A 144,179-nucleotide genomic window follows, 5' to 3' on the forward strand; every position below is an offset into this window, starting at 1 on the left:
TGATTTTTAAAAAACTATTTAAATCTGGCGATTCAATAAATTACTTGGGAGACTATCTAGGAAGAGTTCTGAACTTGATGATTTGATGGAACAATATGTTGCAAATGCAGTTGAAATAAATACTTTCCCTAAATTATCCCTAATTCCAGATGTACTTCCTTAGGACATAGACATAGTCCATTTTTGTCCATCAAATCCATGCCGGTTCACAGAGAAAACCCACCCCAATCTGGCTAATTTTTCATCTATTCTCCTCACATTCCCATCAACTCCCCCAGATTATACAACTCATGGCACACTAGTGACAATTCACAGGAGCCAATTAAGCTCCCAAATCCCAAGTCTTTGTGATCGGGTGGAAACCAGAACACCCATAGAAAATCCATACAGTAAGAGGGAGAAAGCGCAAACTCCATTCTATGAGCTACAGCACTCTGTTAATTCATTCTCACCTTAGTGTCAAGAGATCCATGGAATGTGTAAACTGGATCCAGATTGGAATAAAATGATTTGGTGTGAACGGAGTAGCCCACAACAAATGTTGCTAATTTTTTGCATTTTTGTGTGAGGATTTTCTACTTTGGCACTGGCTGGCTCCACATTTTCAAACCAATAATTTGAAGGGGTGCATGGTGAAAGCAGCTAAATTGGATAAATTGAATTCTCCTTGCTAAACACCAGTAGGGGCATTTGGGCAAAATGGCTTTTTCCCTTGCTTAATTTCGTTCAGTTTACTTTACTTTACTTTATTTTGGTTGAGTTTAGCTTACCGTAGTTTAACTTGGCTTGTTTTAGTTTAGTTTAATTTAGTTTAGATATACAGCACGGAATCAAGCCCTTCAGCCCACGGAGTATGCGTTGACCAGCGATCCTTGTGCACTAGCACTATCTTATATACACTAAGGATAATTTACCAAAGCCAACTAACCTACAAACTTGTACATCTTTGAATACCACAACCGAGTTGAATTATTGGCTTGGAGCTGTTGTGAGCAAATCATTTCCCTATCACATTATCACCGTAAAGATCAGAATTTAAGAGGAACTTAACATAAGAAAAATATGAATTAATAATTATTCTGCATCTTGCTGGGTGATGGGTGGGTGGAGATCTGAATGAATCACTGGGATAATTCTTGTAAACCTCCAGTGAACCCTCTCCGATGCCAGTACATATCTGAGGAACGACGTGCTGGCTCTGGAGAAGGTCCAGAGGAGGTTTACATGAATGATCCTGGGAATGAGTTGGTTAACATATGATGAGCACTGGGCCTGTACTGGCTGGACTTTAGAAGATTGATGGGGACCTCATTGAAACTTACGGAATAGTGAAAGGCTTGGATTGAGTTGATGTGGAGAGGATGTTTCCACTAGAGGGAGAATCTAGGACTAGAGGTCATAGCCTCAGAATTAAATGACATTCCTTTAGGAAGGACATGAGGAGGAATTTCTTTAGTCAGAGGGCGGTGAATCTGTGGAATTCTTTGCCACATATGGCTGTGGAGGCCAAGTCAATTGATATTTTTAAGGCAGAGATAGATAAATTCTTGAGTAGTATGGGTGTCAGGGGTTATGGGGAATAGGCAGTAGAATGGGGTGAGCAGGGAAAGATAGATCAGCCATGATTGAATGGCGGAGTAGACTTGATGGTCCAAATGACCTACTGCTGCTTCTATCACGTGATCTTATGACCTAAAACTGCTCACAATACTCCAAATACAGTCTGACCACTTCCTTATGAAGCCTCAGCATTATATCCCTGCTTTTATATTCCTGTCCTCTCTAAATGAATGCTAACATTGCATTTGCCTAACACTAACATTTACATTGATTTAATATTTCTGTGCGATATCTCGGATTGCTTCCCCTTTAAAGGCACCGCATACAAGAGCATGAGTACCCGTCCTTAGCTATATTTAAAAAAAACGCAAGAAGTATTTTCCAGAGGTATCCTGGTTGCAGCAGATTAAATGGCTATTCAAGGTAGTGCCATGCGATGGCGCTGCAGAACGGGGTTTCTCCACCACGACACATCGCCTCCTTTCACTGATGCACTTTCCCTCAATCCACAAGACTTCATGGTTCGCCCGCTGTGACCAACCAAAATTGTAAAGAGGGAGACAAATGTGCGTTGTTTCAAGTTATTATTGTCCGGGAGATTTCTGTACATGTTTAAACATTTTGTCTCTCAGATGTAAATCATTTTAGAATTTTAATATCCATATATACAGATTATAGTTCTGCTCACAAGATAAACAATCGTACGGATAATAATGTAGATATAGTCAAATGTGATGTCAGCAACGTAGAACAAATGATGAATAATCCGTTTATAATTTTAACAAACTATTTACATCAGTAAAACTTTTTACACTGTTTAAAATAATCAATACTTAAAATACCGACAGCGCTGATGTGGAATATCTATTCGGCGCTGCAGGAAAATGGGGGTGAATACTCAACAAAAGTTAAAGAAATGATGACAGTTCACATCGAAGCAGAACTGATTACAACAGTCTTAAGTTTAATACAACTACATCCACATTCTTTGGAAAATATACTTTATAAATGACACAATTGTTTAAAATAAAGCACAAACTACAGCTACAGGGAGGTTCTGTAATGTACTAATCATTCGCTACAAGTCTGTGATAACGTCCGTGTGACCATAGACCTCCGCGTTATTTCAGCGTTTATGGAATAATGCATATTCATATTAGAATAATTTGGATGTGATTGACAATAGTGCTTCGCCTATATTTCGCACATACAGAATTAGCAGAAACAGTCTGGGTCGGACCTTAATTTGCTTGTTCATCTTCTTGTGTTTGAAATTGGTGTTTTAAATTTTACAATTATACCCCATTTAAAAATACTCGGAAATTTTCACTTGCAAAACGTTGCTTTTGATTTCGCTGTTTATGTACATGACAATTATAGAGTTAAATAACACTGATAATCGGAGAGGAACAGGCTTTCAAATAAATTACACCCGGTGTCTGAAATGTCAAGTTTGAAGCTCCGCAGTTTCAGATCCCGAGCGGGCTGTGGTGGGTCTCTACACACCCTTCACGCTGTTAACTACAATATTCATTTCAGGCTACGGAAACTGCGTGCCAGCTTTACTTTTATTTTACAGAATTATACAATATGGTGTAGACCAGACGCAGAATAAAAGCGCACGTCCTTTTCACCATCTACTAAAGCATACAAACCACCTCCTCTAAAAATCCGCGTGAATTACATTGCATACAGTGCGCAAGATTAGGTTAAAAAACGTGTCACAATACTGCTTTCAAATCTTTCCAAATAACAACAAAAAAACACAAAATATGTATTTTCCTCAATACACATTCAAATCAAAAAGGAAAGGGTGCTCTTTTTTTTAATTAGAATGATTTATATTAAAAGACACGTTTATACAAGGCAAATATTGCCAGCAGAGTTCAGGGTTTTGGAGTCTATGCAGTGTCCTGTATGAAGGTTAGCTAAAATTTAGAATAAATAGTAACTATTTAGATTGAGCTTCGCTGAGCTGAAAGTGCCTTCACAGATCGTATCTTTCTCTAGCAATAATCCTGGACCCACTTATTTCTTTAAATAAGGATCAACATAAAGTTTCTACAGACCGGAGCGCACTGCAGATGCAGGTGAAAACCATTACAGTGCAAGGCAAGGGAGAACATATTCCACTCGGTTCTCTATATGGTATCACATTACACATGGTTTGATATCTTGGTAAGTCACTTGCTGATGATAGTAAGATCCATTCGTTGATGGATGCATTGAAGGAGATGTCATGGCGTTGAAAGAGAAGACAAATTCTTTCCTGTCGCACATGCTGGGAGACTGCGAATGATATCGCGGGATTCCTGCTGAAAGCAAACGAGGAAAAACACACTTATTAGGAAATATTACTACAATGCATCTGTTAATATAATGAGTTTTTTTTTTTTACATTGACAACGAAGTGATACAGTTAATTAAAACCTCCAAAGAAAATAAATATGTGAAGTATTGAATTAGAAATGAACCATCTTGGTCAACCAAGTTGACCAAAAAGGTAGCAAAGTATGAAAGACCCGTAACGTTTTTATAGGTGTCCCTTTAGTGTCGGTAAATAGCTGGTTACTGTGCGCAGTAATGGTTGACAAATTCACCACTCGATTTTCATCGTTAATTATTTCATAAATGCTTGTCCACAATGCATGTTCATTATGTACGTATCATGTGTAGGAATGAACTACAGATGCTGGTTTAAACCGAAGATAGACACAAAAAGCTGGAGTAACTCGGCCAGCCAGGCGGCATCTCGAGTGAAAAGCAATAGGTGACGTTTCGGGTCGACACCATTCTTCAGAAGAAGGGTCTCGGCTCGAAACGTCACCTATTCTTTAGATGCTGCCTGACCCGCTGAGTTACTGCAGCATTTTGTGTCTATGCATGTACCATTATACTGACTATTCAGTAGTACTTATCACGCTGTACATTAGTCAGCATTGGAAAGACACACTTGAAGTCCTTGTTTTATATTAATGCTAATTTTGCAACAGAACCCAACCTCTCTCAAGTATTTAAGAAAACCTGTTACTATCACAGTTACCGAGACTGTGAACTGACTATGGATTGTTACACTGTTTTGGCGAACCTCGAAATCATGTTAAATTTCATAGAATATTCCGAATATATTGCCAATAATTCTGTGGCCCCCTAACTTGCTTCATGGCGAGTTGGCGTGTGTGCAAGATTTTTAGTCTAGTTTTGAGCAAAGAGCCATTTAAATTAAAATTAATCACTGACAAAACATTTAGAAATGCATCCCGCTTTTGAAAGCTTAACGGGCGCATACGCTAATAATCCCTATTCTATTTAGAAATTACATCAGCGTTGCATTCCGCATACTCTCTCATTTTAAGGTAACTGTGTCATTTGAATTTAAGTTGACCATTTGGCTGTAATGTGACATTGTATACCATGACCCCGATCATCACTGCTACACACGCAAGCTACTTTACAACATAAATTTTACAAAGGATTCCTAGATTTATTTTCTCCTCTGTATCTATATCCTCTATATCAATCTGCTACATTGATTCACTGAACAGGCCCAGTTGGTAAATTTATCTACAACTGAAAATCAGAAACTGACCAGGGATTACCGGGAAACGCTGTCTCTGTAGTACATGGTGGCCATCACGGACAAGGGAACCGATTTAGCTAAATAGCTTTCGGTTAGATTTTCAAGTTGCAACTAACTAGCTTTTTCGGAGAGCGAGAGCGAGGGAGGAGCTGAGATGTGTTTATTTGCTCTCATTTCATATTGCATATTTCAAATCCACCGCAGAAATAATATTTGTTTGAAAATAAAATCTGTTCTGGGGTTGATTGGGAATGGGATGTTGTGCAACTGCAAAAGTGGCTTTCCCCCCGCACCCGCACCCGCACCACCCCCATCTCCGCAGATTCACACAGTTCATCGCGCTTTAGGCAGGCGGGCTACCAATCCCCAGAAGACGGTTTCTGCGGCAGGGAGTCCGCTTTCCACATTATGATGTTGTTATTGCCGTCGAGTTGGCACCGCAGTAAACACTGTCTCCACGGGGATGGCATCGAGATGTTTTCTTTGACCAAGTTTTGGAATTTGTTGTAAAAACAAAGGGCGGTTTATTCTTTCGGTTTGTTATTTATTCCAACCAATAACCAATTATGTGCGGGGAGAGGAAGCAAAAACAACTCACTTCCTTAACTTAATGACACTTTTGAAACTCTTCTGCAAGAAAACAGCTCCATCCCAGCCTCTATCATTTCCCTAATTAATCTTACTGGAGAACAGCCAAATAACAATGCATCGGAGTGAGTTTGAGTTCGAAAACATTTTATTTTTGTGCTTTACAGATGTTGACGTTCAAGCTTATCAGTGTGACCAAATCAAATCAAATTTCAATCAGCATCATCTTATTTCAAGACAGTTGGGAAAATCTTCTGAATTTTGGAACTACCATCCGCAGAAGCAAATGTAAATCTTTCAGTAACTATCGCACTTTAAAAGAAGCAGAGATGCGCTAACAGTTATTCTCATCTTGATCTAACCGTCTCCTCTTACACCAACAATATATATGTTTGTTATTCCTTCATATTTCTGCCTAAAACCTTCCCTCATTTGTACTTTGGCCTCAAATTACAGCTTGTGGGGAATTTTTTAATGAATAATCAGGAAACGATGCCTTCTGATAAATATCATGTATTTAGGTTAACCCGTCCCATCCAATATGTTCTCTTTCACAATGGTGATTGGATTAAACATATATATGGGCTTTCTTAAATGTGTAATTCAAATTAGAGACAAATCATCATATTTTCAACACATTATCTTTACAGTTCGTAATATAGTTACATTGCTAGTGTTTTAATCTATAGTAACCCCTGAACCATAAAATCGTTCACACATTAGCCATTGTGGGGTAAAGTAATACCAGGGATATGTACCTTGTATATCTGCAGCGTTGTGGCTATTCTGATGTAAATAGGACTGGTCTAGAGAATGCGCTTGCAGGTTTGAAGTTAGATTCGCCGACGGGTTGCAAGGTGAGAGGGGCTGCTGTTTGATATAAGAAGGTCCGTTGTTGAGCGCGGATGCTGAAGGAGCCCAGGCTGACGCCGCGGTAGTGTACATGGAGTGGGTGTCCATCACTCCGCCGCCGGGCAGCAAAGGAGACGCGGACACTGAGCTGTCGGCGTGGGTGGGGTAGTCTCCCACGGAAGATCCCGTACAACTTCCCATATAATGACCATTGTTGGAGGAGAGGTGGGAGACAGAATGTCCCGATAAACTCATCCCGTCCACGTTGCTTGGCAAATGTCCATTCATCATGCTAATACTACCATCTAGGGAGAGTCCGTTTGGAGCACACGAGATGGGTCCTCTAGACCCCTGGAAGTTGTACGTCTCTGGGATGTGGTTGAACCCCAATCCGTTCACCATGCTGTACATGGGTTTCAGAGCTTGGCACTTCCTGCGAAAGCCCCTCGGTCTCCGCCTGAAAGAGCCCTCCTCAAACATGAACTCGCTGGCAGGGTCAATGGTCCAGTAATGCCCTTTGCCCGGTCTGCCTAGACCCTTGGGCAGTTTGATGAAGCACTCATTCAAGGAGAGGTTGTGACGCACCGAGTTCTTCCAGCCTTGGTAGGAGCCTCGAAAAAAAGGGAATCTGCTTTGCAGGAACTGATAGATTTCGCTCAACGTCAACCGCTTGGTCGGTGCGCTCTGAATGGCCATAACAATCAGGGCAATGTACGAGTACGGAGGCTTCTCCGGGCGCCGTATGCCTGCGTTTGTTTTCTTAGTTTTGGTGGTGGAGGTGGCTGATTCCATCACAGAGCTCTGATTGTTGGGCTTCTCGATCCCCGTAGACATGGAACTACTCTGGGCCGCGCTGTGAGCCGGCGGCTGCTGAACCTCGGCCGTCATTTAAGAACAATTCTCAGCAAGGAAGTCACTTGAAACTGAAATTCGCCAAAAAGTCTCGTCTCCGCCAAGATATTTCCAAACCTTCAAGCTTTTCTTTCTCTCCCCTCAAATAAAACTTTCCTTTGCTCGGAAAATAATCCGGATTCCCCCACACCCAAAAAAAAAAGAAAAGTAATATCGAGGCAGTTGTTAACAGCGCGAAGGAGGGAGCCCTTCTCCGGGTAGAGTTATTTCTTTGGTTCTGAAGTCCTTTGCAAAGGTCGCCGAGATGTGGAGTAGCTTTTCATCGCAGTTGTTCTGGGATCTGCCACGCCAAAGGGATCGCGTTCACTTATCTCTTGTCATCAGCGTTTCGAACCTCTCGGCTGTCAAGACGTAAGGAACCAGAAACTCCCCGCCCCGACCCCCCTCCCACCTCGGTCAGGACTGGTGGGCTGTTAAAGTGAATGAACAACCCGCCTTCATTAACTATTTGATGTGGTATCTGAACTTTTCTACGTAGCCCGAACCAGCTTTTTATTGGGGGTGGGTGGGGTGAGGGAACAAATCAATCTGTAAGGCTGACCGTCCCCCTCTCTTTTCCAAGGGAGGGAGGGAGGGAGGGAGGGAGGGAGGTAGAGAGAGAGAGAGAAAGAGAGAGATGGATAGACAAATATAAATGAAATGCAGCTAATTCATCAAGAAAATAGCATAAAATCCATTTGCACCTCGTGATCAAGATCTCAAATTAAAATTACTATAATCATTATAAAAATATTTTTAAAACCACTTTTTTAAAATTACCTCATTAAAAAATCTCGGGATAAAAGTGGACGTTGGAGAATGTAGCAAAGTAAGGATGCAGAAAAAAACGATGACAAAAATGTACATGTATGTATAATTATTTGTGTTTACTTGCAAAGTTATGTTTGTCCTTTTGGAATACGAGAAATCGTTCATGACATATTGGTGTTGGAATTCCTAATACTGAAAATGGGAATTAGAAAAGCTCTCTCCTTATGAAAGCTGGAGTTTAATAGACAGGAACATGTACAGGATGTTTATACAAAAACAATGTAAACATCTGCAATCTGCTCCTTTAAAGAAAATTGAGTGAAATCCCATCTAATACTGTTTCCTTTCTGTGACTTATAAAATGTTCTTTGTAGCTTCACGCCTGACTGTTTAGATATTCTCTTTATGTATGTATTTATATATAAATAAGTCAGTACATGCTGGGTTGTGCCCAGTGCTGGCCTTGCAGTGTGCCACACACACACACACACACACACGTACTGTCATTGCAAAAGACAGGGGGGAAAAACACAGCGACACAGCCTCGGCGCCTGGCATCGTTTGCAATAATGTGTCGCATCCCCTCTAACATTATCCAAGGTAAGGGACATCACAAATTTTTTTTTTGCAAGCCTTTCAAGTGAAAATGAAAGCGTTTACACGATTAGAATGCAAGTGTGAGACACCCGTGCTTTGATTTGATTTAGAAAGTGCCATTCTTATCGTTAGTTGCCATGTTTTATAAAGATGAACTACAAAAGCATTCGGTAAACGCAGACGGCGCCTGGTTTTCTGAAAAATACTTCCTTCGGTAAGATCGTGGGATTTTTGCTCAATTTATATGTATGTCAAATGTATTTATACCAAAGATGATTTTCCTTGGAGAAGTTGGATTCTGCAATCGGTTTAGTTTGTTTTGTTTCCAGTGAGGATAGGTTTTGTCGAGGTGTCAGAGACTTGATATTTACACAATCGAAACATGTTTGCAAACAGCTAGACCGTTAAGGGTCGGCTGCGAGGACATGGAACGTAGCAAATGTGAGAACGTTTATATTCCTAACGTTTGAATCAGAGTTATGGGGCAGTTTGGAGATTGCACATTAAAAGTAATACTAATGGATTTTAAAACATGGCAATGCAGGCCAGTTGTCGAGTCCCGGTGAAGCAAAACGAGAGCAACCAATAACATCGGTGTAAGTATCAACTTGTAGAATGTATCAACATACGCCAGTAAACTTTAGTCAAAAATAAGTTTGATAAAAATTAAACAGAACGTGGCGAACAGTTTTCGTGCCTATTTCAAAGCCGACCACGAACACTTAAAACAATAACAGCAACAAACCCATTGTTTTTCACCCAATGGTGGTCAGAATATGAGGCTAGGAATCTTGTGGGACTCTTCAATAATCTAAAAGTGGATCAAGCTCATAAACTCAGAGCTGTGCTTCAAGTGAATAAGACAAATTGAAACGTTATAAATATAGGTGCATTCGAGTGACATATTTGCCTAAACAATTTACAAATGTTTTTGTTAATACTTAAGGCAGATTATTGAATGAGGTATTGTCAGGGAGTCTTGCGGTGTATTCTAGTTTTAAATTTAATTTCATTGTTATGATAGAGTGTATGCCAGCACATTCTTCTACCCACGTCCTTAAATGCTTTTTTTCCTGGGTAATATTCGCAAGCTTGATCCACCTGCCCGCAGCCAAGGACGACGTTAGCAACATTGCAGATACAAGTAAACTGGTAAGGTTTTATTGCCCGTACTGATGGCAAAGTGCACTTCCAGTCCATAGATATTATTAAATTAAAATATAAACGCAAATTACAATAATGTAATAATATGCTTCATTAAATCAAATGCTGAAGACAGAGATAGCATCAGTGAATGGTTGAACAAAAGAACGACGCATTGGTGTAGGGATAAACTGCAGATGCTGGTTTAAAGCGAAGATAGACACAAAAAGACACAAAGTACTGGAGTAACTCAGCGGGCCAAGCAGCGTCTCTGGAAAAAAGGAATAGGCGACGTTTCAGGTCGAGACCCTTTAGCGTATTGGTATGACTGTCACTTTTTCTCATATTTATATTGAATAAGGTTTTGTCCTATCGCTATGCTTCGCAAGAATCTTTTTTTTAACGTGTTCACGGTATAATACATCCGATTAGTTATTGCGCACAACCTTTCTGAGATCGATTACAATAAACAGATTGGATATATAACAAAACAATGTATTTTTACTCTGCTGGGGAATAAAGCGGAAACTAACTGGAACCGTAATATTTTGTGAACACGGTGACGGGGATTAGATCAATCTTCACAACACAGTTCTAAGTAAATTTAAGTGAAAAGATTCAGTGACATTGGTTGGTACCAACCACACAAATGAAAAAAAAACTAAGATTAAAAAGGACTATTGATCATAAATCAAATAAATGTAACAAGAAAAAATCAATTTTATGTGTAAAATCTCAGTGGCTGTGTTAATTATCGTGGCAATGTAATCCTTCAAATAATCCTTCAATGATATCCTTCAAATAATTTCTTATGCTAAACGCGTTTATATAGAGATATATATATAATTTAGTTTAGTTTAGTCTATTGCCATGTGTATGTGTGTGTACCTATATGTGCATTACATGATATACATATATATCTAACGCATATATATACACGCGTACACGCACACACACACATGCACAAATACGCACACTCATATATATATATATATATATATATATATATATATATATATATATAATATATGTATATATATATATAGACACACGCGTGTGTGTGTGTGTCTGCATGCAAACACACAGTATGTATTCCGCGTAACCTCCCTACTAATAAGCAGCTTTAAAATAACAGATCAAAATCAGATTCGACAGAGTGGTGTTGATTGTATGCGAGGTACAAATATGATTAATAAAAGGGGAATGATGCCGCACGTAGCCCAGGTTTGGGGTTAAGTTATTGTAAACAGGCTGTGCAATCAGTGACCCTGTTCGCCGGCGTTCGGCATTTATCAGCGCTCTGGGCTGAGGTGGGACGCAAGCCGAGACCACCCACGCCTGGAGTTAAGGCAAGCGTGTGCCCCGTCCACTCCCTTCATTTAATTAACACCAGCCGCCCCCAAGCACCCCCTCAACCGCCCACGCCACCACCACCCCAACGCCCAATCGCTTTTAACTTTTGGAAGCGTTCTTGAGCCTCTTTATAAAAGACGTTCAATTATTTCAACAACATTTCTGGATAACCACTGCAATTAGTCACAGTCTGAGGGGGTAGTGCTAGGAGTAAATTAATCGGCTGTTAATAAAATACACCCTCCCTCCCTCCCTCCCTTACCCTAAGGTGGTGACAGAGTAATATAGTGTCTACTTAAATGGCCACACAATGACAGCTCAACCTGAGAAAAATTGCCATCAAATGCTGGAATGTAGAGTTGGTTCAGTTTTCCCACGAATCCCCGCTTTATACACCTGAATAAACTAAGCGAAATAATATCTATATATGTATATAAAGCGGGGATTCGTGGGCGCGGGAAAAAAACGGAATAGATATATAGATATATAAATTATTTAGTTTATTCCCATGTATGTATACAGACTCACACACACACACACACACACACACACACACATATATATATAAATAGATATTATTTAGTTCAGTTTATTCCCGTGTATGTGTGTGCGTGTGTATATATGTATACACACACACATACACACACACACACGCACACACACATATATATATATAGCGTGTGTGTGTGTGTGTGTGTGTGTACACATCCATATACGCACACTCACACAAATATATATGGTTTGTTTTATCCATCTCTAAATCCCACTGATGTATGAGCAATATAGTAAGGAAAGAGATGCATAAAGCAGAAGACACAACTTGCTCCGGGCCTTACTATGAATACCAACGCATAACGACTCGCTTTATTGTTGTGCAAATGTTACGAACAATTCAGCATTGAATAACTATTGGAAGAGCATAGTAAACTTACAATTTAGCAAGTGTAGAATATAGTTATACAATAACACCAGAGGATTGTCGAAATGAATTCGGATACTGGATGGAAATCCTGATGCCATTTGATATTCCCTTAACTGGAATTTATGACACGAGAGAGTCAAGGTTTACGTTGGCGTGGTGCAAAGCAACTGCATATTTGTTTACGAAAAGTAATATCAAGGATGTGTTGAGGGGGGTAACGCTAACATAATTTAAAATTATGCTACAATATTTGTTAGAAGGGATATTATTATTATACTTAGTGCAGCGGTTTGAAAAGGCTCATACTTGAAGAACGCTACCAATACTGCCTTTTTAAATTATAGTCTAATCTGGGCCAGAGGGCCTAAAAACTCCACATCAAACTTTAAAAAGCGGATGCATCCGGTTATTTAAACTGTAGGGATTAAAAAACAAAATGCTTCGAAATGAACTAGATGGCAATAAAATGAGTGGATTTTGCCAAGGAATGTTTACTTTGGTTTATAACAAACTCGAGTGTCATCGGGTACCCTTTCATTGCAGAAGAACACTGAATTGTAATACATATGCTACATTGTCTTCGGTTTTGTGGCTTGAATGAGAATTCAGTAACATGGAGCCTTAACTTCATAAGAGAAGCCAACTTTTTTTTTACACAAGCTCCAATTAGAAAACCAGGGGTGTAATTTTCAATGTAAATACTTTAACAGAGCCCAATGTTTATTAAAGTGATAAATCTTTTTTGATCCAAAAGATATCAATTATTTTCGTGGCGTCCCCCATTTCGGCTGGCTCTTAACTAAAGGCACAGATTTTCCATGACGTTATTCCTGTGAAATATGTGACAACGATATAGTAGAGGAAATTTATAGCCTTCTCCACAGTATTTTTAATACTTGTATCGTTAGTTTTTAAACAGAAGGTCCAATTTGAGTCTGATTTAAAGCAAACCAGGGCACGTTACTCAACATATAACCGTGTCTAGTTTTTTGTATCAGAAATGCAAATGGCATCGAACGGTAGTTGCGACAATATCATTGCTTAAAGGTTCCAGCCATCCTTTGTTAGAAGACGGGCTCTTTGTTTGGTATTAGTTGACACATTTTCAGTAACAAATAAACACGGAAAATGCGCAAATTACTGTTACAGCATTTGAAAAATCTCAACCGTGGAGGCTTGCTGTGTGCAGTGTGTGAGAATTATACATTGCCCTCGTTTATACTCTATTGGGCCCATGTTCCATCTTCTATATTTATTTAATATTTTCTTCTATGTTTACATATATTTAATATTTGATATATTTTATGGTCGATATTTGCTTGGTCGATACAGCCTAATGATTGGAAATTGCAATTCTGCGATTAAATTAGCTTGCGTGTACATACCGACCCCAGGATACTTGCGCCTGTCACGGCGGTAACACAAGCAACCAGTTTCAAATAACATTTCTGATCTAATTCGATTAAATCGGATCTATAGAAGATGAAAATATGTTCTAATTTTCTCTTAATCAAAAGGTTATTACGGGTGAACATGATCCACCAGGTCACTTTCTGTCAAATATTTTGTTACATGCAAGTAAATATAAGTCAATAATATTTTAATATTATTAATCATTATTAATTATATTTTTGATGGGAGCATTATGTTACAAGCCAGCTATTTGGAAATATTATTAGAACTCAAATCTGTGTTATCCTTAACCATGCCGAGGTGGTTTTGTTAACATAAGATAGGAATATCTCTTTCCAGTGTTCTGACCGTTTAGCCGAATGCATATCTAATATTATGAAATACTACATCGTATACTGCAGCACAATAGATTATTTTTTGTCACATATTAAGTGAAGTATGATAGTCTTGGGTGATCTCTGTGCAGTTTATCTATACCACTGGCCGTTTTTCAAGTCTAAAATTCAAGACAATTGTTTTTTTTCAAATCAATATGTCTAAACGAAGAGATTTAGTAAATTGAAGTCCGGTGATCAACATAATGCGCATTGTTCTTAAAATTAAGATTAAGATTAAGATAATTGCCTGTAATTTAATGGTTAAAGGTTAGAGGTGCTGTACTGTAGGGATCAGGACTACAGGCTGCTCTAATTCTCACAGTATAAGAATTAACCGACGAACATTCTTAAGGCAACTGTTGTAGTTTAACAAATTAGGCGTTTGGCAGAAACTAAATCCGGCAAAAATAATTCAGATGCGCACATGTAATTATAAATACAGTTAAAACCACATGTAGATGTGATGTAAACAATTTTCGGTTATAAGATTCTTGATATTAAGTGGTAATTTAATTTTGAATTGCAAAACTGGCAAAGTTGCCACTTGCCTTATAAACAAGCTCGACCAGTATCAATATATTCCAGTGGTTCACATTAAATAAACGAAGTAGCAATGTGCCTTTCTACATTCTTATGAATTATTGGCCACTCATGTTTGACGTTTCCCCCAAACCAGTTTAATCATATATCAAAATGCAGCCTCCCTGTTCATATTTCGCAGGGTAACGATATAGGGGTCGGTGATTTGGAGAAGGGGTCTGGAGCTGTTGGGGAGATTTCAGGGGATGTGCCGAATAAAAATCGCCGTGGCTCATTTGAAGCTGCATTTAACTAGCAAAACAGTTTCTCTATGGCTCTATACCATGTCGCTGTGTGTTTTGTGTACATTGTGTGCAGGTAATGTGGGGGATGGGATTGCGTTAAATCCGCGTACTCCTGTCAAACAGCACTAGAGGGCTCACTACCAGGTCCTTCATTGGTTGAAAAGTACACTGACATAACCGAACTTGGCTTCAAGTAAACACATCTGATAAGGTACTATCACTGCTAAGTGAATATAATTACAAACAAATGTATATCTGAACCTACTTCGACGATGGTGGTTTGCCCAGGTCAAAAACCAGTTTCCGTCCTGCCTCACAACGATGGGTACAATCGGGTGAAAATTAAGAGAACCACGCTTTATCATTAAATGAAACCACTGCAAAAATAGAAAAATGAAGCTAAAGAATGTTAATCACTTCAATATATCGTTAACATTTGCTTAGCTACCAAGAACAAACGATATTTATAAAGAATACATTTTCATCTCTTCAAACCTTTCCATGTGGCCTATCTCACTGATTTTCTGCGGTATCTGTCATTAGGTTCTGATCTCCTGCCCATCCCTGATTGTACTGGCTCCACCGTTGACCACCGTATCTTCAGCTGCTGAGGGCCTTTAAGATGACATTCTGTCGTAAGCCCCTTTCTCTCCCCCATCCCGCCTTTTCCCCATTTAAATCATTTTGAAAACTTACCTTTTCTTTTACCAACGCTTTCAACATTTGTGGCATTTTTTCTACGGCAGAGCTTTTACCAAATGCTTTTGGTGCGTTACTGACATATATAATTTAAATGTTAGAAATTTGAAACAGAGGCCACACATGTTCAGCGAATTGATCAGCACTCAGCATAGAATGATAGATTACTTTGGATTTCCCCATCATCAGAATGGATTAGCTTCTGCATGTGTCTTTATCCAGAAAATATATCATACCATGTAGTAGAGCAGATAAAAATGTGTAGGAAGGAATTGCAGATGCTGATTTATAACGAAGATAGACACAAAAATGCTGGAGTAGCTCAGCGGACCAGGCAGCATTTTTAGGGAGAAAATGAATAGGTGACGTTTCAGACTGATGAAGGGTTCCGACCCGAAATGTCACCTATTCCTCTTCTCCAGAGATGTTGCCTCAACCGCGCAGTTACTTCTGCAGTTTTGTGTCTATCTCCATACCATTGTGAATGCGCTAAAAAAAATGACGACACAAGAAACTGCAGGTTGGAATTTTGAGCAAAACACAAAGTTCTGGAGAACTTCAGCGGGCCAGTCTACTAGATAAAACATGATAAGAACATGAAAATTAATTGAAACTAACAAAAAATACACCCAATAATAGGATCAAAGAGACAAAATGTCAAGTTCAATATTAGCATTTAACGCAAACCCAATGGTGAACATACAGTAAACCGAACTCATTGCGATATGTGGAAATTAAATTGGACAAGCTCGAATTGGGATAATTTCGAAATTATCCGAATTGCAATATTGAATTGGCGTTTAGGAATCCGTATAAAGGAGCACGTTCTTTGCAACGTCAACATTGTGTACTTTAACAATGGATCTTTTTATCGAAAGAAAAGAAAACCCTCCCGGGAACCAGTAAGAAAGTGTTTGTCAAATATAGTATTCCCAACCCCATTTACGTGAACCTAATGTAAGCGGACTCCTGACAACGTTTTAATACATACATAATGTCCCAAAGTAGCAATTGTATTTCCAGCATAGTCAGTGATTAGAGATGTCAATGTTGGTATTTGTAAATGATGTGCAATCCTATACGTCTCCTTCACTTGACACACGAATCAGGTTTGCAAAGCCTGAGATCGGATTTTTCAGGTGTGATCGTGGACAAGCACTTTTATGCATTGGTGTGGGCATCTGACAAACACCAATCTAATGTTAGTGATTAGATACACTGGAATAAATGCTACCGGAGGCCAAAGATTAAAATATATAGGAATTTGATGATGTAGGATGTACTGGACAGTTTATTATCCTATAATCGTATGCAGCGCCGTGTGTGTGGCATGGATGATATTTCTGGATAGTTAATTCTTCGATTCTGCAAAACGATTGGGTAAAGTTATTAAGATTTGGGCAATCACAACGGAACAAAATGATTATTGATCCCATCCATCATTCGAGTTTCAAATTAGTTTTCAGACCTCTTCCTTTAGTTATATTGGAGGAAAGTTTAGGATTTTTTAAATTACAAAACATTTCCGGCAGTTTCTATTTCATATATTTTAAAGGTTTTAATTTGTTAACAGCGATTTGCTTTTGTGAAAATAATTAGCTTTGGATTAAGATTTAAGTTTTCTACTGATTCATCATAACCCCCCCCCCCCCCCATTCCCCCGAGAAAATGCCCCTCCTGTCATTTTTCGGGTATAATTTAGTGATATGCCTATGCCTCCATCCACCAATAACGCGCATTTCTACCTTTTTGCGCTAGTTTTAACTAGATTGGCAGAAAGCGCTGGAGTAACTCAGCGGGCCAGGCTGCTTGGTAGTGGTGTGGGCGAGGGCGGAGGGATATGACGGTGTCTGAGCATATACACGTCTCTCAAACACAGTTCAACAGCAGCCTAATATCACTGGCTGAAATTGGAGGAATTGCTCAATGGTTCCAAATTATAACAGAAAAAATAATCGAAATAAGCTAAGAACTCAACTATTGATTTGACTGATCTTACATATTGTTTTCTGAGCGATTATAATTAAGGCGTGTAGAGCGCAGTTCTTATAGTTTCAGACCTTAGGGGAAAACTATTTAACTTCTGTACATTTCGCACGAATTGGCAGCACAGTTCATGAAAGCGACGCTCATTGCGTGTTGCCTGGTAGTCAAATAGTGAACAATTAAAGGGTGGTATTTTCAACTGGTTATGTTTTCCCATTTGAACGGTTCACATTTTACATACAAGGGGTTTCATCTTTTGACTTGTATATTTATATTTATATATTTATTAACCCGAGAATGTTTCTGCAACCAATAAAAATAAATTGGTAATAATTGGTTATTCTTAATATTCCAATTGAACACGCACACAATAATATACAATTTGGACTTATTTTGTATGGCTAAGACTTGAAATGTAATTATTCGTTCTGATTGTCACGCGTTATTTGTCTGTAATACATGTGGATATATTACTCCGTTATTACAATATTCGCATTTGTATCTTCGTTTTAAAGCAGTCTTTCCAGATATTCCAATCATTTATATAAATCAGGCCATCTCCGCTTGTTTGTATGTTCGTTGTAGGCTGGTACAATCCCCGTGCAAACGCGGCGGATTGAGTATAAATAGGAAAAGTGATTGTAAACTGCTTTTGCTATATTGCAATCTCTCGGTTCCCTAGTCTTGCCTAGCTAGGTTGAGTTCTAGGCTCATGTTATATGTTATGGGGGTAAGGAAACAGACCCATCTATGACCCAACCCGGGCTAACCACGCAGCACGAAAGGACTTCCATCCTCCGGAAAATGTTTCTGAATAAACGTGCCTTAAAATTTCCTTAATACAACGCAGAGAGGAAATCCTTCCGGAGGTCGAACATTTTCCATCGGGTTCTTGAGTGCGCGGTATTTATACTTATTCATGACTGTCATCATGATAAAATATTGCAATTCGCTATTCATCAGACAAAAGATCCAAACTATTCTCAGCAGTTCGAGGTGCAGTCTTCAAAATCTAATCACGCAATTGATTAAAGTAATAAGCTGAGGGAGCATCAGTTCCTTCAAGCAAAGCAAAAACAACACTGAATTAATCATTTGTTCATGAAATTTTATTGTATTAGAGTACGAAGACTAAAAGTCAACAAGATGAATAATTCTTTAGACTTTAGACTTTAGAGATACAGCGCAGAAGCAGGCCCTTAGGCCCGCCGAATTCGCGCCGATACACCAGCGCTCTCCTACACACTGGGAACAATGTACAATTGTATCGAAGGCCATTAACCTACAAATCTCCACATATTTGGAATGTGGGAGGAAACCGGAACACCCGGGGAAAACCCACGCGGTCTCAAGGAGAACGTACAGACAACACCGGTAATCAGGATCGAACTCCAAAGTTGTAAGACAGCAACTCTATCGCTACACCATTGGGATGTCTTAAAATAGCAAACCTATAGAAACATTGTATTTTCATTTTGGCGGTGCTGACAAATGAAGGCTAGAAAGCGTCTCAAAGAGTGGGCTCTAAAGGTTTGGCTGACTCCAGTATAATTTCTTAAGGGAAATTAATATATTCTGGACGTTCACAAAAAGCAATCTTCAAACAGCTTAGATGCACCAGGTTAGGTAATATTAATTCAGAAGATTGTCATAGCATGGTAGACACTGCGATGTGATATGTGTGGGAAGGAATTGCAGATGCTGGTTTAAACCGAAGATAGACACATAATGCTGGAGTATCTCCGCGGGACAGGCAGCATCTCTGGAGAGATGGAATGGGTGACGTTTCGGGTCGAGACCCTTCTTCAGACTAGGCAGGGGAGAGGTAAACGAGCATTTGGGGATATGGTACGTTCAGCTACTCGCAATGATAATGTAGACACAAAATGCTGGAGTAACTCAGCGGGTCAGGCAGCAACCCTGGAGAGAAGGTACACAAAAATGCTGGAGAAACTCAGCGGGTGCAGCATCATCTATGGAGCGAAGGAGAAGCCTATCTCCTTCGCACCATAGATGCTGCTGCACCCGCTGAGTTTCTCCAGCATTTTTGTGTACCTTCGATTTTCCAGCATCTGCAGTTCCTACTTAAATACCCAGAGAGAAGGAATGGGCGCCCTTTCGGGTCGATTCCCCTCTTCAGGCCTGGCAGCATCCCTGGGGAGAAGGAATGGGCGACCTTTCGGGTCGAGACCCCTCTTCAGGTCGTCGCCCATTCCTTCTCTCCAGAGATGCTGCCTGATCCGCTGAGTTACTCCAGCATTTTGTGTCTACCTTCGATTTAAACCGGCATCTGCAGTTCTTTCTTACTCAATGATAATGACTTACATTGGTTTGTTTTTCTACAGCTTAATCGATAAAATATTCATGTCCTCATTGCCCTGGAAAAATATGACAAATTTTCCGACGACTTTGATGAAAGACAAATGGAAGAGATTCATCTGCGTCCTACAAACTGAAGGTCATCAGACCCTAGACTTTAACCTATTCATAGAATTCGGGCACATCACTGGACTTCAAATTGCTTTCATGCAATACAATTTTTTTGCTTCTCTGTAATGTTTGGCGGCATGAGGTTATTTTTCTCCGTGATTTTTTTAAAGGGTAAATAACAAACGGCGGCTGTGAGTTGTTCAGCAAATGAAGGCTCATAAAGTTTAACATCGTTCATGATTTCCAAACTCATGCTGCTGAAAGTTAAATAAGCCAATCACTTTCTCGATGGGTGGTATCTTTGCGATTCAACATAACTATTCTAAATTCCCGCTTTGATAAATCGCCGCTGTGGTCAAAAAGGGCATCAATCATAAAATATACATTCCATTAATCATGATCAATCTTGTCAGCAGACACGGCTAGTAATTTGGCTTAGGTTCAACTTCTGCATTTGTTGAACTAAATTAATCTCAAAAAAGTAGTATGAGGGTGGGGGGGCGGTGGAGGTTTATAGGGGAGCGAGTCACTTTTCCGAGCCAACTTTTCTTCGCATACTTTTTTTCAGTCACTTGGGTGTTTTCTCCGGTAGAACACATTTCACATATCATGTATTGTCAATCGAAACCCGCATTGTGTGTTTGTAACACACATGTGGTAATCTATTAAAATGAACGCAATCACGGGTTCTGAAATGATCCATATCAATCGATATAGGTGCAGTTTTCTTTGGGGCCACAGAGTCAACACGAAAGGATGGAGTTGTTCTGTGGAACAACTGGGATTTTTGGGGCGAGTTTCTTTCCTATTAGTTGACCGAACACAATAGTTACCAATGCCGGATTGCTGAACCTTAACTCCGTCAATCCGCTCTTGGTGCAGACATCGAAACAATTGATTTGCACTTTGTATCAAGCCAATACAGACTGGCGTGCACTCGTCCATTAAGTACGAAAAATAACTTTTATTTGCTGAATCTTTACGAACTAGAAACCGGTTATGTTTTGAAGACACATAAAAATTGGCGTCCAACGCCGCAGGGCGCATGGTGATGCGGTTGGATTGAAAGTATAATAATACATTGCCGCCTCGCTTATGTCCCGGCCCCAATAGCATCTGTAAAGCCATTCCCAGAGTAATCGTAAGAGCACTTGATGGTGATTGTGTTTGTGGTTTAATACCAAACACGATCGATAGTTTAAAACCAGGAAGAGTGGACGAACATAAGGGCAGGGTTAGAATTATTGTTGAAGTCTCTCTGACGGCGAATACATAGTATTCATAGCAACGAACGGTCATTGCAAGAGTACGAACATGTTGCAAACGTGTCTTGCATGCGATGACATACAAAAACCTAGAAATCCCGTTTGAATTGTATTATTTTAAAACACGACTCGTTCTGGAAGATGCATTTTATTCCTCTGGTATCTTACACATTAAATAAAAGAAGTTACGTTTTGTTTTTATTTTTAACGTTTAGGTTATAACCCCCTGCAAAGCCACAACAACAAAACAATTGTTCCTGTTCATATCCGGATCATATGACAAAACAAAATCAGAAACACACGTAAACTTTATTAATATCAATACGTACGTAATTTGCCTTCGTTTTAAATATTTGGTTCAATAGTTTTAGAGCAAGGTTTTAAATGAAGACAATAGCATTAAAAAACATAGTTGGTGGATGTCTTAAGAGCGCCCACGAATATGCAGCGCCGTGTCCATTTAGTTTCTTTTGCGCAAGATTCACGTTACATCAGATAGTATTCAGACGTTAATGTAGGCTGTCGTTTTCGTTTCATCAGGAACAACGTCGTTACTAATATGATTAAATAATAAATTTCGAATAAATGTCCAACCTGACATCTCGTGTAAGTGATATGACACAGCGTGGAAAGAGCCGCATATACTGTATTTTGGGTAGATTTCAGCCACTGGATGTAACCTAACACCTGACCAAAATCTAAAACATTCTGTTTGATCCAACAATCATGGAGGTGTAGTTAAGGTGAATATTAACATTTTTGCATTAATGGGGCACATCTACATTTTATTGGCCACTTTTCAAAAGATATTCAATATTTCTCTGCAAGGATGCATGCTCACGGTAATGGATCCAGTATCTGATTAAATTGGGAGATTTCCTATCCCCTAGACTTCCAACATATTTATTTTACAGTCGTTATATAAACTGAAACAAGTGTTTACATTTCAGTAAGCTTGACATTCCTTGACATGTGCACGGATTATTGCTCGAAACAGGTCAATATAATTGGAGATACATTGATATATTTGAAATCTTGATACACAATCTCTCAAACGTTTTCCAAGTTATACTGTTTATATGCAGCTTGGTATGACTTAACATCATGATAACTATGGGATTAAAATGTATATCTTGGGGTTAGTATATTTGCGTGATTCATTGTGGCATTCATCCTTAACAGGTATGTACTATCATCTGCTGAGTTTGGTTCAATTTTACATTGCACAAACTGCAATACTATGCACATTTTAAATGATTATAGAAAGACATCTAACAGATATTGTGTTCCCTCACAGTCTTTTCACTTCATGTAATCCAAAAATTAAGTTCACATGTATATCTTTTGTAACTGCTAATGCATAGAAATAGGATAAAAGAGCACCTAAGATTACAAAAGTTAGATTAGCTTTTTTGCTCAACGTATGCAATAATTTCTGAGATTTTACAAAACTGTAAACTTAGAAAATGTGTTGATATGAAGAACTGGAGGTTTTGTGATCTGGTAAAAGTTACATGCAAGACAATAATTCAGTGTTGGGCTATATTTCAATGGAACTTCAGTCTGTTTCTTAACCAGTCACGTTGACAACAAATGACCAAGTTCTTCCTAAAATCATGGAATGATTCGAATATTAGCAGATTATAAATATTATAATTAAAATCCCTAAACAAGTTATATATAGTCAGTAGAAATGCATAAACTAAAATATACTGTTTCTTTTGAAATTCTCCTTGCTCTGGATTGAATCTCGACGCCATGAATACAGGATTTAGATGTTTACAGGTGGTGCAGCATCTTACAACTAGGCCATCGAGAAGATCATTATGTCAAAAAACATGCAATATTTTCCCCAGAGATTTCTAACTCAACATACAGTTATTAGGTACATAAAGTACAGGACAATCTGGTCTGCATCTGATTTGAATGTGACGCATGAAACATTGCTAATACTATTTGAGATAAACCATGGATAGTAAAAAGTAATATAAATATATATATCCATATATTTTTGTTTAGCCAGTTTTAGCAATAAATGATTATGTACCTTCTGAATGGTATAATGAAGTTTCTATTCACCACATACCTACAGAATGACAATTTCACCATGTCGATCGGTAAAATCTTTGTCAATGCCAACCATATTTGTTTGGGTTCTTAAACACTGCAGTATAACATTGATGTTTATTCCTCAACAATGATTGACATCGTGGTTCAGCACGCAAAAATTCAAAAGACATCAAAAGTAACAATGCTCCACCATAACTTTTAATCAAAAATAATTTTAAATTAAAAAATATTCTCTTTAATTTTAGTCAAAATTTGTTTTTTGTTTGCATTGTTTGTGCCATCAGCCTATTATAAGTTCAGTTATAATGCCTAATGTTCATCTCCCTCCATTCTCCAAAACGATGACTGGTACATGCAAGGTCATACTCTTGTATAGCCCCAGCTGTTTCTGCTTACATTTATAAACAGCTCCAAAATGCAATAGACTGTCTAAGTTAATTTTAAGCTTATTGGACTTGCACTTGCACAGGTCTAAGTGATGTGCAATACCACCCTGCCACCTCGGTCTCCCCCAACCAGCCGGTTAGACTCTTGTAGATTAGCTTTCATGTGCTCTGGAGAGATAATGAACAGAGTGAAGAGTTGTTTTGCCACTTTTACTTTGGCTTAAATGAGGAATTGAGTAGCAGTTGCAAAAGAAGTGACAAGTTAGCTGCACCACTTTTTCAATAATTCTTCATTATTATTATTATTATTATTGAATCTGGACAAGAATGCGATGTAAAGCATTATTTTTAATCTACTTGGAGTATATGTTGTTATATGAATAAGGGTAAAAAATGCCATTCAAGCTTCAGCTCTAGCTGTAATCTCTACTTGGGATGCAATGATACCCTTGGTTTAAGTAGCCAGTGTGGAAAGCAATATTCTGGATACTTGCACTGGGAACACAAACAATTAACATCATAGGCATCAGTATGCAGTATAAGAAGTAATATGACTTATTTAATGGAAACCAGATATTTTTAAAAATATGGAGGGCATTAGCTTCGGCACTTAGTGTTGTGATATTTTAAATGACATTTAAAATATTCCAGTGGAGTGGAAATAACGTATTGTTGTTCCCATTCTCAGGATATTACAGAATGATCCTGCTTTCCTTTCTCAGTATAAAATGATAGGTGATGGGTGCACAGCCTATATAACATTGAGTCATAATGGGCACTGTTGTCGGACGAAGTATAGTTATGAGCTCTCTCCCATTTAAATACTGCCAATGGAACTTTTATATATTTAACCAAGCCCTTTTGCTTTAAGTTCAGTTAGCAGATACAAAGTATTTAGGTGCTTGCAATCCTAAAAGCATCCGATAAATTCTAAATTTATAAACTACGTGGGTCAAAGATACCTTTCTTTTGGCAGGGGGGAGAGAATCATGGGAGAGTTGCTTCTCATGGACCAATGTAGAGAATAGAATGCAAGGTCAGATGCTAGTTTGCTAGTATGTCTGATTGTCACCTGCACTTCGCTTGGGAGAGAGGCATGGATGTGCTGAGCAGAAGAACTGAATGCACTTTGTATCTGGCCCCTCATATGGAATATCAAATACAGGCCCATTCATTTGAATGGAGTTGTTAATCTGGTTGAAAAAGGAAAAGAAGATATCAGTGATATTTATTATTAATGTTTAAAATTAACTGAGATAAGTTAAAGATTTTAGAATAAATTTATGTAGTTAAGGTTTTTAATCTGCTTTACTTTTGAGAGCACAAGAAAAAAGGAGCAGATTGAGGACATCAGACCCTGCAAGCCCTCCGTGCCATTCAAAATGATCATGACTCCTCTTCCATGCCATTTCTCCCTTTTCCTCTGTGTCTTTATCAAACAAACATTTATCCACTCTATTTGACATACGTCCGCCGATCCTGTTCCATCACCTACCAGAGTAGCAAATTCCAGAGATTAACTACCCTCTGTCATAGAATGATTGGGCCATATAGTGTGGAAACAGGCCCTTCGGCCCAACCTGCCCACACCGACTAACAAGCCCCATCCCCACTAATCCCTCGTGCTTGCATTTGACCCATATCCTTGTAAACCTGTCCTATACATGTACCTGTCTAAATGTTTCTTAAATGCGGTGATAGTCCCTTCCTCAACAATCCCCTCTTGCAGCTCATTCCATACACCCCCACCCTCTTTGTGTAAAAAAGTTATCCATCAGCTTCCTACTAGATTTTTCCCTCCCTCACCTTCCCACTCTGTAAGAAGAAATTTCAATGTACCTCATTTTTAAATTACCAGCCCATTATCATCGCAGTTATGCCTGTCTCAGTGGGTCAGGCAGCATCTCTGGAGAACATGAATAGGTGACGTTTTGGGTTAGGACCATCCTTCAGACTCCTTTGACTTCAAACACTATTGAGTGCCTCAGTTTCTCCTTCTGAGTGTGTAGCTGCATATGGACTGCACTACTTGGCCAGGCAGCCAAAGCAGTGCGGCCACCAACTTGATTAATCCCAGAGATCAAAAGGCAAGAGTTTACAAAGAGCATGAGTGCAAAACAGAGACTGGGTCACTCTCCAATGCTTTTTTCATCGTCTATATCTCTAGTTTCCCTTATCCTTAACCAGTCTGAAAAACCACAGCACCACATTTTACACAAGAGTGTGAACTTAACATCTTGTAAACACAATTTGAATACCATATAATTTTCCCGTGACAAAGATTTAGATCATGATTGTAATACCTCAATAGAAACTACAGCAGACAAATCTTTCTTGTCCAAAGTTTAAATACCAGGAAATGAAGAGTTGAGGAAATGAAAATTACAAATTATTATTTTGTTACACTGTTGATGGGTTAATTATTCCAACAGTAGAAATAGAATAAAATCAGTTCTAAGTAAAAATCAGACATTTTAAAATAGTTTCTGCCACCTCTTCTATCTTGATTTTTGCAGTTTTTACTGAATTCTTTATTTTTGCTTAAATCTCAAAAACAGATATGTTTACTGATTTTCCATTTAAGCCCTGTGCTTGAATTGGAAATAGTATTAGATGAACGGTGAATGGAGAGGGATTTGAACCATTAGATTTGTGCATGGATTGATGGTTCAGCTAATTCAGACAGTAAATAGCTGAGACCACAAAGGTGTCAGGTTCAATTACCAGTCTGTGTAATGTCAATTGATTCTATTCAAAGTAGCACAAGGGATGTTAGATTTAGCCTCTCAGTCACAAGAGTCTGCTGCAGAAACTGCACCCAAAATATGTTTGTCATTGCCAGGGAAACTTGGTCTTCATGATTCTGCTAAAATTAATTTGAATAATGACAATGACAGTAATCTAGAATCTATGACCAATCAAAGGAGACATTAGACAAGGGCATGATTTTTTAATTTTAGTTTTTTTCATGAAAACACTTTTTTGATATATGGAAAGTGTCAAAACCTGGAACAGTTTTATTAGTATTGCTCAAAATAGATTTATCAATCAAAAATGATTATCTTTAATATGAGTGGCACATCTTCCACCAATGATTTTGCTTGCTGCAAAATTACCAGAAATAAAAATGATATAAACAGCTGAATGGTGTTTATTGTTTTGATGTATATCAGATATTATCTTATAATATTGCATATTTTTGATATTAAAATAATATTTTGAATTTCCAATGCAGTTAAGAATATGAGAATAAATTAAAGAATATTCATAAATATGCATGAACACAAATGGATAATTTTGTTGCTGGACTTGTTTCTGGAACATTAAACCTTGAACCTTGAACAATTATGAAAGATTATGGAACATGCATGCACAATTTGTATAGGATGTGACTTATATGTTTGAACATTTCCCCAATATTTCCCTCAAATTTCCCCAATATCGTCAAGGCCACCGGCATAATTAGGGACGAGACTTCATCCCAGTCACTCCCTCTTCTCCCCTCTCCCACCAAGCAAGAGAGACAGAAGTATGAAAACGCACATTTCCAGATTCAGAGACGGTTTCTTCCCAGTTGTTATCAGGCAGATGAACCATTCTACCAACAACTAGAGAGTTACTAACTGCCTCATTGAAGACCCTTGGACTCTTTAATCTGGCCTTTACCTTGCACTAACATTATTCCCTTTATCATGTATGTGCACACTGTGCACGACTTGATTATAATAATCTAGGGTCCGCTGACTGGTGAGCACATACCAAAAAAGCTTTTCACTGTACCTTGGTACATATGGCCATAAACTAAACTAAACTAAACTAAGCAATGTTTAATATTAATTGCACTAATTCCACTTGGGTTGTAACCTGAGCTGACAAAACAAAGTGGAACAAGTGGAAATTAAAGGCAGGTTAGCTAATGAAGGGAAAATTAACAACGTATTTCCATTCCCATCTAGTGAATTGCTGAATGTGTTGCATTAGGTAAGTTTAGATTGACATGGTTATGAACTCTTATGGTGAAGAAGCCATCGGTCGCTGTTTCGAAACACAGATATAAACAATGGTCATTTAGTAAGAGAGTGAACCAATGCCTGTGTGACCACATTATAATAACATCATCTGTAAGGAAGGACAAACTGATAGAAATGACAAAAAATATATACCTCTAAGTGCTTAGCAGCAGTGAAGTGGTTTTGAAGTCTATGACTCAAGTCAGAAACATGGCGGCCAACTTGCTATTATCATAGTAATATGATAATATTGAACGCATGAAGGAAATAAAAATAAAAATAAAACGATCTGCTTTTATCTGTTTTATGATCTGTCCTTTTTGTTTAATCCAATTCTTCAGTTGCAATGTGCTTTTTCTCTCTATCGATAAAAATTTAATACCAGTATAATTCATCTGTACTCTTTCGAAATGGAGCCGTGGGAACTTTTATGTGTAACTGGGCCCTAGTTTAAAGATGGCCATTCCAAAAGATGGCCATTCTAATGGTGGAGGAATCCCTGAGTACTGTACGGAAATGGCAACCTTGATCTTAAGCTTCTGTAGTGGCCCCGAAATTGGAACCATCTGCACAGAGTGAGAGATATTTTTAAATGGAGGAAAAAAAACAAGGAACATCTGCTTTTGTTGATGTTTTATGACCTGTCTTCTTCACCAAAGAATAGTCAATTCTCTCGTTGCAATGTGAGTTCTCTCCTTACCAGTAACAAATCGACTTTCACGAAGGAATCAGGAAAACATTAGTAGTTTTCGATTTTCCAAATTACTAATGTATTCAATTTATGAAAACTGAACTGATATGTATATTAAAACATGTTTAATCAGGTGAAATCTTGTGTTTCAATAACCATGTAATTAATAATCATCCACCTAGCTAAATTATCCTCTTGCATTTTATTTGCAGAATATGAATCGCTCTCCGTGGGATCTTTGATTGAACGTTGTATCATTTTCAACGAATTTAGGTGAATTCAGATTATTGTTATTTGAAATGTAATATTAATGATTTTGAAACATTTTGATGTAACTTAAAAAACAGTTTGAAGTGAGTTATACACAGCATTGTATACACAGCACAGGACCAATTTGAAGATCTTCTTTAGGGCAAAACGTTACCCAAGATTATAGGCAAAAAGATGTTTACACATTTGGTTTATTAATCAGCTTTTATAAAAAAATAAGATATTGGCTCCCAGACTCTAGAGAAAAAAAATCTAACTCAACCGCCCTTCCCATATAATTCAAGCCGCCAAGTCCTGCAAATTTTGGAAGTGCTGGAAATATTTGGATTTTCAGTTTTTCATAATGAATAAATAAACCTAATGAACTTCAAGTAATTGTTATCATATTTTATTTTACAGCATTGAATTTGTTTCTGTGCCTGGAATTCTATCCCACCATCTAATCAATAATGATGGAAAAATAAGACTATTTAAACAATATGAAATCATTTATCTTTTCCTAGCCTTTGTAAAAAAAACGACCCATACAAAATATTTACTGAGCTGCTAAAGCTCAATTTTATTGCCGATAGTTTTGCAAAATTTGTGACAGTGAAAATTGCAGCAAGTTATATTTATGTATAAATACCTAAGTTTAATTTATTAAGTTGTGGCATATTTTCATTATTGGACCACCTAAAGTTTAACTTTAGTTCTCTCGCTTCTACATTGATAACAAAACAAATTGCATTGGCTTGGCTTAAGTTAACAGGAAAGCTACTGGATTGTGTGATAAGTAGTTAACAAATTATTGCCAAAAATAGGTGAAACATATCACCTAATTTGGCTCTTAAATCAGACCCAAAATTGTAATTTAGAATGCAAAATTAGATCATATACTGTATTTCGCCCAACTAACTCCTTTGTGATTGGTTTGTTTTTGTTTCTATGTCTATGTATCTGGCTCTGTATCATTCTGCCACTGTAAAAGGATATCATATTTAATAAAAACGAATTCAAAATGAGCTAAGGTCGTAATCAACTCATGAAGTTTAAACAATATCATCTACTGCTGCGAAAACTCCAAGCAATTCATGGATGTCATCAGAAACCTCAGACTGCATTACAACTGTTATTCTCCACACATTCATAAACTGGGGATTTTTTTTAGGTTATTTTTTCCAGATAGTACATGCTAGGCATTGAGGTTGTGAAGTATCTCAACATGGTGCAAGAGAAATATTGGAGTTGATCCGTTCAACATGAAAACTCAGCAACATAAGATAAGTTCTTTATTCAGCTGAGTCTTCACTGTCAAAAAATGTTGTATTAAATATCAGCTCTGTGTTTAATTCATATTGTATGATTGTAGCTCATTAACACATGGACATAAAATTTCTCTGTTGAATGAAAGGCAAGACGTTGGGCTTAAAATACAGCGTGATTTCTCCTTACTATTGTTGAAATTTCTAAATTTTCTCTGCCACATGAAAATAAACACAGAATAGGGAATTCAAGAACCAGTCGACATCTGTTTAAGGTGGGATGGAAAAAAATTGATAGGAACCACAGAGGATGGTGGGTACATCGAACGAGCTGCCATAGGAGGTAGTTGAGGCAAGTACTAGATCACATTTTAAAGACATTTGGACAGATACAAGATTTAGGGGGATATGAACCAGATGTAGGCAAATAGAACTGGCATAATTGGGGTATCTTGGTCAGCATGGACAAGTTGTGCTGAAGGACCTGTTTTTGCATTGTTTTACTTTATGACTATGACATCGCAATTGTCCGAAGGCACAAAAATAGATGGGGTTTTTTTTTTAACAATAATTAAAGCTTGTTGTAATTTTATTCTCACATATTCAGCTCTTATTCAACAAAAAATATAGGTTTAGGGTAAGGAGGCACCAGTTGGCTTATTATATCAAATTCTTTAAACAGCATTTTGAAACAGATTTTACTCAATCAAGACTACAAAGTGTACTGAAGAATCCTCAGTAAATATGTCAAGGATGTCGTTTCTCCATAATAAAGTAACAAAGCTCCAAGAAGTGAGAAAATACTTGCACATATAGTAACTACAATGGTACAAAACACTCATCTACTGCATTCCACAAGCAAATCCTGAAGAATTGGTTTAACATTACAAGTAAAGTATGATCTATTCCATTCAACATATTTGTTTTTTTCAAATTCAGACCTGGATAATGTTATAAGGTCCTTTTCCTAATTTATATTTTACAATGCTACTCTGATTCAAAACAGGTTGATAAATTAAATTTGATAAATTAAATTCAATAAAATGTAGAATCAGCCCATTTCTATCTGTAGTTTTAGAGTGCTATTTCATTAATAGCAAAAGAAAGCAATTACATAACACCCACAAAAATCCCCCTTTAGTACTCATGATTATCCAAAGACGGTTTACATGCCTTTCAAAGAAAATAGTTGAAAGAAATCCAAGGAAGATAAATAGGTAAATACAAGCAGATTTTCTGGTGAGGATAGATTACAAAGTTGCAATGGACTTAATAAACAGCAATATGTTACCAAAATAACCAAGTAAGCGGAAGTTTAGGATAGTCCACCACCGATTTTCCAGCAGCCTTGGTTCCAGAGTCTTTTTGGATTAGCCATTTTGCAAGACCAACAGAGGCCATGGCCTCTGAGAGGAGTCCAAGGGCATTAGAACGGTCCTCCTAGGCCATCCAGGGGCCAAGATACCAACTCGTAAAGTCGGCCTCGGAAGACGGATCTGCCGGCTCCGGCCGGGCCAGAAATCCAGAAAATGGCTGCAGGGGGCAAATTCGACCCACTGATTGTCATGGAAATCTCTATTAGGTCAAGATTAGCCCCCTCCAGGGGGACCTCCAGTGCGGATTTCAAGTGCGTACACGTAATTTTGTCTGGATTAAAGGAGGTGCTGAACCACCAGTTGCCAGAAAATCAGTGGACCTGTACAACTTTAGTTTAGTTTAGAGATACAGCGCGGAAACAGGCCCTTTGACCCACTGAGACCGAGTGGACCAGCGAACCCCGCACATTAACACTTTCCTACACATACTAGGGATAATTTACTCTTATACCAAGTATACAAACCCAAGCCAATTAACCTACAAACCTGTAAGCCTTTGGAGTGTGGGAGGAAACCGAAGGTCTCTGAGAAAACCCACGTGGTCACGGGGAGAACGCACAAACTCCGTACAGACAGCACCCGCAGTCGGGATCGAACCCACGTCTCTGGCACTGCAAGTGCTGTAAGGCAGCAACTCTGCCTCTGCACCACTGTGCCACCCATGAAGAGGTTATATTAATAAGAAATTAATACCACTGTAATAGCACTTCAGTATATATACAGTGTTATAGATTTAGTGGTAAAAATAAATGGAAAGATACGCGTAAATGAGGCAGCAATAAATTGGTGGATTTTGCACATTACACTTATGATGGAACATAGACAGTACAGTGGGAAGGATCTTCAATGAATCAGATCAGCTTATCTCATTCATTGAACAGAACAGTACAGCACAGCAAGAGCCCCACTAGTCTTATGGCCAAAGCAAACTAATAAAGGTTTACTCTTTCAGTTTTCAGAGAGTAAGACTACTGATTTTGAATACATAAGTGTTATTTTTGAAATAATTATGACTGATGTTGCAAGTAGGTAAGCTACATGTGAACAAACAGCAATGTTACCACAGTGCTGAGATTACACTGAAGTCCCAGATTGAAGAAGCAATAAAAACTATGCCCAGTGCCTTTAAATTTTATCTGCTGAGCAATAATAATTGCAATTAGGTAATTTTATCATGAGGTCTGAAAATATGTTAATAAAGTCTGAACATAATCTGGCTATATTAAATGGGTGTATTTTACTAAAGTATACTAAATATGTAAAAATCTATCTTTATGTTCGTACTCAAGTGTAACATATTAATGAATTTAAAAATTATTTTTAATGTAGTCCTTATTGTGGATGGCACGGTGGCATAGTGGTAGAGCTACTGCCTTACAGCATCAGAGACCCGGGTTTGATCTGTCTGTGGGTTTGATCCTGACACATGACCTGCGTGGGTTTTCTTCGAGAACTTCGGTTTCCACCCACACTCCAAAGACGTACAGGTTTGTAGGTTAATTGGCTTGGTATAAATGTAAAATTGTCCTTAATTTGTGTAGGATAGTGTTATTGGTCGGTGTGAACTCGGTGGGTCGAAGGGCCTGTTTCCACCCAGCATCTCTAAATTAAACTAAACATATCAGGCAGCACCTTTTTCCTGCTTTATCCCACTTTTTAAGAAGGGAGGGAGAGAGAAAACGGGGAATTACAGACCAGTTAGTCTAACATCGGTAGTGGGGAAACTGCTAGAGTCAGTTATTAAAGATGGGATAGCAGCACATTTGGAAAGTGGTGAAATCATTGGACAAAGTCAGCATGGATTTACAAAAGGTAAATCATGTCTGACGAATCTTATAGAATTTTTCGAGGATGTAACTAGTAGAGTGGATAGGGGAGAACCAGTGGATGTGGTGTATCTGGACTTCCAGAAGGCTTTCGACAAGGTCCCACATAAGAGATTAGTTTACAAACTTAAAGCACACGGCATTGGGGGTTCAGTATTGATGTGGATAGAGAACTGGCTGGCAAACAGGAAGCAAAGAGTAGGAGTAAACGGGTCCTTTTCACAATGGCTGGCAGTGACTAGTGGGGTACCGCAAGGTTCAGTGCTGGGACTCCAGCTATTTACAATATATATTAATGATCTGGATGAGGGAATTGAAGGCAATATCTCCAAGTTTGCGGATGACACTAAGCTGGGGGGCAGTGTTAGCTGTGAGGAGGATGCTAGGAGACTGCAAGGTGACTTGGATAGGCTGGGTGAGTGGGCAAATGTTTGGCAGATGCAGTATAATGTGGATAAATGTGAGGTTATCCATTTTGGTGGCAAAAACAGGAAAGCAGACTATTATCTAAATGGTGGCCGACTAGGAAAAGGGGAGATGCAGCGAGACCTGGGTGTCATGGTACACCAGTCATTGAAAGTGGGCATGCAGGTGCAGCAGGCAGTGAAGAAAGCGAATGGTATGTTAGCTTTCATAGCAAAAGGATTTGAGTATAGGAGCAGGGAGGTTCTACTGCAGTTGTACAGGGTCTTGGTGAGACCACACCTGGAGTATTGCGTACAGTTTTGGTCTCCAAATCTGAGGAAGGACATTATTGCCATAGAGGGAGTGCAGAGAAGGTTCACCAGACTGATTCCTGGGATGTCAGGACTGTCTTATGAAGAAAGACTGGATAGACTTGGTTTATACTCTCTAGAATTTAGGAGATTGAGAGGGGATCTTATAGAAACTTACAAAATTCTTAAGGGGTTGGACAGGCTAGATGCAGGAAGATTGCTCCCGATGTTGGGGAAGTCCAGGACAAGGGGTCACAGCTTAAGGATAAGGGGGAAATCCTTTAAAACCGAGATGAGAAGAACTTTTTTCACACAGAGAGTGGTGAATCTCTGGAACTCCCTGCCACAGAGGGTAGTCGAGGCCAGTTCATTGGCTATATTTAAGAGGGAGTTAGATGTGGCCCTTGTGGCTAAGGGGATCAGAGGGTATGGAGAGAAGGCAGGTACGGGATACTGAGTTGGATGATCAGCCATGATCATATTGAATGGCGGTGCAGGCTCGAAGGGCCGAATGGCCTACTCCTGCACCTAATTTCTATGTTTCTATGTTTCTATGTTTATCGAAGACTGCAAGAAATTGCAGAGCATTGTGGATGCATCCCAGACCATCACACAAACCAGCCTCCCTTCTATTGACTCCATCTACTCTTCACCGGCATCGGTAAAGCCACCAGCATAGTCAAGGATGAGTCTCATCCCGATCACTCCCTCTTCTCACCTCTCCCATCAGGCAAGAGGTACAGAAGTGTAAAAACATTCACCTCCAGATTCAGGGACAGTTTGTTCTCAGCTGTCATCAGGCAACTGCACAATCCTACTAACAGGTAGAGAGTGGTCCTGAGCTACCATCTACCTCAACGGAGACCCTCGGACCTCTTTAATTGGACTTTATCTTGCACTATACGTTATTCCCTTGATCCTGCATCTGTACACTGTGGATGCCTCGATTGTAATCATGTATAATCTTTCCGCTGACTGGATAACACACAAAAAAGCTTGTCACTGTACCCCGGTGCACGTGACAATAATCAAAACTAAACAAAACTAAATTATGAAGAGTAATTCATTCTTTTGTTCTCGCACTGCAAGAACCCTGGTGATATTGTTGCAATCAAGCAAAATTGCCTTCTGCTTGCCTCTTATTTTAGCATTTATGTTTCTACGGCCATTTTTCATATTATTAGCTGAATGCTGTTAGTCTATTCAGAATAATTGGGATTTATATAAACATAGGATTGTAGAGGACTAGACAAGACCATTACAAATGTTTATACAATTTAACATAAATTATGTAAAGAACCCAAAGCTTAATATATTAAAAAATCACATCTTTTGATCAGTGATATGATAGACTAAATCAATGTGACGTGATCTGTCCCAATACTGACAGTACTGAAGTATCAAACCTGGGAGTGTTGCATTTAAAAGATAGCTATCTAATTTAAAATTGGACTGGACAATGGTTTCCTTAACATATCTTTAGAAGTCAAAATTAATCTCTTTTGCCAATCTGTCGACACTTAGCCTGCCCTAAACAAATAAGCAACAGGTGCTTTATGCTTCTGTCACTCATAATTCCTGTAATCAGTCTGCCCGTGTGATTTGGCAGTAAGTATTGCATCAATCAGCTGAGTCTTTTAATGCTGCTGCAACCATTAAAAACCTTTACAGAGGCACCCCGATCCTCTATCTGCATATCCCACTGGGACGTCATGCTTGGGTCAGGCAATGCATGGATACACAACTTGCAAGACTGTGTTGAATTTCTGGTAAGAATAAGTAGGACAAAAGACACAAGCTTCTTCCCGGTTGTTATAAATGATGTGATGTGCCTTTGTGTAACTCCATACATCACTATCATTACTTGACTTGGATGTAATCAAACGGCAAATGGCAATAAACATTAGAGCACTGATTTAACTCAGTCATGGATGTAGTTATAATAATTGCCTTCATAAATATTCAGAAACATATGCTTTTGATTCTCCAAACTTAATCTATGCAGCTCCAATGGCCTTACTTCCATCCCTGCTTTCTCATCTTGTCCGAAAAGCTTGTGTTTTCGGACAAGAAATGTACCAGCTTGTGTTGCTCATAGGAACTTAAAAGCTGTAGAAATCCTTTAACCTTCACAATTTTTCTTTCTTCCTTAACTGTCTTTTAATAGTCAGTCTTGATGGTCCTCCCAGTTCATCCATTTGACTTTCAATATCTCCTTTTCAATTCTTCTCATTCTGTGCCATTTAGGAAATATGGACCCTCGCCCCAGTAATTGCCTGGAATGCTTTTTATTAGCTCTGGATATGTATCATTGCATAATTTGCTGCAATCACTTTTAGCAGAGCTCTCAGGCCCTTTGATTCCTTTGAGGACAATTCCATTTGAATAATTCCTGGATATTTTCAATGTCAAGGAGTAGCTGGCTGAACTTTCACTGCATGGATATTTTACAGGATATGATTTAATGTACCCTGTGCCACAGAAAGCACTATTTGCAGGTAATCACTGTTCCAAATCCAAGAAGATTAAGAAAAAGAGAAAGATGCTGTGGGCTAGATGCCAGACAACCCTTATTACCCAGTGTTGCTCTGGATACCTATTGTTATTGGAACTTCTGATTCACCAAAGTCATCATTGACAAAATTGAACATGGAATAATTTAATACTTTCCATAAGTTCCAAATCTGCTCTTCCAGCGCACACTCACATCCCGACTTGTTGATTATCTCCAGCATTTGGTGCTTTTATTTCAGATTTCCAACCTTAGTCAATTGCATTTTGCTTTTTGAGGGAATATCTTACATATGTCAGTGATAGTAGGAAGCAATTTGTCCAGGAACCTTTCTGTCTTCACAGACTTGGTGTGTACAATGATGAGGGGAATAGATAGGGTGAATACACAGAGCTTTCCCCCCCCCCCAGCGTAGGAGAATCAAGAGTGAGAGGACATGGGTTTAAGGTGATAGGGAAAATATGTCGATAGGAACCAAAGGGGCAAATTTTTCACACGGAATGTGGTAGGTTTTAGGAATGAGCTGATGGAGGAAGCACTTGATGCAGATACAATAATGATATGTAAAAGGCATTTGGACAGGGGAGCTGCTGCCATACAGCACCAGAGACATGGGTTCAATCCTGACCTCGGGTCTGTCTGTACGAAGTCTGTACTTTCTCCCTGTAACCGTGTGGGTGCTCTGGTTTCCTCTCATATTCCAAAGATGGCAGGCCACATTGGCGCAACAATGAAGTTGCTGCTTTAGAGAGTCAGAGACACGGGTCTTCTCTCCAGAGATGCTGCCTGTCCCACGACGTTACTTCAGCATTTTGTGTCTATCTTCGGTGTAAATCAGTATCTGCAGTTCCTTCCTAAATAAAGGGAATAACATTTAAAGCAAGTTAAAGTGCAATTAAATACAATTAAAGAGAGTCTGAGGGTTTCCAATGAGGCTTAAGCCTTCCCTCTTGAATATGGCGAAATTGTCATTCCACCCACCAAATTAAAATAGATTTACATGCTACACTTACAGTACACAGTGGGAACATCATGCAGTGATTGTGGGTTTTCTTTAAACATTTTTTTGTCATTTGTTTATACTCTTTATGATGTTCCCGAAATAATATCTTTCATACTACCGTAATATGTATTTCACCAGATGAACCCGACTATTTGCAGATTACATTTCCGCAATCCACAAAAATGTTTTAAACCAGTCAGCCACAAGAGTAAATGATCAAACAGCGTAGAGTTCAAAAAACCTCAGTTTGAAGTCGGAATCAGATTTTCTTCTGCCAGAGGACACCAAACATTGAATATTTCTGAACCCTCATGGTGTATTTCAAAAAATGTTATTTTTCATTTTAAAGAAATCATTTTATATTAAGACACGACCAAAAAAATAACAAAGTGCTGGAGAAATTCAACAGGCCAGGCAGCATCTGTGGAGTGAAAAGGACAGATGATACCTTGGGTCAGGGCCCTTTTTCAGACTCCTTTTTGCTCCAATCTTTTAGAATCATTCCAGTATGTGGAATTTGGGAGTAACATACCAACAATTATTTTCCACCCAAATATTCATGACTGTTTAATTATCATATGTACTGACAACTCTCACCTTAAAACTATGCCCTCCAGTATTGGATGTTTTCATCCTTGTTAAAAGGCTCTTAAATCACCATATGTTTTTTTACACATTGCCACGTTGTTGTCCATTCATTTAGCTTGTCTACGTCCCCATGAAGTCTCTTGGCATCCTCTTCATGACTCACATTCAGAATTAATTTCATGTCATCAATGTGTTTGAAATGTTTTATTTGATTCCCTCAGCCTATTTGTTGGTAATTATTATGCATAGCTGGGGCCCAAGCATTAATCCTCATTGTATCTCATTCACTGTAGATCACCAGAAGCCATTATTCCCATTCTTTGTCTTATATGTGTAACCATCTTACAATCTGGTAAGGTACACAAAAATGCTGGAGAAACTCAGCGGGTGCAGCAGCATCTATGGAGCGAAGGAAATAGGCAATGTTTCGGGCCAAAACCATCTGGTAACACTAGTATGTTACTCCAAATTCCACATATTGGAAGCTTGTTCACCAATCCTCAAAAATCTCTGAATGATTGGTGAAACATGATCACTTTCATAAATCCATGCTGTTTCAATGCAATCACATAATTATTATCTAAGTCTCATGATATCATACCTATATGTATTAGATTCCAGCATTTTCCCCAAATAAGAGGCTGATAATTGTGTATATTTTCTTTTCCCCCTTTCTTAGATGGGTCATCCATCAGGAACCATCAGAATCTCCGGAAATTTGAAAGCTGGAAATCAGACCATCCACTTTCTCATTAACTATCTCCTTCAAAACTGTAGTTCATCAGATGCTGGACATTTATTCATTTCAGGCTATACTAATTCCGTTTTGTATTGGACCCTTATTCTCAAGTATTTTCGAGAGTATTTTTCTGTGCAGCCAGATATAAAATATTTGTTTATTTCCTCCCATTTTCCTTTTCTGCACGATAACTGTGGGAGATGAAACACTGGAACTTTTGCTCTTTCATTCCCAGAGATACAAATGCACCTTTCAGAGGAGACAATTATTAATTTATGCCTTTGGCATTTCATGTAGTGCACTTGGTGTTCTTGTTTCTGTAATAAAAATAATAAAACATTTTCACCTTAAAAGCTGTCGGTGGCTATTTCCAACATTCTCTTTATTTCTGATTGCTTTCAACTACAATACTACAAGGCAGAAACGACAAGGCACAATGGCACAGTTGGAGAGTTATGCCCCTGTCCCACTTAGGAAACCTGAACGGAAACCTCTGGAGACTTTGCGCCTCACCCAAGGTTTCCGTGCGGTTCCCGGAGGTTGCAGGTGGTTGCCGGAGGTTGCAGGTAGTGGAAGCAGGTAGGGAGACTGAAAAAAACCTCCGGGAACCGCACGGAAACCTTAGGTGGGGCGCAAAGTCTCCAGAGGTTTCCGTTCAGGTTTCCTAAGTTGGACAGGGGCATTACTGCCTTACAGTACCAGAGACCCGGGTTTGATCCTGACGATGGGTGCTCTCTGTGCGGAGTTTGTATGTTCTACCCCGGACTGTGTGGGTTTTCCCTAGGTCCTCCAGTTTCCTCCAACACTCCAAAGACGTACAGGTTTGTAGGTTCATTGGTGTTGGTAAAAATTGTAAATTGACCCTAATGTGCAGGAGAGTGCTAGTGTACAGGGATCGCTAGTTGACGCAGACTTGGTGGGCCGAATGGCCAGTTTCCACGCTGTATCTCTAAACTAAACCAAACAACGTTATGTATTTCACAAAGTTATCATTCTCTCCTCATACACTTGCCTTTTTTAACACGCGCTTCAGACAGGTAAGCTCTGTAGAACAAACATTTACTGCCATCAATCAATTGGCACCAATATCATCAGTGTCCACCTCATCACATATCATTCTCCTGTCTCTCCACCTCTACTTCTTCTGTGCAAGTAAACTCAAAATCTATTTGTTTTCTACGTTTTCTAAAGAAAGTGGCAATGAAAGATCAATGAAACGTTAACTTGTCCCTCTCTGGCTAGCTACTACTTGATGTGTCAAATGTGTGATGTGTTTTTATTTCTAAACAATGTTGTTTCAAAGACTGAAAATTGCTTGGAGTGATGTAAAAGGAAACTTAATGTTATGTCTTTCATCATGTGGAGTCATCCTAAAAAGGTCTTCTGCTCTAAGTTTGGTTCAACTATAAGTTAAGCTGGTCAACTATATATATTTGGACACAAAAAGTTGGAGTAACTCTGCTGGATAGGCAGCATCTCTGGAGAGAAGGAATGGGTGACGTTTCGGGTTGAGTCCCTTCTTCAGACCCGACCCAAAATGTCACCCATTCCTTCTCTTCAGAGATGCTGCCTGACCCGCTGACTTACTGTGTCTATCTTTGGTTAAAACCAGCATCTGCAATTCCTTCCTATATATTTTTGGAGAAACTATTAATACTGAGTGACTTCAGATCTTTATAAAGATTAAATGTGAATGAAGATTCAAAAAACACAAGACACAAGAAAATAGGAGCAGGAGTAGATCACTCAGTCCCTCAAGCCTGCCCCACCATTCTATATGGGGGCACAAGGAACAGCAGATGCTGGAATCTTGAATAAAACCCAAAGTTCTGGTCAGGCAGTATCTATGGAGGGAATAGAACGGACTGGCGACGTCTGAATAAGGGTCCCAACCCGAAACGTTGCCTGTCTGGTCGCTCCAGAGATGCTGTCTGGCTCGCCGAGTTACTCCAGCACTTCATGTTTTACACATCTTGGTTAGTCTATGTTAGCTTCAACTCCTCGTCTATGCCAGTTCCCTATAACGTTATGTTGGTTTATTTTGACTTGAGCTAACAGATGCACAGCCAGTCACACTAAGAGAAAAAATATCTTATCCTTTCAGTTTTTTTTTTCTGGCATTACCAAAATACTTTCAGGCTAAGCTAAATATTTTGTAAACAGTTTGCTGTGCTGTAGCTTACAAATGATTTACTGGTGTGAGGCAGAGAAATGTACTCTCTTCGGATTCCATGGCTCTGACTTCAGTACATTTTGAGGTCAGTATTTGCACGTTTACAGTTTGGAGACACCATGCCCAATGCAGTCTGAAAATAACCAATGCAGCAGAGCAATTGAAACTTTATATGAACTCACATCACAAGAGGGAACAGAGACTTCAAGATCACACATATTATGAGCATCAAGCATTGGGTTCCATAAATACACTAATGCACACTTCACTGGACAAATGTTTTCAGTTGGAACAACCTAACAACTGTGTTGGAAAATAACCCCACTGATGATTTTCCTCAAAACAAAACATGCAAATGGCCACACAATGCTAAGTTGGTTCAGCTGCAGCCATCTCTTCTTATGTGTTTTCAATGATACAAATGTAAAAGGCAGTTGCTGAGGATCATCTTCTCAAGTTACCTGGCCAAGTTTGATGTACGCCAGAATTATGAAAAGCTGCTTTAATTCAAAGTTGAAAGTTTCATGTTAAGATAAATAGAATAGCATAACTTAATGTCCTCTTCAGGGCATCGCATGACATTTTACTTTTGATAAATATCTTGATGTACAATTACTGTGGAAATGTGCCAACCAATTTGTGCACAGCAAATTTCGACAGACATATCAACGATGACATTGTCAGTATTTTAGTGATTGGATAAATACTATTGTGTGAATGGATAAATACAAGAGCACAGATGATCAACTCCTGCTCATGTTCCCCATGAAATTGGGTTATGGGAACTTTTAAAACCACTTGGAAAGACAGATTTGGGTAAAAATATCACATGATAGGCAGCATTTCATCCAATGCGCAATTCCACCAGTACTGCATCCTGGTTACCTATTTGTCGATCATGGATTTCCCACAGTTTTAATACTTTTTATTTTCCCTTTGTTTGTTAATATTGCTATTATTGCTCCTTTCTCGACTTCTCTTCTCAAGATCTACTGTATGCCATGCATCTTTTTTCTGCTTGTCCATGGAACCTTTGTGTACAGCATACTTGCACAGCAGTATTATAAGACCAATCCTCTGATTATTCCGCCACCCCAGTGGTATCACTTGTCTTCATTAAGCCTTGTACTTAGTGGAGTTACACTACTGTCAGAGATAATATCTTTTTAATGGTGGCTGTTTTCACAAATGTATGGAAGTGATTGATTGTCACTACTTTAAAAAAAAATTAGAGAGTTTTCCTCAGTACTTTGGCCAAATTCCCCAAGCCTTGATTCTTTAGAAAGAATATTTATTTTAGGCCCACTGAGTCTGGGCCAACCAGTGCACACCACAAACACTAACGCTCATCCAACACACAAGGGAGAATTTGCAATTTTACCGAAGCCCATTAATCTACAAGTCTCCACATCTTTGAATTGTGGGAGGAAACCAGAGCACCCAGAGAAAACCCACGTGGTCACATGGTTAACGTACAAATTCCACACAGACAGCACCTGTAGTCAGGATCGAACGCGAGTCTCTGGTGCTGTAAGGCAGTAACTCTACCACTGTGCCACTGTGCCGCCACTTGCCCTAGCATACCTGTCTTAATCATTTCACTATATTCATTAAGTTTATTCTCCAAATATAAAACGACATTATTGCTGTTACATCAGCAAAGTCCCTTATTCACCAGCATCCAGATTCCATGGCCACTCCACTCAATAGGCACTAAACATGATGTTTTAGCAGAAGCCACAGATATGCCCAAGTACCACAAATTCTGAGTCAGCTCTCTTCAGTTAATTAATTCTGGCTCCTTGCATAATCACCTAACAAGTCACAGCCTACTTGCTTACCAATTTATTTTATTTATTTACCACTGCAAATGCAAATCCAATAGTAAAACTAAATTAAATAACGTACTGCTTAATATGAACCCCCCCCCTTTACTCACTAAAGCCCACAAACTCCGTAGACAATGCACTGCGTGGGCGTTGGATGCTGGTCTGCAACACCCTGTGGCTTAGCTTTTCGAATGACTTAAGACCATGAAAGATTTCTCTGTGAGACAAATACTACTTTTAGTAAAAGGTTCAGTTTTGGTTTTAGAGTCATCTTCAGTTCATTGAATCATTGGGTGGCATAGTAATGCGGCTGGTAGAGATGCTGCCTCGTGCCACCAGAGACCATGGGTTCAATCCTGACCTCGGGTGCTGTCTGTGTGGAGTTTGCACATTCTTCTGCATTAATCTCCTCTGCTTGCTCCGGTTTCCTCACACATCCCAAAGACGTGCGGGTTGGTCGGTGAATTGGCCTCTGTAAGTTTGGCCGAGTGTGTGATGTATGGATGCACGTGGGATAACATCGAACTGGAATGAATGGGTGATTAATAGTCCACATGGACTCAGTGGGCTAAAGAGCCTATGTCCATGTTGTATCTTTCAATCAATCATAATTTCACCTTTGTGATTTTTAAAAAGAGTTTGGGAAAACATTGAACCGTTACGTCCCTCAAGAAAATGTACTCAATTTCAGGCTTAATTTGTGCCAGGTTGCTGCCTGCACTCAAAACAGAAAATTAACCAGGTTGAACAGGTATATATATATCACCCATAATAACAGTTTTTAAACTGATTGACAACTCACTCCAATTCATTTTAAATGAGATTTGCATTGAGCATAAATTTCAGATCTATCCCACAGACTTAATGGGCTAAAGTTGTCTGAGTGCTGGTTCGTTGCTATTTTGCCCAAAGCATGAACCCATACACCAAACGTCACAATTCTGTGAAGGGGAATATTCAAATACACATTATGGACAGAGATAACAAATAGTTTTAAGTCAAGTTGAGTTAATTTTCATAAGCACATGTACAATAAGGTCCAAGTACTATGGAAACCTCCAACCCCAAGCTTGCTACCTCAGTTTACAGATAAAAATAGTTTTATCTTTATTGATTTCATTATATAAGTATACATAAAATAGAAGCTATAATAATGGATCATTCAACAGCTCAGAAGATAGACACAAAATGCTGGAGTAACTCAGCAGGACAAGCAGATCTCTGGATCGAAGGAATGGGTGATGTTTGGGTCGCGACCCTTCATTCTTATTTCTGCTCTGCCACCAATATGATGTTTCAAATCAAGTCAAGTTGAGTTTAATGTCATATGCACACATACAGCTATGGTGAGGCACTTCAATTGTGCCTCAGTGTCACTCTCATCCACGTATGCCTTGATTCTCTTAATATCTCTGCCTGATGAAAGTGCTCCTCAGCCCCATCCTGTCCGTCCAACCACATATTTTGAGACTGACCAAATATCATTCTGGGCACTGTAGCCAGGGAAAACATAAACTTCCCACCTACCCTTTCAAAAACCTATATAAACGTACCTTTATGACATCACCTCTCATTCCTTTGAAATCCAGTGGCGGCGCTGTGTTACAGCTGCGGCTCGCCTGCAGTCTGTCTGTTTTTACTTTTTTTGTTTGTTTTTTTTTGTCTAGTTTAGTAATTTTTTTGGTTATTAGGTGGTGTTATGTGTGTGGGGGGAGGGTGAAACAGAGCTTTCTGTCTCTCCCTTCGGGGGAATGCAACTTTTTGTCGTATCCCCCTTCTCTTCCCCCGTCTGCGCTGAGGCACGACTCGGCGCTCCGGTGAGGGCGGACGGCGCGGGGCTGAGACACTCTCGTGTGAGCGGCACGGCTATCGGCTGGAAGGCGCTCCGGTGAGGGCGGACCGGCTCCCGGCTGGAAGGCGCTCCCGTGTGAGCAGCCCGGTGCGGGGCTGAGACGCTGCCGTGCGGGCGGACCGGCTCCCGGCTGGAAGGTGCTCTCGTGGGGGCAGCCCGGTGCGGGGCTGAGACACTGCCTTGTGGGCGGCCCGGTGCGGGGCGGAGACGGTGCTACGGCGGCTGAGGCGGCGTTCTGGCGGCGGCGACCTGGATCCGGGGCTCGGCCGCGGGCCAATGGAGGACAATGTCGGGAGCTCGCAGGTCACAGGCTGGTGCCTGTTTTCCGGAGCACCCGTTGCAACAGCTGCGTCCGCTGGACTGGAGGGCGGCAGCTTCGACCACCCCCCAGGCCGCGGAGCTTGAACCGCGGGACTGACTTACCATCGCCCGGTGGGGTATCGCCTCGGCGCAGAGGGAGAAGAGGAAGGAAGAGACAGTAACTCTAAGACTTTTGCCTCCATCACAGTGAGGAGGTGTTTGGTGAACTCACTGTGGTGGATGTTAATTTGTGTTTATTGTGTTCTGTTATTATTACATGTATGGCTGCAGGCAACAGCATTTCGTTCAGACCGAAAGGTCTGAATGACAAATAAAGGATTCAATTCAATTCAAAAAATCAAAAGAATAATGTCTCAATTGCTTAATTTCTCCTCACTTACAATAAATCTGATATTGCAAGAATCAATCTGGCGAACCTTTGCTGAACTCTCTCAATTGCAAATATATTCTTCCGCAAGATTGAAGAACAACCTTGTATGTGATACTCCAAATCTGGTTTGGCTGGGCTACTGTATGTTATCGGATGCCGATGTCCCCACACTTGTAATCAAATCCTCTAACAATAAAGGCCAACACAATGTTTCCTTTCTTAATTTTTTTGCTGAACATGTATATTAATTTCCAGTGATTCCTGTACTAGGATATCCATGACCTTTTATCAACTTGGATATGTAGGGAATGGAGCGATGTGGATCACTTACAGACAGAGAAGATTAGTTTTACTTTGTTTCGTGTTCAGTAAAGACATTGTGGGCTGAAGGGTCTGTCCCTGTGTGTACTGTTTTATGTTCTATGTTCTTTAACCAATATAGTTGAATGTACATGAGACTCAGAAAAGTGTTCGTATCTACATGAGGTGCCGCCTCAAGAGGGCAACATCTATTATCAACGATTCCCACAATCTGGGGTCTGAGGACGCAACCCTGAGGGGTTCCTGTGTTCAGGGTGAGGGGATAGGATGTATATCTCCCCATCTTGACCACCTAGGGCCTGGCGTTGAGAAAGTCCAGGACCCAGGCACACTGGGGAGTGTTCAGCCCCAGTTCCAGCAGCTTCTCAGCAAGTCTGGTGGGGATTATGGTGTTGAAAGCTGAACTGAAATCAATGAACAGCATCCTCGCATAGCCCCCCTTCTGGCTATCAAGGTGAGAGAGAGTGGTGTGCAGAACCTGGGAGACCGCATCATCCGTGGATCTGTTCGGACGGTATGCGAACTGCAGCAGGTCCATGGTGCGAGGGAGGAAGGCGTAGATGTGGTTCTTGATCAGCCTCTCGAAGCATTTCATGACTACCGAGGTGAGGGCCACTGGTCGGTGCACACATTCTCGGTGTCCGAGCACGACGTGAGGAGGGTAGTCATTCAAGCAGGCTGGAGAGGCATTCTTTGGCACTGGTACAATGGTGGATCCATTGAAGCAGGAAGGGACCACGGACTTGGCCAGGGAGGTTGAATATTGTGGTGAGCACTGGAGCAAGCTGATTAGCACAAGACTTTAGTCCTCGCCCAAATATACCATCTGGGCCTACAGCTTACCTCATGTTTACACACGTCAGAGCCCTCCTCACGTCATGCTCAGACACAGAGAATGTGTGCACATCCCCAGCGGTGGACCTCCCTCCAGCCTCGCTAGCCAGCGCGCTGGCGGTGCTGTTAGCTTGCGAACAAGGGGTGATGTTGCTCATCTCGAATCGTGCGTAAAAAGAGTTCAGGCCATCAGCTAAGGAGGTGCCGGCACTCCCAGTTGAAGGGGGGTTGTTCTGGTAGTTAGTTATAGTCCGTTGCCCCTGCCAAAGGCATCTGGTATCCCGCTGCTCCATCTGCAATGCACTCCCTGTACACACATGACTGTGTGACCAGGTTCAGCACCAACTCCATCATCAAGTTTGCTGATGACACTGTGGTGGTGGGCCTGATCTCCGATAACGATGAGAAAGCCTAGCTGGAGATGGTGGCTGACCTGGCACTCTGGTGTCAGGACAACAGCCTCCTCTTGAATGTCACTAAAACTAAGGAGCTGATTGTTGACTTTAGAAGGGCTCTACAACCGAGGACATACATGCCCCTGGAGATAAATGGGACTACTGTGGATAGAGGGATAGACATGGACAACACACACTGCCACACTGGTGAGGAAGGCAAGGCAGCGCCTTTACCACCTCATGCAGCTGAGGAAATTCAGAGTCTCTCTGAGGATTCTTCAGTCCTACTCGGGGGCTGTAGAAAGCATCTTGTCCGGTAACATCACAATCTGGTTTGGGAACAGCTCTGCCCAGGACAGGAAGGCTCTGCAGAGAGTAGTGTATTCAGCCGAATACACAATGGGAACTACACTCACCTATACACCAGGAGGTGCAGATCCAGTGCCAGCAAATTCATGAAGGACCCCTACCACCCCAGCAATGGACTGTTCCAGCTGCTATGGTCAGGCAAGCGCCTCTGCTGTCACGTTGCGAAAACAGAGAGGATGAGACAGAGTTTCTTCCCTCAGGCCATCAGGACTGTAAACTCTGATCTCACCAGGGACTAATTTACTGTTGTGTCTTTTTATTTTGTTTTCTAAAATGTAAATACTGGTTCTGTTCTGTTCTGTTCTGTTCTGTTGTATTTGCACAATCCGCAGGCATTGCCACTTTCATTTCACTGCACATCTTGTATGTGTATGTGACAAATAATGTTGACTTCACTTGACTTGATCTGTATTCTCACTGCCAGCATTGAGCAGGAGGCAGAGAGAAGCCAGAGGTCCCACACCAGCAGGTTCAGGAGCAGCTATTTTCCTACAGTTATGATCTGGACTACACAACCCTAATCCCACTTCAGCAATGGAACGCTACAGTTCCCCTCTTGCATTACCACAGACTTGTTTTCTATTTGTCTATCTATGTTTACACTGGTGGCTTGATTTTGGCACCATCTTTTTCTTTTAACTGTCTTGTACAATTTGAGTGCAAATTATATATAATTTAAGTATAAATTAATTTTCCGAGTGTTGTCTGTATGTACATGTCCATGTCTGTGATGTTGCTGCAAGCAAATTTTCATTGTACTGTAACTCAACATTCAACAATAAATTCAACTGGACTTAACTTGACTTGAAGTATGGTTTATTCAACAACTGTTCACATACAGGCTATGAAACTCTACGAAGCTTTGTTGCAGCCAGAGAGCATTTTGCTCCTCTGTTCGACATGCAGAGTGGAGGATTAGACCTGCTTAGATTTCACACTGCTCTGTTGTGGATTCTCTTCACTGAGAGTCACAGAGTTATACAGCTCAGATTCAGGCCCTTCAGTCTACCAAGTCCCCACCCATCATCAACCACTCACTTAATCCCATTTTTTAATCAATCCATATTCTGATCAACTTCTGCACTCCCCTATTACTAGGGTCAACTTGCAATGGCCGATCTACCACCCTGCACGTCTTTGGGATGTGGGAGGAAACTGGAGGACCCGGAGAAAGCCCACGCCGTCACAAGGGGAATGTGCAAACTCCACATAGACAGCACCCAAAGTCAGGATTGAAGGCAGGTTGCTGGAATTATGATGCAGCAGTTTTGCTAGCTGTCTCCTCTGTCATCCTGGCCACTTATCAGGTCAGGTCTGGTGCAGATGCTACACCCTTTGATTTTAATGGGGCATTACAGGGCACAGATTTAGGAAGCAAGGGGCAAGATCATTTATTTTTTCTCCTTAATATTATTTTACTTTAATTATTTTTGGATGTTTATATTGTTAACCTTTCTCATTTAAAAAATAAGTTTTAATTTACCTGGGACCCAAAATATAGCACAGAAACAGCCCCGTCAGCCCACAATGTTTGTGCCCCACATGGCACATAATCTGATGTAATCTGCCTGCACATGATCCATATCCTTCCATACACTGCATATTGAGTGCAACTAAAAGCATCTTAGACACCACCATTGTGAGTGCCTCAAAAACCGCCCCTGATAGTATGTTCCAGGCACCCACTACCTTTTGTGTAAATAACTTGTCCTGCACATCTCCTTTAGACTTTGCCCCTCTCATCTTAAAGCTATGCCCTCCAGTCTTTGATACTTCCACCCAGGGAAAATGTTTCTGCCTCTGTACTCTATCCACGCCTCTCATCACTTTATATATTTCTATCAGGTCTCCCTTCAGCCTCTGGTACTCCAGAAAAAACAATCAAAGTCTTTAGACTTTAGACTTTAGAGATACAGTGTGGAAATAGGTCCTACAGCCCACCGAGTCTGGGCCGACCAGTGATCACCTTGTACACTAGCACGATCTTTTAATACAATCATCCCACAGCAGTTGGTGGAGAAGCTGAAGCTGTTAAAGGTGGATACTGGCACTTGCAACTGGGTCCTTAACTTTTTATCACAACGGCAGCTGTCAGGGTGGGCAGTCGGACATCAAGAACCATCGCTGTGAGCACTGGCTCACCCCAAGGCTGTGTCCTAAGCCCCCTGCTGTTTAGTCTGCTTACACATGACTGTACACCTAGACTCAGCAACAACTATATCAACAAGTTCGCTGATGACACAACAGTGGTGGGTCTCATCAGCGACAATAATGAGTCGGCGTACAGGATGGAGGTGGAGCTGCTCACAGAATGGTGCAGATCCCACAACCTCACTCTCAATGTGGAAAAAACTAAGGAGATGGTGATCGACTTCAGGAGGGCTGGAAAACAACATCACACTCCGCTGCATATTGATGGAGCTGCTGTGTAGAGGGTCAGCAGTGTGAAGTTCCTAGGACTCCACCTGGCGGATGACCTGACCTCTACGACCAACACCACAGCAGTGATCAAAAGAGCTCAGCAGCGGCTCCACCCCCTCCGGAGACTAAGGAAAGCAGGTCTCCCTCCTGCTCATCTAAGGACCTTCTACAGGGGTACCATCGAAAGCATAATGACCTACGGCATCACTTCCTGGTTTGGGAGCTGCAAGGCTTACGAACAATATCAACTCAACAGGATAGTGAAGACAGCCAGCAGGATCATTGGTGCCCCACTCCCTTTCCTGTTGGAGATCTACAAGAAGCGGAGCATCAGTAGAGCCATCTCCATCATCAAGGACCCCTACCACCCATCACACCACATCTTCTCCATTCTGCCATCTGGGAAGAGGTACAGGAGCATCAGCTGCAAAACCAGCAGGATGCTCCACAGCTTCTTCCCACAGGCAATAAGACTGATTAACGGACTATGTCCCCTCCCCAAATATCGTTCACCAACACATTCAACCTCGTCCATACTTTGACAGCTAGGCACCTGTCAAAGTAAAGCCACTGTCGGTCGGAATATCTGTTTTTATTCTATTGTACATTTTAGGCCTACTTTCTGTTTTTAGACATGGTAATTTTAATTTGTTTTTAAAGCTCTATGTATTTATTCTTTTTTACTAACTACACTGAATGGAAACTGATCGAGCAACGTTTTTTCGTTTCCTCTGTGTATGCAAGTACTCAGTGAAAATTATATTAAAGAAATACTGAATACTGAATCCCACACACTAGGGACAATTTACAATTTATAGAAACCAATTAACCTACAAACCTGTACATCTTTGCAGTGTGTGATTGTAAAACATAGCACCTGGAGATAACCCACGTGGTCACAGGGAGAAAGTACAAACTACGTACCAACAGCACCCGAAGTCAGGATCTAACCCGAGACTCTGGCGCTGTAAGGCAGCAACTCTACCGCTGCACCACCGTGTCTCTCTTTGCAGCTAATACCCCCTAATCCATGCAGCATACTTCTATTTTAGTGGATGTTCGGAGAATACCAGAGACATATAAACACTATTAAAATCACTTCATATTTTTACAATCAACAAAGACTCCACTTACTTCCGCCATCTTTGCTGTTTGTCAGAGGCTGTCAGGAAAGAGGGGTCTTATATGTGCTGCCCAATACCCTGTTGTCTGCAATGCTAGAAGCCTCTGAGATACGCTGTTCGCATCTGGACCAGGCAATTTTAGGGCGGCACGATGGCACTGCGGTAGAGTTGCTGCCTTACAGCGTCAGACACCCGGGATCAATCCTGACTATGCATGCTTGTCTGTACAGAGTTTGTATGTACTTTCTGTGACCTGTGTGGGTTTACTCCAGGAGCTTTGATTTCCTCCCACACTCCAAAGACATACAGGTTTGTAGGTTAATTGGCTTGGCATAATTGTAAATTGTCCCTAGTGTGTGTAGGATAATGCTAGTGTAAGGAGATTGCTGGTCAGCACAGACTCGATGGACTGAAGGGCCCGTTTCACCGTTGTATCTCTAATCTAAACTAATTGCATGTAGGATTACGATCACCGGGTAAGGAGACTATTGGAAAAATACAACCTGCGAACCAGTTGTAAGGTGAGATGGCGTGGTAAAGGAGTGGTCAGTAGCAGAGATACACATCAGTGCTCTGGCTGAGGGAACTCCTGTAATGTGCAGAGAAACTACAGAAACTTTGTTTGGTCAGCATCCGAGCGGAGAAGCTTCAGAGAAGTTTAAATAGGAGTGGTCAGAATTGTGAATGGTTTTGACAGAGAGTGAAGGGAGAAACTGTTTTCACTGGCAGGGAGGTCAGTGAGCTGATTTCAAGGTTATTGCCAAATAGCCAGAGGGAAGATGAGGATTTATTTTTGCAGTACGGATTGTGAGCTGCTGGTGAGGGGGGAAGCCAATTCAATGTTAGCTTTCAAGAAAGGATTTTATGATGCTTGGAGGAGCTAGGCTGTAGTGAGGAGGAGAAGTATGGATCTCATGGATAACTGATGAGGCACAATGGGTTGAATAGTCTTCTCTTGTGATGTATGATTCATGATTCTGTTCTATGCATAAGGAAAGCACTAAGTCTAGAGTTTAAATTACCTGGGAAAATATTTTTTTGTTCGAACATATCGGGCGGCAAAGTGGTGGAGTGGTGGAGTTGCTGCCATAAAGCGGCAGAGATCTATCCCGACTAGGATCTCCGGGTGCTGTCTATACGGAGTTTGTACGTTCTCCCTGTGACCGTGTGGGTTTTCTCCGAGTGCTCCAGTTTCCTCCAAAGACGTACAGGTTTGTAGGTCTATTGGCTTCAGTAAAAATTGTAAATGGCCCATAGTGTGTCGGATAGTGCTAGTGTACGGGGTGATCGCTAGTCGGCACGGACTCAGTGGGTTGAAGGGCCTGATCCACGCCTTATTTTTAAAGTAGAATGTTGAAAGTCTGAACATCGCTCAAAGAACAGTATAGCACAGGAACAGGCCCTTCAGCCCATTATTTTCCGAATACGATACCAATATAAATTAATCTCCTCTGCCTGTACATGATCCATATCCCTCCGTCCTCATGCCCATCCCATTGGTATATTGAAGCAATGTGGCACATTCCCCAGAATACGTTGTGGTGGCCTGTCCGTAATGGCAATGGTGGGTTATGCAGTCTCAATTCTGGTGTGTTCTGACATGGCTCACGAGGCAGAGAAGAGGGCTGCACAAAAACCTGTGTGTGAATGTTTAAGGTGGGAAAGCTGTTGCCCTGTAACAACCCCACCCTCTCGTCCGCAGAAGTCAGAGTCCAGTGGTATGAAAAATCATCACGACTGGAGACTTCTTGGCTGCAGTGGATGGTCATGTCGTCTTTAGTGCTCCGACTAGCATTCACATTCCCCAGTGCATTGTTGCATCGCCTTTCCAGACATTGGTTCATAAAGATCTCTTCCACCTGGCCCGCCAAAGCAGACTTTCCATGAAGGATGAGCATGTCCCACTGGATTACATGTAACCAGTTGCAAGGCCACGCCTTGGCCTGACAGAATGCACAGGTAGAGAAACTCCATGCTCTCATGCATACTGTGTATTGATTTACTGGATTCAAGTGGATCTTGAGTTTGCACCATTGCCGCCTGGATCTGTGTCCTATTTCTCATAGAGTCATAGAATTATACAGAATGGACACAAGCCATTCAGTCCACCATGTCCAGTGGAATTAATCAATTTTAACCCCATCTTCCAGCATTTGGTCCATAGCCTTCCCAGCCAAGGTGATTTAAGTGCTCCTCTTGATACTTATTAAATTCTGATCGCAATTCGCAATGACCGGGGTGGCCTGGGTTAGCTCCTGATATTCCTGCAATAAATATGTTTGCAATGCGTTTGTGGCGAGAACCTAGAAATGAGAATCATTAAATGACATTTAGTTACAGCAATACTTCTATCGTGTATATTATAGAGCTATGGGCTGGTTAATTACAGTGCCTTTTCCTGAGCTTTATGTCAGTTTAACATGCACACAGTGGTGTACACATTGCAACTGAGCAGCTACTACTGTATTATGCATTCGATGCATGCAATTGCACATGGATTTCTACCTTTTTCCTCCAGTTCAAACTACAAAGTATAATGGGAGGGCAGGTTTGCCACAATGATATGATTGATAAGCAGGAAGGACATACAGACTGCTGTCTCAGAAATATATCTGAATACCTTCATTTATTCATTCACCCACTTTCTTTTCAGATGGGTTGTGGAGTAGCACTGGAATTAGCCACTAATTTTGTAGTTGCAATTTAAACATCGGTGTGATTTCTTGAAGCTCTCGTTGACAGAGAAGGGAAGATAGACACAAAATGTTGGAGTAACTCATCAGGTCAGGCAGCACCTCTGGAGAAAAGGAATAGGAAAGGTTTCGGGTCGAGACCTTTCTTCAGACTGAGAGTCAGAGGAGAGGAAACTGGAGGCATGTAGAGGCAAAAATAACAAAAGAATGAAAGGTATCAAAAGAACAAATCAAGGCCTGCAAGGATAATCAAGGAAAGGTGGAGCCCACAATGGTCCATTGTTGGCCATGGAAGAGGTGATACCGAGGGGGTACGAACAGTGAAACTAAGCAGGACAACAGTGAAACTAGTAGTATGACTAGGGTGGGGGAGGGCCAGAGAATGCAAGGGTTACTTAAAATGAGATAAATCATTATTCATACCGTTGGGTTGTAAGCTGCCTAAGTGAAACATGAGGTGCTGCTCCTCAGTTTGCATCTGGCCTCACTCTGACAGTGGAGGAGGCCCAGGATAGAACGGTCAGTGTGGGATTGAGAAGGGGAGTTAAAGTGTTCGGCAACTGACAGATCGCGTAGGCCAAGGCATATGATCAGTAGCATCTAGGACACCACGATGCACCACCAATAATCATCAAACACGTTAAGATATGCTTGCAAGCAAATACATCTGTTTAACATACGCTTACAAATCAAATATAAATTACTATGCATGTCTCTAAACCCTGATATAAAAGGTGGAATTTTAAGGCCCAGGAGTGCAGCAGTTTAGGAACAGCTAGAGTGTTAAATTCAGGGAAATGTCCAATACATCAGGAATCCACCAATTTCCACTGAATCTTTCATTGTTTGAACTTTTCACCCACATTTCCCTTCAATGATGCAACAGTCTTTGGCTCAAATGTGCAACAACTTCATAAGCCATCTATACTTATGGGTGGATTTTAAGTTCAGGATGAATAAGGGGAGATGGTTGAATAGTACATGGGAGACCAATAAATCAATTTGAAATCAATCCTTTCAACCAAGTCACCAGGATATGTTATTATTTCTTTGTTTTCCCTCCAAATAACACAAATAGGGTTGATGATCGCCCATGCAATGCAATTTCGAGTCCAGGTTTTAAAAGATCACTCCAGCTGTGCAATTTTAAGGGTTGTAATTTCAGAGATAAAGTGAATGAAATGGAAGAATGGAGTTAAGACTGTCCAACTATGCATCTTTGTCCAGTGATACCTTTCTAGATATTCACAGAAATCTGTGAGAATTTGGGGAACAATACGCTTATTGCGATGGGAGAATAAGATAGAGGGGGCACCAGGAAGGTAAAAGTAGTGAGAGAGATTAATAGCCTCCATCAAAACGATAGCAGGCAGCCTTGGAAGCCTAACCTACTTAGTCAAACCGCACGTCAAAAACCTTGGTGTGATATTTGACTCCGCATTAATGTTTGACAAGCAAGTCAACTCTGTGGTAAAAGCTAGTTTCTTCCAGGTTTGTACCATAGCTAAAATCAAACCGTTCCTCCAATTCAACGACCTTGAAAAAAATCATCCACGCATTCATCTCCTCCTGCCTTAACTACTGCAACTCCCTATACACTGACTTCAGCCAATCATCCCTGTCCCGCCTGCAATTGGTTCAAAATGCCGCAGCGAGACATCTGACGTGTACTCGTAAAAGGGACCACATCACCCCCATTCTGGTCTCTCTCCAATGGCTCCCAGTACGGTACAGAATCAACTTCAAGTTCCTCTTATTCATATACAAAGCCCTTAACGGGCTTGCCCCCCCCCCCCCCCCCCCCCCCCCTCATATAAAAAATCTTCTAACCCACCATCCTACCTCCAGGTCCCTCAGGTTGGCCGACTTGGTGCTACTGACTATCCCACGGTCTAGGTCTAAGCTCAGGGGTGGCCGCGCGTTTGCGGTTGCAGCAACTAGACTGTGGAACAGCATCCCTCTCCTCATCAGAACTGCCCCTCCATCGACTCCTTTAAGTCGAGGCTCAAAGCCTATTTCTACTCCCTAGCATTTTTGATCCCCTCTGTGGGGGCGCTGTAAACAGTTTATGTATGTATTGTTAGGTCTGTGTACCATTGTATGTGGCACATTAGTACCTGCACTGATGTACAGCACTTTGGTCAACATGAGTTGTTTTTAAATGTGCTATACAAATAAAATTGATTGATTGATTGAATGATTGAGATGTATGAAGTGTGGTGTCATGTATTTGTTGGAGGCGGAAGATCGGTCAGAACCATGCTGTACTTACCTTTTTCCTGATCCGCACATAATTTCTACCCTGTGTAGGAAGGAACTGCAGATGCTGGTTCTGAAGAAGGGTCTCAATCATAATTTCAACCTCCCTTTATTAACTTGATAACCCTCCTCAAGTGTATCAACGTTCACCTTACCTTACACCCATCTTTCTCTGTCCATTGCATCTTCATTAACTCAACATACAATGTGCTGGAGGAACTCAACATGCCAGGCAGCATCTGTGGAGCGAAATGGACGGACAAGGCAAATGGCAGGGAGCAATGGACTTGAATCCCAAGAAATGTCTGAACTTCAATGATCTTAAGGTTCTTGCCATTGATTTCTTCTTACATTTCACATCCCAAATTGTAACGTAGATTAAGTACCATCTGCCATATCTCTGCCCATGTTCCAGCTGATCTATATCCTGCTATTTCATTTCACAACCTGGTTCACTGTCCACAATCCACTATTTTTTGTGTTTGCCTGCAAAATTACTAATCTGCCCACCCACGTTTTCATCCAACTCATTTGTATATATCATAAACACCAGAGAGCCAGCACTGATCCCCGCAGAATCCCACTGGTCACAGACCTCCAGCCAGAATAACACCCTTCCACCACTCCGTTTTATCTTCAATGGCCAAGCCAAATTTGAATGCAATCTACCAAGGCACCATGTGCCTTGATCCTTTGGATCACCCCACCAGAAGGGAACTTGTCAAATGCTTTACAAATGAAGTTGGTTAATATAGAACACGTATTCTAATCTCCCTTTTGATATTTTACTCACAGTAAAATGTGAGTTTATTATTTTAGTTTTTGTGTTCTTTTTACTAATCTGGCCTTCCTTACATTTAAAAGAATTTGGTAAATAGAAGCCAGATATTTTTCTGTTTTTTATCTGAATGCAATAGAGTTTTATTGCTCCATTTTTTTGCACAGGGGAAGGTCATTTGTGGTATCGATCTGAGCATGTTATAAATATTATGAAATCATGCAACAGCAACTTCATCTCATAGACTCATACAGCTTGGTTATTCTATATTTTCCCTTGGAATTCCAGTTGCCCTGACGACATCTGTTTCTGTGGTTTTCTATGATTCAACTGACTATTTCTCAGTTTGTATAAGGTCATTTGGTATCTAATCTTTCTGAAGAACTAGCTGAAAGTGATGAATGAGGCCAGACACGTTAGTAAAATTACTAATTATTACAATCACATGAACTTACCTTGCACGTACACCCTTCCTTCTCTGTCCATTGGATCTCCATTGACCCCAAACAGCATTGTGCTGAAGTAATATTCTTAATATTTTGTTGTGAGTTTGGCCGAACTCTTTCAATTGGTCTCTTAAGGAAAAATATATTGAGATAGGTCTTAAGAAGGGTTAGATCCCAAATGTTGGCATTGTTGGATGTTGCTTTAAAAAGTTTGATTTGCCTTACAAACTGTTCTTCTGAGTTATTAAAGATAGAGTGGAAAAGATGGAAATAACTGGATTTCAATTTTTCGACAAAAATCCTTCTTCTGTAATTGCTACTAGGATTAATTTCTCAGAATGATGTGTGGAGTGTGATAACTTCCCGGAAATATCTTGTCAATGACTAATGTGGTCATGGATTTATACTGTAAGGTAAGTATGTATGCACACAATACGCTCTAACAGGGATACAATACTAAGAAACTGGGAGAAGCATTGAAAGCTGTACAGACATGTATATGACACTCCCAAAGGCCCTTCCACTCATTGTGAAGTTCTAGCCCTGGTTTGACTTCCCAAAATGCAACACCTCACACTTATCTGCATTAAACTCCATTAATCATTCCTCAGCCCACTTGCCCAACTGATCAAGATCCTGCTGGATTTTTTGATAACCATCTTCGCTATCCATGATGGCGCCTACTTTAGTGCCATCTGCAAATTTACTAAACATGCCTTCTGTATTCTCATCCAAATTGCTGCTATAAGCCACATATAGCAGTGGGCCCACCACCGATCCCTGAGGCATGCCACTAATCACAAGCCTCCAGTCCAAAAAACAACCTTCCACCATTATGCTCTGCTTCGTTCCATGAAGATAATTCTCTTACCAGTCGGCTAGATTTCCCTGGAACCCAAGCAATCCAATCTTCCAGAGCAGCCTATCCACCATGCAGAATCTTATCAAATGCCTTGCTGAAGTCCATATAGATAACATCTTTGACCTCATCAATTTGTTAGTTACCTAATCAAAAAACTCAATCAATTTCATAAGACATGATCTCCCAATACAAAGCCAAGCTGACTATCTCTAAACAGCCCCTTATCCAAATGCACATATATCTTATCCCTTAGAATACTGTCCAGTAACCTGTCTACCACAGATGTTAGGCTCTGTGGTATATAGTTCCTATATTTGGCTTAAAGTTCCCTGGCTTTTTTTCAGCCCTTCTTATATAGAGGTACACCATTAGCCACCCACCAGTCTTCTTGCACCTCACCCGTGTCTAATGATGACGATTCATATATCACAGCCAGGGTGCCCGCAATTTCTTCTCCAAGTTCCCACAGTGTCCTCGGATATACCTTACTAGAACCAGGAGATTTATCTTCCTTCATACACCTTAGGATGTTCAGCGCCACCTTGAACATAAAACAGACAGCCCTCAAGACATTCCCATTCATTTTCCAAGCTTCCCAGTCTTTGTCTTTCTCCATGTAAAAACCACGGAGAAATACTCAATGAGGACCTTGCCCATCTCCAGCGTCTTCACAGAAATGGCGGCATTGGTTTCTGAGGGGCCCTATTCTCTCTCTAAATACCTTCTTTCCCTTAATGTACACTACTTCTTTTTGAATTTCCTTAATATTATCTGCCAGAGCTATCCCTTTATTGTCTGCTGATTTCCTTCTTAAGTGGAGCACCAAGGCAAAGTCCTTGTATGTGAATACTTGGCCAATAAACTTACTTACTTACTTACTTACTTCCTTACTTACTTACTTAAGTATGGTCCTCAGTTGCCAAAGATCCTCCAGGGATACACTTTACCCCAGCTGCCTCTTACGCCTTCTTTTTCCTGAAAAGAGCCTCAATTTCTCTCATCATCCAACCTTATTTATCCTACCTATCTTTCCCTTCACTCTAACTGGAACTTGTATGCCCTGGACTCTTGTTATCGCACTTTTGTAAGCATGCCACATTCTGGACATTCCTTTGCCCACAAACAACCTACTCCAATCAAATTGAGCATCAAAATTGGAGTTGCCTCAATTCAGAATTTTAACTCGTGAGCCTGCCCTGTCTTTATCCATAACTATTTAAAAACTGATAGAAGAGTGGTTGCTGGTCCCAATATGCTTGCCCACATACACTTAGATCACTTGCCATTCAAAAATGTCCTAAGTGCAGATCAAGCATTGTCCTCTCCAAAGTTGGGCCCTCTACAGAATGATCAATACTAGCTGAATAACTAAAACACTACAATGACCGAAACACAAAATAACTAAACTAATAATCCAGTGGCCTGTACTAACATTCTTAAGACAGAGTGCAAATCCTAGCACGGCAAATGGCCAATATAAATTCAGATTCATAATTTAAAATTATGTTTTCAAATATAGAACCCTTCAGCAGAGGAAAACTGTCAACCATATTTGGTCAGCAATTACTATGATTGCAAACCCACCAATATAGTCGTTGCTAAAATGGTGAATGCAATGTCAATTAAGGAAAGGTAGAAAACGCCTCCATTGTCAGTGATTCCCATTTCTGACAAAGTAGCAAATAATTAAAAAATCATATCCTTTATCACAGTATTGTTTCGTTTTTTCAGCTTTTAGATACAGCGCAGAAACAGGCACTTCAGCCCTGCACACTTACACTATCCTACACACACTACGGACAATTTACAATTATACCAAGCCAATTAACCTACAAACCTGTATGTATTTGGACTGTGGGAGGAAACCGGAGATCCTGAAGAAAACCCATACAGTTCACGGGGAAAAATGTGTAAACTCCGTAAAGACAAGAGATCCTGGTCAGGATCAAACCCGAATCTTTGGCATTGGAAGGCAGCAACTCTACTGCTGCACTACCGTGCTGTCCTAAGTTATTGGTCAGAACAGAAGAGATAAAACTGTTGAGAAGTGTTTCAAGGGCTGCATAAGTGTGACGTCCTCTGAGTTCCCCGCACAGATCAGACTCCACACCATTGACAGCATCTATATTTCATGCCACCTTGGGAAAGCAGATAACTGAATCAAAGACTTTTCCAAATGCGGTCATTCCTTCTTCTCCCTACTCCCATTGGGCAGAAGATAAAGAAGTTTGAAAGTGTGCACCAGCAGACAGAGCAACAGTTTTTTTCCCTCTCTTATCAGGCTTCTGAATGGTCTTTCCATAAGTTAGGGTACTATCCGATTCACTTCTACCACGTATCGGACATTGGACGTTGCCCCTGGAACTGTTGTGCTACAGTACAGAGAATACTGTATATTCTGCACTCTTTGTCTTTTCCTTTGCACTGCCCATTGCAATTGACTGTGGCTTGATTGTATTGTTGTACAGCTTTATCTGATTTAATTGCATAGCATGCAAAACTTTTCTCTGGTTCTTGGTACACGTGACAATAACAAACCTAAACCTAAACACATTTTTATTTTCAAGAAAGCTTCTCATCTATATTCATAATCTCTCCTTCTTTGCCATTGGTGGCATGGGTGAACTCAGAAGATATTTGAGTATACAGTGGGCTGCATTGCCTCCAATATTTTAATGGTAATTAATGGAATTTAACAATACATAACTTACGACTCATTGTTTGGAAAATGTTTTAAAAAGTCACTTGTTTTTCATGATTAAAAGATTCGCCAAAACAACATATCAATGGTCATATTTTTTTCAAATTCATTGTAAAAACAATAGTACCAACATGTGGCTATTTATTTGTGCGTTTATGCCTGCTCCAGACTATTGCATGCATCCTATTAAAATTTGGGAAGTGCACATAATATTGAAATATTTAAAAAAAATAGTAGTCATGCTTCTTAAAATGTGGATTTGAGGATTTTATAAAAAGCTTCTTTGTAATTTGGAAATGGTTAATAGTCTGTCTCACTCTACATCTCTCCCACACAGTTTTCTGGATCACTTCCCATGCAGTCAGGAGCTGTGGATAGTGACATGGGAGGTGCGGAGTTAGTGTTGGTCTCTCCAGCACGAAATTACCAGAAAACCACTCTAAAATTACCATTTTCCTTCACAAGCACGGCGTCCAGCCCCAATGACTGGGCACATGGTTCTCAACTGTTGACGAAAGGAAATCGTTGTGATTTCTGCTTGTTTCTTACTTCAACTACAAAAAAAGCTCTATTCATGTTGGCTAATTATGGATCAAGGAAAAATATCACTAGCATGATCTGACCCAACACACAAGGAGAAGTTTCAGTGCTGCCCATCTGCAGAACTTTGTCAGAGAATTTAACAATGTAAAAGCAAGCAGTTTTCTACAATCTGTTCTCAGTAAATCAATGCTTAAATTATAGCTATCCTGTTGGTTCAATACCACTTTTTTTTAAATGGAAGTGTAAATGATCATTTTCTGTTTATTCTTGCCCTTTTGCATCACTTTATAATCAATTACAATCAACCTCCAAGCAATGTTGCAATTCCTAACTGTTTGTAAAAATAATGTTGACTATCCGATTACCAATTCAAGCTTAAAGTTTAATGTTACTGATGGTTTGGAGGGACATTCGAAAAGTTTGACAATTCAGTTTTTCCACTGGCTGCAGCCAGCTTGAGACTAACTTCCCTGGGTGGTCTTAGTGCATAGGAGCATTTCTGAACCAAAGTGATGTGGCACAGTTATACTAGACTTACGCTGCTGCCTTGCCTCAGTGAAACACAAAATCTATTTCACACCACGACAAAAACACACAGCAGAACATCTCGCAGAAGCGTTTACAGTCGTTTTGCTCCAATTATTATCACAGGCATTTCACACTGCAAATAAGGTCTTCAAAACAACGATAAAATAAATGGTGGAAAGGGTGCAGAGAAGATTTACGAGGATGTGGCCAGGACTCGAGGACTATAGGCAGAATGCTGGCAGGCTAAGACTTTATTCCTTGGAGGGCTGGAGGATGAGCGGGAACCTTCTGGAGCTTTTCAAAATCATGGGAGGAATTGATCAGGTAAACGCAGTGTTTTGCCCAGAGTAGGGGAATTGAGAACCAGCGAACATAGGTTTAAGGTGAGGAGGGAAAGATCTAATAGGAACCTGAGGGGTAACTTTATTACACAAAGGGTAGTGGGTGTATGGAACGAGCTGCCAGATGAAGCAGTTGAGGCAGGTACAATTGTAATTGTTTGAGAAGCATTTGGATAGGTACATGGATATGATAGATTTGGAGGGATATTGGACGAACATGGGCAGGTGGGACTAGTGTGGATGGGGCATGTTGATCGGCATGGGCTGGTTGGGCTGAAGGGCCTGTTTTCATGCTGTATGACTAACTCTATAACTGTTAATTTGCGGCTCTATTTCACTCACACCTTAAAGTATGATGGTGCAGTGGTTGAGCGACTTGACAAATAATCTTGAGGTGTTGACTCATGATCCAAAATCCCATGCACAACAACAGCTGCAGAATCTAAATTCAGTTAATAAATCTGGAATTCGGATAAACTGGTATTAGTGACAATGAAACTACATGATTGTTGCTAATCACCCACCTGGTTTGTTAATGCAGTGCAGGTAGGAAACGACTGTCATGTTGGCAATATCTCATTGCCAGATGTGGATAGCACAGTAGCACGGCTAGTGCAGCAAGTGTCTCACAGCTCCAGCACCCTGCATTCTATCTTGACCACTGGTGCTGTCAATGTGAAGTTTGCAAGACCCCCCCCCCCATAAGCCTGTTCACCCAAAGATGTTGGAGGAAACCACCTGGGGGAAATATGCAAAATGTAAATGAGTCCTAGTGGAAGTGAATGGTGGCAGATTCAGAAGCGATGTTAAAAAGGATGCTTTACAAGGAATGAAGTGGGGGAATTATATTGATGGAGTAGACTCAATGGTCTCCAATATCACAAGAATATGAGCTCTAGATAACTCCAACCCTGTAGGAATATAGTTGACTTTTGACTGCTCTCTGAAATTATCTGACTGGTCTTCCTGTATTGGCAAGACGATAAATGCTGGTCTCCACATTAATGTAAAGATGCCATAAAGGAATTCAATATGATGTACATATGGGAAGAATTGTTCTACAATGGAAGCCTGCCTATTAATTATGTTTTTTACATTCGACAGCATGCATTTTCTTACATTTCTTCAAATTGGATTTCCGTCAAATGCCATTTGGTTTTAAATTTGGAATTCATGGACAGAAAATCTATGAAGTGTAACGTGTAACATTTTTATAAATTGAAGTGTCTGCTCGCTCTGCTCCACAGATTGTCTAGTAACACCTGATTGATTGGACAAAGAGAAGTATAAATATGAGATAAACAAAACCATCCTTTCAGGAGGGAGGATCCTAACTATTGCTTTAATCGCAGTGACAGATACTAGTCATTTAGTTTTCTAGAGATTTAGCATGGAAACAGGCCCTTCAACACACGCTGAACATTGATCACCTACTCATATACTAGTTCTATGTTATCCCACTTTCCTATCTACTCTCCATGCTCGGGCATTTTACAATTAACCTACAAACCCACACGTCTTTGGGATGTGGGTGGAAACTGGAGCACCAAGAGGAAACCCATTCGGTCACATGGAGAACATGTAAACTCCACACAGACGGCATTCAAGGTCAGGATCAAACCCGGAACTCTGGCGATGTGAGGCAGCAGCTCGACCAGCTGCACCACTGAGAAATTGAGTTGTTTTCTGTTTCTCTTACCCTGGATCCAGGTTGTGCTGAGTGTGGAATTTGTGTGGAATAAATACTCAACACCCTTCCCGACAATACACTTCAAATTTAAACCTCAGAGCATTCCCACTCTTCGCACTGCATCTGTGTGGCATATCAATTTCCCACACATGCCATTCCTGTGGCGTTTCTCAGCAAGATTGACATCGTACTTCCAATTAATGCCAAACTATGGGCAGCCTAGTGCTACTGGGTCGTGCTCGCAAGAAACCTGAATGAAAGTGCCAAAACTTATTTCAATTAGGACCTTTATAAACGGCAGAGAGAGGAGACATTTCATCAGTGTTGCGGATACAAACTTGGATCCCAGAATTAAAATTATGTTGTATTTAGCCATGGCATAGTCTGTCCACAGCCTACTTCCTGACGAGTGAAAAATGGACATACTCTTAATGTTGTGACCACAATTGGCCTGTGTTTATGTGCATCTGTGTGTGTGTCTGTATATCTGTGTGTGTCTCTGTCCGCATGTGTCTGTGTGTGTGTGTGTGTGTGTGCGCGCGAGAGTGTGTATGTGAGTGTGTGTGTGCGCGAGAGAGTGTGTATGTGAGTGTGTGTGTGTCGGTGTCCGCATGTGTTTGTGTCCCTGTGTGTATGAAAGTGTGTGTGAGTATGTGTGAGTATGTGTATGTGTGGTGTGAGAGTGTGTGTGTGTGTGTCTGTATCTGTGTGTGAGTGTGAGAGTGAGTGTGTGTGTGGGTCTGTATCTGTGTGTGTCGATGTCTGTGTGTGTGTGTGCGTGTGGTGTGGTGTGAGTGTGTGAGTGCGTATGTGTGTTTGTGGTGTGCCTGTGCTTGTGGTGTGTGTGTGTGTGTGTGAATATTGATGATGCTGGAATTCAGTCAATGCCAAATGCCAGAAATGCCAGTAAATGTTCTTTAAAAAATCATATATTAAATGGGGAAAACTAGATGATGTGGCAGACTAGAAAAATGGGGATGAATTTAACTTGTAAGACAGTAAAAATAGCTACTCCGTGCTAAAAAAAAAAAGCAATTTGAACTATATAAAACAAAAATTTTATAAGTGCTAGAAATCCAAAATAATCAATCAGAACTGCTCTGAAAGGTCCACTATTTGGTTATATTTCTCCGCTAATGCTGCCGTACCTGTGCATGTGTTTTTGAGCTGTATTATGTTTTTATATTAATGGGATACTAAGTTCCATGGTAAGAGTGTTAGAATATTGAAGCCGCGTTGTGGGCTTGCCAATATTTCCCACATCCCAGGACTTCATAGAAAAATAAATTTTTAAATCGCAGTCCTGGGATGTTCCGTGCTGTTTATCAGGGGTTTTGGGAAATGAACTTTTTTTCCAATTCATACAGCTAGTTGCCAACATTGACCACTTCAGTTACATCGGGTGAAAAGTCTTTTGTGATATTGTCCAACGATATTCCTTCATTCCAATTTAAGAAAAAGCCTTCATTGTGCTCTGGTTTATTGCAATATTCTGCAGTGGGCATCCAATTATCCTTTATGCTAGATCTTTAATGTAATAATTATTATCTCAGCTTCAATCATATGGTATTCTACTGACCACCAAGCTTGTGGGACGCAATTATTTTATCAAAATAAAATCAATTCACTCCAGGATATTCATAGCCAGCAGAATTACTTTTTGGAAGAGTTTGACACATTGATTTCAAGATATAAATGCATCCTGCGTTTTACAAGTCTTGACAGGATGGATGCAGGGATAAGATTATCCTAGGAAAATTTGATTCAGGGGGTCACAGTTTCAAACTAAGGAGAACAAAAAGATGAGTAGAAATTTCATCACCAAAGGGGAGTGAATCATAGATTTCTTTAGCTGAGAGGCACTGGAGGCTTAGTTGCTGACTGCAATCAAGACCAGAGATAGATAGATTATTTTATTTATCAAGAAATTTGAGGTTGGTGCTGGAATGTGATGCTGCAGTAAAGATTAGTTCTCTTCTTATTAGAAACATAGAAACATAGAAAATAGGTGCAGGAGTAGGCCATTCGGCCCTTCGAGCCTGCACCACCATTCAATATGATCATGGCTGATCTAGATCTAATTTTGATATGGGCATCAGTTTATTATTGTCACATGTACTGAGATACATTGTTTTACGTGCTATACAGGCGAATCGTACCATACATAATTACAATCATACTAGGCATGCAATAGGTGGTGCAAAAAGAGATGGAAACAGAGTGCAGAGTATATTGTTACAGCTGCCTAGAATGTACTGATAAAAATAAGTGCATGGACGGCAACGAGATAAAATGGGAGATCAGGAATACATCTTTAGCATATCCTTCCTACTTTAAAATTGTTTATTTCAGGGTCAAGGGCACCACTGCTGAATGAAGGCTAGCACATTCAACCTATGCAATCACAACTATGGAATGTAAAGTTTTTATTTAAGACAAATCTTCCTTATTTGTTTGGCAATACTTAACCACATGATAATTGTAATAAGTCACAAATTGTACCAAACAGTAGGAATGACATACAAGATGAGATCTCAAGGCATTCCAGAGCAGTGGGAATTAGAAGGGAGTTGGCTTAAGATAATTGGCATAGTCATTGGGTCGTGGAGAGATGCAGAATGGAAACAGATCTGTCAGTCCACTGAATCTGTGCCAACCATTGCATTTTTTCACTCTAATTGTATTCTAAGTGATTTTATTTTCTGCATATTTTCATCAGCTCACCTTCTGATACAACCACGAATCCTCGGACTAGGTGATATTTACTGTTGGAAATTAAGCTCTCAATCCAATTCACACATTTCTTGGATGTGGGAGAAAACCAGCGCGCTTGGAGGAAATCCCCAGGATCACAGGGAGAATGTCTAACCTCTTTGCAGGCAGTACCCGAGGTTGGGATTGATCCTGGACAATTGAACTGTAATGCAGCAACCACACTCATTCCCAACACAACATGTCAACTAAATTGAGGTAGTCTGGGATAAAATAGTTTTTCATGACGAAGTGTTGCAGGATATGTTCAGAACTATTTTCTTAATGATTATGTTGTGTCTAATAAGGGTGAAATGAATTGTAAGTTGCATGCGATCTGAAGGTATGAGAATAGTTGGAATTAAGTTACCATAACCTAATTCACACTGAGAAATGTCAGAGAAAGCTCCTAAATTTCCGCAAGAGAGTTATTAGACTCCTGCCATTAACTTTGAAGTGAAATCAATCAAATCTGCTGGGAAAAAGTCCAGTTTCTGCTTTGCCTATTTCTGGATCTCTTGATTGTTTCAGCGGGTGGAACATTCACCCATCACTTCCACGGCCTTAAATTGGGAAGATGTAAATGATTGAGCAATAAAAGTCACTCATGAATCTTACAATGTTAGTTAGTTTAGTTTATTGTCACATGTACCAAGATAAAGTGAAAAGCTTTTTTTGTTGCGTGTTATCCAATCAGCGGAAAGACTATTCATGATTACAATCAAGTGTTCCAAAGTGGACAGATACAGAATAAAGGGAATAATGTTTAGTGAAGATAAAGTTCAGTGAAGAAGTGATTAAAGATAGTCTGAGGGTCTCCAATGAGGTCGATAATAGGTCAGGACTGCTCTCTAGTTGGGGATGGGATGGTTCAATTGCTCGATTACTGCTGGGAAGAAACTGTCTCTGAATCTGGACGTATGCGTTTTCACACTTCTTCTGTGATCTGATCTTGACCTGGGCTGTTGCTAAAAACTACAAGGATTTTGCCTTAAATGTCTGTTGAACTCTGCCTCTTATTTTTATAGACAGAGGAAGAGGTGGTAGAAAATTTCAGGACATATTGATCTGGTAAGAAAAAGAGTTTTAGGATTGAGCGCTTGTGGAAAGACCCAATAAGTTAAGCCTTCATGTTACATTTTTTTACTTGTTTTCTATTATTGTGGATAGCAATAAAACTTAGATCATCCCTACCTCAGGCCTCTTGCTCCCATTATCACCACACATGTATGTATCCAGGGCCTCCAGAATTCTCACCCCCAGTGACTTGGCTGTATTTCATGGACAATTTCCCCATGTAATCACTGCAGCAACAACAAATCTAAATCCCCTTTCAGAGCTTGATTGCACGTGGAACTTCCTCCGCTCCCACTCAAAATACTTCACGAGGAATGAATACAAAGAGCTGAAAGTCATTCCTTGAAACGTATCTCATTACATTCTCACGTTCTAATGAGAAAAGAACACGTCGAGAGTGGTACACTTTTGAGTCTCAGTGCCCATTTTCCATTTGTAAAATTGAAGCCCATGACCCGTGATCACAAATTAAGATTCCTACCAATAGCATTATTTCATCCACCTTCAATCTCGGTAGATATTTTACTCCAAATAATTAAATTAATTCCATCAAACCGCCTCCATTCAATCCTGTCATGTAAAATTTGTTATCGAAGTACACATGTAAAAAGTTGCGATCAAGGCATAAAATGGTCCCTACTTATCCAATTTTTTTTTCTTACCCTGGACACTAAATACAGTCAATTCACTGCCAATTTTCACCCCCAGGCATCAGCTCACTTCAGAAACCAAGTGACATCTGTGTAAAATATATCCCTCCCTTCAGTGTTTTCTGTTTTGATATTTGATTGAATTGCAGGACAGATGTTTTAATAGGCTGTGGTGCAAGGATTTGCCAAAATGCTCTATTTATACATGGCTTATAGAAATCCAGGTTTAAGCCAAATCCTGATTCAAGCATAACATTTCTTGGCAAAGTCATGTTTATCAAAAATCATGTGTACACACATCAGTATCCTGTGACATTTCAGTCAGTAGGAAAGTTCAAATTCATAACACATTGGCCGGCTCTCTAATTGCAAGTTAATTAGAAAAAACAGCAGTTCTTTTGGCATGTTTTCCCTCAGGTGCAAAAATGGAAATTTCTTACTTGCCACTTCTTGGTCTGTAAAGCAACATTGTCTCCCAATTTCCGCCTCTGAATTTTTTCAATTGGCACGGAGAGTTAAATGCATTCTGCAAATAGACGGCTATCTCGAAGATGCATATTTTTGCCTCGTTTAAGGATGAGAGAAATCTTTTTCTCTTTCAACCTTCTTGTTCCCAACTGACTTCATCAACAGCTCAGAATAAATTTGCCCAATAATATTTCTTCTGTTCATGGGCCAACGTTTAGTTACTAAATATGACTAGTATTGAAGAAATGCTCTATATGACCGAAATATTTTTTTTTTTCCCTTCGGGTTAAAAGGCTTGTCACCATACTTAACTTTGCAATTATTGCAGGAAATATAATCATTGATGAACTATCACCTGGATGGCACCTGTCAGCCAAGGTGATTCAATAGTAAAATTCAGGAACTTTCTTTGATAGGTGAAGAAGTAACTCTTTAAGTTAAATAAAAATAGCTTGATTAGACAGGAATTTGGTACTGTACAAAGATGTATGCACAATTTCAAGTCAAGCCTTCTTGCTATTAGTTTCATATACTGTACATAATGGAGGTAAATGTAAGAATGTGAAGGAATAAATTAACTGAACACTTCTTTCTTCATCAAAACAGGAGTAAGAAATTTGGTTCAACATGTAGACTTTTATCAAAACACAAAACACAAAGTGTTGGAGTAACTCAACCAGTCAGGCAGCAACTCTAGAGGACATGGATAGGCGCCATTTCAAGTCGAGACCCTTTTCCAGTCTAAAGAAGGGTACCAACCTGAAATGTGTAAAAAGGAACTGCAGGTGCTGGTTTACACTGAAGATAGACACAAAATGCTGGAGTAACTCAGCGGGGCAGGCAGCATCTCTGGAGAGAAGGAATGGGTGACGTTTTTGGTCTGAAGAAGGGTCTCGAGTTACTCTACCAAACTGAAATGTCACCAATCCTTCTCCTCCAGCGATGCTGCCTGACCTACTGAGTACTCCAGAACTTTATGTGCTATGCAAGATTGCAGCATCTGCAGTTCCTTATTTCTCCAGATTTTTATCATTATGATTTCTGGTAATCCCATTTCCCTGCTCCTTTTATTCGTCTCTTTAGTATTTATTCACATCTTAATAAAACATCATAATTAATTTCACATTGTTTCCCATCAGTTGGAAATCATAAGATGAAAACGTGAAGATACTTAAAAATGAATGCTTTTAGGATTGGTTCAAGTATACATTGGAATGAGGAAGAACAACTGCTAAAGTACACTTGCCAGAATGAGCAGTGACGTGGAGGGAAATGTCCAGGACAATGTACAGTGGATCCACGGATTCCTGGAGATGTACGTAAGCAAGTACAGTATACCATTGCAAGGCAGATAACATTTCTCCTCATATTATGTTCCTGCTCAATCTTGGACAGAGATTCTTCATGATATTAGGTAATGTAAAAAAGACACTGAAGTGTAACTCAACAACAAACGGTGTCAAACCCTCCATTCAGACTGCTTTATAGAGAAATTATTTGCACTTAAATTCAAAAAGGAGTGAAGGAAGGAAAGCAAAAGCAACCCCAAGTAATCATTTGGAGAAACAAGGAACCGTAGTTCCTGGTTTATAAAAAAGATACAAAATGCTGGAATAACTCAATGGGCGAGGCAACATCTCTGGATAACATAGTTGGGTTTAATTTCGGGATAAGACCCAATTTTCAGTCTTCGGATCAGTCTTCGGATCAGTCTGATGAAGGGTCCCATCCTGAAACACCACCTATTGATATTCTCCAGTGATGTTGCCTGACCCCTGAGTTATTCCAGCACTTTGTGTCTCTTTTCACAGGCAATAGGGAGCTTTCACACACGGAAACGTGAAATTTCTGCACAGCGATCTGTGCGTCTTGTTTCAGGTTACCGATTTACCTCAGATCTGCTGGAGGTCACCCTCACATTAAATCTTTACCTACATTTTATATTGCTACTCACATCCGTCCGCTAACTTCAAGGCAGGAGAGATTTCCAATTCCAACCGGAAAATTAACGGTTATAAGAACTTTAATCAGGAAAAGATTTGTGAAAATGGAATCATTTAATTGGTGGCTTAATTTGCAATTACAATCATAAAATCAACATGAAAGGTCTACTGATTTAATTATTTATTTTGAATTTAAGACGTAAGTTCTCTGTTACTGCGTTAATGTTTACAGAATAAAGGATACTTATTACCACTGCGTGATATTCCCATTTTTGGCAAAGGTAAATTCCTGCCTGTCTGTTCAACATGCAATCACACTGTCAATCATTCACAAGGCTATGATTGCAAACGCCCTTAGAAAACCCTCAGGCCAGACCTCCACTATTCAATCCTCTTTCAAAAGGAATGACAATTTTTCAAGCAAAATACTTACTAGGGAACTAGAGCAACAAGGGGAAAACCGAAACCAAGATACGTCAATTCTGGAAGCAGAATGCAATGTGCATTTACTCCCATATCATGGTTAGCATGCACAATAGTGGACACATTATTAAACCTGGCACAAGGGATTTTAAAATTGAGAGTGATCTTTTCACAATTACAAATTGCTCTTCTATAATGTGCTTATGTTCAGACAACCTTGGACATGGAATAGTGATGTTAATCACTATGAAATGCATGACTGGAGCGCCTGTTGCAAAATTCTACCCTGCCGACATGATTTGCAATGGCATAGGTTTAAGCATCTCTACTGACCAAGATTTTGGCTGCCTGTTTCAAAATGTGGTTGGTATCAAGTTTTATATGAAATGTATAACTGTGTGTATTTTATTATATGTGCTAAATAGCAATATTTTAGCATCTGAAATGTTTATAAAAAATTTAGTGAGGTGATTAAGCCTTCAAAACTCTGCAATCTATGATAAAAGACCAACAGTTTTTGATCGCAATAACAAAATGCAGAAATCCTATTAGAGGCAGATCACTCCTGTCCACACTCAGATGATCATTTTCTGTGTAAAAAAAAATCCAAAATTATCAAAGCTATGTTTTTTAAAGATTGTACAAACCTGTCAAGCTGAGGTTAAGCTGAACTGAACATTCTGTGTCAGGACAATTAGCTCTTATTGCGTTTGGCGATTATTAATGCTGAGAATAAAATGTTTGATTTATTGCCCACAGAAAGAGATATACACTGTTATATTATTTTCAGTAATAACTCTGAATAACGTATTTGTGCAAGAGGTGGTCTAAATTTTTGACTTTCTTGACTGGATATGCACTGCAATTGAAGCTCAAAGGCGACCCATTTATTACTTAAATGCGAATCCATTTCCATCTTTATTAATTTGCACGTATCCCAGCTGATTGTCAATACAAGATACAATGAATGTTATAATGTACCAAAATCAAGCAGGGATAACAAATGGAAAATGTGGTTGGTATCAAGTTTTATATGAAATGTATACGTCATGCACTGTAGTCAAGAGTGATATAATTCCAGAAAGTGTTTCAACATATCTTGTTTGGTAGATAAATAAACTGATCTCAATAAAATTCTGAGACACATTTCTTTATCTCAATGCATGGAAAGTATCTTGACATTGAATTGGGATATCTAGTGTGACCCCTGAAGATGGAGAACAACATTGTACCATTCACTACTCTGAATAATATAGCTACCATGCTCTAGTGAGTTGTTAGTCAGTCATAAACCAAGACAAGGTATGAGGTGAGATAAATATGCAGAAAACCAAAGGAAATCGAAGAGTTAAGGGCCTGTCCCACTTTCACAACCTAATTCACAACCTCTGCCGAGTTTGCCCTTGACGCATACTCGCAGAATGGTCGTCACGAGGTCGTAGGAGGTTGTAGTTAGGTTGTAGCAGGCCGTGATGCTAGTCGTAGGTACTCATGGCATCATGTAGGTCGGGCGTTTTTCTAGCATGATGAAAAATGTCCACGAGTAAAAAAGGTCGTGAGTTAGGTCGTGATAGTTGGACAGGCCCATTACATTGTAAAGCTTTATCATGCATCATGGCTGGGTAGGGCAATTCCAATATACTTGAACGCAAGTGTGCTGTCCAACATGGACGCCGCACTCCACTCTATCAAAAACAACTGCATGAGAGTGCCTCAATCACGTGACATCTATCATCAAGGATCCCCCTCCATCCCCTCCAAGGATCCATGTCCTCTTCTCACTGCTGCCATCAGGGAGGATGTACAGATGCTTGAAGTCCCACACCACTAAGTGCAGGAACTTCTACTTCCCTACAACTATCAGGTTCTTGAACCAAATTGCACAACCCATATTTGAAGAAGGGTCCCAATCCGAAACGTCATTTATTAATTTTCTTCAGCGATGTTGCCTGACCCAATGAGTTACTCCAGCACTTTGTGTCCCAATCCTAACGTTACTTTGACAATGGGACTGTATGGTCCATCTCTTGCACGACCAAGGTCTTTTTTTCTAATTGTGTTTTCCAATAAGGAATTTTTTTCACAGTCTTCTTCCTTGTAGAAATTGTATGCATAATTACGTAATTTTTGTATAAATTATGATTTTGTGTGTTTGTCTATGTGCCTGTGATGGTGTTATAAGCAAGACTTATCATTATACCTCTACCTCACCTTACTTGTGCAAATGACAAATAATCTTGACTCGACTTGAACTTGCTGAGCAACAAGATCTTCAGACCTTGGGACCTTCTTGATTTTATCGTTCAACGGCAACTTGTATCCAACTACTAAAATGAAAACCTCTGGTTTCCTAAACTGCAGCTGGTATCTGGGTTCTGATCACTTGAGGCATGAATATAATAAAACCAAATGACTGTTATTTACCATGGAAGAATTTGAGATTGTGTTTGAATTTGAGTTTAGTTTATTGTTACATGTACCGAGATACAGTGGAAAGCTTTTGTTGCGTGCTAACCAGTCAGCAGAAAGGCAATACATTATTACCGTTGAGTCATCCACAGTGTGCAGATACATGGTAAAGGGAATAACGTGAATAGCATAGTCAGAGTAAGAAATGCTGCTGTTGGAGTAGAGATTTAAAAGAGTGGATGGCTTGTAATGCGTGATTGCAGAACTTCTTCTGTGACTAGCCACAAAGAGTTGCCTGGCTTGGGTGCCATCTTGCCAGACCTTTTAATTCCAATGCAGGACTCAGGCAGAGGAATGGCCATATCAGGGATGATGACAGATTTGCCCATCAAGTAATAATGCAACTTACTGCAGTCTTGCTGTCGGAGAACCTATGGTAATAGCTCTCACAGCAAAGCAACTTAAATGTATTGAGATGGTGACCCTCCTCGGCCTTGTAATTGCCCATTGATATGCTTTATTCTTTTCCAGCCTTGAGGTTCTAATGGAGCTGGAGGGTGCCCTGTGAAATGGAGCACTCCACAATCAGAGACCATGTCCGAGGTGATGGATCTTGAAGCCTGACTCCAGATCATCCTGATGGCTTTCTGACACCATATGATGTCAATGTTTTTTTCAATTGTTTCCAATTGGGCAGCATGGTGGCGCAGCGATAGAGTTGCTGCCTTACAATTCCATAGGTCGGGGTTCAATCCTGACAACGAGTGCTACCGTGTCCGTACGTAGTTTGTACGATCTCCCCTTGACCTGCGTGGGTTGTTCCCGGGAGCTCTGATTTCCCCCCACATTCTAAAGAAATACAGGTTTGTAGGTTAATTGGCTTGGTAATATTGTAAATTGTCCCTAGTGTGTTTAATATAGTGTTAATGTATGGAGATCGCTGGTCGGCGCGGACTCGGTAGGCCAAAGGCCCTGTTTCTGAGCTGCATCTCTAAAGCTTAAACTACAACTAAATGTCTCTGATAAACAGCGATATTTAAAAACAGCTTAAATCTTTTTTTTAATTAATTATTATTCAAGAAGTTAAACATTAATAAGAATTAACTTATTTCATGCATACATATTAACTTTAAAATATTAATATTAATTAAAATAAATAAAACCACTTATCTTTTTTATTTATACTGATGACCACCACTCAACACAATGGGATCAAGAATGATATGCCAGCCATTATTGGCAGAAAGCTAAGCAAAGTGTATCTGCCTCGTTATAACTGAGTTTCACCCCTAGGCTCAAAGCTGAATCCAATGAGGCAGTGCCAAGTCAGATCATAAAGCCACATAGTCATGCAGCCCAGAACAAAGCCCTTCAGTACACCATTACAATGCTGACCGTCAAGTATCCATCTTTACTAATCCCATTTACCAGCAATCGTTTTATAGCCTTTTATGGATTTGATGACTCAAGTGCTAGTCTGGTGTTGGACCTCCAGTGCGATCCAGGCTTCTATGGAAGTCAAAATCATACTGAACCACATAATACTGACAGCTGGCAGTTCTCTCCATAATCACTGGCTTGAGTGGAGCACACTGCAAGCCAAAGAGCATGAAGGCCAGTGAGACAAAACACATTTACTTAGACTTTATATTTTCGAGAAGCAGTGTGGAAATAGGCACTTCGTCCTAACAAGTCAGCGCCGACCAGCGATCACCCGGTACACTAGCACTATCCTATACAGTAGGGAAAATTTACAATTTACAGAAGCCAATTAACCTACAAACGTACGTCTTTGGGGTGAGGGAGGAAAGCCGAGCAACCGGAGAAAACCCATGCAGTCACAGGGAGAACGTACAGTACAAACTCCGTTCAGACAGCATGCAGAGACAGGATCAAACTCAGGTCTCTGGCACTGTAGGGCAGCAACTCAACCACTACGCCATCTGGAGTAATTTGCTTTTGGGTAGAACCCTTGGAAACATTACACATTTTCCCATGTGTAGATATTTTAAATTGGTTATTTGGTTTTTATGTTTTACCCAATGCATTCTGTCCATTTCATTCATGAAAATAATAACATTTTAAAAGTCATCACTCAAAATGAGTGACAACAACCACATAAATATGTTTTACACTGATGTATAATAGTAAGATTAAACGAGAACTTACCAGTTTGAAGTTTGATCTGTATTTTATGAGGAGTTACGATGAGGGATTACGTGAAGAACCCATCCAGCGCGTATGCGCGACATACTTCAAAGCAGCGGTGTGGAATCACAGACAGACACAGTAATTGAAATAAATATAGTAAAGAAAAGGAGAGCTTAGTTACCAGTTTGATCTCTATTATTGAGGGTGGGAGCGGAGGGCACGTAATCCCTCATCGTAACTCCTCATAAAATACAGATCAAACTTCAAACTGGTAAGTTCTCATTTAATCTTACTATTTTACTTTGGAGTCACGTGAGTGACTATGTGAAGATTTTAAAGCTCTGTGATTTCAAACCATGTAACAGTTCATACTTCACTCACTGCCGAAGTCATTCGAGGGAGGAAGTATGTTATCGTAATCAACCATGAATCTGTTTGTAAAACAAAAATGGTGTTATCAACAATAACAAGACAAAAATGCTCCCCCAGGCTTAAATTATATATTTGCAGATTCTAATGTTATTTCTGCAACCGATACAGGTTCTGCCAGCAGCTTGTTACAAAGTTTGGAACGTATACTCCATAGACCACCCCGCTGTAGCCAGGATGTGGTCCATAGGCACGTCCATCCTCTTAGTCACTGACGTGGAAGCTGCCCTGGTGGAATAAGACTTATGCACGTTAGTATTTACTCCAGAAACTCGCAGTACCTGCTTGAGCCACTAGAGATAGTTTAGCTCGTCACCCGACCATGAGGTTTCTTGTGGCTGACCCATAAGGCTTTTTCCTCTCCCTCGGGTATTTCTTATTGTGTCAATGTAGTTCATTAAGTGGGTCATGACACATAACCGTGGTTCAGGTGGGTATGCCCGGAATTCCATGACTGGACCTGATGTTCCTGGTCTGCCCTGTTTGGCCAGCCCCTAAATGGAAAACGTGACACTATCTGGTGTTATCACCATGTTGTCCAATCGCAGTAGATGGAAGAACTGGGTCTTTGTGCTGAGGTAAGGCCGTCAGCATATCCATCTTCAGGGTAGGCTGTTCCAGGGTGAGGGACCTGGCTGGTGATCATCCCCTAAGGTACTTCAGGACCTCACTGACTTCCCAATTTGGGTGTACCTAATTCTGGGGAATGGAAATTGAATATACCTCTCCTGAATTTGATCACCAGTGGGTGGTACCCTTGCCCTGTTGTCGTGGTGCCTGAGTTGAGTAGGCTATATTGATGGCGCAGTAGCTGAGTCCTTCATTGTGGTGAAGGCCTGCCAGGAACTCCAGTACAGGTTTTGTTGTAGTTGAATGTGTAGTTCCTGAGTTTGAGCAGTTTCTTCCCAGGTATGTTCCCTAGTGGATATGCGACGGAATGCTGTCATCATGTTGATAGTGCTGTCTGATCCAGGCCCAGCAGTGGTCTTCCCAATTCTGTAATCCAGGCCCTTTCTTTCTGCAACCTAGTAGTTTATCGTGGCATGGATGGTTTATGCCTGAACTGGGTGGGTTGATAAGCCTAGGCTATTGGGAATCATAGGGTTTTGATGACCATGTCGAGGACCATTGGGAACCATGACTGTGGGTTTAGTCCACTGTATTTTGCGTAGTACCCGACTGATGAGACCGTAGTACCTATTGATGAGGCAGAAAGAAGGGGAGAACATAGAGATTAGTTCCTGCCCTCTTGAGCCGAATATTTTGGACACTTCGTCCAGTTTTTTAGGCTTGGTTTGGTAACTTGCCAGATAGCAGGATCTGTGGTTGTGAGGTCGGCGTTCTCACAGTCCTGTGATTTTTATAGGTTGAGGGCAGGTTTGTGACTTCCCTTGAGAAGTTGCAGAGCATACTGTGAACAGTAGGGTCAGGTGTTTTACCATACTACCCTGCCCTTCTGGAATGAGCATGCGAACATGATAGCCAACGTCAGGGTATCAAATGCAATTTTAAGATATTTGGGTTTTAAAATGCCCTGCTCAATGTATCCCCCAATAATGGTGGGCACTTTGAGTAAATGCAATTTAGGGGAGGCGTGATGAATCCAACGCCTCATGGCTACCTGTCTTGGAGAGGTTTTTTGGAAAAACAGGTAATAGGCTGGCCGTCAGTGAGACTGAAAGGCCATCTCGCTCGTGGTGAAGCCACGTAGCGGCCACACCCAGCAGCTCTTCCTGATCCTGTACCTCAAGCATACTCCCAATGTTGTTCAGCCAGTGACCCCTCTTCTTGACCAGCCCAGCTCTGGTCGCCATCAATCCCTCGACAAGGGAGATGACCAGTGCTGTAGCACTGGAGCGGGAGTGTTATGCTCCCTTGGCGAGCTTGCCCCTGCTCCTGGGGCAAGTCTCGCTGGAGTTTTATACTCCATGACCGTATTCAAGGCTTGGAGAGCAGACACTTGCTGGTTCATCTTCTGTGTCTGTCTCCAGCCCGAGATTTGCTTGCTGACTTGCTCTGGAGGCTGCCTGCCGTTTTCGGCCGGTATCTGCGGTTCTCGGGCGGCGTGTCTCCTTGTCGGGAGTATGCAGGGATACCGGCCGGTTTTGAATTTCCCTCCAGTCCGCTGCTGTTGGTCAGACAGCTGTTAGCGGACTGGGCATCGGCGCAGTACCCTGCTGTGGACCGCAGCGTGTGCAGTCTCGATGCCGCCTCTCCCCCCTCCACTGACGGAACGCTCCTTCCCTGGAGTCGAATGGGGGCCGCTTCCCTCTGCTGCTTTGCTCCCCCTGGAGCAACAAACGACAGCAAAGTCGCGATTTAAAACTGAAGGTAAGTACTTACCTAACGGCCTTCAGGCTTGTAGTGGGAGCGCCTATACTCCCGCTCGTCGCTGTTGCACTACGTGAACGCAATGTCGCGCATGCGTGCTAGACGGGTTCTTCACGTAGTCACTCACGTGACTCCGAAGTAAAATCATGTGGATGGCACATGATTGCAAAACATATTTTTATGGTCTTTGTCAAGCTTGAGCCAATGAAAGAGTTAACGCACTCTAATTTGGTCTGTAATCTGCTCTTAACAAGTACTTTTTTTGCTGCCAAGTTTGCATTTAAAACTTCCCACGGGTCTTTCCAAAATTTGGAAATGAAAATATATGGGATTGAATGCTCTGGTAGGGTGGTGGTTGAGAAGAATCACTGTGGTTGCAAACTTGTGTTCTAGGGCTCAGTCTTCAGTGTGGTAAATGTTAGTTCTAGTACTAGCCCAGTTCTAGTGGCAACCAGGAGGGAGAGTTGACTGTATTCACCAGCGCAATATTTCCAGGCCTGTCCTTTTCTCTTGATGCAAATAATAAGAAAACATTGAGACAATATTTTACGTGATTCTTAACATAGTTCAAATTTCTTTCTGATCTCTTCTAAGATACCGCATTTGCCAAACTAATGAAGCAAAGTTGTTTTTAATAGTTCCTGCTATGGTACTGATCCTTCCATAAGTAGTGGTCTTTATAACTGATTATAATAAATAAGTGGGAGAATTAACAATGCAAATTTTCAGCAAAGTTTCAGGGGACATTTTTGAGCCGTGAGAATGGTTTTTTTTCTTACTGATCTGAATCTCAAAATCAGAAAACAACCAAGTCGTTCCCCCTCTATCTGCATTCCTTCCTCTGGTTTTACAATTCAGAACTACTCGATCGTTTTGTGCCACACTTTGTGTTTTGTCATCTCTGGATAGACATTAAAAGCTGGAGTAACTCAGCAGGACAGGCAGCATCTCTGGAGAGAAGGAATGGGTGATGCTTTGAGTCGAGACCTTTCTTGAGTTACTCCAGCTTTTTGTGTCTATCTTCGGTTTCAAGTAGCATCTGCAGTTCCTTCTTACACACTTGTCATCTCTGGCCTTTGTTCTATTCATCTGCCTATCAAAACCCCACCTCGCCTATGTCCACCTAAAGGGTCTTGACCTGAACGTCACCCATTCCTTCTCTCCAGAGATGCTGCCTGTCCTGCTGAGTTACTCCAGTTTTTTGTGCCTAGTCGCCTATTGTCTGCCATGCTTTGTCGTGCCCCTTCTTCACTCTAGTTTTCTTCTCCCTCCCCCCACAATCAATCTGAAGAAGGGTCCTAACCTGAAACATCACCTGTCCATATTCTCCAGGGATGCTCCTTGACTCGCTGAGTTACTCCAGCACTTGTGACATTTTTTTTTGTAAACCAGCGTCTGCAGTTTCCTGTTTTGCGATTCGGATCATTCTAGTAACCAAATTATTTTCTTGTATCTTTTTTTAAAAATGTGTAATTTCAGGAATTAAGTTTTTGGTTCATTGATATTATTCAATACTCTGCATTTGTTACAATAAGCGAGTTCGGTATTCCGACTGCGCATACCCCGGTCATAGGTCACTCGCGATAAACATTCTTGGCAACTGTGCTGCTGCATGTACATAGACCTGCGTTTCATCCATAGTCAGGATCGAACGCAGGTCTCCGGCGCTGCAAGCTCTGTTGAATTGCTACTGGACTGTCCCTGTCCCCTCCTGAGTGTCCCATCCTTGTCTGGGGGCGGCCAGAGATGTCCAGGGTAATCCTGGACTGACGGGACACCGGCCTGGAGCAGAGGCAGACCAGGCTTACAGCCAGCGTGGAGAAGAAGCGCTAACTCCATTGCTCAGGGCCGATGTCCCGTCAGTCCAGGGCTGTCGATTAACCTGGTGGGACAGGTAGAGTTGTGCTGGAGTTAGCGTTTCTTCTCCGCGCTGGCTGTAAGCCTGGCCGTCACTGCTCCGGGCCGGTGTCCCTTCAGTCCAGGGTCACCCCAGACATCTCAGGCCACCCCCGGACAGGGATGGGACACACATGTGGGGACAGGGACGGTTCCGTAGCAATTTAACAGCGCTTGCAGTGCTGGAGACCCGGGTTCGATCCTGATTATGGATGAAATTTAGGTCTGTATACGGCAGCAGCACGGTTGCCGAGAATGTTTATCGCGAGTGACCTTTGACAAATCCCATGATTCCTTGTGTTTTTCGGAATACCAAACTCGCTTATTATAAGAATACGTTTATGCATCATTTTTTGTTCTTTCTCTTCTGAGACCATCAACCCTTGACTGGACACATATGAATAAGATTGCTTGTGTTTTAGTGGTCCACGTGGACCATTATCCATGGTGAAACTACACTGTGACCATGTGAAGACAATTTGACAGAAACAGATACCAGAAGAGATTGTCACATGTGCACTCACGAGACAGGAACACAAGTAACACACTTCAAGCAGCGGCTCTTTGATAACAAGCAGAAGCAGGAACCCAGGAACAGTACAATCAAATTGAAATCAGTGCAAATCTAACTCTGAAGAGAGTCTCCTTAATCTACTTGGCTCATGGACAAGCTGGTCCAGTGGGAGATTTAGGGGAGCCCATTTTAATTAAAATCTACACTTGTGAACAGGGTCTATGTTAATGGTATTTTGACAGCAGCTGTTCACATTCCTTCTTAAGTTGACTAAATTACTGTCTCTACAATTACAAGTTAACATATAAATCAGAGGAAAGTTAAAAATGATGAAATGTGAATGAGATGACTAAATGATACGTCAAAATTCCTATCATGACTGTGGTCTTTGAAGGGCACCACTAAATGGGCATGGAATATGCAATATGTTCCAAAAAAAACAAAGTCAAGGAATTGTTCATTGTTGTCACACAGTGGAATAAATCCTCAGTTGCCTTTTTTTTCCAATTAAAATAATTATTCCTCAAGGTCTTGATGAATGGTGGGTTCCAAAACCTCTCTTTGGAGCGAAGGTGGAAGAAAGATTAATAAGGATAGTTCATCACTCCTGCTACGGTGCATGTGGCTTCCATTTATTGTGCGACATGATGGATGGCAATTTTCTAGCACTCTTAGTTCTGCAAAAAGGGTCTGTGTTACTTATCACACCCATTTTATTCTTGAACTTGAGTTGATCAGAAAATCACCCAGCCAACAGATGTTTCACGTTGGCCTAACGCGGTTTAAAATCACCCTCCAACTCTTTCAAAAAATATAGCTGTTGAAACACTTATCATTTCAACATCATTTGTTTCTGCACTCTGCTATCTGTTCTGTCATTCAGTACTTGGACATTTTCTTTTTTCTACAAGTTCTGCTAGTAGTATTTTTTTTCATCGTTTTTTAATGAATGAAAGTGGAGAAAGTGGCTGCATTTTCCCCTGGCTTTATTGCAGTATTTCATGCTTGAAGCTTATGGTTCCAAAATAAATGGTACCTGAAGAGTGAAAATGTTTTCAGTTAGTTTCCCCTACATCTGCTTTACATTTGTCTTTCTTGGCACGGACGATCACAGTTATACTGAATCACAGAGTAAATTGACTGGATTCAGAAATTTGAAGAACTTTATATTTACTAAGCCCAGAAGAACTTTATATTTACTAAGCCCAGAAGGATTAAATGGCAAGCTTCCATGATATGGAAAATAAGGGCAGCGCATTAAATTATAAAGTACAGCTTTTAATTCATTGCAGTCTTAGTGAATGTTTGAAATTGTTTCATTGAAAATGCTGGGGATGCTTAAAATGTCAGCTGGCATCTTTGGAGAGAGAAACAGTTAGTGCCCGGTCATTATAAATTAAACTTATTTTAGGTGACAAAGAAGGGGGAGGGAGGGATCGTTAGGGAATGTATGTGATAGGATGAAGGTTTCAAAGGTCTTTTATAGTCACGTGTACCAATTAAGGTGCAGTGAAACTCGATTACTATACAGCCATACTAGAAAAAGCAACAAGACACACAATTACATAAAAGTTAACATAAACAACCACCACAGCAGATTCCCCATATTCCTCACTGTGATGGAAGGGAATAGAGTCTAATTTTCTTCCCTCTTTATTCTCCCACAGTCGGGGCAGTCAAACCATCCGCAGTCACGGCGATCAAAGCTCCTGCAAGTCGGCGATCAAAGCTCCCGCGATTGGGGCGATTGATGCTCCTGCAGTTGGAGCTCCCGAATTCGGTCCCAAACCAGGAACCGCGAGCTCCACGATGTTAAAGTCCGCAGGCTCTCGCAGTTGGAGCTCCAAGATCGATCCCCGACAGGGACCGCCAGCTCCACGATGTTAAGTTCTGAGGCTCCCGCTGTTGGAGCTCCCGAAGTCGGTCCCCAGCAGAGACCGCCAGCTCCACGATGTTAGGCTGCAGTGTGGACGGAGATACGTTACAGAAAAAAATTGCATCACCGTTAAGGTAAGAGATTAAAAAAAAGTTTCCCCCAATCCCACCCCCCACATAAAATAATCTAAAGAACACTAAAACATACATTTAACACAAACTAACAAACAACACAGAAGGAATAGGACAAGACAGACTGCTGGTGAGGCAGCCATTGCCGGCGCCACCTGGTGGCACTTCACTACTGGATGAAGACCAAGGAATATAGAATGGCACAAGTAAAGGTGATGCTGTGTGAGAGAGGGTAGTGAAGGCTAGATAATCTGAGCTTTCCTATTTAGAGGATATATAACTAGCAGGAAATGAATGAGAACATAGGACATAGAACAGTACAGCACAGGAAAAGGCCCTTCAGCCCACAATCTCCATGCTGAAGATGATACCAAGATAAACTCATTTCATCGGCCTGTTTAGGATCCATATCCCTGCAGTGGAGAGGACAAAGGAGAGCGGGAGGAACATCCTAGAACTGGAAAATACAAAGCATAGCAGTTCTGGAAATCTGAAATAAAAGTGAATGCTGAAAATAAATGACAGCACAGTCAGCATCTGAAAAGTGAACAAAGAATGAAAGCTGACAGTTTAGTTTGTTGTTGTTGTTGTTATTATTATTATTATTATTATTATTATTATTATTATTATTATTATTATTATTATTATTATTATTATTATTATTATTATTGTTATTATTGTTATTATTGTTATTATTGTTATTATTGTCATGTGTACTGAGGTACAGTGAAAAGCTTGTTGTGTTATCTTCAGTCAGCAGGAAGACTGCATGATATTTCATCGGGCACTAACTTTGATACAAACTGGAAAGGTTATTGATCATAATTGACTGATTTTAGTGGGCATGCCAATTTACACAATTTTATTTTGCCAAATTTGTGTTCTTTAAACCTACTTACACATTGGAAATATTTTACACAAATAAGCCAAATCACCATCCAATTTTTATTAGATACCCTTTGAGACACTTATCTTGTCAACGTCATTCATTTCTGTAACTGCTATCCATTTTATAGCTCAGTAACTGAAAATACGTAACATATTCACGTTCTCCTACAAGTTCTGCAAGTAGTATCGCTGTATTATAATAACTGTATCTATAAGGATTCTGTCAATATCTTGGTCTATGTTACATTTCTATAGAAACAACAAAGGGAGAGATTTAGAGGTACAAAATAAATAAAGATAGGAAATGCTAAAACACTGTGTTGATCATGGAGCATCTGTGAAAAGACAGGGTTAACAATTCAGGACTCTATACATACAGTATGATTCCTTTTGTGGCTTAACACGTTGTGAAAATGATTAATAAAAAACAAGTCTGATTCTGAGTTTTATAAATAGAGGCATATGATACAAAACCAAAGAAGCCATGATAAACCTTCTTAGAACATTGGCTCAGCTATAACTGGAATATTGGGCCAATTCTGGCACCACATTTGAGGAAAGATGGAAGGGTTTTAGATGGGGTACAGAGAGATTAATTTAATAATTCCAGTAGATGGAGAATAGCTATATGAATGGAGAAGCTGGAGTGGAGGAGACTAAGAGAAAATCGGTGAGAGGTTTTTAAAATCACGGAGTGCTCAGAGAGAATAGATATAGAGATGGAGATAAACTGTTCCCTGATCGACAGAAACATGTATATAAAAAATATATTGGTAAAAAGTGGTATGAAGGTAAATGTTCTTAACTACCTTGTTTAGGGCTTGGAATGCATTTCCAAACTGTAGCTATGGTGGCAGGTTCTGTTGCAGTGTTTGCAAGGAACATGAATATGAGTCTGAGAAAAAAGAATTTGGACTCAGAAATGAGAGATGGAACCACTAATCTGAAATGAAGTAAAACATCATTCTTGCCACCACACAATATTTCCTTCAGACGTTGGTTACACTTCAAGATTCAAGAGCTTGTTAATATCCCTCATTCTAATGGTTGTAAAATGAAAAAAAGAAAAACAATTGATTTTTCAAGATCCTTCGAGATAAAATTCACCTGGCCTCGGTGCAGAATCAACTAACTCTCTTTGTCTCTCTCTTTGTCTCTCTCTCTGTCTCTCTCTCTGTCTCTCTCTCTGTCTCTCTGTCTCTCTGTCTCTCTGTCTCTCTGTCTCTCTGTCTCTCTCTCTCTCTCTCTCTCTGTCTCTGTCTCTCTGTCTCTCTCTCTCTCTATCTCTCTCTCTATCTCTCCCTCTCTCTCTCAAGAAGGATCCTGGGTCAAAACATCACCTTTCCATGTTTGTCAGAGATGCTTACTCCAGCACTATGACTTTTTTTTGTAAACTAGCAGCTGCAGTTCCTCATTGTAGTACCAGTATCTTTTATATTTTTTAGTTGTTCAGACTAAAACAAAATAAGGTTCAGGCAATTAATATTGTATTTGTTGTTAGAATGAACTTACAATCAACATTTGAAGTACTTACCCCAACACTTGCTTTGGTGTGACATCAACACAGTGTGGCTGCATGGTGGTGCACCAGCAGAGTTGCTGTCTTACAGTGCTGGAGACCTGGCTTTGATCCTGACTATGGGTGCTGTCCGTATTGAGTTTGTACGTTCTCCCTGTGGCGACCAAAGGGCCTGTTTCCATGCTGAATTTCTAAACTAAACTGAATATTAAAGAATCATTTGTTAGAATTTTGTAATTTGTCTCTGCACTATCTGTTTTGTCGCAGGATTGCATGTAGATGGATGTAATGGTGGATGTAAATGTGTATTCTTATAGTCATAAAGTCATACAGTGTGGGAACAGGCCCTTAGTCCCAACTTTCCCATTACTGACCAACATGTTCCATCGACACTAGTCCAACCTGGCTGCACTTGCCCATATCCTTCCAAATCTATCCATGCACCTGTCCAAAAGTTTCTTAAAAGTTGCGATAGTACCTGCTTCAACTACCTCCTCCAGCAGCTCATTCCATATGCACACCATGCTCTGTGTGAAAAAGTTACCCCTCAGGTTCCTATTAAATTCTCCCCCCCCCTCACCTTAAACTAATGCCCTCTGGTTCTTGATTCCTCTACTTTGGGCAAGAGACTCTCCATCTCCCCGATCTATTTCTCTCATGATTTTGTATACCTCGATAAGATCAATCCTTGAACAATCTTAAAAGTTTAGAAGAATACCAAGAGCTTTATTTGTTACTTCAAACATGGATGAATTATATGTGACCTTTTATTCATTAAGCAATGAATTAATGCAGGAGAATTGGACTCTATTTCTCTAATATACACAGAGACAGATTATAAGCACTGCTAAGTGAAGTATATTGCAGATCAGCTGCAGTGCCAAAAGTGTTGCCATCCCTCTGTCAACAGCCTGAAACCTGCCTTAAGAGGAGCAACCCTCCTGTTGTGATCTGGATAATGATGCCAAGTTCAATTCTCCTTGCATGAATGCACTGTTGCTGGATTAGGAATAATTCTGTAGTTTGGAACAGAATTATATGTGGTTAAATCAGGCAAAATATTCCCATGCAGAACGTTGATAAATCTTCTCCATGTTACTTTCTCAGAGACAGTAAAAGTTAGATTTAAATTTCAAACATGTCCTCATAGCAGCTAATTTTAAAATGCCAATTATTCAGGCAGATGAACGAAGGAGCTAATTTAGATAAGATAGTTTTTATGCTGACTATTATTCATTTTGGCATTCTGTAATGCCTAGCTACTTCTCATCTGAATCACATTTTTCATTTATCTGCAGGCTACTGCTGAACAAAGGACACTTTAATCTCTGATGTGTTGAACATCACGATTTCCAAAGAATTGGATGGTTGAACCCCCAACTCAGCTTTAAATTTTAGACTAGAGATACAGCACCAAAACAGGCCCTTCGGCCCACCGAGTCCGCGCTGACCAGTACACTAGCTCTATCCTATACACCAGGAAAGATTTACAATTTTACCAAAGCCAATTAACCTCCAAACCTGTATGTCTGAAGTGTGTGAGGAAACCAAAGCCCCAGAGAAAACACACGCGGTCACAGGGAGAATGTACAAACTCCATACGGACAGCACCCATAGTTAGGATCAATCCTGGGTCTCTGGCGCTGTGAGGCAGTAACTCTACCACCGTGCCCGTGTGTGTGTCACCCATGCCACTGTGCCTCTCTGGAGAACAAGCAATATTTTTTAATGTATTCATTTTTCAGGGTGTTAGCATTGCTGGCAAAGGCAGAATTTGTTGTCCATCACCAATTGCCCTTGAGGATGTAGTAGTGATTTCCAATCTTCAATGAGTACACTCCTTCTACTAATGTTATTATAAAAGTACTGTTTGGTAGAGGTTCCAGGTTATAGAGCCAGCTATGATGAAGAAAATATATTTCTAAAATAGGATAGTGTGCAACTTGGAAGGTTTTGTGTTTGCAAGTGCCAGCTGCCCCTATTTGACTTGGTGGTAAAGGTCAGAAGTTTGGGATAAGCTGTCAAAGTAATCTAACTGAGTAAGTGCAGTGCATTCTTTAGATAATACAGACTGCAGCTGTGATGCATCAGTTTTATGGGAATGAATGTTCAGGTGGTGGATGGATGCCAATCATACGGGCTGCCTTGTCCAGGGTGGTGTTGAGCCTCATTAGTTTTTTGGACCTGTCGTCATCCAGGCAAGTGGAAAGTATTCAAGACTTTCTGGCATAGTTTTAATAAGTATATGATATGATAAGATATAATATTGTTGTGTTTATGTGCTTGTAATGCGGTAGCAGGTAAGAATTTCATCATAATCATCATAATCATCATAATCATACTTTATTAGCCAAGTATGTTTTGCAACATACGAGGAATTTAATTTGCCATACAGTCATACCAATAAAAAGCAACAAAACACACAAAATACATTTTAACATAAACATCCACCACAGTGACTCCTCCACATTCATCACTGTGATGGATGTGATGAATATAAGTTAAATCTCTTCCTTTCTTTGGTCGGGGGCCTTGAGCCTTCCGTTGACGGGACCATCTTGGCTCACATAGTGGGCGGTCGCTCCCTCCGCATCGGGGCGATCAAGCTCCCGCATCGGCGGGATCTCATCTCCCCTGCGCCGGACGATCGGATGCCAGTTCAGGGCTGGTTGAACCTCTTGTGACTTTGGAACTTCACGACATCAGTCTCTACCCGAGACTGCGAGCTCCTCGATGGTGAAATCCACGGGCCGCAGTTGGAGCGTCGATCCCCGTCAAGGGATCACAGGCTCCGGTGGTAAGTCCAAGGCCCCGCGGTGGGGCTCAAAGTCAGTCCCGAGCAAGGCCGGCACCTTCATGATGTTTGGCTGCAGAGCGACCGGAGATACGATCCGGAAAACAATCAAAACAAGACATTGAAAAAAAAGTTTCCCCCGACCACCCCCCCCCCCCACACCCCCCACATAAAACAAACCAGAGAACATTAACACATACTTTTTAAAACACACTAAAAATAACAAAAAAGACAAAAAGACAGACAGACCGTTGGCGAGGCTGCCATCGCAGACGGCGCCACCCGGTTTCATTGTTCCATTCCCAACGCATATGACAATTGAAAACTCTTGACTCACCTATGTCGTGACATACGTAATCGTCAGTGAACATTCCCACTTCAACTCTTACAATGGAAGGAAATTTGTTGATAAAGCAGTTAAAAATGTTTGGGTCGGCACAGTAACACAGTGGTAGCGTTGCTGCCTGTGCTAGAGACCCAGGTTCATCCTGACTACTAGTGCTATTTGTACACAGTTTGTACTGTGGCCATGTGGGTTTTCTCTGGGTGTTGCAGTTTCCTCCCACATTCCAAAGACGTACAGGTTTGTCAGTTAATTGGCTTCGGTAAAATTGGAAAATTGTCTCAAGTGTGCAGGATAGTGCTATTGCACAGGATGCTCGCTGGTCGGCATGGACTTGGTGGGCCAAAAGGCCTATTTCTCAGTGTATCTCTGAAATCTAATGTAAATAGACCATATTCTTTTATTATGGAGTATTTTCTCTTAATCCCTATTGGCCGCATTTTTATCAGAATCGATACCAAACTTTAGTGTTGGTTTGATGTTTTATTTTAGATTTCAAGAATTGGATATATATTTTTGATTTTCAAGTCCATTTGATCCTTGAACTTTATAGTAGGAAAGGTGGACTTTTTTTTTGAGATACAGGATGGTAATAGACACTTCAGCCCACTGATCCCATTCCGACTGTCGATCACCCATTCACACTAGTTCTGTGTTATCCTACTTTCTCATTCACTCCCTAAACAACAGGGGCAATTTTGCAGAGGTCAATTAACCTACAATCTTACACATCTTTGGGATGTCGGAAGAAACCTTAACACCTTGAAGGAAACCCATGCGGTCACAGGATGAATGTGCAAATCCACGCAAACAGCACCTGAGGTCAGGATCGAACCTGCATCTCTGGCACTGTGAAGCAGTAGCTCTGTGAGCTGCTCCACTTTGCCTCCAAATTAACAGAGGCCATTGCCATTTGATATTTTTCAGCTTTTTTTCAAATCCTATCGAGGAACCAGGGATTTTCAAAATGCTGTCAATTTATAGTAATGATAATCCGGCAGTCTAAGATTTATTGTAGATTTATTGTTCAATCGATGGTGCTTTATTTGTCACACGTACAAAACAGTGAAATTATTTTTGAGTTGGCAGATTACGTGCCATTTCAAAATGCCACATGTGCTAGGTCTTATGGAATGGTGCCCGATTCAGGAGAGCCCCTGGATCGTTCAGTATACAGACGTTCCTCTTCTTGTCTGGTCACTTTTAGGCCCCAGTAGCTCCTCTCACAGTGCCTGGGTAAGACCCCAGTTCACTTTCCTTATTCTTCACGACTATCGTGGCCGGCTCCCTCCTCTTCGGTACTCTGGTCTCTGGGGGACGATCAGGGGCCGGGCTCTGCGGCTTCCCCTCTGAGACCCGCCTGAGCAACTAGATCCCGTGGTGTTATAAAAAACAACGAATATAGTGAACACCCACCAGTAAACTCCAGTAAAATACAGCTGATGGTGAGAGAACCATCCATCCATTGTGCACCATCCTAGCTAACTTGTCTGCTGGAGGAAGGAACAGTGGTCAGGAAGTGATTCTTTTCCACATTCCTTAAACACACATCTCCTGATTCCTGCAGTAGGAAAAACCATGAATTCGAAAAGAACTGGCTGGCACAGGGTTTTACGATTTGGAGTCACATCTTTTGCAAACCAAAGGAAGTGTTTTATTTAGTGGGGTTTCATTTGGTGTATTTGTACAAAACTCTGTTTAATGTTGAGACATCTTGGTGCCTATGGTAAGTCAAATAAAGTAGCATTACCTTCCAAATATATCAGAGCTGAAGAAAAATAATCCCAAGATGAGCTAATGGTAGAGTGAGGTTTAGGTTAAATGAGTTCAATTCTGTTGAGATCCCTTACAAATATCAAAATGCTATCCAATGTAAAATTTGTATCATATATGCACTGACTTACAATTCCAAATGAGCTGCAGAATTTATTTTAAAAATTGGAAGAACATTTTGAGTAAGATCTGAGAACAGCACAGGTACAGGTCCTTCGGCCAACAGTGCCCATACTGAACATAATGCCAAGTTAAACTAATCTCTTCTGCATGCAAACTTTAATTTGAAATTGTATAATCAAAAACCACAAGTTGTAAAGAGGACGCAAAGTCTGCAACTGCATATGAGTAGATCAAGCGAATGGGCAAAATTATAGTAGATTAAGTATAATGTGGTGAAATCTAAGTTTAGCTCTTTAGTAGCAAGAGTAAAAGAGCAGATTGTGTTTCAATGAAGTTGGACTTTATTGTACTGATGGATCTGGATGAGATACGCATCCAACACAATGTATTTCCTCAGAGGTAATTAGGAAGACTAATGCAATGTTGGCCTTTGCAACGGGGATATAAACACAGAATTGGGGAAACCTTGCCACAATGATGCAACACTTTGGTGAGACCAAGCCTTGGTAATGCACGCAATTTTTGATCCCAAAATTTATGGAGAGAAATATGGGGCAGCCCAGTGGTGCAGCGGTAGAGTTGCTGCCTTACAGTGCCAGATACACAGGATCGATCCTGACTACGGGTGCTGTCTGTACAGAGTCTGTACTTTCTCCCCATGACCTGCATGGGTTTTCTCTGGCTGCTCCGGTTTCCTCCCATACTCCAAAGGCGTGCAGGTGCGTAGGTTAATTGGCTTCTGTAAATCGTCCTTAGTGTGTAAAATGGAATTAGTTTGTGGGGGAACACTGGTTGGCGTGGATCACAGAGCCTGTTTCCACGCTGTATCTCTAAACTAAACTAAACATTAAAGGCTAAACACTAAACAATATCTGAAGACTGAAGAAGGGTCTCGACCCAAAACGTCACCCATTCCTTCTCTCCAGAGATGCTGCCTTACCTGTTGAGTTACATCAGGAGGTGCAACTCTAGAGTCAATAAAATCATGGGAGACCCCTTCCACCCCTGCAACGGACTGTTCCAGCTGCTACAGTCAGGCAAACGCCTCTGTTGCCATGCTGTGAGAACGGAGATGTTGAGAAGGAGTTTCTTCCCAGAGGCCATTCGGACTGTAAACTCCAAACTCACCAGGGACTAACTTTACTGAACCACTCTACTGCTTTTATAAAAATTGCTGTTTTATCCCTTTTTCCTTCCGCCCACAATATTTAATATGGAAAATAATATGTGATTTTGTTACATTCTGTTTGTAGTTTGTTTGGTTGTTTGTTTGATTGTCTTTTTGCACAAAGTCCGCGAACATTGCCACATTTCATTTCACTGCACATCTCGTATGTGTATGTGATGAATAAACTTGACTTGACTTACTCCAGCACTTTGTGTCTACCTTTGAGTCATAGAGTCATGCAGGTTTGTAGGTTAATTGACCTGTAAAATTATAAATTGTCCATAGTGTGTAGGATAGTTCTAGTGTACAGGGTGATCATTGCAAGCATGTACTCAGTGGCCTGAAGGGCCTGTTTCCATGCGATAACTCTAAAGTCTAAATATCTGCTGTGGCGGCAATTCCCATTCAGATGAATGAAGATTATAAACCACCACAATGCCCAACCGAGCCTCAGATGTCCTCACCTGAAAATAACTACAGATCATAGCAAACTCACCCAGCAGAATCAATTTTTCACTGGGATCATCATCTGCTGGATTCCTAATTTTCTTCTATTTAAGTAATTAATCCGTTTTTGTTTATCAAAGTAGTGTAGTTGCATCCTGAATCTATTCTGCCCTTCCCTTCCCTTCCCTTCCCTTCCATTCCCTTCCCTTCCCTTCTTTAAACTTTAGATCTCAGAGGTACAGCATTGAAATTGGCCCTTTAGTTCATCTCCTAAGGGTCACCAGCAATCACCCCATACACTAGTACCATCCACACAATAGCGACAATTTACAAATTGTCTTAACTGAAGCCAATTAACCTACAAACATGTACACCTTTGAATGTGTCAGTAAACTGAAGCGCCTGAACAAAGCCAATGCAGTTATAGGGAGAATATACAAACTCCGTACCGACAGTACCCATAGTCAGGATCAAACCCAGGTCTTTGGCGTTGCAAGGCATCAACTCTACCACTGCGCTACTATGCTGCCCTTCCCTTCCCTTCTGTCCATGTTTTGAACAATCCCACAAAGTTATTCTCCTTGTGAAAAGGTTCACCAGAGATCAACATGAGCAATATCCCCAACATATCCTCAAAATATCCTGAGCAAAAGACAAAGTGATGGAGTGACTCAATGGATCAGGCAGCAACTGTGTAGGGAATTGATAGTCGATATTTCGATAGTTGATTGTCAAAATTAAAGAAGGGTGTCAGCCCAAAGCGTTGCCTATCTATTCCCTCCCCAGATGGAATGCCTAGCTTACTGAGTTACTCCAGCACTCTGTTTTGCTTAATATTTAAGCATCTGCAGTTCCTTGTGCCTCCGATCACCCCATTCATACCCTTTCAGAGGCTGGTGGGCACATTGCAAATTCTTCAGCTTTTGTTATACTTTCATTCCATATCTGAGGAATTTTCATATCCCCCAGTTTTTACCTTCATTTGGAAATCAGGTTACCACAGCAATTGAGTGCACCCTCATGTACCAATGTATGACAAAATGTGATAGTTGTAGGAGTTTTTATGAAAAATGTCGTTCTATTCTTCTATTTGATTTTCGTAAAGCCCCCAAAATCTCACCACTGAAATGTTCTTCTCCAAAGTCCTGGGTATCACTTTGCAAGCTACAATTTCAAATAGCTTGTATATTAAGTAAGGATTGGCTTGAAGGCTTACCTCAGTGTAGGTAAAGGAAAATAATTTTTGATTGTTGACTTTGGCAGCCCTCTTCCATTTCTAGCATAGCTAAAGGAAAGAGTAATGTTTAAAATCTATGTGCTATAGTACCGGGTAACCTGTAATAGCTGCAGCTGCAGTTATTCTGATGCCAAAACAGTGGCAGTAATGTACTTGTATCTGTACTGGTCATCTGCTGAAAGGCCTGCGGATTAAGACCCACTGGAAGTGAATGGTGAATATAACGAAAAAGGTTGGGAGTAGGGAGCGGAAAAGATCAGTCATTACAGCTACAAACCTTAAGAAATAAAGAGAGAACAAATTATGATAAAGATCAGTGATGCTGTAGAAAAGTTCAGTGATATGACAAACAATAAAAGTTTTCTAAAATAAATATAAATATTTCTATATATAATATATATTCATATTTAATGTATATTAATAATTAATATACAATTATATAAATAAATAAATATATATATAATTGATAAATATATGCTATTCAATTTTTTATATATATATACATATTTATATAAAACATTATAATGTAGTGTGATTCAGGCTCGGATATATCTTCTTATCACTAGTGCATAGTGAAAGAAACAATGGAAAGAGAGTGGAATAGTAAAAAGGATAGGAAGAATGAAGGAAAGCAAGTTAGTATGAGAGGAAGAAGAGGCATGCAACAATTGGGACAGAAATGCATCCTTGGATGTCATGCATTTTGTTGCATTGTCTTCAATGAAGACAAATTATGGAAAGAAGAATGCAATGCAATGCACAGTGGCTGCAACATACATGCATTCAGCTGGTTTCTACCAACAGGATTTTCTGTCAGGATACTGTTTTGGATTTGACCTGCAATGGGTGGAGTTATGTTTGCCAATATGTCCTTTACATCTCTTGCATGTCCCTTTATACACTGAAAAATTCACACGTAGACAGGTAAATCAAGAGGGAGATTGTGCAACTTAAAAATGACCTGTATCATTTTTCAGATAATGGTTCCCAGATATTGCCCATTTAGCAAGGTATGGATGGGGTAAAAATTGCAAGGTGATAAGCAACCATGGAACAGCCAAGATAGACACAAAATGCTGGAATAACTCAGCGGGTCAGGCAGCATCTCTGGAGAAATTGAAAAGGGGACATTTTGGGTAGAGACCCTTCTTCAGACTGCCAGACTCCAGTCTGAAGAAGGGTCTCAACCCGAAACGTCACCTACTCCTTTTCTTCCAAGATGCTGCCTCACCCTGTGCTGTGTTCCTCCAGCATTTTGTGTCTATTTTCAGTGTAAACCAGAATATTTAGATCCTTCCTACACACAACGGAACAGCCAACTATGCTATAATACAGATGATGACCCTCGCTTTTCAACAGACTAATTTTTATGTTCGAGGAAGGATGAGAAAATACGGTACCACAGGAAAGATAAAAAAATTATTGGGCATTCATAGAAGAGATATTATTCCATGTCAGTAACAAGAGCCAGATACTGTATGTCGGTTCCTGGCAGAAGGATAATTCTATGCTTTCATTCAAGAGCATAAATCAATCATAAAATACATTGCGTCTGCACTGGATTTTTTACACACAGTAAATGTGTCAGAAACCCTCCCAGTATCATTATTTTGGATATACGCTACAAATGTATGAATTCTTTAACAACATTATTGCCTAGCTAAGTAAACAATATAGGCAACATGATGCTAGTCATAACTATATTCCTAAGTCAAGAACACTTTAAAAACAGTAAAGAATAATTTTATATTTTGAAAACCATAAAGGTTTTATGAATACGCTCCCTGGAGAAATACTGCAGTTAATCCTGAAGGAATGCACGTTTGGTTAAAACATGTGGCATACGATTCAGCTGTGAAAATTGGACCACTGTCTCATTGACACTGTCACTGAATTACTAATGTGAAATATTGTTGAGAATTTCAGGTAGGTCTGAACCTCAGTATAAACCTCAGCAATTTGTACTAGGTTTTTACTGGCTGCTTTTTCCACATTCATAGTGAAAATTGTTTAACCAGTGCCCTGGGTTAAAAACTACTGAATTACTCTTTCATGTTAAAGTATCTATGTGAGATGAGAACAAAACTTAATTATACACCAGTAATTTCACCAATTGATTTACCTGTAGGAACAATGAAATGTTGGTTTACACGAAAGGACATAAAGTGCTGGTGTAACTCAAGGGGATAGGAACATCTCTGGAGAACATTGATAGGTGTTGTTTTGTGTAGGAACCCCTCCTCAGATGAAAGAATGGTCTCGACCTGAAACATCACTTATCCATGTTCTCCAGAAATGCTGCCTGACCTGCTGAGTTCGTCCTGTATTTTGAATCCAATCAAATTACCTCTCTGCTTTACTGTTGAAAAGAAGTGGATCATCAGAGATTTTCTTACTGCTGTAGAATTCAAACATGAATACAAAAGCCCATGTAATGGGAGTTGTTTTTGGTTATTTCCTTTTAGTCCCTTATCCTTATTCCAAATTACTGAATATTGCCACAGAGTGACACAGTTCCTGTAATTCTTTAATGCTATTGAAATAATGTGTGTTAAAGAAGATAAAATGGAAACTGTGAACTTTGCCAGAGTCTGATGTGTAATGGCCATACTTACCAATTATCAATGTTAATAGACAAGGAAATTATTATCCTTTAATAATAATAATAATAATGGATGGGATTTATATAGCGCCTTTCTAATACTCAAGGCGCTTTACATCGCATTATTCATTCACTCCTCAGTCACACTCGGTGGTGGTAAGCTACTTCTGTAGCCACAGCTGCCCTGGGGCAGACTGACGGAAGCGCGGCTGCCAATCTGCGCCTACGGCCCCTCCGACCACCACCAATCACTCACACACATTCACACACAGGCAAAGGTGGGTGAAGTGTCTTGCCCAAGGACACAACGACAGTATGCACTCCAAGCGGGATTCGAACCGGCTACCTTCCGGTTGCCAGCCGAACACTTAGCCCATTGTGCCATTATAGCAGCAGTTCATTCAACAATGCCCCATGGATTCCTCCTGCGCTCTCAAAGGTATTTTGCAACCTATAACGGCAATATTGGAACAAAATATTCTCTAATGTCGTCCCCAGCATTTGCGAGAAATGTGTAGCAGTAAACATGCAGTCCTGGCCAATAATTCCATATCAATTAAAATAAATAGTAAATGTACCAATGATTTTAATTTGACTAAGTGTGTGTACTTTTTATTTCAGACCATCTAATGGCCCATAAGATCTGGTGCTGGAAGTAATTACAATATGTCCTGATGAAGATTCTTTGACTAGAAACATTAACTGTTTCTCTTTCCACCGATTCTGCTGACATTATTTTTGGAAAGATACAGCATGGAAGCAGGCCATTAGGCCCATCGAGCCCATGCTGAGAACTAATCACCCGTGCACACTAGTTCTATGTTATCCCACTTTCTTATTCACTTCCTGCACACGAAGGGCAATTTTACTGATCTGCACATTTTGGGATGTGGGAGGAAACCGGAGGACCTGGAGGAAACCCACGTGGTCATAGGGACAACACACAAACCACACAGGAGTGAATCTGGCTCTAGCAGCTCTACCAGCTGGGCCACTGTTCTGTTTTTACTTCAAATATCCAGTTTGCAAATTTTATTTTGATTTCCCTTGAGCCTAGTTCCTTTCTTTCTGGAAAACAATAGTTTTCTGGAACGACCATTGCTATCTCATTTGCCTTTAAGAGTTGTCATGACTGTTGAGGTTGACGTAAGGATGATTGGGATTACCAGAGAAATGTGTATTAAGATCCATTTAGTTTGATCCTACTATGCACCATGACACATTAACAATGAAATTGTTTCATTTGCACACAGTGCTCTGCCATCAAAAGTCACAACAACTATTTGAGCTGCCTGATTAACTTTGTAGATTGCGTTACCAATTTCTTGAAGGAATAGGAAAATAATTTCACAATGGAAGGCGAAATCAAAGACAATGCCAATGGTCATTCACAATTTCATTCAGAAATTAAAAATTCCTTGATGAATTGAGGGTTGGAATCGAGTTCCAGCAGCCCAAGATGCCACCAGGCCTTGCCTGATCTACTCTGCTAGGAAGTGGCTATCTATTTCATCTTTGAAATAGAGGATTTAAAATTCTCCTTTCAGCAGCATAATGGTGCAGCGGTAGAGTTGCTGCCTTACAGCATCAGATACCCGGATTCGATCCTGGTTATGGACACTGTATGCACAGAGTTAGTACGTACTCCCTGTGACTGCGCTGCGTGGGTTTTCTCCGGGTGCTCCGGTTTCCTCCCACATTCCAAGGGCGTCCAGGTAGGTTAATGGGATTCCGTAAATTGTCCCTAGTGTGTAGCATGGTACTAGTGCATGGGTGATTGCTGGCTGATCGGCGTGAAGGGCCTGCTGGGTTGAAGGGCCTGCTTCCACACTGTATCTCAAAACTAAACTACGCTCCTTGTGCCCAGTGAACAGATCATATGTAGTTGTGTGAAGTGAAAATCTCATTCAAATAACAGATAAAAAGTAAGCGAGTTAATGGTCATGTTAGTATATACAAATGAAAAAGTGTTAACTAAATATAGAATAATAGATTATACTTCAGAGTCACGTGAGTGACTATGTGAAGAACCCGCCAGGACGCATGCGTGTCATATCGCTACACGCATTGCGGAACGACAGGCGGGGTGGAACGACGTTCCCCCGTAGCGGCAAGTTTAAAAGCCGAGACCGACAGGTAAGCGAGTTACTCTGCGGTCGTTGTTATTTCCCGTACTGTTTCACAGGTGGGAAAACGATGGATAAAAACAAAAAGTCGACTAGAGCTGCGACAAAGCTGGCTGGGGAGGACTGCGGAGTTGCGGGCAGCCAGCAGCGGCTGATGGCACTAGAATCACCAGTAGTGGGATCAGCTGTGCCCGACTTCGCCACAACGCCGGCCAGGCGGGAAGGCAAAACGGAAAACTAACAGAGCCGTTGACTATGATGAGTCCGACTTTGAGGAGATGCCGCGAGCGGCCAGCGACCGTGAGCACTGGAGCCGAATGGAGCGGCTTATGGAGCAGATGCTCCAACGTGACAGACTCTGGGAGATGGAGTCTAGTCACCATGGGTTATACAAAACACCCACAGCAGCACCTTACGTAGGGCTGCACAGTGCATCTCCCTCGTCAGAGTGGTGTACTGGGGGTCTATTCTTATAGAATTCTTATAGAAACTTACAAAATTCTTAAGGGGTTGGACAGGCTAGATGCAGGAAGATTGTTTCTGATGTTGGGGAAGTCCAGAACAAGGGGTCACAGTTTAAGGATAAGGGGGAAATCTTTTAGGACCGAGATGAGGAAAACATTTTTCACACAGAGAGTGGTGAATCTCTGGAATTCTCTGCCACAGAAGGTAGTTGAGGCCAGTTCATTGGCTATATTTAAGAGGGAGTTAGATGTGGCCCTTGTGGCTAAAGGGATCAGGGGGTATGGAGAGAAGGCAGGTACAGGATACTGAGTTGGATGATCAGCCATGATCATATTGAATGGCGGTGCAGGCTCGAAGGGCCGAATAGCCTACTCCTGCACCTATTTTCTATGTTTCTAATTGTATTTGGAAACACGTCGGAGCAGGAGTTAGAAGCCTGGATGTAAAACTCCAGAAAGTACTAAAATTACTAACAGCAGGGATCACAGCATTCGCTCGCACAGTGGATGAGAAAGAAATGTTGCAAGAACAACAGGATGTACTGGCACTCTTCTGCAATACGCAGTATGAGATCAATAGTATCAGAAAGAATGCCATCTGACCTGCCTTAAATTCAAAGTTTGCAGGCCTGTGCAAACCTGGAGACACAAAGCCACCAATATTATTATTTGAGGGCAACCTGTCCAAACAGGTTAAGGAGCTCGATGAGGAGGCAAAAACCCTGGGGCTTATAAAGGCGACAACAGGAAGGACCTCCTACACTCAAAGACAGCACCCTTACGCACCCACCAGCAGAGCAAGACAATCAGAAGCTGGTGAAAGCTCAAAGGCCGGACATACAGGACAGCGGTCTTTTTTTTTGGCCATGGCCCAGACCGGCCTTTGTGGAAAATGCGCAAACCCCAAACCCAAACCCAGACACCGGCGCCTCAACCTCCTCGAAGACTACACAGGAAGAAGTCTGAAGAAGGGTTTCGGCCCAAAACGTTGCCTATTTCCTTCGCTCCATAGATGCTGCTGCACCCGCTGAGTTTCTCCAGCTTTTTTGTGTACCTAAGAAGTAAACTTTACACTGGTAACCTTGGAGGTATTATAGGAAGTGTGGATAATACACATATCGGTGGGAGATTACACTTCTTTTGGGAGGCATGGAGTGCATTAACAACAGACACTTATATCCTAAACAGTATCCAGGGATATACCATTGAATTTGTGCTCAAAAATAGCCCCCCAGTTCAGCATGTACCGAACCGAACGTTCGTACTTTCACGAAAAGAAAAATTGGAAGCACATGCTGAACTGGTGAGACTCCACGCTAAGGGGGTTATTGAAAAAAACCAACACGATTCTCTGGAATTTGTGTCTAATATCTTTACCAAAAACAAAAAAGATGGTGGTTGTCGCATCATCATAGATTTGACCAAATTGAATACATTTGTGCAGTATATTCATTTCAAAATGGAAACCTTTGTTACTGCCAAACAATTGATTTCCACAGGATACTTCATGGCTAGCATCGACCTAAAAGATGCTTACTATTCAGTGCCTATACAGACTGATCACAGACGTTATTTAAAAGTTAAATCTAAACTAACGCCTTCCACCATATTGGATTAATTGGGGTTCACAATTGACTCAGTTCACATGTCGGTGACTTTACCAAAGGACAAGGCTACAGTCTTAACTGAGGCCTGCAACAACCTCATTGACATCAGTGAACCATCTATTAGATTGGTAGCAAGGGTAATTGGCAAAATAGTGGCTGCTTTTCCAATTCAATTTGGACCTTTACATTACCAAAATTTACAAAGGGCAAAAATACAAGCACTCAAAATTAATGCTGGTCATGTCGACAGACCAATGAAGCTACCAATCAAAGCAATTATGGAATTAAAATGGTGGAGGGATAACATTCAGCATTGTTCCAGCCCTATCATTGTCAGCAACCCCTCAGTGGTGCTACAAACTGATGCCAGTGCGCTTGGTTGGGATGCTACCAACTCCATCTCTAGCTGTGGAGGTAGATGGATGCACAGGAGGCATCATTCCTTCAGACACTTGGCATAAACTACCTGGAAATGTTGGGTGCATTCTATGGCTTAAAATCATACTGTTCTGGAATGCATCACCAGCATGTTAGACTACAGATTGACAATACCACCGTGGTGGCATATATTAACCATATGGGTGGAATCAAATCGACATCATGTGACAATCTGGCTAATACAATTTAGCAATGGTGTATTCAGAAAAATATTTGGATATCAGCTACTTACCTACCAGGTAACCTCAATTCAGTGGCAGACACCAGGTCACGCAAATTCAATGAAAACATCGAATGGATGTTGGATCAAAAAGTATTTGCTAATATTGTAGCACGGTACGGAACACCAGATATCGATCTATTTGCATCTAGACTCAATCACCAGTTACCAAACTATGTTTCTTGGGAACCAGACCCTGGGGCATCAGCGATAGATGCCTTTTCGCTGCATTGGGGGAAATTGTTTTTCTATGCATTCCCTCCTTTCTGCCTCATCAGTCGGGTATTACACAAAATACAACAAGACTCGGCGTCTGGTATTTTGGTAGTGCCCGATTGGCCTACTCAACCATGGTTCCCTGTGATTCTCGACATGGTCTTAGAACCATGTATCACCGTCCTGAAACGACCAGATTTGTTGGTTCATCCCGTAATGGGGGATAGCCATCCATGTCATAATATGACAAACTTATTAATTTGTAGAGTCTAAAGAAACCTCTACTGGAAATGGGACCGAAGGACCGAACATTGAACATTATCTCAGCGGCCCACAGGCAGTCCACCAAAAAACAATATCTGGTATACATCAGGAAATGGGAGATATATTGTTTCAAAAACAACATCACTTACAGCACGATGAACATAACGTCTGTTCTGGAATTCCTGGCTGGCCTCCATTATGTTGAGGGGCTCAGTTATAGTGCCATTAACTGCACCAGAAGTGCCCTTTCAGCATATCTGTGGCGAGGATCAGAGCGTCATTCTGTTGGGACTCACCCCCTGGTAACCAAACTTATGAGGGGAATTTTTAATACCAATCCCCCAAGAACCAGGTACTCTCATATATGGGATGTGAGTATTGTCCTAACGTTGCTAAGGAACTGGTCTCCAGCAACAGCTCTGTCCCTGCAAAAACTGATGCATAAAACAATAATGCTGATGGCTTTGGTCTCAGTACAAAGAGTACAGTCTTTACATAAGTTAAGGCTGGACTATATGACTTCTTCAACAAGAAATATAATTTTTCATATTCACGAATTAGTCAAACAGAACAGACCGGGATCAGGCCTCAAAATAGAATTTAGGGCTTACCCTATGGATAATTGTCTCTGTATAATAAGACATTTATTGTTATACATAGAGAACACCAAAAATATCAGAGGCAATGAGATGGCACTACTAATCAGCCACAAACAACCCCACAAAAAGGTGTCGGTTCAAACTATTTCCAGATGGCTGAAACAGGTTTTAACAACAGCTGGGGTGGATACTAACATATTCAAATCTCATTCCACCAGGGCTGCAGCTACATCGGCAGTTATGGAATTGGACGTACCGATGGACCAAATCCTGGAGACAGCAGGATGGTCTAGGGAAAAAACGTTCAAACTATTCTACTATAAACCAGTGGTTAAACCTGGAACTTTTGCAGAAACAATTTTAAGTTCTGTATTATGATTTCACCCCATGAAATAGGGGCTATAATTTGTTGTTAATAAATTTATCATGGGTTTTCAATGTCGGATTCATGTTTAAATATGTTAAAACAATTCCTCCCTTAGTCAATTAAGGCAGATGTGATGCATGGACTCGTTTCCACGGCATGAAATCACAGAGCTTTGAAATCTTCACGTAGTCACTCAAGTGGCTCCGAAGTAAAATAGTAAGATTAAACGAGAACTTACCAGTTCGAAGTTTGATCGTCATTTTATGAGGAGTAACGTTGAGGGATTACGTGCCCTCCGCTCCCACCCTTGATCATAAAGTTCAACTGGTATCCTCTTCTCTAATCTTACTATGTTCAGTCATTACTGTTATCTGTGATTTCACACCGCTGCTTTGAAGAATGACACGCATGCGTCCTGGCGGGTTCTTCACGTAATCCCTCAACGTTACTCCTCATAAAATGACGATCAAACTTTGAACTGGTAAGTTCTCGTTTAATCTTACTATTAATAACAAGAATTATGGTATATTGTCATGGATGTGGAGAAGTCCAATAATTGCAATTTAATATTCTTTGTTTGTTTGGCGAAATGGAGGCTGAATAAGCAACAATATACTCGAACACTAAGGGACCTACTGAGTGGCCAAAGAAGAAGGAACAAGTTAATCACATTCCTGTCACTAATTATTATAATTTATTCCTCACTGGTTGTTATTGAAGATGTAGGCAGTCGAGCATTCAAGGCCAGTATTAATTTCCCATTGTTAATCACCTTCTAGACAGTAGTGCTGAGCCACATATTTAAACTGCTGCAGTCCTTGTGATCAAGATACATACCTTGACTTCTCATCCAAGTACAGATTTCTGAGAATTGCCTCTGAAAACATTGTAAAACAGTGCAATCTTTGGATGAAGCAGGAATCACTGACTGCAGCTTTTTAATGTTTGCATTCAAATGTGCATGTGGATGCTCCAGAATTGCTATTAGAGTCATTATATATATAATATAGAGTCATTATATATATAATGACTCTGTCACTACTATGTGGAAGTCCGTGCCAGTAAATTGAGCCGATTCTCCTGGTCTATGTCCTTAACTCAAATGTGTCTGCATCCGCACTTGGAGTTATTTGCCGAAATAGATTAGTTTTAAATGAATGAAATTTACAGCTGAACCCATAAGCCAATTCTGCTTGGTGCAACGTCACCGATCCTTTTTCTCCAGAGATGCTGCCTGACCCGGTGAGTTACTGCAGCAGTTTGTGTCTCTCTTCGGTATATACCAGCATCTGCAGTTCTTTTCTATGCAATGTGAACATTTGTTCCTTTGGTGGACAAATTGACCGGAATTGTTCATGCTTCTCAGATGAACTTTCTGACATTAGTTAATTAAGCTCTGGCTCTGATTTTCATAATTCAAAAGCTGAAAGAACTCATATCTCTCAACATGCCATTGCTCCCAATTCAGTATCTGTCACAATGACAAAAGGCAAACAGCACAGAATTTATGAATTCTCATGGCAACTGTTGACCATAAACCTGAGACAGAGCATTTGTTGTCAAGGAAAAATGTAATTAGGTCCTCTCATAAACTTTTTACAGAATTTACCAAAAGCCAGCCTTAGTTAACTTATTCACATCCACATGTAGGTAAATTAATAACAAATAAGTGCTGAGAAACCTTTTTGTCCATACATTTTATTTATCCTGAGGACATCCTCTCTATCTCATTACACTTTTGCAGACTAACAATGTTAGAGCGTGGTGTTACATGCTCAAATTATATATTTCGAAAGTAACAATGAAAATTAAACATTTAAGGGAGTGGACAGTTCAAGCACAATTAAGGACACAAAGTCCTGGAGTAACTTAACAGATCAGGCAGTATCTCTGGAGAACATGGATAGATAATATTTTGTGTCAGGACTTTTCTTCAGACTTCAGACTTCAGACAAGCACAATTAAAATGGGTATGGAAAAGTACAAGTAGTGAATTAATGGGAATTTATTTTAGAAATTAGTCAAGCATTGGTAATACAGCCAATACAACAATAAAAATGTGGAAGATACTAAATGCTGGAGTAAGTATAAGGGTTGAGAGAGCAAAGACAGAAATTTAGAATACATTTTTACACTTTTATATAATCTTTTAAGGTCATAGCATAATTAGAAGCATTTTACAACCAAGGAAATGCCTTTGAGGTGCATGAAAGTAAAACAAAACTGCAGATGTTGGAAATCTAAAATAAAACAGAAAATGCTGGGAATACTGATTAGGTCAGATTAATATTTAATCCTGCTTCTCTTCCCACAGATGCAACATGATCTGAACAATATTTCCATTATTTTTTGTCTTTACTCCCCTTGAATACTGTCACTCTTACAAACATAGGCCAAAAATAGCAGATGCATTGCAAGCAGCAGAGCAATGGACTAGTATGCAGAAGCCTGAACAATTAATCCAGGGATAGAAAGCCAAATCCCACCGCATCAGCTAGGGAATCCAAATTCAAACATTAATCTGGAATTAAATGCTTAGTATCAGTAATGATAGCTGAAAATCTATTGGATTGTATTTAAATTTTATCTGGATGACAAAGTCCTTTTCCAAGAAAATTCACCTCTAGTTACCATCAAGGAGGTTGAGATAAAACTGCCTTAGGGTTATTTACAGGTTCACAATTTTTGCTGCAATTACCAGTCGTCTCTGCATCCCATGAAAGATTAACTTCAAGTAAACCACAGGGTCCTAAAATAGTTGTGGGATTATAATCATTGCTGTTGGTTCTGGTATAAATATTTGTTGCTGTTGTTATAATGTCCACCTCCATACAAGCAACAAGGAGATTTGATTTATATAAAGAGGAAAACAAATTGAAAGATAGCGGCAATCCAGTTTCATCAGCAGCAAGTTTGGTAATTTTCTAAGTTTTCTCATTTTGCTAACTCTTAAAGAATAATTCCAAGTCTAATCAATCTCTGCTCATATAAACAAACCCATCATTCTTGGAACTAGTTTACTAAATCTTTGTTGCATTCCCTTTCAGTAAATGCTTCCTTTCGTAGGTAAAGAGACCAAAACATTGTACAAATCTCTGGGTGTGGTTGTGGTTTCATAGAGCAGTAGACAATATTAGTTTTTAGTTTAAAGATACAGCATGCAGACCATCGATCACCCAGTCACATTAGTTCCACTCCATACACACTGGAGGGAATTTACAGGGGCCAATTAACCTACAAACTCACACATCTTTAGGAAGTGGGAGGGAACCAGAACACCCAACCACATGGTCATGGGAGAACGTGAAAACTCCACACAGACAGCACCCGTGGTCAGAATCGAGCCTGAGTCTCTAGCGCTGTGAGGCGGCAGTTCTACCAGCCGCAACACTGTGCCGTCCCCTTGCTTCTTAAGTCCTGCGCTTAACTAGGACTTGTTATAAAGGCAAACACACCATTTGCCATGCCAGTCATTTGCTGCAACAGGCATTCATGGCTGCATAAACTCAATGGCTCCGGCAGCATCTGTGGAGGGAAATGGACAGTCAAAATGTTGCCTTGAGAGACGATATCTGGACTGGAAGGAATATAAGGAGGTGCATGGGAGGGTTAAATGGATCCAGGTAAGGAGGGACTGATTGGCAAATGGAGGCAAGGTGGCGAGGGAAGGGTGGCGATAGCAACACATGCTGGGACGTGATCAGTGGAGCGCCTGACCCATTGAGTTCCCCCAGCAGTGTGTTTTCTGCTTTAGATTCCATGATATGCAGTCGCTTGTGTCCTTCATTGGAACTGAGAATGAGAGAAAGATTTAAGATGTCAGTTCCGATGAAGGATCTTTGGCTTGAAATGCTAACTGTTTTCTCATTCACAGATGCTGCTTAATTGGCTGAGTTCTTCCAGCATTTACAGTTTTATCTGTTTTTTAAAAAATGTATGTTACATGATTTCTTTGTTTCAGTATTTAATTTGAGGAAGAGGAGAGAATCCCAGGTTCACCGGCTGCCAATGCTGTCGATAAATATTTGTGTCAGTCTTTGACATCCACAAATATGTTCAACAATTAAAAACACAAGCAATGTTCTAAAATCAAAATTATTAAAACATCGCAAAGAAAACAAAAGCATGAAACACATACACTGATACGAACATAGACTAAAAATCAAACACATTTAAATGAACTGAACTCGATCAAGTAAAATTGTCCATGTGTCATTCAGTGAACAGCCATTTCTGCCCATGGATTTCTAAGGGGCTACACTTCTCGCATCAGGTTTGACCAGTTGCTGATTCAGCAGGTATGGTTCCCTGGCCTGAGAGCTGGCAAGATGGTTAAACTTCTTACTATCCGGAAGGACTCTATGGAAAACCAATTGGAACAGTGCAGCAACACATGTAGCATAGTGTAATGCGCCATCGTCATCTTAAGCCTGCACTGTTGTTGGATCTTGGAAGTTCTCCAAAGAAATGAAAGTCTAACAGGATCCAGATGAACATCCTTCCTGCTAAGATAGAAAGTCATCTCTCAAAGTTTACTGACGAAAATACACTTTGAATTTCCATAACTTACTTATTACGACACAGAAGAAGGCCATTCTGTCTAATGTTTGATGCCAGCTCCCAGTACACCAATCCCATCAATTGCATCTCCCTCATTGCTCCATAATCTGTAACTTATTCTTTCTCATATGCTCTTAATGTAAAAAAAAAAGCACATTTTGTGTGTCGGAGCAAAGAGAGGCAGTACAATATATGGAGTATAGGGCGGCATGGTGGCGCAGCGGTAGAGATGCTGTCTTACAGCACCTGCAGCGCCAGAGACCCAGGTTCGATCCTGACTATGGGTGCTGTCTGTACGTTCTCCCTCTGACTGTGTGGGTTTTCTCCGAGATCTTCGGTTTCCTCCCATACTCCAAAGACGTACAGGTATGTTGGTAAAGTGGCTTGGTATAAGTGCAAATTGTCTCTAGTGTGTGTAGGATAGTGTTATTGTGGGGGGGATCGTTGGTCGGCGTGGACTCTGTGGGTCGATGGGCCTGTTTCCGTGCCAAAACTGAAACAAAACAAGTACAGTTCTAAAGGAGTTGTAGAAAAGGGATCCAGGGTATATTTGCTCAAATCTTTGAAGGTGATAAGCTAAGAAAATAAGCACATGAAATCCAGAGGCACAGGGTGATAATGCAAGTCAGTTCTGCTGAATCTGTAGGGCACCATTTCAGGGCACCACCCACATGAAGGGTCTGTAGATGTTAGAGAGGGGGAAAGGTTGAATAGAGAGAAGTGAGAGGTTTGATAAAAATGTCAACATCATGAACAAATTATGAAAAAATCCAGGGAGAGTGAATAAAGAGAAGTTGTTCCCATTTGCAGGAGATCATAAACTGAAAGGACACAGATTGAAGGAGACTAGCAAAGCAACCAGAGGTGACACAAGAAATATTTTTCACACAATGAGTGATTCTGATCAGGAACTCATAGAATTAATGGGTTACGGAAACAGATTCAATTATAGCTTTTAAGCAGGAATTAAGATCAGCACTTGAATGAAAACCATTTGTGTTCCTATGGAGAAAGAGCCACAGAATGGGATAGACCAGATGGGTCTTATAAAAAGGCAGTACCAGCTCGAGAAGCAGAATGACTTACTTTAGGCCCTTCAAAGTTTCAACAAATATTACCCACTATTTTGGATTCAGTTTAAAGTGGTCATTGGTATTCTGTGGTGACCTGACATGTTAGTGCCCGGATTACTTTCATTCACACATGCAGCAGTTTCTGCTCTGCTTGTAGGGAAAATTTTCACCTTGACGGTCCGGATGTAAAACCGGATGATCTTTCTGTGCAATGTTTCAGCAACTAAGTTACAGAGAAAGGTTGAACAAGTTAGGGCTTTATTCTTTGGAGCGCAGAATGTTAAGGGGGGACTTGATAGAGGTCGTTAAAATGATGAGAGGGATAGACAGAGTTGACGTGGATAAGCTTTTCCCACTGAGAGTAGGGAAGATTCAAACAAGGGGACATGACTTGAGAATTAAGGGACAGACGTTTAGGGGTAACATGAGGGGGAACTTCTTTACTCAGAGAGTGGTGGCTGTGTGGAATGAGCTTCCAGTGAAGGTGGTGGAGGCAGGTTCGTTTTTATCATTTAAAAATAAATTGGATAGTTATATGGACGGGAAAGGAATGGAGGGTTATGGTCTGAGCGCAGGTATATGGGACTAGGGGAGAATACGTGTTCGGCACAGACTAGAAGGGTCGAGATGGCCTGTTTCCGTGCTGTAATTGTTATATGGTTATATGGTTAATGTGGAATGTGCCCTATTTTCCACACCTTGATTTTATCAGTAACTTTTGCAAAAATGAAAATAATCCAATAATCCACCTGAATTATGCGGAGGTAGAGGAATGGGATGTGTCCTTGGGAAATACACTATCACTTACACTGTGATAGTAATAGAACATAGAAGAGTGCAGCACAGGTACAGGCCCTTCGGCCTACAATGTCTGTGATGAACATGATGCAAGTTAATCTCCTCTGCCTGCATGTGATCTAAATCCCCCTGTTCCCTGCATATTAATGCAGCTATCCAAAAACTTCTTCAGTGCCACTATCATCTGCTTCCACCATTGGCAGCTATTTCTAGACATTTTCCACTCTCTACGTAAAGAAACCTGCCCCGTGCATCTCCTTTAAGTTTTCCCTCTCTGATCTTACGGCTATGCCCTCTAGTTCTTGATATTCCCACCCTGCTAAAACGATCCTGACTGACTACCCTATCTATGCCTCTCATAATTTTATATATTTCTAGATAAAAGATAAAAGATACGTTTATTTGTCACATGTTCCAATTGGTACAGTGAAATGTGTGGTCGCCATACAGCCATACAAATAATAAAGAGCACAGAACACGATAGGCTTTAACACAGACATCCCCACACAGCAGGATCAAAGTTTCCCACTGTGAGGGAAGGCTCCTAAATTCAGTTATCCTCCTCTGTTGTCCTCCCGTGGTCGGGGGGCTCCCAAACCCCCCGCTGTCACCGCTATGGGCGGCCCGATATTCAGGCCCACTCGCCGGGGTGATGGAAGTGCGACGTCGGGACTGGACAACATCCTCAGCGGCTTGGACATCCGAATCGGCCACCTCCTACTGGAGTCCGCGGCTCCCGAAGTCCACAGGCCGCGCTGGTCGGAGATTCAACACTGGTGGCCCTCGGCATAGGGCCCCAGGACTCCACGATGTTGAAGTCAGTGCCGCCCATGCAGGAAGCTCAGCAAACCACAGCTCTGTTGTTGAAGCAGCAGGCCCAACACTCCGGAGCTTCAACGGCGATACCAGGTAAGGCATCGCCCGTCCCGCGATGTATCCAGCGCTGCGCCGCTGCTGCTGAAGCTCTGGTCCGTGACCCCAGCAGGAAAGGCCGCTCCAATCCAGGTGGTAGGCCACGAGGGAGGGGGGGGGGGGGCGAGGACACGACTTGGAGAATAGTTGCGTCCTCGCCAGGAAGTGACTGGGAAACGGTTTCCCCCTTAACCTGCCCCCCTCCCCCACATAGAAAAGCTAAAGAAATCTCGAACACAAATGTTTAAAACAGACTAAATTTTTTTTAAAAGACAGAAAAACAGCCAAACTGTAATCAGAGGCTGCCCCTCATATCTCCCCTCAACCTCTGACAGTCCAAAGAAAGCAATCCAAGTTTGTTCAAGCTCTACTTATAGTTAATACCCTCTAATCCAGGCCAGCAGCATTCTGATAAACCACTTCTGCACCCTCGCTAAAGCCTCCACATCCTTCCTATAATGGGTGACCGGAACTGCTTACAAAATTCCAAATGCGGCCTCACTAAAGTTTTATAAAGCTGCAGCATGAGTTCACGACTCTTATTTACAATGCCCCGACTAATAAAGGCAATCATACCTTATGCCTTCTTTATCATTCTATCTACTTGTGTTGCCCCTTTCTGGGAGCTTTGGTCTTGGACACCAAGATCCCTCTGTACATTAATACTGTTAAACGCAGGAAACTCTGGAGCAAAGCCTCTAGTCTACTCATCTTTTTAATTAAGAAAGAGAACTAGGCTAGGCAGATATCAGCAAGGGTCATTGAAATTAACAAGACACTAAAACATTACAAGGTCTGGAATTCATAACTTCATACTGCAAAGCAATTGCACTTTCAATCAATGCACTTTCCACTCTCAGCTAGTGTCTTTCAGTTCATTTTGGATGCAAGGAACAAGTATGACTTTAAAGTTGATATATCTTCACTGCACACTACAAAGTGTTTATGTGGACACACTTTATTTTGGCGGACAGAACTGGGCCCTCAAACTCTAGAATTAGGCAGGCGGGTAACGATCAAGCAACATCTGTGCCATGTCAATTGTATGTACACTACTGATCCAGTGGAGTCTCACTGGGAAAGGCTCCCATGTTGTGTTTACATTATATTTAAGTGCAGTAAAGACATGTCAATGTGGGAAACCTACTGTCTGACTCCTACTTTGTATGCTTGCCTACTCGATTTGCTTGTAGAAAATTTAACGGAAAGCGCTAAAACAATTTTTTAATCAACCTCATTTATATCTTACGTGATGCACTTCCATTCAGATTCAAGTACATTCGCAATCTGAAGCAACGTTTCGTCCTTACTGTCATAGGATGTTTCCCTTACGTTGGTTGAACCATGCTTAGAATTCTGTGAAGAGCTCTGGGTTCCTTATTACTAAGAATTATTTGACAAATTGCAAAGCCAGATTTATAAAGATAATACGTCCCCTATCTATTCTCTCCAGAGATGCTTCCTGACTCATTGAGTTACTCCAGCATTTTGTGTCTACCTTTTAAACAAGGGTAATATTAGGACTGAGAGGGTAAAGCTACGTCAAACAAGACAACATTCTTTTTCTGAAACTGGGAAGAATGAAGTAAGACTAGAGAGAGAATTTCAATATGATGAAAATTTGCCATTGGGAAATCACAGAGGAAAATATTTCTACTTGTGAAGAGTCAAAACAGAGCCAGAAATGTTAGATAGTTCCCAAGAAATGCAATAAGAAATCCATGAGAAGTTTATAATTCAGCCAGTTATTGGAACATGAGACCCTCCAGCTCGAGAACAGGTTGAGATGCCTAGCACAGGTACACCTATTGGAAGATTATTAATTGCAGGAATGAGGAAGAATTAGAAAGATACGGTGTCATTATCGTTGAATTGAAGTTCATGTGGAGCATGTTTCTTTTAATAAAGTGAATGGTTTGTTTCTAAACTAAATTTCATGCACAATGGAACGATAAACTTCACAATACCCTTTAAGTTGGTCCAGAGTGGTAGTGGGCATGTCTGTACCGATGGAAATAGGGAGCAGTGCCTCAGTGTGCATACATTAGTTCATCCTCCCTGCTGGCAGTTTTGGTCCTAGATGTTTTAATTCCAAAAGTATACAACTACCCTCTCATGCTGTTAAAGTTTACAGCAGCAGGCCAAAAGTGTAAGAGCCACCACCACCTCACTTTAAAGACTGTTTTGTGCACCTGTTTTGGTGCACTAGAATATCTAGTTGCGTTCCTTCCAGGTTTAGGTTTAGGTTAAAACTAGGTTTAAGTTTACTATTGTCACATGTATCGAGGTACGAAAAAATATTTGCTTTGCATGTGATCCAAACAGATCTGCTCTACCATACATAGATATAATCAGTTCAAACTCAAGTACCATAGATATTACTAGACACAAATTGTGGTGCAGAATCTAGTAAACTTCCTGAAATGGTAGAAGTAAAAAATAACTTTTTTAGTTTTGTTTAGTTTAGTTTAGTTATAGAAACAGTGCCGGGCCCCGAGTCCGTGCCAACCTGCGATCCCCGCACACTAACACCATTCAACACACACACGGGACAATTTACAATGTTACCAAAAACCTACAAACATGTACATCTTTGGAGTGTGGGAGGAAACCTATGCAGGTTAAGGAGAGAACATACAAACTCTGTACAGACAGCACCTGGGATCAGGATCTAACCCTGGTCTCTGGCCCTGCAAGACAGCAGCTCTACTGCTGCACCACAGTGGCACAATAACTTGATAGAGGAATATTTAAAACATTGATATTCAGGATGACATGACACAGTAGGCAGCTCACAGACACAATTGGCCAAATGGCTTGTTTGCCCAGTAAAATTTGTGAATCTATATTTCAGTTTATTCTCTCAGTAATAACCTAAGAACGGATGATTATAATATATACGGAAAAGTGCACTCTGTTTGACTATTACTTAACTGTTTACATTCAGTCAGTAATCAATCTTTGCCATATCCTCTTGCAAAACTATGCAGCAAGTGTCAGTTTATTTCACATAAAATAATTGAAATGAAACTTAAGATTTTTTAAATATCCAGTTGAATAGATTACTGAAAAAACAAACACATTTTCAAGTTTACACAGATTTATTTTTTTGTCTAAAAGTAGGCAGCGGCTCTTTTATGGTAAGTGCACAAGTGAGTAGTGATTGAAAGACTGTAAAAAACATATCAAATGCGAATATGGATCTCTGGCATTGATCTGTTATTGTGATAAAACTCTAACTCTTTATCTGCACTGACATTAAGAGGATAGACATTGGACTTCGACGAGTAAATTTCCCTGGCCCAGCCAATATTTTGTAGAGTGTGCAGATTCCAAGTGCCCATCAGCAGATTAAAGTAAAACAGACCACTGATGTAGGGTTTGGGTGAGGGCCTGTCATTTTATGAACTTTTCTACGCCAAACAAAAATACTGAGGAGGAATCGCATCTGGCATCTTACATCCAAACATTTACATGTGTATCAATCACCTCCTCCCAGGCAACTCCACAGAGGACTATAGAATCAAAATTAGATAAATGAGTGCATCCGGTGACCAAATTTCACATGCTTCATCATTTCAGCATGATAGACCATTGATAGGAAGGACAGAAAATTGAAGGTGAAGATTGAAATCTTATATAAGCCAGACTAAATAATAGTACTAGGTTCTTTCCCATTTGGGTAGTTACAACAAAGTGTTATCTTATAATGTCATACAGGTGGCTTTGTGATAATGTGATGGTTGCCTTCTTAAGAAACCTTGTGTTATAGAAAATCACGTTATAAAGCCAATTGTGTCAATGGGGAAAGATGGCCAGGAGCTCGGGAGTTACCGACTCACAAAAACAGTTATTTTTCCCTGCAGCATTTTCAAAACTAAAGATCTTTTTTAAAGTTATACGTTTATTTTTGTTACTCCAAACTAAAAATACTGAAGGCTGTATGCTACATTGGTTAATAGAGTATCATTGTACACGTACCAATAGAAGTTATCAAGCCAGTTTCAATGGCTATTTGTGATGAAACTGACAGGTTGTGTTCTAAAGAGACAATGGTGCCTGATAACTATAGGGTGGTTATATGGAAACTTTTTTTCCCTCTACACTGTTATTTTTCTGCTTACCAATTTCCAAAGTAGTTTTTAAGGTTCGCTAGTTCCTGATCAAAATCATGTTAAAGCCAATTTAGCCTGTGTAATGTAAATAATCACAAAGTGCTGGAGTAACTCAACAGGTCAGGCAGCATCTCTGAAGTACATGGATAGGTGATCAGGTGATGTTTCAGGTTAGCACCCTTCTTCAGACTTAGAATTGGGTCCTGAAAAAGAGTCCTGACCTGAAATGATGCCTATCCATGTTCTCCCGAAATGCCGCCTGACCATTTGAGTTACTCCATTACTTTGTACCTTTTTTTGCATATCGGCATTTGCAGTCTTTTGTGTCAAATGGAAATGGCGTCTCCAAATTTATCACTCGCTTTCCATCCAATTAATCTTATGGAAACACACGTTGTAGCAGAACTAACTGTAGCTTTTTGACTCTAAGTCATAAATCGCCACATTATTGAATACAATTTTAAAGATATACGAAGTGATGATCTCATGAACTGGTGGCCTCAGTTTCTTGGCAGATGTAAGAGCATTACATTACAGTAACCAATGTTTTTTTTGAAGTACACTGTTTATTAGCAGGCAAATGAAGCAGCCAACAAGTATACAAGGCAAAGTCTCACAAACCATGTTTATCTCTTTTACTTACTTCAATGGTAAGTGATAGATGGTTGAATTTTGAACAGGGGCAGGTGGCAATACTGCTGTTTTCTCAAATAGTGACACAAACTCGTTTACATTCACTGGAGCACAGGCGGGTGCTCGACTGATTGTAATAGTACAATGTTCCCTCAATGATCCAGTCAATTGTCAGCGTGGAAAAAGAATGGAACTTGGGTACAAAAATCTTTGTTTCCGAGAGACGGCAGCCCAGAGTGGACCAAACAATATCAAACACAAATACTTACATTTGGCAATGACAGCATTCCAACTGTTTAATTCCAATAGGTCAATGCTAACAGGGTTCTACTCCAAAAACCTAATGGCTGAACAGTTGCATATCTTCGGAGAAAAGGAATAGGCGACATTTCGGGTCGAGACCCTTCTTCAGACTGAAGAAGGGTCTCGACCTGAAACTTCGCCTATTCTTTTTCTCCCTAGATGCTGCCTCACCCGCTGAGTTTCTCCAGCATTTTTTGTCTGCTTTCGATTTTTCCAGCATCTGCAGTTCCTTCTTAAACAGTTGCATATCTTCGTTTTCTGCAAAATAGATACGTCAGAAAGAGAAATCAGAAAGTAAAAGATGTAGTGTGCAAATTCTTAGACATCCAGTCCATTAAATACTCAACAATTTCAAGACTAAAATATACATATTATAACATTAGTATCCACACTAGTGTGAACTTACAATAATCAGAATTAAATCAAGTGACTATTCTACAACATGTGTGAAGAAGTTTCACATTTGGCACGCTCAAGAACAAAATTACTTTACCTGGCATATTTTAATACCGTTGCAATATAAAGTAGCGACATAATGTTCAGTGGAAGAAAGTCCTTTTTATAAATGGGACCTCATTACACGTCATTTAGGCCAGAAAGTTATTTTAATTGCATTTATGTTAAATTGCTTTATCGCTGGATCTTGTATTAATTTCACATCTGAGACTTAACATAAACTTCCCAGATCAATTTGCTTTGTCAGAAAATGCTATTAAGCTGGGCAGGGTTGTGTTTTTTCTCCAGATAGTGGTTTGGTTTGTTGCATCAAACAACATTTTAAAATGGTTAGTTCTCCCCCACCTTCATGACGTGAGTCAACAACTTAGCCTCAATAAAACTGTTTCTCTTAGGCATAGCGAATGAATCTGTGGGAAGTTTTCAAGCTGAGTCTCGACCATATTTCAAAAGCAAAATACTGCAGATGTTTGAAATCTGAAAAAAAAAAGCAAAATGTGGGAAATGCTCAGCAGGTCAGGCAGCATCTGTTGAGAGAGAAGCAATCATCAAAACTGAGGTAAGAGAAAACTTGACAATATCTGCCTTGCTAAACAGCTTGATGTGTTTTTTCCGGAAATGTAATATAATTCTAACAATTCTTTACGAGAATGATCCCAGGGATGATTGGGTTAGCGTAAGAGGAGCATTTGCTGGCTCTGGGCCTGTACTCGCTGAGAGTTTAGAAGGATGAGGGGTAATCTCATTGAAACCTACCGACTAATGAAAGGCCTTTATAGAGTGAATGTGGAGAGGATGTTTCCAGTAGTGGGAGAGTCTGGGACTAGAAGGCACAGCCTCAGTATACCTTTAGAATGGAGATGAGGTGGAATTCCTTTAGTCTGAGGGTGATGAATCTGTGGCATTCTTTGCCACAGTCGGCTGTGGAGACCAAGTCATTGGGTATTTTTAAAGTGGAGATTAATAGGTTCTTGGTTAGTAAGATTATGGGGAGGAGGCAGGAGAATGGGGTTGAAAGGGAAAAATAGATCAGCCTTGATCAAATGGTGGAGCAGACTCGATCAGACAAATGGCCTACTTCTGCTCCTGTGTCTTATGGCAGTGCTTCTTAAACTACTTCAGTGTCATTCACCCTTGAGTCTTTATCACAAAATTTCATTCACCCTCGACTATATTTTCTTATGTTTTTTTGGTAATTTTTTGTCTTATTCTCCCTAGTGTATAATTTTATATATCATTGATTTTGTCACATGAGAAAAAAACTTAAATTATCTCATTTCTTAAGTGTTTATTTTATTCAACTTTTTGAACATCCTAAAAATATGTAAAGAAAACTAGGAGTGAAAAAAAAAAGAAGTTTAATTACCACTGGAGTTGGAAAATCATTCTGTTAGAATGATGAAAAACCAATCCGACGTCTAAACATCCTACACTTTCGGGCTTTGATTTTTTGCAGTTTTTTCTTGGAAAACTAGCTCAAAACAGCTAGTGGAGTATGTAAATTGGCAACACAAAATAAAGTTATAGTTCAAAAGTTGCCTACGGCGATCCTCCAGTGTTGTCATTTATACATTTATGATCCCACTAGCTTGTCTGATCTTCCCTAAAAGGTTATATTACAGTAAATTTGGGCAATATCCTGCTACTTTGAAATTAAAAAAACATTGGTAAAGAGGAAAAAAAAAATCTAATTTCCAGCTCCACTGCCATTTAAACCAAAAAGAGCTCACTAACCACTTTAATGGCAATGCCTTTTATAAGTATAGAAAAATATATATATATGAATAAATTAAGTCATTCACCCTTCATTCACCCCTCTAGTTTAATTCACCCCAAAATAATTTAATTCGCCCTTGTGTGAACCATTCACCAGTTTACAAAGTACTGTCTTATGGTATTATGGGCTGAGAGTTTACACTAACTATTGAAAAAATAATATTCTTGATGCTTAAGCATGCTTTATATAATGTAAAATCAACCATCTCCAAAATATTTGAAACAGAGTTAGTTCTAAAAGTCAGTGATCATTTCAAATGTGTTTTGCTGATTCAAATACTTTGCCTCACAAGTTGAATACTAAAACAATTAAATCTTTTATTCTCTGCTTTTAATGGAAATGAATAAAAACTAACTTATTCCAAATAAGCTTTCTTATACAATAGTTCCCTAAAACTTATTATTATAGACATTGACCCTTTTTGGTTTATATAGAAGTCTGTTTGTGTCTATATCTTAGCCATCGTAGCTTCAGTTTGGATGAGATTTGGCTGTTTGTCAAATCCGGGATAAGTAAATGACAGAAGATGTATTTATTGTTAGTGGAGGGCTTTTTTCTGCGATTTTTGCTCTGTTGCATATTTGCTAAAATTATTGGCCATTGGGACTCAATACTAATGCAGGATTAAGGGTTAAATCTCAAGAACCATCAGGTCAGTAAATCTTACCTTATAAGCTGTGTCATTTTTCTTCTGCATGTACAGACTGTTCTCTACTTTAGAAGGCCTCTTCTTTAAAGGAATCCCTGGCTCCAGTTCTGTCATAATAAAAGATTGTCTTCCCATGAAAAAAGGCTCCTATTCATGATTGTTTGTCAGGAAAGTTATAAAAAAAATCAAATGGAAATTGTCGGCAATTGGAACTAGATGGAGTTGGTCAAAATGCCAATTCCACTCTTCAGCTGAAACTGATTGCCAACACTCATCCTGCACGCGAGACCTCACACGTTGCCTGAACTACTCACCAACTGCATATTACACATAATTTAACATCTTGACCATAGCTTCTCTTGCTCTAAGCACTCTGCCATCTAAAGTCCATCATAATATAAAGCAATACAGAAGTGATGATGGCAAGCTTGGCTCTGAACATGCAGCAGAACAAATATTTACTTTATGACTCATCTTGTGACCTTTTATTTGAATGTTTAATGTAACGTGCTCTGTTTACAATAGGCTAGGTAATTTTTCTTTCTCTTCCAACTTTAACAAGGGTTACGTAAACAGAACAGCCAGAGACATGATAAACACCTGTTCTGAAAAAGAATTGCTTTGGATGAGCACCGTCCAGCGGCCTGTAGTTCGCTGGCATGGGATCAACTAAAAACCGCTGCAGAATTTTGCATGGATAATATCACAATTTAATTCCGCATAATTTTAGCATGTCTTTGTTCTATGTTGCCAGGCATCTTGGAGTGTGGCTCACCTGTTCTATGTCTTGAATGGTCGTGTTCTTTGTTTCGCAGAAAGGGATATCTCAGGGGCTTATTTTAGGCAACTAGGAAAATGTTCACTTTGTGTTAAAGTGTTTTTCCTTGCCTTAATGTTAACTTATTTTCTGGTTCGAAAAGTAGGCATCACTCCATTGAAGTCAGAGTTGACTTTTCTATGTCTGCGTCACAGATAGGTTGGAAGACCAGCTCTACAAGGCCAAGAGTCAAGTGCTTGGATGGAGAAGGGGCAGGCAGTTCTATGAACTTTGTTTATTTTTTTGTCATACGTACCGATACGCAGATAAAAGCGCTTGTTTGCGTGCTCTCCAGTCCAAAAAAGACTTCACATGAATACAATCAAGCAATCCACAGGGTAAAGAAAAAGGGTACAGCATTTAGTGCAGAGATATAACATTGAAGTCCAATAAAGTCTGGTTAAAGAATGTTTAGAAGTCTTCAATGAGGTCGATAGGGGGTCGGGGCCGAACTCTAGCTGATGAGAGGACGGTTCAATTGCCTGCTAGGAAGAAACTGTTCCTGAATCTGGAGTTATGCACTTTCAAACTTCTGTACCTCCTGCCTGATGAGAGAGGAGAGAAAAGGGGGTGAGGCTGGAGAGACAGGAGGGTCTTAAACCCAGGGCTAAGAAGGGAAACACTGAAATAATAACCACAAGAGGTGTTGCTTTTGTCCAAGACAAGAAGGGAGGGTTTTAGTTTGATGTTTTGAGTTTTGTTTATTGTCGTGTGTACTGAGCTATGGTGAAAAGCTTTTGTTGCATGCTAACCTGTCAGTGGAAAGACTATACATGACGGTACTCATTTTCAGGTTGGTCACCTACACACCAAATGCCAGCCTGACACATAACTTTAACTTGATGGGGTGGAAGGAGACATGAATGTCAGATGTATCTTGAAGACTTCTCATAAGACCAGCCACATGTGAAACTTTGGAGATCAGGACTCCTTCCTATCCATTTCCGATCAGACTTCCTGAGGAGTAAAAAGGGTTGAAAAATGAAAGGCCATTGTCATTGTTTCAGACTGTTCCCAGAATCCAAGAGCATTTTTCAGCAACATTTGTTCAGAAACAAGTCATGATGTAAAGTTATGAAGGTATCTCTGCAATTCGTTACCTTCAATGGTCATGCTGGAAATGTCATTACTGTCTGAGGTTAGGTAGACATAAATGCTGGAGAAACTCAGCAGGTGAGGCAGCATCTATGGAACGAAGGAAATAGGCAACGTTTCAGGTTGAGACCCTTCTTCAGACTCAGTCTGAGGTTACTCCACTGAGGACACTCCACTGTCAGAGGTTAGTTCCTTTTCCGCTCTTCATTGAAATGGCTCAAACAGGATCCATTGCTCCATAAGAAATATCTTGAACTCCATTACTGAGACCTAGCAAGCTAATTTTCTGACCATTGCATCTATGTTTCTGAGTGATTCCTGCAGGCAGTGTTACATTAATAAACAAACTGCTGGAAGAACTCAGCAGATCAATCACCATCTGAGGAGTAGAATGATGGTCAACACTTCAGATTGAGATTCTACACCAAGAGTGAGAGTATAGAGAGAAGAGGGGCAATGAATACTAGTGGGAGGGAGATGTGAGACAGAGGCTGGTAGATTGTCGGTGGACTAGTTAAAGGAGGGATGATGAAGCGAGGTGGGAGAGGAGATAGGATAGGTGAACCAAAGGAGAAATTATATGTGTGTATATATGTGTGAGTGATGGACAGATGGAAATAGGTAGGGAAGGGTAAATTGGGGGAAAGGAATGAAAAAGAGAGAGAACCTAGTAGACTGGTGGGAGTGGGCAAGGAACACAAGGAGGTGGGTTAATTGAAATTGGATAATTTGATGTTGTAGACCACACAGTAGAATATGAAATGTTCTTCTAGTTTGCGTTTGGCCTCAACCACAGCAGTGAAGAAGGCCAAGGAAATACGCGTTGGTGTAGCCATGGGAAGGGGAATAGAAATGACATACAACTAAACGCTCAAGATGACCATTGCAGACAAAGCACAAAACATGTCCGGCAAAACATTGATGCAGTCTGTGCTTAGTCTCGCCAATATAGAGGGGGCCCATTGTGTGAGCTGAATACAAAAGATCTGGTTCGAGGAGGTTCATCTGTTTCTATCATCTTACCTAACAATGTCTGTCACAAAATTTGTTCAGATTCTACCTGGCCATCATCCTCCAAAGCTTGTTTCCAACTGTGGTTTTCCTCTTCCTGGTCTCTATCTTGTCCATCCCTCTCACTTCTGTACACCAGCTATCTTTCCCTCTATACCCTCAGTCCTCAACCCAAAATATCAACCATCCATTTGCCTTCACAGAAGCTGCTTAATCAGCTGTGTTCTTCTATCTGTTTTTTATTTGCATTAGGTTTCATCATTTGCACTCTCTTGTGACTGCTGACTCTTTGTATCACCTCACCAGTGTCATTGGATACTGATTACAACACAATTTCAAGAAATGAATGAATACTTTACAGTGAACAATGAATAATGAAAAATGAACAATGAAAACATGGCTGCTGGAGGTGAGAGTGAACGCTGGCGCGATAGGCTGCCGCGATTGGCTGCCGCTGCTCTCTCTCCGAATTCTGTATTGTTGCTGTATATGGTTTTTTTTGCTTCATGCTTGTTTTGACTGTAAGGTGTCGTTGAGAGTCCTGAAAGGCACCCAAAAATAAAATGCATTATTAAAATTATTATTATTACCACACAGTGAAATTCTTTGCAAATTCACCACATACAGGGCACTTACAAAGTTACAAAGTATACACGGTATAGAAACATAGAAAATAGGTGCAGGAGTAGGCCATTCGGCCCTTCGAGCCTGCACCGCCATTCAATATGATCATGGCTGATCATCCAACTCAGTATCCTGTACCTGCCTTCTCTCCATACCCCCTGATCCCTTTAGCCACAAGGGCCACATCTAACTCCCTCTTAAATATAGCCAATGAACTGGCCTCAACTACATTCAGTGGCAGAGAATTCCAGAGATTCACCACTCTGTGTAAAAAATGTTTTTCTCATCTCAGTCCTAAAAGATTTCCCCTTTATCCTTAAACTGTGACCCCTTGTTCTGGGCTTCCTCAACATCGGGAACAATCTTCCTGCATCTAGCCTGTCCAACCGCTTAAGAATTTTGTAAGTTTATATAAGATCCCCCCTCAATCTTCTAAATTCTAGCACGTACAAGCCGAGTCTATCCAGTCTTTCTTCATATGAATGTCCTGACATCCCAGGAATCAGTCTGGTGAACCTTCTCTGTACTCCCTCTATGGCAAGAATGTCCTTCCTCAGATTAGGAGACCAAAACTGTACGCAATACTCCAGGTGTGGTCTCACCAAGACCCTGTACAACTGCAGTAGAACCTCCTTGCTCCTATACTCAAATCCTTTTGCTATGAATGCTAACATACCATTCGCTTTCTTCACTGCCTGCTGCACCTGCATGCCTACTTTGATTGACTGGTGTATCATGACACCCAGGTCTCGTTGCATCTCCCCTTTCCCTAATCAGCCACCATTCAGATAATAGTCTAATCCAGGCCCCCCTTTGTCCCCCCCCCCATGCCAGGTCTCCATTGTCCATTGTTCTCTCCCCCCTTCCCCCCCTCTCTCACGGTGGTCCCCTCATGCCGGGTCCTCCATTGTTCTTCCCGCTCCCTCGCAGTGGTGCCCCCAGGCCAGGTCCTCCTTTGTCCTTCCTGGGAAAACTGGGAAAGATTACGATATTATGTCATCAATATAAGTTGGCAAGTGTGCATAGCCAACTAAGAATTACATCACATAATTTAACAAAAGTTTAATATAAGATAGAACAGTACAGCACAAAATCAGGCCCTGATTGGTTCATGATTCCTGTGCTGAATGATGCTAAAGCCACCACTTACCTATCTGCATATATCCCATATCCTTCCATTCCCTGCATATCCATATGCTTATCCAAGAGTCTTTTAAATGCCACTAACATAATTGCCTCAACCATCACCTCCGGCAGCACATTCCAGGCACTCACCACCCTCTGGGTTCTCCAACACTTTGCCTTTTGCCAATAAAATAAAGCAGATGCTGTTTGCATTAATAGATCCATGGAAATGTTGAGCCGTTGAAGGCAACTGGCCAGGATTATATAATGGAAGTTATGACATTGGAGAATCCTTGCCACTTGTTCATTTGGAGAGACAGAGAGGAACCCTTCCTCAGGATATGAAAGGAATGGCTCAGACTGCCTTATATGCTCCATGTAAAAGGTGAACCCAATGAGCCAGAATACCCTTCTTCATTTTGTACCTATGTGTACCATTCATACAATGTAATTTTGACTTTCCTGTGATATACGCAATAGCCTTTAGGAAATGGTCAACTCTATTACCAGCCTGTCTGAATGCCACTCATAGACATCAGCAGAGATGTGGAACCTGGCTATTGATTGGCAAATGCCTGTTTGACCATCGACCAAGTTCGAATTACTACCAAGATGCATCATAACAGATGGGATGGTGGTGTGTTTGCTTTGGTATTGCCTTTTAAAATGTTCACATGAATTGGAAAATGTCAATAACAAATCTAGTGAAGACAGTCCATAATAAAATCTCAAGTTTACTCCTTGATCAATGTATAATAATATGTTTATTGGAAAGCTTCTTATATGACAGGAGGACTGGATACTTTAAATAGTGGTCACGTCTTATGTTTGTTATTTGAGTAAATACTCAAAATAACTCTGAAATCTCCCAGGTAGACAAAAATGCTGGAGAAACTCTGCGGGTGAGGCAGCATCTATGGAGCGAAGCAACGTTTCGGGTCGAGACCCTTCTTCAGACTGATGTGAGGGTGGGGGGCGGGAAGAAGAAAGGAAGAGGCGGAGACAGTGGACTGAGGGAGAGCTGGGAAGGGGGAGAAAGCCAGAACTATCTGAAATTAGATAAGTCAATGTTCATACCGCTGGGGTGTAAACTGCCCAAGCGAAATATGAGGTGCTGCTCCTCCAATTTACGGTGGGCCTCACTCTGGCCATGGAGGAGGCCCAGGACAGAAAGGTCAGATTCAGAATGGGAGGGGGAGTTGAAGTGCTGAGCCACTGGGAGATCAGGTTGTTTATTCTGAACCGAGCGGAGGTGTTGGGCGAAGCGATCGCCAAGCCTACGCTTGGTCTCACCGATGTAGAGCAGCTGACTCCTAGAGCAGAAGATGCAATAGATGAGGTTGGAGGAGGTGCAGGTGAACCTCTGCTGCACCTGGAAAGACTGCTTGGGTCCTTGAGTGGAGTCAAGGGGGGAGGGAGGTAAAGCGACAACTGTAGCATTTTCACTTGTCGCTTTACTATTTGTCGCTTTACTATTGACATCTCCCAGACTCTTCTACTTTAACCAAGACCAACCAACTCATTATTTTAAACAAACACCTAACTGGATTTCTAGTGTGTCAGAAGGAACTGCAGATACTGGCTTATGCCGAAGATAGACACAATGTGCTGGAGTAACTCAGCGGGTCTGGAGAAAGAGGATGGGTGACATTTTTGGTCGGAATACCCGTCTGGGGAATGGTTCAAACCCGAAACGTCACTCGTTATTTTTCTCGAGAGATGCTGCCTGGCCCGTTAAGTTTCTCCAGCACTTTGTTCCTATATTCTGGATTTCTACTTCTCTTCAAAACAATTCTTTCATGCTGTAACCTGCATAAGCAATTTGAAAGTAAGGGGCTATAATTTCAACTCAAAAGAACAAATAATTATCAATACAATTAATATAGTGCCATTCAAAAACATGAAATGTCCTAAACCAGTTTAGAGCCAATGAAATCTTATTGAAGTCTTGTTGTCCATTTTAACTCCCCTTCCCATTCTCATTATTTTTCTGGGCCTCCTCCATTGCCAGAGTGAGGGCACATGTGAACTGGAGGAACAACATCTCATTTTCCGCTTGGGTAGCTACAATCCAATGGTATGAACATTGAATTATCCAATTTCAGATAGCAGACCTACAAAAACAATCCCCCCCCCCAACCTCCCCCTCCATTTCTCCCCCCTCTCTTCCGTGTGCCTCACCTAGAAGTGCTTCCATTTATATATTTCCTATCCCCTTCCACCTATATTCCTTCCTCTGGCTTCGCATTTCATGCCTCTTCTATCCGTAAACCTCTTCTTTGCTCGCTTTGAAGTGGAGCCACCCGAGACAGCCACATCACACCACATGGTCCACAGCAGCTTAACCCTCAAGATAGAGGAGCATGAGGTGAGGCGCACGCTGCGGGCCATCAATCCGAGGAAGGCTACTGGACCCGACGGCGTCTCTGGACGCGTGCTGAAGGACTGCGCTGGCCAGCTGGCTGGAGTCTGTACGAGGATTTTCAACCAGTCTCTGGCCCAGTCCACTGTTCCACCCTGTCTGAAGTCCGCAACCATAGTCCCCTTGCCCAAAAAACCCCACATTTCCAGCCTCAACGACTACCGGCCAGTCGCACTCACACCAGTGGTGATGAAGTGTTTTGAAAAACTGGTCCGGGGTCATATCACATCACTCCTGCCCCGAAGCTTTGACCCCCACCAGTTTGCGTACAGAGCGAATAGATCCACAGAGGACGCTGTAGCCACAGCTCTCCATGCTGCACTGTCCCACCTGGAGCAGCCGGGGAGCTACGTGCGGATGCTCTTTGTGGACTACAGCTCTGCCTTTAATACCATCCTTCCCCACAAACTGGTGGACAAACTGGGGGACTTGGGACTTCCACACTCCACCTGCATGTGGATAAATAGCTTCCTGTCAGCTCGCAGCCAGAGAGTCAGAGTGGGCCATCACACATCCACGGCCCTCAGCCTCAGTACCGGCTCTCCACAGGGCTGCGTGCTGAGCCCCCTGCTCTACACCATCTACACACATGACTGCACCCCCGCCCACCACAGCAACACCATTGTCAAATTTGCGGATGACACTACGGTGGTGGGACTCATCTCCGGGGGGGACGAGTACGCCTACCGGGATGAGGCGGAGCAGCTGACAGTGTGGTGTGGAGAAAATAACCTGCTCCTCAACACCTTAAAGACAAAGGAAATAATAATAGACTTCAGAAAGAATAAAACGGACATGGTACCATTAACTATCAGAGGGGACTGTGTGGAGAGGGTGGCGGATTTCCGCTTCCTGGGAATCCATATTGAGGAGGACCTGACGTGGAGCGTGAACACCTCTGCGCTGCTGAAAAAGGTCCAGCAGAGACTGCACTTCCTGAGGGTGCTCAGGAAGAATAACATCACTCAGAGACTGCTGCTGTCCTTTTATCGGTGCTCCATTGAGAGCATCCTAACATACTGTGTATGCGTATGGTACACCAGCTGCACAGCGGCTCAGAGGAAAGCGCTCCAGAGGGCCATTGACAACGCCCAGAGGATTGTCGGCTGCCCTCTCCTTACCTTGGAGGACTTACACAGTTCCCGCTGCATCAAAAAATCCCAGAGTATTATAAAGGACATTTCCCACCCCGGACACTCCCTGTTTGAACTGTTACCGTCAGGCAGACGGTACAGATCTACAAGGACAAGGACAAACAGACTTAAAAACAGTTTTTACCCCACTGCTATAAAGGCACTAAATGTAGCCGCCAAGGAACGCAGGGGCGATACATACTAAGAGACTGTGAAATCGACAGAAGGATGTAGGGCTGGGTGTTTATGCGTGCTATTTTCATGATATTTATTTTAGTTGTTTATCTTTTTTTTAATATTTTACCTTGTATGTATCGTTAGCTTTTAGAAATGTTTGAATGGTGCACTGACTGGCTGACATTTTACAATTTCGTTGTACATGGTTCATGTTACAATGACAATAAAGAAACTATTCTATTCTCTTCTATCCGTAAATGCCTAAACTCACACCTTTAGTCTTTTCATATCTGGCCTCTGTCCAATTATCTGTCAATCCAAAACTTTCTTCAGCTACATTTTATCACTTATCAGGCTTTGTCCCGCTTTCCCCTCTCTTCAAGCTTTCTATCCCCCCCCCAGCACAACCAGTCTGAGGAAAGGTCCCAACATGAAACGTCACCTATCCATCTGTCTACATTGTGTTGCATAAAAGATAGAACCCTCATTAAAAAAAAAACCTAGCAACATTTCTCCGTCTTTACTTTCTGATACTAATTCCAAGTTTTTAAGCTCAGATTCCAGGACTTTACTGTTTTTGGACACTTCTGAAACGTCAACTGCTGATGTTGTGCATGACATTTAGAACTTATATCTTGAGACAAGCAGTAACAATTGAGACACAAGGAACTGCAGATGCTGGAACCTTGCGTAGAACACAATGTGCTGGAGTAATTCAGCAGATCGGGAAGCATTTCTGGAAAACATGGAGTCTGAAGAAGGCTCCTGAAATGCTGCCTATCTATGTCCTCCAGAAATGCTGCGTGACCCGCTGAGTTACTCCAGCATTTTGTGTTCTAAGTAAAAATTGAGGTGGGTTACAGGGCTTCTAAAGAATCATAATGAAAAAATCTCTTAACAGTTTTATGCAACATATGGCCCCATAGATCACATAGTTACAAATAGGGTTTCTCTATTGAAACCTTTTCTGTTGAATTGTGATGGGGAGTATTGATTGATTATTTTTAAATATTGTGAGTGAAATTTAGTTTTAGCCTTTAATGTTTGGTGAGTGATCAGAGGTGAATTCCTCTCGCCCCTGATTAGATCCTAAAATGCTGAGTGATTAGGTTACACCTCTAATTTACAGGATTAATGCCATACCCATATTCATCCAATTTATTTCAAAGAAGGCTCCATTTTGAGCAATAACCAGATTCCTCTCTAAATTAATCAAATTAAAATCAAAATATAACACATTAGGGAAAAATTAGTAAACCAAAGTGAATCAAATTCTAAAAAAGTCAGAAGTAAACTGTTGGTATTGGTGTTACTGCAAGAATTAGGCCATGCGGATGCCATGATTAATTTATATTATTGAGCCTTAATGGGGTCAAGGAAAGAGCGTTCACGTCGCGGCCCTGTTCCACCAATCTTTCCACCACCACGCATAAGAAGCGCAAGACAGACACCATTGTATGCAGATGCCGAGAAGTGTGCTCAGTTCTAGCTGAACAACTTCTAATCTGGTGTGTGGACTCGATAAGAAGAAGAAGCCTTAATAAGCAACCATGTACTATTAAATCAGTTGAATGTAACATGTCAAGCTTTTACAACAGTAACAGAATCCACAGAAAGTTCACCCATCTTTAAAGTTAATGCTTGCTTGATCTTTCACCCCTCTTTCCTGTATTTTTTTCTCTCATAGTTAGTTCTCACAATTAAAATAAAAGTATTTTTTTAAGAAAATCATATTTTGGGTTAATGGCTTTAACAAGGTAATGTTACTTAAGGAAACTATATAAAAATGGAAAAGAAAATCATTCATGAATTAACTTCTCCGCAGTAACCAACGTTTTATCATAAAACTGACTGTGAGGTCCCACGTCCCAACTTACATTAATCAGTGGGAACATTTACTAACATTTGTCTAGTTGGATTTATTGCAGCTTTTCAACATCACATCCCCAAATACGAATTAGTTTCTGTTTATTTTTCTTTCAATATATATTGAGTGCAATGGCATAAGGAGGACGGTTGCATTTGTAGATACATACGATTTCACTTCAAAGCTATGGTGTTTATATGTTGTTCATTTGCAATCCATTATATCAAAATGAGCAGAGCAAATGCCCATGTTTTTCATGTCTTTGTAGGATGCAAAATTATCATTAACAAGACGAGTCACAAGCTTATCACATTGACGCAGTAACTGGATAGTTTGGCATTATGGTTAATAATTGATAAAGTAAAACAAGTTTAATGGGCTGAGTAGCCCAGTGGCAAACAATGCCCGGAACTTATGGGAGGTTATCACTGCTCCTGGATCCCATTGGGTTTGGACACATCCAGTGCCGTTTTTATTTTGCATGTGCTGAACAGTCGCAGTCTCTGGAAGAAGATTAAAACATGGCTTTTAATATGTAATTCAGAAACCACAGTCAAGGAATCAAATTTATAGGGAGACAAACAAAGAGGCAGGGAATGAGACAAACAGAACTATTTAGACATAAAGCATCACAGACTTGATGGGTTCACTGGTCTCTCACTATGCGTAAAGAATTCTATTAATCCATGATTCCAGCAGCAGTGAATCCACAACATAAATTGTTCTAATTTGGAATAATATGGGCAATATAATAAGTATTGATATAATGAAGTCTGTACTGTAGCAGACTGAAACTAAATTAATATTTGCAACAAATGAGTTTGAAGGAAGGGTAAAAATCTCTGCTTAGAATATCTTACATATATAATGCCTTCCACTTCCAGAAACCCAACTTCGATTCTGACTACAAGTGCTGTTGTACGTTCTCCCTGTGACCGCATGGGTTTTCTCCAGATGCTCCGGTTTCCTCCCACATTCCACAGGTTTGCAGGTTGATTGACTTTTGTAAAATTGTAATTTGTCCTTAGTGTGTAGGATAGTGCAAGTGTATGGGGATAACAGGTCTACGCGGACTTGGTCGGAAGAAGGGCCTGTTTCTGCGCTGGATGTCTCTAAACTAAACTTAAGAATACTGTACATGGAAATAGTCCAGTTGCTGTAACATGCCAGGCAATATGTGTTCAATCTGACAGATACCGGGAAACACATTAAAGTCAAATGCCTGAATAGATAAAATGCAATTACAGAAAGGAAATTATCATCAAACTAGATTATGTCTTGCATATGTTTGTTTTTTTTTGTAAACCAGCATCAGCAGTTACTTGTTTATATATGTTTGCCAAATGTGGCATGGATAAAATGACACACACACACACACACACACACACACACACACACACACACACACACACACACACACACACACACACACACACACACACACACAAGTATGCATGCACAAACATAGAGAAAACACGCTTGACAGTAACATCTATAGAAATGTTACAGTAATCTGGTTGAATACTATGCTAACCTTACCAAAAGTGGCAACAGTCAGAGGTAAAATGAAACTTGGCTAAAGAATTTTAATTTTCTACCTCCACTCAAGCTGAACATTATATCCAACCTTGGTGATAGTCATCACAATTTCTATGCATTTACAAACTTTTCATTAAAAATCAATAAAGACTGATTATGGTGTTATTTTTTCATATAAAAGGATATACAATTATGAGAGACTTTGAGAGGGTAGAAACCTTTTCACTAGGTAGAAATGTCAAAGACTATAAGGCATAGGTTTCAGGTGGGAGGGGAGAAAGTTTAAAGGAGATTTGTGGAGCAAGTTTTTTGCACAGTGGGGTGGGTGCCCGGAATGTGCTGCCAGGGATGGTAGTGAAGGCAGATTTAATAGTGGCGTTTTAGAGGCTTTTAGATAGTCATATGGATATGGAGGGTCTGGAGGAATATGGGTCACCTGCAAGCAAAGGGGAGATTAGTTTAACTTGGCATTGTTTGACATTGACTTTGTCTGCTGAAGGACTTGGTTCTGTCCTAAACTGTTGCATGTTTTATGTTTTATGTTCGAAATGCACAGTGGTCTCTTGTGGGCTACAAATGAATACTACCTTCATTCCAGAACAACTTATATTGCTGGGAACTCAAGTAAAATATCCAACATTTAAAAAAAAAACTGGTACATCCTTAATTGGTGTTGACAAAAATGTACGAAAAAGAAGTCTTGCATTTCCCTAACATGTTATTGAATCTCCCAGTCACCTTAGAGCTATTAGGATATTTTAAAAATGTAATCACCATGATATAAGAAAATACAGCATTCTCCCATGAACAGCAAAGTGATAATTATCATCCGTAATGCCATAGCATATTGGCTAAATGCATATTTACTATGCCTCCAACAACCCAGCAATCATTATATAACTATTCAATGGAGAACAGTGGTGAGGGTAGGTGTGGGTGGGGTGTGTGGGGGCTGGGGGGGGGGGAGCTTTGGTTCATTAACAGATCAAAGTAGTTCTCTTGTATCAGTTTTGTACATTTTAATTAAGTGCAGCTCTTTGTTAGGAACTCAAAAACTTCCCTTGGTCTAAAACAGGTCTATAAGCAAGTAAATTAAACAAGTATGCAGAACTGACTGTATTGATGCAGAACTTACATCTGGCCCATCATACAGTACATATCACAGTCTGGTGGGGTCTCGACCAAAAATGTCACCTATTCCTTTTCTCCAGAGATGCTGCCTGACCCGCTGAGTTACCCCGGCTTTTTGTGTCTTTCTCAAGGCACAGGTCCTTCAATGGAACTGAGAAAGGGAGAAAGCAAGTTGGTATTAAGGCAGAGTGAATGTGAGTGAGGTATGGCTACTTCCCCTCTACGCTTTCAATTTAGATGAAGAATCTTGACCCAAAATATCAATGGTCCATTTCCTTCCACAGATCCTGGCTAACCTGCTGAGTTCCTCCAGCACCTTTTCACAGACCAAGTTTCATCCTTCTTGTTGCCCTTTGAACAATCCTTTCCATCTTTGTCTGCCTTTTTGAGGGTGAGATAATAACAATGCCAGTTAATAATAAATCTCCAATTAGTCCTAAGTCAGATTCCACAAGTCTATTCCAAATCTTGAAATTTTTTAAAGTCCCTTCAATTCATCACCGCACAATTTCGAGACCGAATCCAAAATTTATAACTTTATTTCTAAAACGCATAATTTAGATGCAATTCAGGTATTTTACTCCAAACCACAGAAAAATATTTTACTTGAAATCAGTCTTTTAGAGTGAGGTTTGTCCCAGAAGTCATTATAAGTCGTCGATGTTGTTTCTTTCAAAGATGATTAAAGTGTCCTTTATTCTCCTTCCTTTTATTCCTCCAGTAGCTAGGTGATATTAAAGTTGGGCACTAGGGTAGGTCCTTTTCTTCCTCCTTTCTGATTATGGTGTCGGTTACTAGGGAGTGGAGATACTGAGGAGCATGCTGCTCTGCCTGCTGGCCTTCCCAAAGGGGCAGGACAGTATCAATTCTTCCTGTTGGTCACCTTTTTCTGGGGAGCTACATTACCTTTCGCTGTCTTCTTCCCGTTCTTCGGGTTCTGTACATTAATTTACCTCACTCCCCAGACAGTCTCTTGTTGACATATTGTCCTGCAGGCACAAAACAAAGCAACACATTAATTCAATATCTTCTTTCCCCACTCCCATTCCTCCTGCACGGTAAGCTTGTCTCTTCTCTCCCTAGGGCCATTTCCATTCCTTAGGCGTTATCTCTCCTCATGCTAGCTACTATGTTTCCCTGTACTTCTTCCTTTAGTGAAGGTTCTCTGAGAGTTGGATTCGATGTATCTTCTCCTACTTGGAAGGGGTGATATTCCTGTTTAATGTACAGTACTGTTTCTTAGGCCAGGTGAGGACGCCTTTTAATTTAATCAGATGGTATTGCTGCTAACTGGCAGGTCAGGGCCACCAAAATGTGTTGGACTGTTGGAATGTCCCTTCCCCCTGATCCCCCTACCAGTGTCCCCGTCCTCTACCTTCAGGGTCACAGGAGCCTCGGTGCCCTCTTGGAATCCATTGGTTTCCATGACCCCGTGGCCTCCTTCTCTGCCCCCTTCATTCCTGATGATATTCTCTCATGGGTCACGACCGACTCCAGTGCCCTAGTCCTCCACAACTAAAACACAGATCGGGCCGGACTGCTCTACAACCTCGCCAGCCAAACATAGGAAAGGTTGTTCTGTAAATGGGAGGTCTATCCAGGCCTTGAGGTCTTCTTCCGCCTTATCCTCATTTGTTCTTATCTCTTTTATTTGGACCTCTGATCTCCGTGCTGCCGTTGAACCAGGCTGCCTTGATGTCTGATAGTCTGTGGTCTGGGGAACATTTATACCTGATGTGGGCATTTCCCACATTGTCTACGGGGAGTTCTTACTAAATCCTCTCCATGGTGAATTGTTCTGACACCATAATATTATTTATGTCCGAACCAATCCATCCATATTCTCCCCTTATTTCACCCCCTGAAAGGCTATTTTTTTTATCCGGGTACCTCAAGAAGGATTCTTTTATTCTTTCACTACTAGAATCCCTAATTAGATTTGGCACCCATGTCGATGAAGCCCTTTCTAGCTCCTTGGTTTCTCCTATTGTCCTCCACCTGTGCGGCAATCCTGGGAGATAGAAGATCTCTCCCCGATGTTTCTATGTCAGATTTAATTTTAGGGGGAGGAGCCGAAGTGTGCAGGCTGCACACGGTTTCTCCAAATAGGGAACATGAGAGTTCTGTGAGGAATACTGTGGCTCGATATCTACTCCGAAGAATTCTGCCCACCCTGGCATATAATTCCCTTTCTCATTCATACCCAATATACCCGATTTAATTTCCGTTGACACCTTCCCTTTAAGAGTCATTTCAGCAGTCTCCTTTTCGAAAGACGACACTCTCTCCTCCTCCTGCTCCTGCTGTTGGTTTACTAGTTCTACTTGTCCCCACTCTGAAATGTCCGAGAAGTATCAGTTCTGTTGCCTCCTCCTATTCCCAATTTACAAGCCGCCATTCTTAGGGTGGACAGCAAAACAATTTCTTTATTTATTTTTCTTTTAGTGAAGAATATCTTCCACATTTCACTTAACTCGTTGGCTTCTTCACTATTCCCATATTTAACGATCGTCTCCTATATAGTTTATCCCGATTAAAGACTTTATTCCCCACAACGGCCAAAGTTGGTCTTTCAAAAGTGCATTTAAGTTCCCCAATAATCCCCTCAGTCTATCCGCTTCATGTGGAAGCTCCCCGCAAATTATCCTTATCGGGCTTTCCAATCTGTTTGATCGATCCTTCTCAGAGACATTCCCCATTCTCGGAACAATGGACATAGAAACATAGAAAATAGGTGTAGGAGTAGGCCATTCAATATGATCATGGCTGATCATCCAACTCAGTATCCTATACCTGCCTTCTCTCCATACCCCGTGATCCCTTTAGCCACATGGGCCACATCTAACTACCTCTTAAATATAGCCAATGAACTGGCCTCAACTACCTTCTGTGGCAGAGAATTCCAGAGACTCACCACTCTCTGTGTGAAAATTTTTTTCCTCATCTCGGTCCTAAAAGATTTCCCCCTTATCCTTAAACTGTGACCCCTTGTTCTGGACTTCTCCAACATCGGCAACAATCTTCCTGCATCTAGCCTGTCCAACCCCTTAAGAATTCTGTAAGTTTCTATAAGATCCCCCCTCAATCTTCTAAATTCTAGCGAGTACAAGCCGAGTCTATCCAGTCTTTCTTCATATGAAAGTCCTGACATCCCAGGAATCAGTCTGGTCAACCTTCTCTGTACTCCCTCTATGGCAAGAATGTCTTTCCTCAGATTAGGACCACACACCAAAACTGTACGCAATACTCCAGGTGTGGTCTCACCAAGACCCTGTACAACTGCAGTAGAACCTCCCTGCTCCTATACTCAAATCCTTTTGCTATGAATGCTAACATACCATTCACTTTCTTCACTGCCTGCTGCACCTGCATGCCTACTTTCAATGACTGGTGTACCATGACACCCAGGTCTCGTTGCATCTCCCCCTTTCCTAATCGGCCACCATTCAGATAATAGTCTACTTTCCTGTTTTTGCCTCCAAAGTGGAAAACCTCACATTTATCCACATTATACTGCATCTGCCATGCATTTGCCCACTCACCCAGCCTATCCAAGTCACCTTGCAGCCTCCTAGCATCCTCCTCACAGCTAACACTGCCCCCCAGCTTCGTGTCATCCGCAAACTTGGAGATGTTGCATTCAATTCCCTCGTCCAAATCATTAATATATATTGTAAATAGCTGGGGTCCCAGCACTGAGCCTTGCGGTACCCCACTAGTCACTGCCTGCCATTGTGAAAAGGGCCCGTTTACTCCTACTCTTTGCTTCCTGTCTGCCAGCCAGTTCTCTATCCACATCAATACTGAACCCTCAATACCGTGTGTTTTACGTTTGTATACTAATCTCTTATGTGGGACCTTGTCGAAAGCCTTCTGAAAGTCCAGATATAACACATCCACTGGTTCTCCCTTATCCACTCTACTAGTTACATCCTCGAAAAATTCTATAAGATTCGTCAGACATGATTTACCTTTCATAAATCCATGCTGACTTTGTCCAATGATTTCACCACTTTCCAAATGTGCTGCTATCCCATCTCTAATAACTGATTCTAGCAGTTTCCCCACCACCGATGTTAGACTAACTGGTCTGTAATTCCCCGTTTTCTCTCTCCCTCCCTTTTTAAAAAGTGGGGTTACATTAGCTACCCTCCAATCCTCAGGAACTACTCCAGAATCTAAAGAGTTTTGAAAAATTATCACTAAGGCATCCACTATTTCTGGGGCTACTTCCTTAAGTACTCTGGGATGCAGCCTATCTGGCCCTTGGGATTTATCGGCCTTTAATCCATTCAATTTACCTAACACCACTTCCCGGCTAACCTGGATTTCACTCAGTTCCTCCATCTCATTTGACCCCCGGTCCCCTGCTATTTCCGGCAGATAATTTATGTCTTCCTTAGTGAAGACAGAACCAAAGTAATCATTCAATTGGTCTGCCATGTCCTTGTTCCCCATGATCAATTCACCTGTTTCTGACTGCAAGGGACCTACATTTGTTTTAACTAATCTTTTTCTCTTCACATACCTATAAAAACTTTTGCAGTCAGTTTTTATGTTCCCTTCCAGTTTTCTTTCATAATCTATTTTCCCTTTCCTAATTAAGCCCTTTGTCCTCCTCTGCTGGACTCTGAATTTTTCCCAGTCCTCTGGTAGGCTGCTTTTTCTGGCTAATTTGTATGCTTTTGTTTTGATACTATCCCTGATTTCCCTTGTTATCCACGGATGCACTACCTTCCCTGATTTATTATTTTGCCAAACTGGGATGAACAATTGTTGTAGCTCATCCATGCAGTCTTTAAATGCCTTCCATTGCATATCCACCGTCAACCCTTTAAGAATCAATTACCAGTCTATCTTGACCAATTCACGTCTCATACCCTCAAAGTTACCTTTCTTTAAGTTCAGGACCCTTGTTTCTGAATTAGCAATGTCACTCTCCATCCTAATTAAGAACTCAACCATATTACGGTCACTATTGCCCAAGGGGCCACGCACAACAAGACTGCTAACTAACCCTTCCTCATTACTCAATACCCAGTCTAGAATAGCCTGCTCTCTCGTTGGTTCCTCTACATGTTGGTTTAGAAAACTATCCCGCATACATTCCAAGAAATCCTCTTCCTCAGCACCCTTGCCAATTTGATTCACCCAATCTATATGTAGATTGAAGTCACCCATTATAACTGTTTTACCTTTGTTGCACGCATTTCTAATTTCCTCTTTGATACCATCTCCAACTTCACTACTACTGGTAGGTGGCCTGTACACAACTCCCACTAGCGTTTTCTGCCCCTTAGTGTTTCGCAGCTCTACCCATATCGATTCCACATCCTCCAAGCTAATGTCCTTCCTTTCTATTGCGTTAATCTCCTCTCTAACCAGCAACGCTACCCCACCTCCTTTTCCTTTCTGTCTATCCCTCCTGAATATTGAATATCCCTGGATGTTCAGCTCCCAGCCTTGGTCATCCTTGGAGTCATGTCTCCGTGATCCCAACTATATCATAGTCATTAATAGCTATCTGCACATTCAACTCATCCACCTTATTACGAATGCTCCTTGCATTGAGACACAAAGCCTTCAGACTTGTTTTGACAACACTCTTACTTACCCCTTCTACAATTATGGTGAAAAGTGGCCCTTTAAAAACACAACACAAAACACAAATTGCAAAATAAAGGTTCCAGACACTAACAACTCTTTCTCTCACTGCTCCTCTCAGACTCCAGGGTCAATGGAATCTCTCCCACACAATGGTCAATGATCTTTCCGACTCACACTTACTCTAGCACTTGCTTCCTTTCAACTATCTCCCAATCACTCATGTTTGATTATTCAAACCATAATTATTCAGTCTCTCCCAACTCTCTTATCAGTTAAATCACAATCACTGCTTTCAATTCCGAACTTTCAAACAAAGGGTCTAACTCCCACTCACAGTCTCTCAAGCAGCAGTCTCTCTCTCGCTTAATTAACTTTAAGTTGGCACAAAGAGACGAACCCAAACCATGCTAGCATAGAAACATAGAAACATAGAAACATAGAAAATAGGTGCAGGAGTAGGCCATTCGGCCCTTCGAGCCTGCACCGCCATTCAATATGATCATGGCTGATCATCCAACTCAGTATCCTCTACCTGCCTTCTCCCCATACCCCCTGATCCCCTTAGCCACACGGGCCACATCTAACTCCCTCGTAAATATAGCCAATGAACTACCTTCTGTGGCAGAGAATTCCAGAGATTCACCACTCTCTGTGTGAAAAATGTTTTTCTCATCTCGGTCCTAAAAGACTTCCCCCTTATCCTTAAACTGTGATCCCTTGTTCTGGACTTCCCCAACATCGGGAACAATCTTCCTGCATCTAGCTAAACTATAATTAAGAATGAAAATATTTCCCCGATTATCAATAACCTAAAACACACCCTAATATAAACTATAAGCATCCAGTAAACCCCACTCTAGTTAATCTTCCTCGTGGTGCAATCAATCGGCAGGATAACTCCTCCCCCGATGCAGCAATCGAAGGAGTACAACCCCTGATCAAACCACCCCGATTCAGATTCTTACAAAACGATATTAAACAAATACGAATATCTAACTTAAACACACTCTCGCTTCAAGTTTTAAATCTGTAAACACTCGCCCAAGCAGCAATACAAATAACGGTCCGTGGACTTAACACGATCTAAATTTTAACTTTTAATTACTCTAATTTTATTTACATACAGAGACTATTTACAAAATCCGGATCCTATAACAAGATGGATAATTAGATTTTTACAATTTACAAAATTTACAAAATGAATTAAAGCAAAGCGCTGGTATCACGCAGCAAACCTCTCCCTCAGAAAGTTTACTCTTTGTTGAGGGGTACTATTCCCTAAATGATTACTTTTCCTCCCGAATGTTACTATCCTGCTGATAAGACTGGACTTCTATAGGGGGTCCTCTATCCCTCCTCTCTAAGTTCGACAGAATTAGGGGTACCCTTCGCTATTTGGATTACTTTTCGTCAAGCAGGGAGGCTCCCATCTCTCAGGTACTCTTCGCTATCAGGTACTAATCAACAATCGACCAGAGGATTACTACTCACTGTTGATCAGCCGCTATTCAGAATCGATCATGGACATGCAACAACTTCGAAGCTTTATATACAGGAATTCAAATTCCACCTTACGCAGAACTTCAATATGAAATCCAATTTGAAAATTTAACTACAAATATAGACTCAGACTCGAACTCGATCTCCTAATTTTTATTGCGTATCTCTCTTACTAAGTGGGCTCTCGAATCAGCTAAAATTGCCCGATTAAACGTGAATTGAAAAAATTGAATGAACTGGAGTATTCCAGTGAATCTATACTCTGTTCGTCCAAGCTCGGTACCTTCTCAAGGTTCTTTGCCCGTCACTTGAGGGAGAGACTCAGATACCTACACACAGATACACCCTTCTGCTAAGTATCGAGGATCCAGCGCCCGCTTCGCGCTGTGAATTATCGATGCCGTCTTTCAAAACACACCATTTCAATTCGCACTCCCGGCAGCGATCCAATCAAAGGTGAGACCTGTCTTTTAATACCCTGCCAATTCGGATACCAAGTCTAATCCTGGGCCACTTGTCGCCCAATGAAGTGTGTTTGGCTCTCGTTAAAGGCAGCTGCATTCTGCCCAACTACGACCAGTTTTAGGCCTCTATCCCAGGAAAAGCCTCTAACCCAATCCCACCAGTGCCTCCAACCCAAAGGCATGCTAACCACTCCCCCGTGCTTGCTAGACTCTGTTCTAATGATCTCAATTAGACCCTTTCCCAAGCACGCGAATGATCGATCTGCTCCGACTCACGAAGTGCTGAAAAGCAATACAAAAACCACACCGTTGGCCCGATTTCTGCACTCGCGATCGAAACAGCTCAACACCCTTGATCGCAAACTTGTGTTTGGGGGTCTTTTGAGATCCCGGACGAGCCCTCAATGATAATTGCTAATTTCTAAGCTTCCCCCCAGTCTAGTTTCAGTAAAAACACTGAATCAAGCACTTGAAACAACAACATTTTATTTTACCAAAAGCGCATCACAGATCAAACACTGTACCTATCCCACCGCGGGTTCGATCCTTGCGTCTGCCTGTTCAAGCCCTCTAGGCCTTGCTCAGACAGAGACACTCCAGAAGTTCACACAGTCCCGAGCACTCTTCCAGAAGATCGACGCTGAGTCTCGTGATCGCGGACTTTTATATGTCCCGGGACCTCGAGGGGCCAAACCACAAGGTGGTGTTCTCTCAATAACCCAATTACAGATATCGATTAACCCCATAACAGGCATTCCCCTAACCCAATGATACAACAGTTCAATACATTGTATTTGAAACGGACTTCGAGAGGAAGTCAACTTAGAAACATTTACCCTGATTTACAGAAAACCCAGACAATGATCAACACCTCACCCAATCAACACTTGAGGAAGTCAAACTCTGCAACATTATTTACAACTATTTACAAGGTGTATGTCTGGTTTGCAGCCATCCAATCCATTCTATGCATTTTGCACCAAATTGACAGGGTTTGCAGATCTTCCCATTCTTTGCTTGCAAATTGTATCTAAGCTCCAGACACTCTGGCACCTCTCTGCAGCTTGTCCCAACACTGCAGAGAGTAATTCCAATTTGACCAAATCTCCCAGCAACCCTGAAACTTAACCCCATTTTGAAGTCCTAGCTGCTCCAATTTAGCCAGGATTAACACCCATGACTTCTGGCTCACCATATAATTGCCCTTCCCTCTTCCCAATTGGGAAATGTCTGGTCTTCAGCCCTTAGATCTTCACATCAAGCGGCTCAGTGGCGCAGCGATAGAGTTACTGTCTTACATCGCCAGAGACCTGGGTTCGATCCTGACTACAGGTGCTGACTGTACGGAGTTTGTACGTTCTCCCTTTGACCTGTGTGGGTTTTATCCAGCTGCTCCGGTTTTCCTGCACATTCAAAGGCATACAGGTTTGTAGGCTAATTGGCTTCAGTAAAATTGTAAATTGTCCCTATTGTGTACAGGATAGTGTTAGTGAGCAGGGATCGCTGGTTGGCGCGGACTTGATGGGTTGAAGGGCCTGTATCTGCGCTGTATCTCAAAACTGAACTAAACTAAACTGAAAATCAAGACTAGGATTGGAAAGACACCAGATGTAGAATCCTTGTCATTAGACCCACATCTTGCCTGCTTAGTGGTGCTGTGTGTGCACGGGTGCTGTGAACGACACGTACCCCTCCTTCACCCTCCCCACACATCCAGAAATCTTAACACATCTTGTGAAAATATTTGGGAAGTTGTAAGCACTATGGCTCACATTATCCAGTCACAGAAGTGGTTATGTAAGCATAATAATGCAAATTTCTCACTTTTAAAAATACAGGATGCTGGCATGAAAACACTGAGCTTCCTGTGAACCTTTCAATGTACCTTCTCCCAAAAACAACACAGAGGTTGTCAGCACGTGCTCTCATGAGTGTTTCATTTCAGGCAAAGTCTTTATTTCTCCATAATAAAATATTTCACGTCGGAATGTCATATTTAAATCAATTTGCCCAACGTGATGACTGGATTCTGATGATAGTTTTACAGCTGAAATGATACAGAAACAAAAATATTTCCAATTCGCTTCCACAGACGAAGAATCTATGAGAAGGGACGGACGGTGCCAACATAGTCCAGCCAGCGAGAAACTGCAATGTAAAGTCCCACATATTTTATAGTATGTGCTGTTGGTGTTCACTACTGAGTATTTTTCACAATAAAACCTACACGTTAAATTTTCTGCAGAAGGACCCTTGAAATTCTTATTTCGGTCAGAGAGTCAGAATGGATATGGTCTTGATGGTTCAATTTTTTTTGAAGTGGTGAATAAAGGAGTGGTCGTGAGAATGTCCATGGAGCTTTCTTCCACATGCTTCCAGATTCTTCCATAGCCTCAGAATAAAGGGGCGTACCTTTAGAAAGGAGTTGAGGAGGAATTTCTTTAGCCAGAGGGTGGTGAATCTAAGGAATTCATTGCCATGGAAGTCTGTAGAGGCCAAGTCAAAGGATATTTTTAAGGTGGAGATTGATAGATTCTTGATTGGTACAGGTGGAGATGGCAGGAGAATGGGGTTGGGAGGGATAGATAGATCAGCCATAATTGAACGCCGGAGTAGACTTGATGGGATGAATAGCCTAATTTTGCTCCTATAGTTTATGAACTTGTGAACTTAAGATGCATCTCATAATCAACCTGGTAAGATAAATCTAAAGCTCATCAAATTGGAGATGTCATCAACCTGGTTAGAAAATTTGCCAGACAATGAAAGATGGGGAGCAGGGGTTATGGGCAGGAACAGGAGTCTTCAAGATGTGATGAGTGATACCCTTCAGATCTAGGTTGGGAACCGCAACCTATTTACCCTGTCCATTAATGACTTAGTCAAATATCTACATTGCCAACAAGGTCGGAAACATTTTTGAACTTAGTGTTCACTGTATGATTAATTCAAGATTAATTTAACTTGGAATCATGTTCAGCACGGACATTGTGGGCCAAAGGGCCTGTTCCTGTGCTGTACTGTTCTATGTCCTATATTAACTGTCAGTTAAGCCACTCAAGGCTCAGATTATTTTCACCCGCAACGCATACTCTGCCAAGCACAAAGTCTAACAATTCCTTGGCTGCAGCAGTTCACGAGGGTTGCTCGCTCTCAATAACTTTTGTGTAGAAGAAGCTTTGGAAATTATTCCCCTTATCATCAAAGAATAATAAATGCTGGACCGTATTACCGGGTAACAAAAAATGAATAAATGAAAAAGGTAACTAGAGCAGGGGGGGGGGTGGCACAATGGTGCAGCGGAAGGGTTGGTGCCTTACAGCACCAGAGACTTGGGTTCAATCCTGTCTGTGAGCTGTCTGTAAGTAGTTTGTACATTCTCCCTGTGACCGCATGGGTTTTCTCTGGATACTCTGGTGTCTTCCCACACTCCAAAGATAGACAGGTTTGTAGATAAATTGTTTGTGGTGAAATTGCAAATTGTCCCAGTGTAAGAAGGAACTGCAGATGCTGGTTTAAACCAAAGATAGACACAAAAGCCAATTGTCCCTAGTGTGTAGGATAGTGCTAGTGTATTAGATGATCGCTGGTCAGCGTGAACTCAGTGGCCTGAAGGGCTTGTATCTCTAATGTTTAAAGTTTTGAAGCCAGTACTTCTGAATTCCCACTGGATTGAAATGGGAACATTGGTGGAACATTGGAATGATGGTGAGGGAGACTGGATGAACTTGGCATTTGTTCCCTCAGCTTGAGATAAAGATATTGTAGCGTACATTAAAGATGTAATTCATCTGAATGCAGTCACAGAATCTGTGGGAACATGCAAGTGCACATAAATAGTAGAAATAAGTTACTCTGTTTTAATATTTAAAATCATGTTTAGCTATTTTTAATTACATTTATTTTTTATTATTCAAATTTTGTTAAAAATTTATGATTTTAATTATTTGAATCTATTGGAATAATCATTAAATATCTCTGAGTACCAATGTACTTTTAAAGTGGTTCAATAGTCTCAGGTAGTGACAGGTGGTCAAAGAGCACAAGTGTGGCCTCCAACTTGATGCTTGAAGCCCACTCAAGAGACACTACACAATAGCAAAGGCCAAAGGCATTCTGGCCTTCACTTGATGAAAAGTTAAGTGTAGGCCAACAGGTACAGCGCACAGGGCTGGGTCAGTGGGTTCAGTTCAGCGCCATTAGTAAAGCAGTTCTCATTACAAAGGGAACAGTTTATACAGAGGGTGGTGGGTATATGAATGAGCTGACACATTTAACAACATTTAGAAGTCATTTGGACAAGTACATGGACAGGAAAGTTTTAGAGAGCTGTGGGCCAAACGCAGGCAGGTGGGACTAATGTATATGGGACAGTTTGGTCGGCATGGGCAAGTTGGGTTGAATGGCCTGTTTCCATGCTGTGTGACTCTAAGGATGAATTGGGAGCCAGAATCTTAGAAAAGCACAACCAAAGCCATAATTGATGAGTTTGCTTTCTAAAACCCAAGGCTAAAGTAACATTGCAAGGTGGTTTTGGAAAGGAGAGGCAGATTGTAGAGATATAATCACTGAAATGCAAATTTAAAAAAATGCAGATGCTGTAAATCTGAAATAAAACAGAAAATTATGGAAAAACTCAGCAGGTCAGTCAGCATCTGCGGGAGAGAAACAGTGAACTTTTCAGACGTGTGTTCATTCATCAGAACGGGAAAGTGTGAGATACAAGCTAGTTTTCAGTAGGTGAGTAGGTGTGTGAGGAAAATGTGGATCAAAGGGAATGATTGTGGTAGGGTGAGTCAAAATTGCTTTTTACAAGCAGTTACCAGGACAGGGAACGTAGCAAACACAATATTTCCCATCAGTGTTATTCCTTCTTGCCCTGCTCCCATCGATCAGAAGCTTGAAATTGCACACAACCAGACTCTGGATCTTTCTTACCTTTTATTATCAGGCTTCCATAATCTAGGGTACAATCCGATTCTCCTCTGCCTTATTGTGGACAATGGATTTTCTCTGTAGAATTATTACGCCACAATGCTGAGATCTATATTGTGTACTCTGCATCTCTATCACTCTATTTATTGTACTCGTGTTTGTCTTAATTATATTTCTGTATAGATTTATCTGAATGGATATCATGCAAAACAATGCTTTTCATTGTTCCCTCTGACCATGTGACAATAAGAAATCTAAATCTATTAGCAGGAAGTACACCTATGTACTGAGGATTTTATTGTATACAAAGCATGGATATATTTATTGCACACTGATCTTTTCAGGCAACTGATCCATCCTATCACCAACTAGAGAGCAGTCCTAACCTACCATCTACCTCATTGAAGACCCTTGGAATATCTTTAATCAGGCTTTAATGAACTTTATCTTGCACTTGATGTTGTTCCCTTTATCCTGTACTTATGCATTGTGGATGTCTTGATTGTTTTCTTGTATAGTCTTTTCACTGACTGGATAGCATGCAACAATAAAAGCTTTTCACTGGACCTTGGTACATGTGACAATAATAATAAACTAATGTAAAAACACTTAGATATTCATTAAGGAAAAAGTGAGGGGGAAGTCAGCAGGTCAAGCAGCATATGTGGAAGGAAATGGACAGTCAATATTTCGGGTTGAGACTTTTCATCTTTTTTTGCTCCAGATTACAGCATCTGCAGTTTCTTGTGTTGAGATGTTCCTAAAATGTTCTTTGAGTAAGATCCAACATTTAGAAGTCATTCAAGTATATAACCACAAGCAGGTCTTTATGTGGTCACCACTGAAGTATGTGGCAATAATGTATTCTTTTAATGACCCATCAGCATGTCCTTAATAAGCGGTTCTAGCTGAACCAATCTCTGATTGGGAAGATGATGGCATAGTTTTGTACTTTCCCCAAGTGTTATTGGTACATTCATGTCTGCAGATGGTCAACCCGTGTGGCCAATATATCAATGTGTCTCTAGAAAAATGCTGCAAGATGTTGGCCAGAAGATCACCTCATCCAAGTTTACACATCCAGGCAACAGCTCAACAAACGGGCACCACACAATCTGCACTCAATTGACTTAATCATTGGCAGTAATTTCAGAAGATTTTGCAAAGGCCATATGTAGAGCAGACACACACTCCAGGATATAATTGCACTCTTAGCTGGTGCTAAAAATGTAATAGTGAAATTTGTTTCCATTGACCATCCAAATAAACAAGAGTTCAGACATTGAATGCTGCGAACGCTCTTAGAGCTGGTTGCAAAATAACGAGATTTAGTTTAGTTTAGTTTAGAGATAGAGCGCAGATTAGTACGGGCATCAGGAGTTATGGGGACAAGGCAGGGTTGAGAGGGAAAGATGGATCAGCCATAACTAAATGGCAAACTACTTGATGGGTTGAATGACCTAATTGTGCTCCTATAACTTATGAACATGAGCTTACTTATGAAACATGTCCTTTGGCCCACCGAGACCGTGCCGACAAGTATTCACCTGATATACTAGCACTATCCTACACACTAGGGGCAATTTACAATTTTTTTTTAACATAAGCCAATTAATCTACAAACCTGTACGTCTTTGGAGTGTGGGAGGAAGTCGGAGCACCCGGAGAAGACCCACATGA

General features: G+C 40.9%; 1 protein-coding gene and 3 long non-coding RNA genes across 6 annotated transcripts; 3 read left to right on the forward strand and 1 right to left on the reverse strand.

Moving 5' to 3' along the window:
• Window positions 1–2,199: 2,199 nt before the first annotated feature.
• Window positions 2,200–7,868, reverse strand: foxf1 (forkhead box F1). 2 transcript variants are annotated; one of them, XM_033035816.1, is made up of 2 exons: window positions 6,487–7,868; window positions 2,200–3,872 (listed from the first exon to the last, which is right to left on the reverse strand). In XM_033035816.1, the coding sequence occupies exons 1-2, from the start codon at window positions 7,466–7,468 to the stop codon at window positions 3,712–3,714; spliced, it is 1,143 nt and encodes a 380-aa protein (XP_032891707.1). In that variant the 5' UTR covers window positions 7,469–7,868; the 3' UTR covers window positions 2,200–3,711. The 2 variants fall into 2 exon arrangements, with proteins under 2 accessions (XP_032891707.1, XP_032891706.1); XM_033035815.1 differs by having other exon boundaries at window positions 2,200–3,875; window positions 6,487–7,866.
• Window positions 7,869–8,095: 227 nt separating this feature from the next.
• On the forward strand, window positions 8,096–29,682 carry LOC116982547. 2 transcript variants are annotated; one of them, XR_004414487.1, is made up of 3 exons: window positions 8,096–8,842; window positions 28,621–28,681; window positions 29,078–29,682. It is a non-coding gene; the product is annotated as an uncharacterized LOC116982547 (long non-coding RNA). The 2 variants fall into 2 exon arrangements; XR_004414486.1 differs by having other exon boundaries at window positions 28,621–29,682.
• A 3,059-nt stretch (window positions 29,683–32,741) lies between these two features.
• On the forward strand, window positions 32,742–38,852 carry LOC116982548. The gene is made up of 2 exons (XR_004414488.1): window positions 32,742–32,785; window positions 38,623–38,852. It is a non-coding gene; the product is annotated as an uncharacterized LOC116982548 (long non-coding RNA).
• A 697-nt stretch (window positions 38,853–39,549) lies between these two features.
• LOC116982549 lies at window positions 39,550–55,712 on the forward strand. The gene is made up of 3 exons (XR_004414489.1): window positions 39,550–39,945; window positions 46,109–46,113; window positions 55,699–55,712. It is a non-coding gene; the product is annotated as an uncharacterized LOC116982549 (long non-coding RNA).
• Window positions 55,713–144,179: the final 88,467 nt, after the last annotated feature.

The sequence above is a fragment of the Amblyraja radiata genome, chromosome 17, assembly GCF_010909765.2.
Source record: "Amblyraja radiata isolate CabotCenter1 chromosome 17, sAmbRad1.1.pri, whole genome shotgun sequence".
In the NCBI taxonomy this organism is placed as follows: Eukaryota; Metazoa; Chordata; class Chondrichthyes; order Rajiformes; family Rajidae; genus Amblyraja; species Amblyraja radiata.

Coding starts and splice junctions, on each gene's coding strand:
- foxf1 (XM_033035815.1), bottom strand. CDS start 7,468: ATGACGGCCGAGGTTCAGCAGCCGCCGGCTCACAGCGCGGCCCAGAGT. Junction 3,876..6,486: donor CAACGCTGCAGATATACAAG/GTACATATCCCT, acceptor GTTTGCTTTCAG/CAGGAATCCCGCGATATCAT.